Here is a 138,091-nt window from a genome sequence, read left to right on the forward strand (position 1 = left end):
TCCTGGAGCGAGTCAGCACACTTATTATCCCGCCGTGGGTCATGCAGACACGCCCCGCCCCATCCCATAAACCGGGAAGCCGGCAGCAGTGCGCTGGCCTTTGGCGAGACCAGTGATGTGCCTCCACCTCGGTGCCACAGGGTCAGACGATCGCTGATGTTTTCCACCACACTTCAGCGCACACCAATTTTCACGGCCCCGGCGTGCCTCGGGGTTTCACACCACTGCACCGTGTGATGACGTCCTGCCCATAGGCCACGGAGCCCGGAACTTAGCGATGCTCCAGACACTGATAAAATACACCTGCTCGCCGGAGGGCTCGAGCCCCCGACAATTTAGGAACCTGAACACACCACGTGAAATTTCTGGGAGCTCAGTGGTCTGGGAATGTCACGACCTCCTCTGCAAAGTTCAGGACAAGTTTTTATACCTTGATCATCTTAATACCAGGAAGAAGACATACGTTTTTCATGATTGTATCAATTAGGCAATTGCCTTTAGCTTCAGGTAACAGAAACAGGAAAGAATAGTGGCTTAAGCGAGATTTTTTCAGTTAAAAGAAGTCCAGAGGCAAGAAGTTCGGGACTGCTGTGGATGTTCCAGAGTGGTGGCAGGAACCTCAATTCTATCTCTCTGCTCTGCTGTCATCAGTGTGCCTCACAGCCTGAGATGGCTGCAGGATCTTTGGCCATCGCTTGCCTATTCTCAGCAGGAACCAAGAGACTGGACTAGGGCTTGGGGTGGAGAGGAAGTTCCTGGAAGCCACCTGACAACTTCTACTTCCACCTCACTGGCCACCCTGTGTATGGGAAGCTGGGAGAAAGAGGAAGTAGGGAGGGTAAGGAAGAGGGAGAGAAGAAAATGGAGGAGGAGAAAGGCTCTGGACACAGGGCGGTCCCTTTACCATCTCTGACCGGTGCTCACCGATCGTGCTGTTCTCATCCAATTAGCGAGGGGCCGCAGAGCAGACCGGCTTTGACTGTGCCCCAGACTGGGAAGGGTTAGCCGTGGCTGCAGCACAAGTGGTTCCACCACCCGCCACGTAGGAGCCCACTGGTCCAGCCGTGCTTGATGAGGTGCAGACGGCGGCGAGCTCTCATACGAGAGAAAGATAGGAGGGCCCCAGGGCTTTGGAGCAAAGCCATATCCTCTTAAAACATAAATTGTGATTCTTGAGAGGCAAGTTTCAGCTTGCCGCTGGGCACCAGTGCAGACTGTATATTAGACCACAGGCTATCACAGGCCCATGTGATCTGAACTGCCCATTGTGGACTGGGCGACATGGAGCCATAAAGTGGGGTGTGCCCAGCGATACACCATCATCAAGGGAAAGGGGACCGACCTTGAGCCCAGGTAAATTGCCATGAGCGGGTAGGTCAGACTCCTGATATGCCTCGTCTTACTTCCTGCCTCCTCACCTTCAGCCTACACCTGCGACCTCACCAAATTTCTTATGACACGTTTGGCAACATTATTATTCCCATTACACGAAGACACTGAGTCACAGGGACATTAAACGACTCATCCCAAGTCACCCAGCCAGTAAGTGGAAGAGCGGGGATCTGACCCCCAGACTCTGGAGGGGATGTAGGATTGCTGGTACACAGTGGGGGCAGGAAGACAGATGGGCGGAGCCTGCAGCGCTTCCTGGGACCTGGATGCCCAGAGTACCAGGTAATGGATGGTTGCGGCAGCCGGATGCAGGCGGGACACCCAGAGCTCATATGCCCGGGGAGCGATGATTGGGCCACTGTACTAGGTGGAGATGCAACTCGAGGAGGGGCTGGCTGAAGGCAAAGGCATGAATATCCACCGCAGCCCCTCATCCGGTTGTAGAGATGAGGTCCCTAGAACCATCTGCATGCGCTTCCTCTCAGAGATATTCCACAGGAAGCGAATCGTCCTCTTCTTTCCATGGTCTTTCCTCGCTGCTTGATCAGATGGTCGGTGGTAAAGTCTGCGATATCACCCCACGAGCTTCTCAGTCGCGAAGGCCATACAGGGAGAAGAGATCTCGGTGGATCCTGGCGGGGACCGGCGAGCCTCGGGCGGCCTGGCAGAGAGGGTGAGCCGCGTTTCAAGGATAGACGGGGCAGGTGCATAGGGCGCGCGGAACTTTCCTTTCCCGCTCTTCTCAGAAGCCCAGGTGTGGGGAGAGCGCTGTTCCGTCAAGGGGCAGACGGGGGCCGGGGCGGCGGCTCCACTCGTCCCCTCCGACCTGGCACCGGCTCCCGAGAACGCTGCCCTGGGCAGGCGGGCTCTGCCCCTTCCTCGAAGCCGCCTGCACGCGTCCGGCCGCCGCGGCGTCGGAGGGCGCCCAGGCTCCAGCGGGGGCTCCGTCCCCCGCGCCCCGAGAACCCGAGGACGGCGGCTCTGGCTCCCTGCTGCCCGCTCTCCGCCAGGACGGCTCCCGCCCCCGAAGGCCGCACCTCTCCGCCCCGGGCTGGCTCCTTCCGTGGGGAGGCGAAGCCCCCAGACGTCGGGGTCGGCACGTGTCCCGGGGCGCTCTGCTGTGGGGACGGCGGGAGGGCAGGGACTCCGACCCGCCCGAGAGGCCAGGGCTCCCACGCCCGGTCTCAGAGGTCCTCCAGCTCTCCGGCGGCCCACCGTCCGTCCCGAGTCTGCACGCAGGCGAGGCGGCAGCAGGACCCTTGAAGGGCTCCTCCGAGAGTGAGGGGGGCACACTGGGCACAGGGGCACCGTGCAGGTGCGGGGGACATGGGGGGACAGTCCGGGGCCAGCCCGGGTGTGACTGGTCAGCCTGGGGCGTGAGGGGACATCCGGGATGTGAGGGGACACCCGGGGCGTGAGGGGACACTCTGGGGTGTGAGGGGACATCCGGGGCGTAAGAGGACTCTCTGGGGTGTGAGGGGACATCCGGGATGTGAGGGGACATCCGGGGCGTGAGAGGACTCTCTGGGGTGTGAGGGGACATCCCAACTTGAGGGGACATCCGCGGTGTGAGGGGTCAGCTAGGGTGTGAGGGGACCGGACGTGAGGGGACATCCGGGGCGTGAGGAGACTGTCCGGAAGCGGGGCGCGGGAAGTGGGGGTTGGTGATGGAAGGGGGACAGGTGGAGGAGGCCGGAGAGGAGGGCCCGGCTCAAGATCCAGGTTTGGCTAGTGGGGCCGCGGAGGCCGCCGGGACTACGTTTCCCGGCAGGCGGCGCGCGGTTCCGTCACTTCCGGCAGCGCCCGCGGCGCGTGTGTGGGAGTGTGCGAGCGAGTGTTTACTTCCGGCCGCCGCCGCCGCCGCGGGCTGAGGGCCGAGCGTGTCGGGCGGCGGGCCCCGAGCAGCCATGGACTGGCTCATGGGGTGAGTTGGGCGGCCGGGCGGGCCGGCCGGGGCCGCGGTGGGGGGCGCGGGGCGCGCTGCGGGCGGCACCGGTCAAGGGCGTCGGGCCGGGGCGGAGTGGGCTGGGCGGGCGAGGGGCGTCTCCTCGGGGACGGGGTCGCGGACGCGGTCGCGGACGCGAGCCGCTCGGAGCGGGGCCGGGGCCGACCTGGGCAGGACAGGCGCCCGCGCAGAGCCGCCGGGGGTCGGGCGGCCGGGGACGTCGGGCGGCAGCCGCTCTCGCCGGGCGCCGCGGGGAACTGGCTCTGGAAGAAAGAACTTTCACGCCGGCCGGGCACAGTTCCTCGGAAGCGAGGACGAGAAGCCGGACGGCCCAAGTTTGCTGGCACGGCGGCGGGGCTCGGGGCGAGGCTGCAGGGGAGGCAGGGTGCCGCGGGCGAGGCGTCCACCGCGAGCGGCGGGCCGGAGGGTGGAGTAGGAAGGAAGCATCGGGCCGGCAGCCGCGGGCGGCTCTCCCTGCGGTGCGCCGTGTGTGCGGCTTGCTGGAAACTAGAGCAGCAAAGGTGAAACGTCACGTCGTCTTCGGAAAGTTGCTCCGACTCAAGGGACCCTTTGTCAAAACTTTTCTGTGTTTGAGGAACGAGAAGGGCAGGCACTTCTCGCCAGCGGCGTGGTCCTTCTCCGGCTCTGCTTAGCTCTCATTTTCATCCCCCCCCCCCCCGGCAGGGCAGGGCACCCAGGGGCTTGGTCTGCGAGTGGGGAGCTGTTGCCGTTTCCCCGGGGCTGGTGGACGTGCTTGTCTGACGCTGAAGTCCTGGAAGGGAGGCGCAAGGTCGGATGGACGTTTTGTTTCTGGGGACGGCGGGTGCCTGCACGGCGCAGGGCAGAGGGGAGGGTGCCGTCAGGATAACCGAGGAGATGGGTCAGACCCATCCTGGCCTGCAGGTTGGCTAGAGGCCAGTGAAAGGGAAGCCAGGGGAGGTGAACCCACGAGGGAGGGGTGGATCAAGAGGCCAGGGAGGAGTGCGGAGCGTGGCCAGGGCAGGCCTGGGGCCAGAGTGCGGGGCTCAGGGCAGTGTGCCCACGCTTCGGAGGACCACCGTGGGGCCGCTGCTCAGCTGGCTTCTGGGAGAGGCTGACTGCCGTCCTAGCCCGCTGCTTGTTAGCCCTGTGACTTGAGGTGATTGCTGCACGTCTCCAGACCTGCTCTTGTAAAGTCTTTTGTGAAATGGGAAGTGTAGGGCTCTGGAAGGGTAAACCGAGGTATTCGAGGAAACTGCTTCGCACACTGCTTGGCATTGGTGAGTATTGGCCACTGTTGAGTACTGAGGTAGGTTTTGTAGGAGGCCTTTGAACCCACAGGCACTGAGTGTGCAAGCAGCTGTGTGTGCTTTATTTTGAATCACAGACACTTTCTGCCTTTATTGGGACGGGCTGTGTTGGAGGCCACCTGGCTTCCGAGGGGGTCTGTTTCAGGGAAGTAGACTATTGATTGGGTGGGTTGAATTCCCCGTGCTTTGTGTCGGAAGTCCGGGGCTGTTCAGGAGGCCGCCGATGGTGAGATTGTGTGTGATTATCGGGTGTTCCTGTCCAGAAGAAGCAGGTATTCTGTGCTGAAAACTGACCAGCAGTCAGTCTTTTAAACAGACTGGGTTCTGTGCTTTGTGGACTTTACTGTCATCATTGTGAATATCCAGAGATAACCCCACAGTTAGGCTTACCAGGGACTGATTCTTGAGGCCCTTGTCAAGACTTTGGGAAGCAGGCAGTCATCTGGGTGAGGTCAGTAGAGCACTCCCCTCCTGGGTCCTGTGCTGAGGAGGGCGGTCCAGGTGCTGGAGGAAGACAGCTCTGAAAGGGACATGGCCTGGAGCTGCTGCTTCCATGGGCCCTGGAACGGGAAGCAGCCTTCACTGCTGCCTGGCTATAAGATAGGCAGTTCCAGAGGACACCAGAGATCTCAAAAGAGGGATGAGGACGGAGTTTGGTTATCTTGGTGTGTTTCTAATTTTAGTGGATTGCACAGTGGACATTGTAAATTATGAATCCTTTGACAGTGTCTTAATTGTGAATCCCCTGCCCTTTTTAAACAGAAGTGATAGGATTTCAGTTGTTAAATAGTGATGTTCCTCCAGAGCTTCTTTTCAAGGTGTTATCACGGGATGTGAGAGCTGGGAGGACCCGTGCCCTCTGTCCCTCCCACATGTTTACTGAGCATCTGCTGTAGAAAGGAGGAGGCTGAGGCCTCTGCTTTCCAGCTGCAGGGCGAGTGAGTGAGCAGCAGAGACCCCAGCTCTGCCTGCCTGTGGTCCGACCCTCCTTGAGGAGAGCCAGCCAGTGGCAGGTGAAGGAGCTTGCCCTGCCAGGCGCCTTTTGTGTGATCAGTGCTGGGGCTTTAGTTGGCCATTAACTCTAACTGGTTTTCAACCTGGAAGAATTGAGGAAGTGTGTTATTTTTGACTATTTCTTGATTATTGTTTATGACATCACACCGTTCATTATCCATTATCACCTAGGTAGTTTGGAATATGGTTTTCTCATGTTTTAAACAGTTTTTGTTCTTTTTTTTTTAAAGAAAGAGTTTCTCAGCATTGGTTCATCTCAGGTGACAGTGTGGACTCTGCTGTAGTAGCAAACACGGCTCCCGCCTTCTCTGCTGACAGCTGTCGCAAGCAGAGCAGCGAATGGACGCACTTCCCTGTGACAGAGAGTGCTTTGCTGAGTAACACAGGCGGCCTTATCTGAGGAAAGGGAGGTCTTGCAGGAAACCTGCCGGGGGAAGCCAAGAATAACACCAGCATGTTACAGCTTGCTGTTGGAGTTTGCTGAGACTTATTTGGAGAAGAATTCTGTGATGTGTAGCTTGCATCCGTGTGTTTTACCATAGTCCCTTCTGCTCGGCTTGGAGCTGGCTGCTGAAGTAGGTGTACGGTAATTTTTCTTACTTTTTATAAAGAGTAATTTCTAACTTGAAAAAGGGTCACCACTTGTGTGGCCGTGTCTTCGGTCGTTGGCTAGCTCCCTTCTGGACAGCTGATGACAGGATGTTGCCCTTGCCAGTGGGAAGGAAGTGAGCCCCAAAAGAAGTGCTCCCTGAGCTGCATCAGATTCCACGTGGCCCAAGACTGTGAGGGGCCCCATGGCACAGTGTGTGGTGGCGTGGGGAAAACTTTTGTCTTGTTCTCTACTGGCAGTGACAGGCATTTGTGAGCAGACGATAAAAGTGCAGTTTAATTTTTACCCAACAAAGCACAGTCCAGAAGCTTCCAAGCATCGGGGAATGTAGAAGAGGAAATGCACCTCCTCCCACTTCGGAGTTGGGGGAGCAGATCAGCCCTCTCATGGGTCCTGGGTGGGGCCGACAGGGTGGAGTTTGCAGGGACATGCCCGCCCTGCACGCTCCATCCTGGGCCCGCAGCCAGGGAAGGGGCAGGCACACACCAGCCCCCTTCCTGGGGCTGCCGCTGCCCTACTGCTCTTGGAGCAGTGGTGAGGTGGGTGAGGTATGTAGCTGAGAGCTCTCTGGCTCTGGCTGGAGATCCACCTCTGGGGCTGGCGGTTGAACGTGGAGCGCGATGGAAGTTGGTGCTCTTGGTCAGCGGGCAGGTATTTCTAAATGGCTGCAGGGCTTTCTGGCCTGTCTGGCTTTGCCTTCAGGAATCTTGCGCTCAGTTGAAGGAGATAGAATCCTGTGCGTGTGTACCTGTGTGGGCATTTCGTGGGGTGCTGACGACTTTGTCATTGCACTTTGCCTCAGGGGAGGACCTTGCCTGAGACTGACAGACCCAACTGTGAGGACGCCCCGACTGAACTTGATTGAGTTTCTAGACTTCTTTTTAACAGCCTCGTTGAGGGATAATTTACATACAATAAAGGTTTTTTGTTTTAAGTATAACAATTAGGTGACTTTTAGTGAAATCACAGGGTTGTGTGGCTGTCAACGCAGTTTAACTTGCAAATGTTTCCATCAGCCCAAAGGAGCCTTGTGTCCATCAATAGTCACTCCTTGTCCCCTGGGTAGTCACTGATAGATTTCTCTCTTTCCAGATTTGCTGATTCTGGGCATTTCATACAGATGGAATCATAAAATGGGGTCTTCTGTGACCGGGTCACTTAGCATAATGTTTTAAAAAGTTTGTTCATGTTGTGCACATATCCACCGTCAGTCCTCTTCGTTGCCAAATGGTATTACAGGGTACGGAGATCTGCATGCTTTGCTTCTCTTTTGATATCTGGATTGTGCCCACTTTTTGCCCGTCATGAGTGATGCTGCTCTGACCCAGCCTTTTCCCACAGTGAGCTGTACCACGTCCTCAGCTGAGGAGACCGCCGGGTCCTGACTGCATTCACTGTGTGTCGTGGGCCTGGCCTTGCACCTCCAAGATCAAGGAGACAGTTTCTGCTTTCTCAGGCTGGCACAGGAGGGCCACGGACACAGGGGGAACGGAGCACGGAGGAGTGAATGAGGTCGAGATGGAAGTGGGGAGGCCAGGCTGACAGGGTGGCTCAGAGCAGGGGCGCTTAGTTGGCTCCTATGCGAAGATGCCTAGGAATTTTCCAAGTAAGAAGGAGGAAATGTTGTGACCCAGGCCTGTGCAAAGGCACGGAGGCATAAGTGGCAAAAGTGTCCTCCGGCTGTCGACCCCCTTGGAAGCTGTGACTGTGGAACCCTTCCAGGGACAGCCGCTGTGCCGATGGCTCCACCCAGGCAGTCCTTAGGGCCTGGGTCTGCTGAGGTGCTTGCCTGGGGCTGATTTGCGTTCACATTCCCTTGGAAGAGAGCAGCAGTCACATGGACCCCTTCGTGGGATGAGCCCTGTGTACCCGGGAACTCTCAGCAGCACCTCATTTCTCATTTGTCCCCGTGCTTGGAGGGTCCCCTGGAAGCCTTGTGCAGGATGTCCTCGAAGTTGTGCGAGATAGGACGGTAACTCACCAGAGGTGCTGCAGAAACGCTTTGTGGGGGAGCGGGTGGTTGGGCGGGAAGTGTTGTCGGCCTTGGGCAGGGCATCCTGTCTTCACTGCAAGTGCTTCGGAGACATCAGCTGGGGAGGGCCCAGCTCCGACCTCATCGGTGTCCTGCCTCTGGCCTTTGTGCTGCTGTTCTTACCACACGTGCCACTGCCCAGAGTCCTGGAAAAGCCAGATGGCACTGGGGCACTGGCTGCCCGACCTTGTTAACAGCTAGCCGCAGCTTGGGAGGGGTTCCCTGGGTACAGCGGGGGCCATCGTCAGCTGTGAGGTCTCCTGTGCGAGGGAGCCGTGGCCTCCGCTGTGGCCATGTGGTTTGGGAAGATGGGTGTTGGAGGCCTCAGTGGGGATGCCTGTGCTGGTGTTCTATTGTCCCAGCATTTCCTGCATCGCCCTTGTGGTGGTCCTGGAACTCAGGCACAGCCAAACCCCACGCTCTTGATTTTGTTGTGAACGTGCTTAAGTGGCAAGTGAGGTACTCGGTGAGGCACTCTCTGCACTTTTTTCGGGCATGTGGACACGGAGCTAGTCAGGGAGCTGGTCTTGATCCCCGCTGGTGACTCGCGTGTGCCTTTCCTCCTGCCGGTGTCAGCCTGTGCGGAAGGGGAGGTGAGTGCTGTTCCTGTCTGACTTGGCGGGAGTGCCTCCCGCTCTTTGTCTCCCCATGTTTGTTTTTCTTCCTGTACAGGATTTCTCCTGGCTGGGGCACACCCGTCCATGGTGCGTGCTGCTCTGTAGAATCGTGCCTGGGAACATGGAAGTAGGAACAATCGAAACTGAGGAGTGAACTGTGGAAGCTTAGAGAAGGAGGAGGTGGTGGTGGGTGTGGTGTCCAGGCCATGTGGGAGCTGTGGTGCTGTTCTTGCATGGAACCGTGTGGCTTTGGTCTGTGGCCACATTCACGTTGTCACCTTCTGGTTCCTTTCTCTTTGAAGACCGTTTCCTTTGCTAGCTTGAAAGAGCTGATAGTGCACAGTTGCTGGGGTGGGACATTCAGTCTTTTCCTTCCTGTAGCTGTTCCTGGGTACGTCCCAGGAATAGCGTGGTGTGTAGTCACGACCGACGACATATCGCACCTTTTTGTTTGGAATGTTGTTGGTATGTTGGGTTATGGTGGCAATTTTTGGTGTTACTTGAGCGTTTCTTTTTTTTTTTTTTTTTTAAAGATTTTATTTATTTGAGAGAGAGAGAGAGAGAGACAGCCAACGAGAGAGGGAATACAAGCAGGGGGAGTGGGAGAGGAAGAAGCAGGCTCCCAGCAGAAGAGCCTGACGTGGGGCTCGATCCCAGAACTCCGGAATCACGCCCTGAGCCGAAGGCAGACACTTAACGACTGAGCCACCCAGGCGCCCCTACTTGAGCATTTCTGATGGTGATTCTTGGTTACTGTGAATTGAGCATTTCTGTGTAGGGTGAGGGCACGGAGCTCCCACAGAGGCATGCCCCTTCTCCTCCAAAAGGCCGGCTGACATTGGAAAGCAAGGCTGTATGCCGTCTTTTCCCTTAGGATCAAAAACCTTTCCCCTCCAGCCTTTGCACCAGGCTGTCCCTGGGCTAGCAGACTGTTCTCTCTGAGAGCATGGCACCTCTGGAGCGCCACAGTGTCAGGGCTTGGCCTGCGCTGCCCACACCCAGAGGAGTGGTCAGCCCCTACTTCCCTTGGCTGTGTCCTCTAAGGGCGGCAGGAAGAGGCCCCCTCCCCCCCAGTGGCTTGCAGGTTGGACTCCCTGCAGTAGTGTAGGCGGCTTAGCCAGGGTGTGGGTGTGTGTTCCACATCCAGTCCTGGGGTCCACCGTACTTGGCCCAACTGTGCCAGATAAACGTGTCTCTCTTCTAGGGCCTATCTTAGCAGTTTCTCAGCTTGGGCTTTGGGTGGTGTCCGTTGCTGTGAAATGAACCCCAGAACTCAGTGCCTCCAAACGAGGACCACCACCTCTCCCAACTCTGTGGGTTGATGGGTGGGGGCCTCAGTTTCCCCATATGGCCTCTCTGCACGTGGACTCTGGAGCAGGGTTCTCAGACTTTTTGGTCCCTCCTTACAGTCTTAAAAATTATGGAGCTTGTATGGGTTATAGCTATTAACATTTATCATATTAGAAGTTAAAGTCAAGAATTTGTAAAAAATATTCTTTAATTCTTTAAAAAGAATAATAAACCCAGCGTATATTAGCATAAAATTTTTTTCAATGAAAAAATAACTATATTTTGCAGAATAAAAAGCATGACAAGAATGGTCTCATTTTTTGCAGATCTCATGAGCTAGATCCTTATATCTACTTCTGGGTTTATTCTGTTATAATCTTACAAGTCTCATCGCGTCTGGAAAGCTCCACTGTTCACGGGCGCGAGAATGGGAGAGGCGAGTACTGTCTTCATGTGGTTAGAAGAGCTTTAACCTTGGCCCCCACACTTGAGGCACCATGACAAGGGCTCTGTCTGCGTGCACTTGCTCCAGAGCAGAGCCACGGTGGAAGCTGTTGAAAGATGAGTGTCGCCTCTGCTATCCTGTGTTGCTCAGACAAGTCACAGAGCCACCCAGATATGGTGGGAGGGGACAGACTGTCCCTCTCGAAGGAGGGGTCTCCTGTGTGGGGAAGGGGTGGTGGCTGGCAGCCCCATCTGCAGACCAAGGCACATGGGTGGGAACACTGGGTGTGTTATCACTGGGGGTCCGGGTGTCCATAACAGCTCAGAGCCTTTCCTCCGGGTGGCAGGTGAGGTCTGTCAAGAGAAGGTGCCCCTGTAGACTTTTCTGCACAGAGGTGTTTAGGACAATGTGGCTCAGGGACCGGATGCTTCAGGATTGAATCCCAACTCTGCAGCTTCCTCAGGGCTCCCTGAGCCTCAGTTTGCTTATCTGCAGCACAGCCCCAGAAGCCCCCTTCCTAGCAGTGGTTGGGGGATTTTGTGAGATGTCCACACATAGCGTGGGTACACCTCAGGGGTTGTCGTGGAGAACCCTGCCTCCCACAGCTGAGACAGGGCTTAGCACCAGCCTGGCCCGTAATTCCTTCTTGGAAGCCCCCGAGAGGGGGTGGGAGTTGTCCCTCTCCTGCCTGCCCCCCACCTGGATCTTGCTGTGGTGTGCGGCCTGCGTGCACAGCGCCCGCAGCAGCACAGTGCCCATGGCCACCTCCAGGCAGGGCCCAGTGCGTGCAGGGTGCGTCCCTCTCACCATCCTGCTGCCTTCCCTCTCAGCATGTCCTTGCCGAGAATCTCACGGCGCTGCAGCCCCTGGAGCGGGGCTGCCGCCCAGCATGTCACTTGGTCACTGTCACATCTGCTTGCTCTCGGAGAGCTGCTGTTGTGTGCAGGTAGCCCTGGTGTCCTGGTCCCTAAGGAGAGCCCAGTCTGACAGCCACACCGTCCTGTGGGCACAGCTCCTCTCAGGACTGCAAGGTTGGCACCTGTAGTGTAGCCCAGGGCTTTTGTGGCAGGTCTGGCTTTCAGGATTCCTGCGGGCAGAAGGCAGGGGTACAGGGGCTTGGCACGCTCTGAAGGCTGCCTGATGCCATCCCCAAGTGGATAGTGCCTTCCATCAGTGGCCTGCCCATTCCCAGAGCTGTGGGGCCCAAGCTGGGAGAATGTCGTCATGCTAGGCTTGCCTTCCCCTGCCAGATGCCAGCACCTCTGCTGAGACAACCCTGTGTGGTCGGAAAGGCGCTGGCGAACCCCGTTTACTCTCCCACCTCCACCTTTGTGCTGTGGGGCTTGCCAGGCCGCCCCTTGGGTTCCGTCCCCATGCCTGTCCTGATGCCATTGCGGGACGGCTCACACGGGATGCTGCAGCACTGGGTTCTGAAGGCACAACCGCCTTTGCCATCGAAGGCTTGGGCCTGTGGCTACATATTCCCTGGGCTCTGCCACCTTCTTCATCGTGAGTGTGTTCCTGGTGCCAAAGCGGGGAGGCTGAGGGACTGCCAGCCTGGGAGGTACAGCTGGCCCTGGCCTGGCCTCACCGAGACTGGCTCTTGGTCAGCGCCTGTTAGCTTTTCCCAGACTGTTGGAGAGGTGTGTCCTCGCTCCTGCCCGCACCCACCTTGTCCATCTTTCCCCTCCGTCCTGGCCCTCCCGCACAACCGTCTGGCCGGAGTATTCTTCCTATGGCAGAGCTCCGTATTTCCTTCTTCTGTTGCCTCTCTGCTGCGGGCAGCTGCACATAGACCCACTTCTTACCACACTTCGCCTCGTGGGCTCAGGTGCCCCACCTGTGCCAGCTCCTGCTTCCCACCCCCACCTCCTCCTGTGCCGTCCCAGTGCCAAGACCCCACTGCCTTTCGTCCTCGTCTCTCTGTCCTTCCCTCCCTTCCTTTCTTTCCCTCCACATCTGGGCCTGCTGGGATGGTCACGCCTATGCTGGCGGTGCCAGGGCAAGGCAGTGAAAGTCAGGAGCAGAGGCCATGCCCAGCGCCCCCACCTGTGTGCGCGTGGCCCCAAAAAGGAGGCCTCTGCTTTAGCATGAGCCACACGCCCCCATGGAGGTGTCTGATCCTGAGTGAGCGGTGCCCCTGTCTGTTCTCCATCAGCTCGGCCCTCTGGGGGCGGGGGGGGGTGTGTTGCCCTGAACCTGCTTCAGGACTCACAACATTGCCTTTCACCCCGGCCTCATTTCTCTCAACAGCTTGTTGAGGCCACAACGAGGGGTCCATATGAGCTGAGGTTAGGCTTGCCTCTGGACCTGGGTGACCATTTCTCCTGGCCACGTCTCCACCTGCAGAAAGAAGAAGCAGGCTCAGCCCTGTGAGTGCCAGCAGCACAGAAGTAGCCACCATGTCCCAGGTGGTCTGTGGCTTTCACAGTGCTTGTCCCCGAGAGGGCTGCCGCCTTCTCCTTGTCTGCCCTCCCTGGGCAGGCCTTGGAGGAGGGCGTGGGGACCTGGCCTCAACTTGGTGCTTTAGTTGCTGTCAGGCAGGTGATCTGGTGAGAACCAGGGCCATGCCAGCGACACTCCACAGACAGGAGACTATGTCCCTCGTCGAACACATGTGGCCCGTCAGCACAGGACACAGAGCCAACAGCAGGTTCCAATCTCGTAGGTCCCCAGATCCCACGCTCAGGGCCCGTCGGCTCCGTGCAGCCTCCCGGGTAAGCTCTGGCTTCTGCACACAACTGCGGCCCCTCTGGCCCATCCTGTGGGTTCCTTGGGAACTGGGGGGTCATGGAGAGGAGCACAGAGGATAGTCCCTCCAGGAAGGAGAGGAAGGTGGGCATTAGCACCTAGCTCCAGCCGCTCATTAAGTAGGAGCTTCCAAAACAAATATGCCTCCAGGCTGTGGCTGTTTTCATGTCAAGGCTGCTCCCTGCCTGCTGGCGCTGTCTCCCCCTTACTGTCAGCCCGAGGTGTGGGGACAGCTGGGGGGACGGAGGAGGGGGGCTAACTGGGAGTCGGTTCCTGTGGCGCAGATAGCTGCCCATGGCCACGTGTCCTTGAGGCCACATGTCCTTGAGGGTACGCGGCCTGGTGTCCCTCTGGAGGCCGACTCTGGAATGTGAGCAGCACCTGCCAGCCAAAGCTTTGGCCTGTTGTGTTCCCGCTTGTAGGCCGCTTTGGCCTAAGGGTGCCTTTGGGGAGGGGTTACGCCAGCCCATTCAGCACGTGAATGCATGAGTGCCCCGGCCACTCCGGCCACTCCGGGCCACCCCACCTCAGAGTGGAAGGAAGGGAAGACTGAACTTTACCGGGAAGGTACTGCAGGTCAAGGGTGGGGGCAGGGAGAGGGGAGCAGGGGATGGGGATTAGGGAGTGCACGTGTGATGAGCACTGGGCAATTGTATCTCTGAAGCTAGTCTTACACTGTAGGCTGACTAATTGGGATTTCAGTACAAACGGAAACCCCCATCCGACAGCAGGCTTCAGAGCACACGGCCTTCCCCTCTGACAGCCGTACAGTGGTGTCGAAGTGCCAGCCACCAGCCCCTGGGGCCGGCCTCTCCTTCCAGGCAGTTCACCCTTTCCGCCGCCCTGTCTCTGCTTAACTCTGGCTCACTGAAGCAGACCCCTTTGATGGGTTCACCAGGACTGCCTCCATTTCAAAGAGCGGGGGCACCAGCATAGCGTTCCCAGCAGGGGCAGTGGGGGGGTGCCTGAGAGGCGATGTTTACCGAGTCCCCCCAGTCCAGCGGCGGGTCCAGCAGCACAGAGGGCACTGCAGGCCGATGGGAGACAGCTGGGTGCTCTTGTCACTGCAGCTTTATCTTGGTGGTGCCTTCCTAACTGCTGCCGGCGGCTGGAAGTGAGGGTGTGGGCAGCCAGAGTGGTTTTGGCGCCGACCCTAGCATGAGGCCTTCCTAAAGTCCTTATCCTCTTGGGCTGTTTCATTTCTGTAGAAGTGGGAGTGAGCCATTTTCCTTTTCTTACTGCATGGTGGCCATGGTTGTAGATGATCAAGGTTGCCCACGTGGAGGTGCCTGGCACTGGGTGGCCAGTGAGGGCGGGTGAGGATGGGTCAGTTGATGGGGAGGAGAGGGTGGGAGCTCCTGGGTCTTCCTTAGTCCCTTCTGGTTGCTCAGAAGGATGGCCGTGTGGTGTTGGTCTCCTTGGGGTTGTCGTTTGTCTTCTCAGACTAACCACGTGTGGTGGCCCTGCGTCAACACTGCAGACGCGAGCTAGCAGCATCAGCTTGGTTTCCGTGCCCACCAGCCTCTACTTCTGAAGGGTGGGAACTGACTCGCACCCGCTTTGGTTCCCCGGAGCCTGGCGCGTTGACACACTCAGGACCCAGTCCCTGCGTGAAGTGAGGGATGCTCCCGTTGCCCTCGGCAGCATTCCGCGGAGTGGGCTGCCGGTGGGTCTCAACCTGGAGTGATCGCACCTGCTGGGGAGGTTTTGCTTGGAGATGTTGCAGGGGTTGGGTGGGGGCTTTGGGCCCCTGGTGGTTAGAGGCCAGGGATGCTGCTTAGCATGCCATTGTGCCAGGACGACCCCACAGTGGGAACGATCCAGCCCCAGGTGTCAGCCCTGTGCAGGGGAGCCAGCCTGGGCCAGGCCAAGACCTCACGGCTGTAGGCGGTGAGTCAGGGGAGGTGCCCTGAGCAGCTGCAGCCCTGCTGTAGGGCTGCCCCGGGCCTTGACTGCTGTCTGAGGTGCTGGTGATTGTCACTCCCATGCGTGTGGCTTGGTAGGCAGAGAGACCTGCAGAGCCAGGCCAGAGGGGGCCTGTCACAGCAGCGTGGGTGCATTTCCCCAGCCGATTGGGTCGGGGTGTGTGGGGGAACGTGGGATGGGTAAAAGGCTTCCATGTGCTGTGGGGGGCCGTGCCCAGAGCCACCAGAATGGACATGTGTGTGTGCTGTTTCTAGTGGCTGCACTCTTGAGCCAATACCGTGACCTCTATGGAGAGTGCTCTTTGAGGCCCAGGGAGGAGAGTAGCGGGGGCAGGTGCAGGGGGCGCTGGGCCACCAAAGAGCATAAGACAGTAGAGGTCCACTTGGATGTCCAGGGAGTCTACCAAAGTGTTAAACCCTCCTGAAGAGTTTCCTGAGTGTAGACGTGCTAACACTTGTGTACTCCAGAGTTGCCTTTTGAGCGCCGCCGGGTGTTCGTTTGTGGCCCTTGCTGGCGTGGCGTTGAGGGAGCTGACAGAGTCCCTACTCCCATGGAACTTGGTTTCACAAGTCCGTTGTAGAAACAGGAAAACACAGAAAATGAAGAAATCAAAAAGTGAGTGATCCCACCACCCATAGACCATGGCTCTACGCTGAAAACTGGTGTCACACTGGGTGCAGACTTGCCCAGCAGTCAGCATCTGTGGCAGGAGGTTAGGATGGCCGCCTGTGGATGTGCCGTAACCCCCCCCCAGTCCTCTGTGGAGGGGTGTTTAGGGTGTCCCCCCTGGCAGACGGCGGTTCTGAGCACCCTTGCACGTCCGTCGCTGCCCAGCGTTGGCATTTCCTTGGGTAGAATTCTGGAAGGGGACTGGCGGGCTCTGAGAGAGGGCCTGTGAGGGCGTTCCTGGAGAGACTCTGCCCACTCATGTTCCTGATAGCATGCACTCACCTCTGCTTTGTGACCAGCTGCCCGTGTTACTCTTTTATGAAAAAATCTTTGCCACTTTTGTAAGTAAAGAGGGGTGTTTGGTTAGTGCACGTTTCCTAGAGGAGGGCTGGCACTGACGCTCTCATGCTCTGGGCCCCCGTGTTCTTGATGAATCATCTGTCTGCTCTTTGTGTGCAGAGCGGTCTAGCTTTCTTATGACGGGCCTGAGTTCTGTATACTTTAGGGGTATTAATCCCAAGTATTAAGAATTTAGAGTTTGTTCTTAAAGGAACAAGAGCAAAGACAGAGTGGGGGAGATGCTCGAACTGGCCCAGTGGGACCCCAAGTGGGACTACCCCCATGACCCTGCTTCTTGCTGTTTCGTGAGGGCATCGGTTCATGAGCTGAGCACGGTGTGCGTGCGGCTGTACCGGGACCTGGCTAGAGAACCCGGAGCGGTCCAGGGTGTGCCAGGACACCAGAGTGCTGGCTGGGGAACAGCCATGCCGCAGCGTGTGAGCGTGTTTGGGCCGAGAGAGCAAGCCCCAAGCCCTCAGCTTGGCAGCTCCAGGGCATAGCCTGGGGAGGGCTGTAGGCACAGACCAGAGCTTGGCGCTGTGCCCCGCCCTTTTCCTCCTGGCTGGTGTGTGGGGGTGATCTTCTCAGCATTCCATATTTTCTTGTACAGTCTTTATCATCACCACCCCACATGCACACACACGCATGCGTGCACACACACACACACACACACACACACATGCATTATTGGAAGTGTGTGTACCATTGTCTTGTTCTCTTGGGAAGAAATTCAGTTCATATGGTGTCATGAACTGTTCAGGAGCCCCTTGCTCGCCTAGTGCCTGTTGGGGCTGCATTTGGTCACTGAGGCTGCAGAGAGTGAGAAGGCAACAGGGCATGGAGCAACGTGGAGAACCTAGAACAGGGTTTCTCACAGTGCCCCTCAAGGAGTGCTCATCTCTGAGGTGCTGGATGGGAAGCCCTGGCTGAAGCGGGGGTCCTCTTGGAAGCTCAGGGGACAGCAGTTCTGGCTCTGAGCAGTCCCCAGGAAGATCACGATGTGAATGGTTCACACAGTGGGCAAGTCATACTCCCCCCCCCCCCCCCCCCCCGCCAGCCCTCTTCCCAGTCTCTCTGTCCCGTGTCTTCTTGGTTCTTAGGGTGAATGAACAAAGAAGGGCTGAGAAGGAATCTAGGCCGCTAATGCTGTCCTCACCGCCCCCCAGCCCTGGCCTCCAACTGATGATGGGCTGCAGAGAGGAGTCCTCCCAGGAGGCCCGGTGTCCTCTCAGCAGTGATCCCAAAGTATGTTTTCTTCTTGTTGTGGATGGTGTGACCTTCCCTCCTGTGCTGGGTGAACTGGGTGATGGCCCAGGGCAGAAAGTGCGCCAGGCCTGAGGCTGCCCAAGCTTTCCTGAGAGTCCCTGACGCGGGCTGTGCAGCTGAGGACCGTGGCTTCAGCAGGAGAACGGAGCCGGCACCTTTTTCTGCCCGGACAGCGTTACCTTCCTTCCATAAGAGGGGCATTTTGTGCTGCACTGGCTTTTCCGCACCTGGAATAAAATACGTTATGAGTGCTACCCCTTCAGGGTGGGCCTCATCTTCTCTCCGCAGACCCCCAGGTAGCCTCTGCTGTACGTGGTGTGGTCAGGGAGAAGGCCGCACTCGGAAATCCCGTGCCTGCCAGCGGGCAGCTGGCCTAGTGAGTGTTGGCCGTGAACGTGTGTCCTGTAGGCACCGCTCTTGGGAGGGGGCGCCGGCAAGGAGGCCTGGGTGCTCGTTCGGTGTGCCATCTGCAGGCCAGGTAGTCCCGGGCGTCACGACTGCCCCCTGCGCCTCAGCACCCAGGTCACGGTCCCTGCCCTGCGGGCTGGTTTTGGCTGGGATGGAGTTTTAGCGGGTGCCTGGTGTGTGGCGGGCATGCACCTTGTTGTAATGAAGTTTCCTAGTGTCAGGGAGGTGGACATGTTCCACCCCAGAGAGTGCAGAGGCACCAAGGGCACGTGGGCATGCATCTTATGGGTCACTCTGTCACCACACAGGCTGTCCCTGCTGCCTCCCTGCCTCCTGGGAGCAGGGCATCCGGGCTGAGCTCTGTGAGGTGATGGGCAGAGGGGACTTGTTTGTGCCTTGTGCTTTGGTCTTGGGATGCACGTTTGCTCTTGGCTGTCAGGGTGGAGACCCGCGCCTCTTCTCTGCCTGCTGGTGTTTTGAAACGCTTGTAATTAAAATCCTTGTTTTCAAGTACATTCTAGCGTTCTTGCTGGGAAGGCCTCCTACCTTTTTGGCTGGAGAAGGGCTGGGCTCAGCGGAGTTCTGTTGAGAGTTCCTGGCATTTATAATTCATGTGAAAATAAACGTGTTGTCTTGTTGTGACCTTGTTGGCTCTGGTGTACTTCCTCCAAGGCGGACTGAGAGCAGCTGTGATGCGGACGGTCAGCCCCGAGGTGTTTCACTCTCTTCGGGGGGATCTGTGAGGAGCACGGCTGCAGCGTGCAAGCTGTGCTTCTTCCTGGGGTTGGAGGGGGAGGCTTGTGCTCCGTATCGTTTTCCCTCACCTGCGGCCTCCTCACTGGACTCATGGTTTTAAGGAGTAGCATTTGTGGTTTGCTGGCCCCTGAGGTCTGAGCTGTCACCAGGACGGTGGTGGTGGCCCTTGGTTTGCACTAAGAATGTCCTCTCTCCTGAGGCTCCGTGTGAGGGCACAGCCCACTGCCCTGCTGGTGGAGCTGGTGCCAGAGGTGGCCTTTGTGGGTAGAGCTCACATCCTTCTCGGCCGGGTTCCAGGGCCCTGCCCAGCCGTGACTCAGACTTCTACCCTGGACCACTGGGGCCTGAGATGGAGGAGGGGGCTCAGCAGGCCTCAGAAGGTGGGTCTGGGCCAGCCGGTGCTGGGGCCCAGATCGCCCCCTGTTCAGCAGGTCCATCTCTGTTCTGCGCCAGGGCAAGACCTCAGGGGAGCTGCTGTGCTTTTTCGGGGTGGTGCAGCAGAGCCGTGTGCTCGCAGCCCTTGTCCCTGGTGTCTGGCCGAGCCCTGGGGGCACTGTTGTTGGCGCGGCACACAGGCCGAGGGGCTGTCCGTGTCCTCCGCTGCCGATGTCTGCCCCCGTCGTGTGCAGCAGGCTCCCTGCTCCTGTCGGCACAGCAGGGACACGTGGGTCAGGACTGACCAAGGGCCAGCGCTGGTGGCAGGCTCAGGGGGTCAGAGGGGCTGCCTTTCCTGTCCCATAGACTAGCTACGGCCCCTTCTTGCCACCAGCAGGGTGCCTGCGGGTGGTCTTGTCGGCTCCTAAGCTACAGTGACACCCACGGGTGAGGACCATGGTGCCTTGCTGGCTGGGGCGGCGTTCTGGCCTCTGGTTCCTGGTGGCATCTGTTCCTGTTGCACCTGCAGTGTGACTGCGTTGTAGGAGCAGGTGCTGCTGTGCAGGACTCAGTGGCTGGGGTCTCCACAGTGTCCCGGCCTTGTGCTGACCTGGCAAGGTACTTTCTCGGCCTCCAGTATTTGGTAGCAGTGCCATAGGTGATGAAGGTGCCAGGCTCAGGCTGGCTTGTCCCCTGGGGGAGCGAGGATGGGACCAGGCAGTGGGAGTGGGCCCACAGGGCTCTGGCCTTTGAGTCTATACTGATGGTTTGTTTTCAGACCAGCTTTCAGATGAAGGATCAAGACGCGGCACCTGTAGATGTCCCCAGTTGTCCTGTTAGTGCTTTATGCTAATTCTGCTGTAATTGGGGTCACAGTGCTCCTGGTAACACAGCAGCTGGGAGAACAGTAATATGGGGCCACTCTGCCCTCCAGACCGAGGTGTCCCTGCCAGGAGCAGTCCATAGGAGCACTACTGTTTTCCATGTGTCCTTTCTTTCCCAGAAGTCTAGGTCTTTCGATTTCCTTTTTTTTTTTTTTTTTTTTAAAGATTTTATTTATTTATTCGACAGAGATAGAGACAGCCAGCAAGAGAGGGAACACAAGCAGGGGGAGTGGGAGAGGAAGAAGCAGGCTCATAGCGGAGGAGCCTGATGTGGGGCTCGATCCCATAACGCTGGGATCACGCCCTGAGCCGAAGGCAGACGCTTTAACCGCTGTGCCACCCAGGCGCCCCAGGTCTTTCGATTTCTAATACAGATAATAAAATGTCTCCTGAAATGACATTTGCAGGGGTCTAGGGTGAAGGCTACGCTCCTTGGCCTATGTGCCTGGACCTAGAGCTTGTGCCGGGGGCATGCCATGTCCTGGCTGCTCACGCACCTCATGGTCTGGCTGCGGGCCTGGTCCAGGGGCCGTGCCAGACTGCAGGACCTTGTCAGGGCCATGGCTTTGCTGGGCTCCCTCCAGGCAGGCCATGGGGCTCTGGGATCACCCAGATGTGGGCTTGGGGGCCACATCTTATGTGTCCTTATCTTTGACTCCAATCTTCCACAAACCACAGGAGAGCTGATCATGTCCTATTCCTGCTTAAAAGACCCTTTGTCCAAATTTCCCATCTCCAGTCCCACCCCCATTCCCGCCCCAGGGGTACCTGCAGCCTGGTCAGCCCTCTGATGTGCCCTTTCCAGCTGAGACCCCTGGCCTGTGCTCACGCGTTTGTTTGTGGCCTGGAGAGTCTTTCCTCTGCCTGTCTTCCGAAGGAGACCTACGTGGCCAACAGGTAGCTACAAAGATGCTCATCATCACTCATCATCGGGGGAGTGCATGCCAGACCACGCTGTGCCATCACCTCACACCTGTCAGAATGATGATCGTAAGAAAGCCAGGAGATACCAAGTGTTGGTGAGGGTGGGGGAAAAGTGCCCTGCTGGTGGCAATGTCAGTTTGTACAGCCACTGGAGAAAACAGGATGGAGGTTCCTCAAGAAATTAAAACCAGAGTCACCGTATGATCCAGTAGTTTCTCTTCTGGGTATTTATCCAAACAAAATCATGATCTGGAAGACATGTCTCTATTCCCATCGTTGTTCCAGCATTATTCCCAACAGTCGAGGTATGGAAGCAACCTGTGTGGGTCGACATAGGAATGTGGTATTTATACACAGTGGAATGCCATTCAGCCCTAACAAAGAAGGAAATCCTGTCATTTGCGATGACATGCGTGACCCTGGAGGGCATTGTGCTAAGTGAAATAAGCCAGATGGAGAAAGACAAATACTGCATGGTATCACTTATATGTGGAATCTAAAAAAGGAAAAAATCGGACTCAGGAACAGAGTGATAGAGTAGTGCCAGGGGTTGGGAGAAATAGGGAGACGTTAGTAAAAGGACGCAAAATTTTAGGAAAAAAGCAGTGCTTGTCCTGATTTTGACCCTCCTCTTATTCCTACCTTCCCAGGTCCCTGGACAGCCCCTGGGGAGGATGTGGGGCCTCCCTGCTGGCCTGGGGCCCTCGGAAGGTGTTGGGAGGCTGAGTCCCACCTGCCCAGCACTAATGCAGGGGAAGTTCTTGTCATAGCAGCTCAGCTTAACTGTACCCTAACCGTACGTGCTAGCCAGCGTAAGTATTTGAAAACTACGATTCACATGTTTGAACCAATATAGAGAACAGGGAGCCCAACAACGCAGGCTGCACACCCTCTTTAAGCACTCAGAGGACATTCACCGACTGACCGAAACCTCCACAGGTTTCAGCCAACTGCAGCCATCCGGAGTGTGTTCTTGGCCACAGTGGAATCCAACCAGAAAACAACGGAGAGAGGCTAACTCCGTATATTTAGACATTAGGGTACACATTTTTAAGTAACCAGGGGGAAAAAGAAGGATTTGTAATGGAAAGTGGAAAATATTTTTAGCTGAAAGATAACAAAAATGCTACCTATTGAGATTTATGGGCTGCAAGTCGACCAGAGAGGCGTACAGAGCCTTGGAGGCACAGATGGGAAGGGAAGGGGTCACCTGTGGAGCAGTCTGGGCCAGAGGAAGTGGAGGGTGGGAGCGTGGGAGCAGCCGCAGACGCAGCAGAAACAGGATCTTCAGCAGAGTCATCAAGGCCAGAGTGTGACGCTTTGAACATAGGGATAAAGTAAAAATCTCGGCAAGACTGTTCAAGAGAGAAGAAAAGAAGGTCCAGAGAGTCTTCGTATTAAAGCATGCTAGGTCAACTGCATATCCATGCATTTTAAAAAAAATCTTCATCCATACTTCACACCATGCAAAGAATAATTGAGCCAGGAAGAGTGTAGATAGACAAGTTCCAGAGCCACGCGTGCTCACCGAGCACTTCAGATGTGTGCGAATGTACAGCACCTAGACTTTGGGGAAAAAAAAAGTCATGTAAAATGTTTTTATAGCATCTATTACATATTGAAATGACTGTAAGTTGGGCTAAACGGAATTATTAAAATTAATTTCGCCTCTTTCCTTTTAGTCTTTAATGTGGCTGCTAGAGAATCTGAAATTATAGATGTGGCTGGCATCTGTGGCTTGTGGTGTATTTCTCTTGGACAGCAGTGTTCTAGAAGATAACACAGAAGATGCTATTCTTGGCCTTTGGGTTAAGAACGGTTTTCCTGAATAGGGCCAGGAAGTGCTGATCATAAAGGAAAGAGAATTTGCTTTACATTAAGACTAAGATGTTCTGTTCATCAAAAGATCGCCCTGGAAGAGTGAAAGGGCCAGCACCCCGGGGAAACGTGGGGCACGGGGCACGGACGGAAAGGGCGCAGCCAGACCTTGTGGAAGGGCAGGAAACAGGCAGGAGACTCCCGGGGGGGGCGCACATGGCTCCCGGAGCGGGCCACCCCAAGGCTCTGCGCTGCACGTGGCAGACCTCGTAGGTCTCGTAATGGTCATGTAAGCGGGTGGCGCACGGATTGGCTTTAGTTCATTTCCCCGTAATGTGTACAGTGGTGGCTGGGGTGTGGGGCAGACCCTCCGCCTCGCCAGGCCTGCCCACAGTGCTGCTTGTCTGCCTTTTGTTTGGGTATGTTTATTATTATTCTTTAATTTTTTATTTTTTAAGGGGAGGGGCAGAGGGAGAGAGAATCCCAAGCAGGCTCCAAGCCCAGCGTGGGGTCCGATGTGGGGCTCGATCTCAAGACCCCGAGATTGTGAGCTGAGCTGAAATCAGGAGTTGGACACTTACCCAACTGTGCCACCCAGGCACCTCTTACTCTTTTAAATCCTACCTCCTCCTAACCCCCCTGCTTTGGAAGCTATGCGCTCACGTTCCTTTCTCTTAGACATTACTTATGGCGCAGGCCCTAAACGTAACACCCGATGCTAATGAGCTGCTTTGTCCCCCTCCCTGCGGCACCCAGACCTCAGACCCTCATGCAGTCGCGGGACTTGCGTGCACTGTGGACATGCTCCTTCACTCCGTGCGTTGTAACCCCGCAGGTGTTATCTCTGGTTCATACGAGTGGTATTTACTTAGATTTGTGTATTTTCTGGATATCAAATTTCTGTGGATTTGCTGCTTTTGTTGCTCCCTTCCGTGGCTGGTTTTCTTCCTCCTGAAGGACGTCCTTTCCATTTTCTTTCTTCAGTGTTGGGCTGCTGGTGAGGAGCTCCCCATCTTTGTCGGCCTGACACTGCCTCCAGTTTGCCTTCATTCTTGACAGATGTTTTCACTGCATGGAGCAGTTTTGCTTGGCTTGCTTTCAGCCCGTTTTAGATGTCTGTCCACTGGCTTCTGGTTTCTGGTGTTGCTTTGAGAACCCGGCTGTCAGGTAAACTCTTGCTCCTCTGGAAGTGATCTGCTCTCCCACCCCCAGCCGCTGCTGTGTAGTTTTTATTTGCAGTAATTTCAGAGTTAGAGGAGTTGCAAAAACAGGATCAGTGCTTCCTGTGTGCTCCACCCAGATTCCAGAGTGTTACACTCAGGTTTGCTCTCTCGTTCCCTCGCTCTACCCCACACCCCCCACCTGACACATGCATGTTTTTTTTCTTAACCGTTTGAGAGTGACTTGCCTCTTTAACCCAGAATAAGACAAAATGTGTGTTCTTGTGAAGGCGCGTGCCTTTGCGGCACTAAAGGATGCGGGGAAGGAGGCCGCTGCCTCTGCCCCGCTCAGTGTAGCTGAGAAACAGGGTCTGAAGTCACTGGACAAGAGCCGCAGGGAAGGGAGAAGGCAGAGGTGAGGGTGATGTGGTATCGGGCTAAGAAGCAGTCCAAGGGCAGGGTGCCGGGGGGTGGGGGCTCAGTCTGTTAAGTGTCTGCCTTCGGCTCACCTCCGGATCTCAGGGTCCTGGGATCGAGTCCCACAGCATCGGGCTCCCTGCTCAGCAGGGAGTCTGCTTCTCCCTCTCCCTCCGCTGTTCCTTCTGCTTCCCTCTCGCTCACGTCCTCTCAAATAAATAAATGAAATCTTTAAAAAAGAAAGAAACAGTCCAAAGTCTTGCCAGCCTCTGAGGCCCACAGAGCAGAGGCCGGGTGGGGGCGGAGGGGCCTGGAGGGCCAGGTCTCCGGAGTCGATGAGCCGGTCTGCCCTCCGAAAGCCCCAGTGACGTGGAGGTGCGTGAACCGAGGCCACGGACACAGACCCTTCCTGGGAGGCAGGGAAAAGAGAATGGATGGGACCTGTGGGAGAAGTTTGGCGGCTAACTCGGGTCAGAGGCAGAGTGACATACAAAGCAGTAGGTATCCCCAAATAAATACATTCGTTGCATGATCATCACAGCCTGGATTTCCTCCGAGAGAGTTTTAAAGCCGCCTTTATTAATGAAAATCAGTAGGATCCTTCCTTGCTTTTCATGTCTCTGCTGTGCAGTCATGTTTTGTTTCAAGCTGTTGAGGAAGAACGTCGGGTCTCCTTTGCTGCTCATCCACAGTCGTCCCTCTGGCTTTTGTGCTGCTCGCCTCAGCTGTGAGGTTGGAGATGCCCGAGTCTGGGGAGTGCGGAGACTGTGGAGGGGGTCGGCCGGGACTTTCTAGAGCGTGTCTTCGCTCCAGTGAGCTTCCTGTTCACCGTGACCTTAGGTGAACCTGGGCTCTGGCGTCCCTTCCTAAAACAAATCTGTTCTTTTGTCATGAGGCCCACAAGAAGCCCTGTGGTGTTCCCCTTGCAGATTCCGGAACTCTTGCTGGGCTCCACCAGTAGCCGCCCCCTCTCCTGGGGCAGCGTCCCTGTCAGTGTCACAGCCTGTCTTGTTTCCCCACCAAGGTGGCCGAGGCTGCCCAGGACAGAAAGGTTCCAGGCTCCAGCCGTAGTTGCTTGCTCGGGTCCCGCAGTGTGCTGGGTTCTCTCCAGCCTCTATTCCTTGGTCAGCTCCACTTGCTGGCCGTCCCCTTGGAGCCAGGGCAGTGAATTCCCTATGTTCAAAGCGTCACACTCTGGCCTTGACGACTCTGCTGAAGATCCTGTTTCTGCTGCGTCTGCGGCCGCTCCCACGCTCCCACCCTCCACTTCCTCTGGCCCAGACTGCTCCACAGGTGAATTCTTGGGTGCCATGTCCCAGGGTCTCTAGGGCTGGCCCAGGGCAGGTGCCTGGCGGTGCACGTCCAGTGGGTACAAAGAGCCCCATGCACAGGGCTGTCTCAGCCTCCTCAGCTGCCTTTAGCCAGCTTATCGCCGGGGACCCCAGGGAGCACAGGCTGCCTGACCACATCTGTTTTGGAGGGGCTTCCGCAAGGGCACGGGGCTCCTGGATTGGGCATTAGTGAGAAGAGTACTGAGGCTGCTTTCTTTGTGAGCCCTTTGTGGAAGTGAGTCACCCAGTCCCCTGTAGAGTTGCCTGAGAGGCTGGGGTCTGGGGCATCAAAGCACCGACTTGGTGAAGGAAGCTGTGGTTTGTAGTGGGCACTGTGGCAGCTCAGGATACTCGGGCCTTGCTGCCTGCAGCTTGCTCACCCACCCCAGGTGACCGGGAACACTGCCCTGAGGGCATAATGCCAGGGAGACAGAGACAGACCCTGAGCCCCATCAGAGTGAGTGGACGGATGAATGGATGAGGCTCTGGCTGCTGGGCACCTCCTCCTGCAGTCCAGGAGGGTGCTGGGCGCAGCAGAGGGCATGTCCTTCCAGGCCATCCTTGCATGGGGTCTGGTCTTACCACCAGAACCTGGTGGTGGCCACGGGCAGGGAGGGAGTGCGATTTAGAACACATCTGGCATCATGAGTCTCTCTTTGTGCTGGCCAGAAAACCTCCCTTTACAGAGCTCAGCCTTCGCGTAGTCCCCACGTGCCACTGCAGTCGGAGTTGGGCACAGGCTGTTGTTTACTTGGTGTCTTGTTTCTCCTCATTGGGTGAGGGGGAAAGAGCAGGTGGTGTAGACACGTTGCTGAAGGTCACATGCCCGTGTCCAGGCGGCCTGGAGCTCAGCGCTCTGACCACAGACCTGTCAATGGCTTGGTTACCCCAAGATATCCCGAATCAATGTAGGAAGTTCAGGACAAATGCTTGACTTTTCCCTGTTTATCAGCTCTCAGAATTAAGGAGTGATTCCCTAACACCTGCTCAAAGTGGCCGGGAGGGTTTACAGTTATATGTGTTTCAAGAAGAGTTTATGGATTAGAGCAGTCGTCGTCTTTGAGTCCAGGCACGCCGGCCGCTTGTGCGCTTTCTGGAGGGAGCGGTGAGGGCTGGTTCTATGGCTAAGCTCCTCTGCCACGGCCGCTGAGTCTCCTTAGCTGCGATGTGTCAGCACAGTTCTCTCATGGCTCCTTGTATTTTCCTAATTGTAAAACCGTTTTGAAATTGTGAGTTACGTCTCGAGGGCAGGCGTCTCGTGATGTGGAGGGTCCTTCCAGTCCTGGTCGTGCCTTCCGTCTGTCAGTGACCGAATCCAGTTCACCCACCACCTTTTTCTGTTGACCTCTTTCTAATTAAGTAAAACAAGTTTTCTTGTTTGGGCTTTTAAAGTTTTGTTTTGGTGGTGTGGGGGGAGCACCTGAAATGTCTTTTGTTAGTTTTGTGCGCTAGAGGTCCCCCTCTTCTGTTGTCTGGATCGGACTCCTCCCTGCTTCTGTCTGAGCCGAGTCTCCTGTCCCCCGTCCAGGCTCCAGCTTGGACAGGAGCTGTGGTTAGTGTTTGTGAGACGACTCTGCACCATCACACCTCGCTGCGTTAGGGTTTGTCTGTGCCCCCGGGGCCTGGGGGCTGCACACTGCCTTGGTTGGCCTGCCTAGCTTTCTAGGGACACCTGCTGTCGACGGTGGACGGACTCCCTGGTACTCAGAAAGCCTGTTGGCCTCCCCTGGTTTCCCCGTGGCGTGGTGCTGCCCCATTGTGTGACAGCAGCCTGCTCACAGCAAGTTTAGTGCCCACCCCACCTCCTCAGCAAGGTCAAGTGGACAACTCTGCCTTCCACTCCAGTCCAGGGGGCTGCGTGGCCTCACCACCCCCCCTCCCGGGGCCAGGCTGGCCTCTGGGAAGGAGAATACTGGTGCTGTTGTGCCCGGGAGTGAGGAGTGGACTCCGAGTGGCTATCTCCTGGGTGTAGCAGGGTAACCATTGGTCATAACATTCTTGGCCAGGTATTTATTAAATTATACGATAAAACGTGAAGAACAAACCATTGTGTGTTTGCCCTGTGATATTCCTTGTAAGTTTCTGCATAAGCTCTCTGAGGACAGCAACACAAGGCAGTGTCCTCCTCTGTCCGTCCCGTGGAGGCATTGCAGGACAGGGGAGGAGCCCTGGGTAGCTGAACCCTTGCTGCCCTGCTACTGGGTTTTGGCTCGCCCCTCCAGTCTCAGATTCCTCCTTTCTCTGCATGTGAACAGTGGTCTAGCTTCCCTCCCTCTTGCTCTGCTTGGGGGCAGCTGTTGGCATCAGAGCTTCCTAACCTGATGGAGGGGCCCTGGTTTTGCAATACCAGGATTTCTGATCATCTGTGTTGGGGAAAGACCCCAGCAGGATCACCTGGGTTAGGGGCCAGATTTGGTTATCAGAAGGGACCTGATCCAAGGAGGCCAGGAGCTGGGTGCTGGGCTCAGAGCAGAAAGAGCAGGTGCCCCAGGTGCCCGCATCCAGGTGCCAAAGCACCAAGTGGCAGATCCCAGACTCTTATTGAGCTGAGGCCACCTGAGTGAAAGGCAGAGTGTTGTGCTTCCTGATAACCACTTAGGGGGGATGGGGACACAGGAGGAAGGGGCCTGGGCCTTGGGTAGCATCCCCTCCCTGAGCATGTGGCGTTGGAGCCACAAGGTTCCCCACCAGTGCAGTTTCCCTCTGAACTGCCACAGTCTGTTGAATCGGGAGAGTTCCAGGGATGAGGAATGCAATCATAGGATGGTGCTTGAGGGCCACCGCCGAAGCAGGAAGGGAACCCCCAGGTACCTCCACTGCAGTGCTAGCTAGGAGTTTGGGGTGCTGACGTATCTGTTCTATGAGACATGTTTTGGAAGAACTTCTCTTAAGTGAAGTTTTGAATAACGGTCTGGAGCAGAATTTGAAAAGCAGCTCTAAAAATAGTAGACCTCATTTAAAGTTTATGGCTAGCTTGTAAAAATCCGATTCAGTGAACACACTTAACTGCCTTGCGTTTGGAGAGCATTTTCCATCGGCTCTGCTGTAAGCGTGGTTTTGTTTTTGTCAATCCAGCAATCCCTTCTCCTCAGGACTGTGGCAAACCCAGGCGTGCTTGCCGCTCTTGCCGCCTGGCGTAGGCTCTTTAGCAGAAGGATGTTTCGTTGTTCCCAAAATACGTAGACCTTCCGGGAGATCGACTTCAGCAGGTGGGCTTGCCGAGGCCCTGTCCCCCTCGCGGATCATCCCAGGTGATAGGCCAGACACAGAAGCCATTTGTTCCAGAACACTCCTTTGAAACTTTGTGATCATGAAATTCATTTTATAGTGTGACTTAGACTTCGCTGTCTGTGCACGTGTGCGTGTGTGTGTGTGTGTGCGGTCTCTGTGTATAACTGAAACGGACTAGTCTGGTGCATGTGCCAGTGATCATTTCTGTTCTGTGTTAGTTCTTTTAGTTTTTGTTTTTTAAAAGATCTGACCCACGAAGGCAGTTTTACAACCCACATTAGTGGATTCAGCTTGTAGTTTGAGAAACGTAGTTCTGGAGTCCTTTCCATTTTAAAATAAAAATGTGAGAAAATGCAGCCTTACTAACTCAGAATTGTTTCCTAACAAAAGAGGACATTGTACTTTAAAGGAGGAGACAGATGGGGACGATCCTGTGAGTGGAGTTTGCACACGGACCCTCGTGTCGCTCCATGGAGGGTGTGCACCTCGTGCACGTGCGTGGTGTGTGGGCTGTGCACCTGCCATGCACAGTGGGCACCTCATCTTGGGAGGGCTGTCAAATTAGTGATCTGTGCCATGCAGCTGGTTGGGGTGGGCCACCGTGGGGGTGGGTGTCCTAAAGCTAGTGTTGTAGGGAAGGGTATGCACCAAGCACAGCCTCACCCCTGGGTTGGGGTCCCTGGCTCTTAAAGTACGAGGACCTGGGCTTTTCACCGCAGTCCTGGTTGCTGCTGGGCTGCAGACGGCAGGATGTGGGTTCCCATGTCCCCTCCTCTCTCTGTGCCCCGTCGGGGCAACTCCCTCCACCCCCTGCCCCCAGCTCACCCTGGAGCCTCCCCCCACCCCGTGTCTCCACCCATGTGGCCAGTCTTCAGCTCAGATTCTGTGTGTCTAAAAGTGAGCTCCTTGTTTTCCCGGCACAGGTGCCCCTGCGGGCCTTCTTTCAGCGAGTACCGCTCGTTGGCCCACTCAGCTGCCACTGTGCACCTCTGGTTTCTTTCTTTCCTCCAGGCCCTGTGAGGTCAGCTCTACCATCAGGTCCACTGGGTTCTGGCCATGCACATGAGCCTTGTGGGCACCCTGGTGTCTTGCTCCTGGGCCACCTCCACGGCATCCTGGCTGGCACCCTGCTGCTTCTCAGCCTCTGCATTGAAGGGGCTTCTGTGGCAGCACGTCGGCCATGGCATGGCCTCCAGGGCCCCCTGGGATTCCACTGCACTAGACTCCCATGGCAGCTTGTGATTCTGGACTCTCAGACCCTTGTCTCCTGCTCCACTCTGCCCCGTGGGCCCAGCTGCAGTGTGCTGGCTTCCTGTCTACTGCATGGCTGGCTCCTTTGTGCCCCGGGGTCTTGGCACTTGCTGTTTCCGCCATACCTTTGCTTGGCTTGTTCCTTTCCATCATTCAGGTCTCAGTGCTGATGTCCCCTCACCAGGACATTGTCCCTGACCACCTGCTTCCAGTAAACTCTCCCTCCCCCCCCAGTCGTCGCTGCCCATTTCTTCACCGTTCTCTTCTCCATGGCACATGATTAACTGGAAGGCACCAGAGTTCTCCATGTTTGTCTCCATCCCTGGAAACATGAGTTTCCTGGAGGCAGGGATGTGGGCTGCATAGCGTAGCGGAAGGTAGCCTAACTGACTTGGCTGTGTTCCTGACACCAGAGCAGGCCAGGCACGGTGTCTGTAGTGCTTAGTACAGTGCAGGTGGAGTGAACATTGGCTGGCCTGTTGGTCCCCTGCACCCCTGCCCAGGCCTCACTGCTGCTGTGCACCAACTTGTGGGTGGCCGGGCTGGCAAAGTCCTCCCTTCACTGCCAAGGCCGCCGGTCTGTGTGCCAGGGCCAGGCCTCCGTGGCGAGTCTTGTCGGCTGAGCTACCTTTGGCACTCCCCCAGGCGGGGAGTGGACAGCGAGAGGGGCCTCCTCAGGGTCCCTGGGACCAGGGCTCCATCCCAGCTGTGGCTGGTACCAGTTGAGACCCCGCTGTGGATGGGAGTGGTGACGGCATCCATCTCAGGGCAGAGCTGCAAGCAGCAGAGAGGCTCTGGGGACCGTGCTGTGGACAGGGCCTCCCCACGGCAGGGCCCCACTGATGCATGGGCTGCCAGAGGGTCTTTTGGGCTGGGGTGATCCTGAGGAAGTATTCTTAAGCCAGTGAGGTTTAGGCACTGGGGGGAGACGAGTTCTGAAGGACACAGGAGGTGTGGGACGTGGTGGGTGAGAAGGGCATGAGTGGGTGCCTCCTGTGACGCTGGACGGATAGGTTTCCAGGTGGCCTCTCAGAGGCGAGGCATGTTTTAAGCACATCAGTAAGCCTTCAGAGGGGCTTAGTGTGGCCCCGTTATGTTTTCTGACAACCCCTCCGGGCGTCGCATGGATAAGCTAGTGTTGCCAGGACCTCATGAAGAGGCCAGTTAGGACACCTCTCCGGGTCCCAGCAAGTGGCAGGATCTACTTGGGAGGACTGAGGTGGGGACAGAGATGACAGTGTGGCAGGCGCCCTTGTTCCTACCCTCCTCAGTGCATGTCTTCAGGGGTTCTCATAGCGACCCTATTTTATAGGCAACAAACACAGACACAGAGAGGGTAGGAAGCTGCCTGAGCTATTAGAAGTTTGGGTGCTGGAGTTGAGCCCAGCACAGCCATGCTGGAGCCTGTTCCAAGGTCCTCTGGTTGGGTTGGAGAACTAATTGAGGGAAGTGACAGTGCGTGTCAGGTCGGGGGTGGGGGGGAGATCTGGGCCAGGGACTGCACGGACATGAGCGGGCAGGGCGCGGCCTTGTTACTGAGCCACAGGCATGCACGTCCTGGTTGTACTTCGGGGTGTGGTGAGTTGGAGGTGCTCTGGTGGAGCAGAGGTGCGAGGAGGGCCTGGGCAGGGGGAGAGGAAGGGAGGACAGCAGGAGAAGGGCAGGTGTAGCACTGGGCTCCAAGGAGCTGGGCGCTAGGTTGGGAGGAGCCGTGGGAAACACTTGGTGCATGGGGGCCTGCACTCGCCGGACTGGGCCGAAGAGTATGGGGCTGAGGGTGACCTTAGCAAGAGCTGCTGTGTTTTGGACCTTGCTTCTGGTGCCGGGGCCTCCCACCCCGCCCTGCCCCCCAGCCTGTCCGAATGTGACATGTTGATTTCAGGTCGGCTCTGGTTCCTGTTGTGGGTGGTGGTTAGGTGGTAGTCATAAGCAGTGTCACAGGGGCCATCTCGGCCCATTATCTTTGCTGCTTTTTTTTTTTTTTTTTTTTTTTTTTAACCAGGGTAGTCCCTGCTGTCCCCTCCCTTGGTGACAAATTTGTACATGCATTCTGTTACCTCCTGCCTGCTTGGTGGCTAGAGGCCTGTTCTGGCTGGGGTTGCCAGTCTGCTGGAACATGATTCTACTGTCAACTGTGTTTCTTTGTTAGTGGGGCTGAGCCTATTTTTATGTCTTCCTCTGACATAAGTTTTTGAAGTTTTCCTCTGAATCGCTCATTCCAGTCTCAGAGTGCTTTGTCGATTGGTGTGCTTACTGCCAAGAAAGAGATTTTCTTATTCATTCCTTTAGCCACGGTCACCACGCAGAGGACTTCCCTCCAGGCGGCTGGAGGGAGTGTCCTAGAGGTGGCAGGACTGTGGAAGCAGCTAGTGCTTGGTGCCCCGTTTGCCTTGCTCTGGTCACTGCATGGTAGGAAGACTCCAGTTTCCTGCTCATAGCCATGCTTGCCAGAGGCATCCCTTTCCCTTGTCACCTCAGTTCTGTTTTAGAGACCGTCCCTCTCATGGTGTGCTCTGGCAGCCAGCCTTCTTGTGCCCAGGGACATCCGGGAGCTGTGGTCAGATACCCACGAGTGCTGTGTCTGCTCTCGGGACACGCTGGAAGAAGAGGCCCAGAGAGGTCGAATAGCTACCGGGGATTGATGTGCCCCCTCTCTGTTCTGGAGTCCACCAGCGCACTCGCCAAGGCCTCTGGGGTGCACTCATGTGCCCCCTCCCAAGAAGCAGGCTGACCCCTCTCCTGCTCCCCAACCTGCCTTCCAGACCTCCTGACACAGGCTCGCGCTGCACACCTGCCGTGTTTCTGAGCTGAAGGGGCACGTGCAGTGGAGAAAGCGGGTCCAGACCATGTGGCCCGCAGTGGTACTTAGTGGGTACTTACTGGGACTTGGAGCAGGAGGAGGGTTTGAAGGAGCTGCTGTGAGCAGGAGGAGCCAGTGTCCACCAGAGGGCGCAGGTGACCACGCAGGTGGGTCTGGGGCCAGATGGTCCCCATGGTAAGGAGTCAGGTCACAATGCTGGAGAGAGCCTGTGTGTGTGTGTGTGTGTGTGTGTGTGTGTGTGTGTGTGTGTGTGTGTGTTAATTAGTTACTGGTCCTTGCCCTGATGCCCCACATGCCTGTTATGGGCTGCCGGGGGCTGGAGGGGTCCTGCTGGGTGCACGCTGGTGTGGAACCAATCAAATGCTTGGTGGAGATTGCATTGCCCAATAGTCAGCCTGCCTCTGGAGTGCATGCACCTGTCCTGAGGACGGGAGGCCTCAGGGAACACTGCACCCAGCAGGACACCCTGCAAGGCTGGCTTACCTGCTGTCCCCACTCCTCCACCACAGCCACGGGAATGTCATGGACTGCCACGCTGGAGGGCATCAGTGGTTCAGGCTTGGACTCCCTGCTAGGTGAAAAAGGTCTTTTATTGTCCTCGCTGGTCCACTTTGACCTTGTTTATTTTAGCCCCTTCCCCCCCCAATTTTGTTTGGGAGATGCTGGGCAGCCTGTGACCACCCCTTGCCTCGTAGCGCTGTCAGGGTGGTGGTCTTCAGGGGAACATGTCCATTTTGTGCTTGTGTTGGGTTCCCCGGTGGGCCCTGAGCTCTGCAGGGCAGGTGCGTGTTTGTCCCTGGCTACATGCATGTGACTAGCTGTGTCTGGCTCATAATACGTGCCAGTGTTTGAGTACCTTTCTAAAGGGGCACCCAGAGGTGGGGTCTGCATTTTGCCACAGTTAAGTATTTACTTCTCAGGGTTCCTCATGAAGATAGTAATCCTATTCAAAGCTTACTGTCCACTTGTGCCCACTCTCCCATGAAGGCCTGGGGCCAGGGGCCAGGTCACTGCCACGATCAGGAACCCTGCCTGTGGCTGCACTGGGGAGGTGGGGTAGGAGCCTGTCTGAGCCACACAGGCATTCTCCAGGTGGTTTCGGAGCTCCATGTAGGTATAGGGTGTGGGTAGTGGCAGTTGAAGCTAGTCAGAGGGGACCCCCTTTTCTGAGCAGGCATGTGTGCGCCTTCCCCTGCCTGCCACACCCCTGCTCTGCAGATGTGAGACCGAGTTAGCAACCTCGGCCAGGCTCTGGGTTGAGAGTCCCAACAGGTTTGACAGATTTGTACTCTGCCCTTGGCCTCTGAGCGCACCTCCATGGTGACAGCGGTGTCTGTGTGGAAGCCTTGGGCCAGGACTGGGGTATATAGCCCATGGCCTTGGACAGGGAACAGCTCACTGACCCTCAAGGTTGGGTCAAGCCCATGGCTTTCTGACTATTTGGGGATACAGGACAGACAGAGGGGTTATCCTGAGGTGCTGGCTGGGAAGTCAGGCCGGGGCTGGGCTGCCTGAGAGAGGCTGTCAGGGCATGTTTCTTCTGAGGCTGGCCGGCCCTACTGCTGACTACAGTTGCATCCAGGTAGGGCAGGGGCCGCCTCTGTGAATCCACCTGAGCTGGGTGGGAATCCTGCTAACAGTTGAGTAGGACTGAGAATGCCAGCAGGCTCCTTTGTATGCCAGAGACCCTGGGACCCAGGGAAGGTAATGGGGCCAGCAGCAGCCAGGCTGCCTCTGGGCATGGCTCAGACGCCTCACCACTCTCCTCTCATACACAGAGAAGTGGGCGTGGCCTCAGTTGGTAGGTGCTCCTGAGGGTCTTTAGGAAGGGGAAGGCATCGTGGGTTCTTGAGGGAAGGGGAGCCGGGAGCCACCTGCCGGCATCCCAGGTTGCACTTGGCCCTGATGCCCAAATATTATGCACTGGACCTGCATCAGACGCTGTTCCCTCCCCAGCCCTACTGAAGTGAGAGCCAAGGAAACTCTGGAAAGGCAGAAGCCCTCAGGAACAAAGATGGGGGATGGGATGACAGCAGATGGTTTTGGAACCATCTGGTTTTGGAAGCTGGGACGGCTGCTGGTAGAGTGGGTGCAGACTCAACAGAGCTGAGACTTGGCCGGCAGAGGGCCGGCTGTCCTGAGGAAGCTCAGAACGGCTCCTGGTTGGTGGAATCTTGGAACCTCCCAAGGGTTAGTTGGAGGTCTGGAGGGATATTTCAGAAGCATCTGGACACCCCCGCTCCTCCTGAGGGCCTGAGTCACAGGACTGTGCCCTTGAGGGTGGGGGCACCGTCAAGCAAGGAAAGCTCTGAGGACATCCTACATGGTGTTGAGATCCCCCCTCCCCGCTTTCGGTCTGTGTCTAGGACCCCACCCTCCAGGCAGAAGAATGGGAGTCTGAGCAGCTCCAGAGAGAAGACCTACAGACATTGACATGGGGGCGTCCTCTACGCTCCCCCCAGGGAGTCAGATGGCCCCTAGTGAAGCACGTGGGACCGTCAGTGCACTCTTCAGTGCCTCCTTTTAAATGGGAATGGACAGCTGGGGATCCGCAGACACGTTAAGGAATGCCTAAACAAGAGAGGGACCAGACCAGAAGGAAAAGGGCACACACTATCAGCCGGCACGTAAAGCGGGCATCACTCGTCTCCTCAGAGGCTAAAGACTGTGTGCCCCGAAAGAGTAGATGCCACAAAAAAGGAACATCCAAAGAATTAAAATTAGAAATGCAAGAACAATTTAAAAGGCAAAGGGATAAGAAGCAAGATTAGGTGCATTTCTCAGCTAGTAAAACAAAGTTAGGGATGGACCTCGGGAGTGCAAAGGTAAGGATGTCAGCTCCCATGCAGGGAGCGTACAGCCACAGAGGAGTTCCAGAAAGAGCAGGAAGCAGGAGGAGGGCGTTATCAAAGCAGCTCAGCGTGTTTCCAGAACCGCAGGCTCTGAGTGCGCACTGAATAGGCTCCCCAGTGCCCACACAGGGAGCGTCCCCTGCGCCCACAACATTGTAGAACACCGGCGTAAAGAAAGGGTTCTGAAAACTTCCAGACAGAAAGCAAGACAAGACAGAACACCAGAAATCCAAACACAAATTCCAACCCAGAAATGAGAAAGTAGGCTTCAAGATACTGTCAGAAAAGGATTTCCAACACGGGCTTCACATTAGATAAACCATCAGTTATCTTCGAGGTTAGGATAAAAGTCATTTCTCACTCACAGGTTCTGAAACAAAGGATTACTTCCATGCACCCCCTTTTAGGAAGTTTCTGAGAAGACCTGGTGCTAAGGGGGAGGAGGGGCAGCCCTGTGGACAGCTGGGGAGCAGGTGTGGTCAGAGTCGGGCACCCCTGGGGTGGGACACCTGCCTACAGCTGAAGGACAGGGCTGAGACTTTGCTGCTGTGGTGACCGGCAGGAAACCACGGGGAACATAGTAAGGGGCACTCCAGGCTCATTCGGGGGGGCTTGATCCAGTCCCGTGTCTTGGTTGGCCCCATCCTCCTATTCTTAACTTCCTCATTCATAATTCCCGGCTGCAGGTTTCCAGAAAGCCGCACTAAACCTAGACCTGGGTGAGCGGCGTCAGTGCGCCTGTCACTCCCTCGGTCCTGCCCCTCTGCCTCACTGTGCGTGTTGCTTAGTTTCTGAAGATGTGTTTTTGGGAAGAGGCAGGAACAGTAGAGGGAGGCTCACCCACAACCCCAGAGGTCACCGCGAGGTGGTTGCAGCAGAAGGCCGCTGGATGCTGGTGGCCGCCTGTCTTCTCGCCCTCTGCTCAGTGGGTAGGGTCGGCGCCAGAAGGCCTGGCTGTGTGTGCGTGTGTGCGCACATGCATGGGGGGGCAGCATCCATACGCGCCCACGTCTCGGGTTCCCTGGGGCAGTTGGATGAGTGTTGGCAAAGGCACTTTTCTCCCTCTGGATACTACCTCCTTATGCCCTCCACAGCCAGCCCGTTAGGTTGTGCCCACAGCGCCCGTCCTGGGTGCTGCCTGTCGGGTCCCTCCTTGGGCCTCGAGGTTACCTGCTATGTGTGTAGCAGTGATTAGTTCCTCTGGAGTGCCGAGCAGTCTGAGGTGTGGCTGCCCCGACAGGGGGCAGGGGGACTGCATTGTGCAGCTGGTGGCCGCTGGGGGGTCATCTGCGCATTGTGGCCAGAGCTCCTTTGAGCGCTTTCAAGGTCCTCGTGGCCGTCAGTTCTGCCCCTTGGGGTCAGTTAGGAGAGGCGCTGTCCTGAGGTGCCCAGTGTGTGTGTTTCACTTTTTGGCAAACTGCCCAATGTTTAGCTGCATCTCATTTCTAAAAATCTTTATTAGAATGTACGTGGTGACTTTTTTTTCCAATTATAAAAGCAAGATAACTGAATATTTGGAGACATGGAAAAAATCACCTTTTATTAACAATCTTTTTGTTGGCGTTTTCATGTATGACTCTCTCCAAAGTTACAGTAGCTTTTTTTCTCTTCTGATTATATGGGAAATTCTAATTATTCATAAAATTATAAAGAAAGTGAAATCCACATCAAATCTGGCCCCCAAGGAGCTGTTCCGGGCAACACCTTCTAGCACCTTCTATTTTCCCTGCTCCGTGGCCCATCCGTGCTGGCGTGCGCCCTGTGCAGACACACCGCGACCACACCAGGCCTTACTGGCCAGGCCCTCAGGGCACAGGCTTAGGCAGTTTCCAGCATCTTCGTTTCAAGCAGTGTTTCATTCCGTTTCCTTATTTGTAAGTTGTTCTGAGTTTGAGTATTGGTGATAAATTCCTAGAAGTAGACTTTGTGGTCACAGGGTCTTTGCATTGTACATTCCAGAACATTCTGTAAGGCAGTCTGTTGGGGGGGGGGTGTGGGTGAGCCTCCCCAGCACTGGCTGTCCTTGTCCTTGATCAGAAGCAGAAAAAAATCACCTTGTCTTCCGTGGGGTTGCTTCTGAGTTAGGGAAATTGATCTTTTCTTCTTGTGTTTATTGACCATTCATAGTTTTTTTTTTTTTTTTTTTCTCTTATGGATGGTTTTTTCTTGGCCCTTTATTGCTTTTTTTGTGGGAGGGAGGGTGGTCATGTTTTTCTTGCCGATTTGCAATTGTTCTAATTTGCATATTAGGAATTAATTCATTCAGGAGCATGTGTTAACACCACTGCTGATGCTGGACCAAGTTCTCTCCACCAAGGTGGTCCCAGAAAATGATAGGCCTGTTTCCCGCTCACATTGAGCTCACGTAGGCGCAGCAGAGCCTGGGAGGACCGCAGGGCACTGTGTGAGTTTTGGAGGGTGAGGGTCTCAGGTGATATTTGGGCTGAGACTTGCAGGAATGAGGGAGGGTCTGTTCCGAGGCTTTTTGGGGCTGAGCACAGCAAGACAAGGGTTGTGAGGTGGCCATCTGTGTGTGTCCCTGGGGCCAGGCTGGCTTGGTGGGCATTGGGCAGGGGGCACACGTCACGGGCCTCGAAGACCCTTGAGAGTCCATGAGCCTTCACAGCAGATGGGGTCCTGGGGAGCTTTGAACTAAGAAGGGAGATGAGCAGGCAGGCCCTCTGAGGACTGGGGCGGGGGGCCAGTGGGGGGGCCGTGGGGGGCCTCAAGCAACTTCCATGCCTAGGAGGCACCAGGGAAGGAGGCCAGGCTCCTGGCTGGACCCTCTGTCCCCAGGCCGGTATGCTGTGCTGAGTGTCTCCTCCCCACGGCTTCTCTGAGCCTCCCCCTGAGGAATCTGAAGTATGAGCCTTGGCATGTCAGACTCTGGCTTTCCTCTCGCTTTCTGGATCTCCCATACCTGATGCCTTCCTCCTCATCGGAGAGAAGAAAAGAGCACTTCCAATTAGAGGGGAACATGCTGTGGGGGAGCAGGCACATGGGAGGGGACCGGGGTCCCTCTTCCAGCATGGCCCCCATCTTCCCTTCTGCAGCAATCAGGGCTGGGCCCGTCCCAGGCCCCACATCCATAGCAGGACATGGACGGTGCTCAGCCACAGGGTGGCTGCCAGCAGCGCTCTCGTGTGGATGGAGTTCTGGGGGTTTCTGACCCTCATGCTTCTATTAATGGGGTAACTCAGGTGCCACTGGCTTTGCCGTGCGAAGCTCTTGGGCCAGCTTGGTACCTCCTGGTGCCCTGTATCCTCCCTAGACCTGTGGTGTGTGGTGTTCTTGGGCTGTATTGTGCTGGACTTTGAGGGGCAGTCTGACCCCTCAGCTGACTAACTGGGGTAACCCATGGGCCTGGGGGTGCTGTAGGGGAGAGCTTGTGTCTAACCCCCCTTGGGCTTCTTGGCCTGTGCCTGTCTCAGGGTACCCCCATCAGTGGAAGCTTCCTTCTGTCCTTCCGTGATGTGGAGGTGGCCTTCAGTTTCTCTCTGGCATTTTTCTAATAAAAGGCTGTTTCTTGCTTCTATTTCAGTGTTTTGGGGGGCAAGCTTGCCAGTGTTTGTGCTTAAGTCCCTGACGGCGGGGCCAGGCCATGCAGGGAATAAGGGCACTGGAAGGGGCTGGGCACAGGCGGCATCTCTGGGCTCTGCTCCCCTCCCATGTGGCCTCTGAGCCTCCTTCCTGGACTGAGCGTGGGCTAAATCTTGCAGCCCAGGCTTTTATACCAGTGCGGAGGGCGGGGTGATGTGGCGGGACCCACAGCGCCCTATTCTTAGGCAGCCTGGGCTCCATGCCTGCTGGGCTTGTGGAGACTGGGGGGTGAAGAGAGGCGGTCACCTGTCCCCTGCCTTGAGCAGACTGGCCTTCCTGAGCCCATGCACTCTCGTGGGGGAGTCAGTGCTGGTGCGCTTGCCCCTTGTTTGTATCCCCCACGTCTGGCCCTTACCTGGGCCCTGAAGTAGGCACGGGAGGGCTGGGGCACATGGACTTCGCTGCTCTACACAGAGGGGTGCTGTTGAGTCGGTGGGTCTCAGCCAGCCTGCCACGAACAGGCCACCTTGCTTACACCCCGGCCAGCGGGCGCTTGTCTTGGCAGATGCCAGTGTGGGGGTCAGGAGGGAAGACCTGCCAGAGGTGGCTGCCACGCGGCCCAGACGCCCCTGCCCTCTGTGGTCAGTGGTGGCCAGGGGCCAGGCGGGATGACTAGGCAGGCTTCAACAGCCACTTTCATTGTTTGGAGTTTGGCTTGACTTGAACTTGGAACAGAACGATTTTGGTGGTGTGGTGGTGCATTTCTCTGCTTTCTGGATGTGTGCTAATATCCTGGAGCCCAGCCCTGTGTGGGCCATAGCCTACCTCCTCCTCCCATCCAGGCAGCTCTTTCAGCCTGACCTCAGACCTGCTCCTTGGTGACCTGGTAATCCATGGCTTCCCTGGTGCTGGCCTCTAGGAGGACACTTGACCTCCAGCCTGACCCCTACATGTCTTCCTCACCTGCTACCCAGAGGTTCTTCCCTGACCACCTTAGCCTGGTTTACAGGGGTGTTGGTCAAGTGTGTGAGGAATGCAGGGTGAGCCCCACTTGGCCATGGGCCCAGGCCTGGCCCTAGATCTCCTCCAACCCCTGTGTCTACATGTTTGCCTTGTCATAGTGGCTTTGGCCCCCGCTCAGACACCAGTACCAGGGTGAGCCTCAGAAGGGGCCAGGCTGTCACTGCTCCTGTTTTCCACGGTCAGTGTGCAAAGGAAACAGGTACCATGTGGTGGGTGTTTCCCCTCTTTGGTGTGAGGTGGTGGTGCAGCAGTGGTGGGTTTGGGACTTTCTCCCTCTTAGGTTCCTCCCTCTGCTACTGGGGCTGGAGGGAAGCAGGGCTGCTGTGACAGGGCCACCCAAGGCCTGCTCTCTGAGCTCTGGGCCAGCATGGAAATAAGCTGCTTTCCTTTCCAGATGTGCCCATCCCCTCGTGGGGGGTGGGGGTGGTTCAGGGCAAAGGCTCTGGAGCAGACCCCCTGTGTCAGATCTCTGTCACAGGGGATGTCCAGAAACCTGGAGGGTGAGCGCAGTGTGCTGGGGGCGGGGGGCGCTGCTATTGCTGTGGACTTGCATGCAGGCGTCCTCCCCAGACATGGTGGTCACCCCTTGTGGCAGAGGCAACGGGAATGGGGTGGGGACGCTGAGTCCCAGGACTCCAGTGGTTTGTACTTTTCTGTCTTCCCCTCTTGTGTGCACGGGGCTCCTGGCCCAGCAAGGTCGCAGGGAAGCCTAGGAAGGTTCTTTCCACCCAGGTCAGGGTGTGCCAGGTTAGGTCCTAGCGGCCTGGTGCATGCTGGGCCACGTCACAGGTCCTGGCCACTGTGTGCCAGAGCACCTGCCTAAATGGACCTGGCCTGCTGTGGGTGGGGTGTGCCTCTGTCCTCTGTGTCCCGGACAGTGTGGAGTGGGGACCTCGGGCCGCAGGCACTCTGTCAGCCCCTGCTTCAGTGGCTCTGGCCACAGAAAACCTGCCCTGAAGCTAGCTGCCACCTCCCAGCCCAAAGCCCACTTCCTCTCCTGTCTCAGTCCTCCGACTCCCACTGCTGATGAGGGTTCCCTGAGCGTTCTCTGCTTGTTTCCAGCCTGGTTTTAGTTGTATGGCGACTCTAGCTTTCCCTCTTTCTGACCCCACAAGGGTGGTGACCGCCGCGACATCAGCTGTCCAAAAGAACAGAAGTAGCATTCTTCAGGTCCCTCCCTAACCGGGTCCACTAATGGGGGCACGGAAGGTTTGCTTACATTCCAGGGGAGGAGCCTGATGGGGTATATGGGCCCTGCCTGGCCATGCATGCTGTTTGGGCCTGGTGGGCCCCTGGATGCTGCCCTGGGGAGGGGCCCTCCCTGGGGGCTGGCTGGCTGGCGGCTTCTCTCCAGACCTCACTGGGAGCTAGGCGGTGGGACCTTCCCTTCACGCAGGCAAAGCCGCTGGTGCTTGTGCGGGAGTCATGCAGAAAGGGGCTGGGGAAGACGTAGCCGCCACCCAGTGTACAGACAGGCACCACAAACACTGTGTGTGACTAGTTCATCACCATGTAGTGCGTGGGGAGAGTGCAGTTGCAAGTGTTCCTGCATCTGGCTTTCAGATGAGCAGCTCACACAGCCACCCACGACGTCCGGAACCGGAAAGGGGCAGCACACAGAGGCGCTCGTGGCCCTTCCTGTCCGCCCGTCATGACTCTAGATGGTGCGCTAGGTGTCTGCGACCCCACAGCACCGTCCCCCCTTTGGTGTGTGGCTTCCTGCAGTCTCCAGTGTGTCTGTGGGACTCGTGACTGGTGTCCCAGGGAGGAGCTCCTGCTTCGTTGCTGGCACGTGGTGGTCTCTGTGCGTGCACGCCTCCAATCAGTGTGATGGGCGCATACTTACATTCATCAAGATTCGCCAGTCTAAAGTGTGCACTTTGATGTGTTCTGACAGACCCCCACCCCCCTGCAGTGATGATGCAGAACGTTCGATGACCCCTTGCCACATCCTTGGCCACACGGGATCACGGAGGGTCGAGTGTCTGGGCTCTGCCTCTGTCATGGCACCGATGCTCTGAGATCCATCCAGGCTGTTGTGTGTCTGTACTTTGTTCCTTGTGGCTGAGCTGTAGCCCCTTCTGAAGATAAGACACACTTTGCTTAGCCACCTGCCCTTGTTGGGCATTCAGGTTGCTTCCAGCGGTTGGTGATCTCAAGCAGCACTGCCGTGAACCGTCCCGGCCCTGTCTTTTTCTCCCACAGAGGCCGTAGACCTTCTGGGTCCCACAGGAGGTGCATGCGTGAGCTGGGGGACTGCGTCGCTCCTGAAGCGCCCGCCCCTTCCTCTCCTGCCAGCAGCGCTAGGCCTCTCGTTGGCCTCTTCAGCCGTTGTGAGCACACGGACCCCCACCCTGTGGGAGCGGGGTGCTGCCTTGTGGTTTCCCTGCTGACTGATGCTGAGCGGCTGCTCACATGCCTCTCATCCCTCCTTCCCTTCTTTGGGGAAATGTCTTCTCCTATCCCTCGGCCAGTTTTTAATTGGGTAGTGTGTCTTTTTATTGTGGAGTTCTGAGAGTGCTTTATCCGTTGTAGATGAAAGCCCTGTCACTTGGCGATTTGCTCGTCCTGTCTTCCAGTCTGTGGCTTGTCCTTTCTTTGGCTTACTGGCGCCTTCTGAGACAAAAGCATCCTTACTTTTGGTGATGTCCAGCTCATCTGTCATCGTCTTCTAGGGACTGGTCGGCAGCTGGCTTTTCTACATGTGACACCGAGGTCTTGCTCTTGCTGTTTCCCAGAAGACTGTCCCGTCTGGCGCATGCTCTTTTCTGTATGTCATGCCACCTCCTGAGGGGTCAGGGTCAGGCAGGCAAGGGGCCAGGTTGGGCACGAGCACCCGTCTGATCTGTGTCCTGCTCGAGCTAGCAGGTGTTCACGCGCTGAAGCCGGGAGGCGAGAGAGGAGCTCTGACACCAGCCGTCTCACTGCATGTGCTTTTGGGCCTCATGGACCCGTTCTCTGCAGCTGTTCTCTGCACCCTCTTTGGATGTGGATATGTCACCAACGGAAACCCTTGAGCCAGCCAGGAGCCAGTTGCCAAGCCCTTACCTTTGCCTAGACATCAGAGCTCATCCAGTGTTTGGAAAATTTTACTGCTTCTTGTGCTGATTTGACAGAAATGCCAGGAAAGCAAAGGGTAGGGTGAAGTTAGCGTGGTAGTGACCCTTCACCTCAGCTGGAAGCCTGTGAGGAGCATGTCCTGTTGCCAGAGGCATGTCAGTCATCGAACTCTGTCTGCAGCTTGTGGTAAGAGCTCCCTGAGAAGACAAGGTGAACTCATAGCCAGTGAAGCCGTTCATGGGAGAAGTGAGAGAGAGTTGGGTCCTCACCACGTTCTGGGTGCTGGGACACGGCCATTCACAAATCTGGTGACGCCCTACTTTCCTGACGTGAGTCCTGGTGTGGCCACGGGGGCACGACCAGCAAGCGTGTGCCAGGCGCTATGTGCTGGGACAGCGAGGAGGACAGTGAGGGTTGACCGTGGCAGTGAGGGGAGGCATCTGGGAGCTGACGAGTGAGACCCCGAAAGGTCAGGAGAAAGAGTCGAGGGAGGGCAGGGCTGCCGCAGTCCCGACTGAGGTGGGCGTGAGCTCCAGGTCTTCCAGTGTGCTCGGCGGCTGGCGTGGCCCAGTAGTACGGGGGTCGTGGCCTGGGGAGGTGAGGGCAGGAGTCTTAGGAAGAAAGGAGCACAGTGGTCACATGCGTGCATGCGTGTGCGCGCGCACACACACATATACTGGTATACATGTGCACACACAACTTACTTAGACTCATACAACTACCCACATACACACTTGCATAACTCACACGTATTCATATTCACACCCACCTACATACGCTTACATTCATACACGTATACACACACAGCCCTCATGCACTCACACACATACATACACATAGTCACAAATATACACACTTACGCACACATACACAAATATACACACACACTCTGCTTTGCAGTGTGTGTGGCTGGACAGTCCAGACTTGGTCTTACGTGGAGAAGAGCAGGACACACGGGTAGATCAGCGGCTGGAAAGCTTTCTTGGCCCACTCGATGGGAGGCTTGCGGAGACAGTTCCGTGTAGGTGCGCCTGGCATCTGCCCTGTGTAATGTCTTTAAGGGGTGTGTGTGGATCTTCTTTGTTGGTTTTCGGGGTGTAAGAGGGTATGAAAGTGTCTGCACTGGTCACCTTGCTGGTTAGGAGGACCTGTTGAGGTCGTGCGCGTGGGGCGCTGTCCGGAGAGCTCTGGTGTGGAGATGTCCCGCAGCTCTGCCTGGGCTCCTTCTGGGAGCCGGCAGTGTGGCAGCTGCTCTACATTGAACAATGATAGTAACCCTGTCTCTGGCCTTCCAGGCCTCTGAGAAGGTTCGGGGCTCTCCAGCTTTACTCTTCAGTGCCGTAAAGTTTCTCTTACCCAGGGTGCCAGGGTGCCCCGAACTGAGTATCCTGTCTTGCCTTGTTTACCGAGAAGGCAGGCAGGGTCACAGGTCTGGAACAGCGGGAGAGGACGTCAGAGGAGCCACTCTCAGGGGCCAACTCTTCTCAGAACCCTGCTCCCTCCTTCCGGCAGGCCGAGGCCTCTCTGTGCTCCGGGAGACGCTGGGGAGAAGCCCCCACTGTTTACCTGCTCATGGGCGTCTTTCCGTGCAGTCGTGTCTGTGCCTCCAGCTGCTGATGGTGGGATCTGCCTGCTTTGAAGGCCGCTGTGGTCCATAGAACCAAGGTCCGAGGCAGAGTGTTTGTTTTCTGGAATACCCCACTCCTGTCTCTGCCTGGGAGGTGCTGCTTTCCATACAGGCTCTTTGATGACCAGGAAGGAGGGAGAGCCGCCTGTCCAAAAGGTCTGGTAAGCGAGTGCTTCCTTCTTGTGGAATGGAAGTCGGCGGCAGCCCGTTCTGCATTTCCTCCTGAGAGTGCTCCCTCCAGGCACGAGGTTGTGAGGAACGGCTCCGACACCCTGGCCAGGTCCTTGCCGGCCAGGCTTGTCAGGTGCGGCTTCTGCTCCACCTGGCTGGGACAGCAAGGAGGCAGCTCCGTTGGCTCGGTGCCCCTGGTCTGGGTGGCCTCAGACATCTGAAAGTGAGGAGGTACGTGAGGCACCTGTGCTCTGGGGACGGGTTCTGCATTGGGGTGTCAGGCCTCTTGTGGAGAGGCTCACTGCCTTTGGAACCATGCAGTGCTGGCCACATGTAGGCACTGCTGGCTGAGTGCGTCAGAGTGCCCTGGGGGCATTGCTCAGCTGGATGGGGGTGGGGGGGGGCTCTTGTCAGGGCCCTGGACTGAGCTCCACACAGGGACAGATGTCCCCTGAGGGGACAGTGCCAGCATCGGTGAGCAGCTCTGTGGCAGCCTGGGGGCAGCCCTGTTAGCTGAGCCCTGCACTTGCATCCTCTCCTGTCCAGGACAGCTCCTGTCCTCTGCCTCTTTCGTCCTGTCGTCACGACCCGGGCCACCTACCAGCCCAGCCCAGACTGGCCCTCCTGCCTTCTCCACACGTCAGGCCTCTGCTCACGGCTCTCCCACTCACATCTTTCAGGAGTTTCCATGTGCCTCAGGCACAGTTCAGACCTCAACCTTGCTGCCGCCTGTCTCTTTAGCCCTCTCCATATGGCTCTCCTGGGGGTAGGATCTGTCCTTTCCAGGGGTCCTCATGGGCTGTTCCCTGCACAGTCTTTTCGTTGCCCTCCTGACTCCTCCTCCCTCAGCCCTCACCCATCTGGACCCTTCCCCACGTCATGTTGGGGTTGGACGCTCATGTGTGTTCGAGGCTGAGCTCGCTCGCTCACTGCCCCCCTCAGGGCTCCGCTAGGCGCTGGCGCACCTTTGTTGAGTGAGTGAGGGGCATGGATGCGCAGAGCCTGCGAGCGTGGGTGGTGCGCCTCTCTCTCTCTCACGTGCCACAGGTAAGCCATGCACACTCCTTGGACAGGCTCCCTGAAGAGGTGGTCCTCTTTACTGGGCAGCAGTACTTTGGCCTGAGGCTGCATAGTGGGTGTGGGGGAGCCAGGGGGGACCCCAGCAAGCCCAGTGCTACCTTGCGGTTATGCTCTGCTCTGCGCTTAGGGTCCCCTCAGCATGGCCACGTGTCTGCAGCCTGTGGTAGGTGTTGGCTCATGGAGAGGGCACCCGGAGGTCAGAATTACCAGTGTTCACCTTTCAAAGTCAGATGCCCCAGGAGCTCGCAGGTCATGTTGGGGGTGGGGGGTGAAGCCATCTCCCCCACATTGGCAAGCAGCACACATGCTTTCCTGTCCAAGTTGTTGTGTAGTTTAAGGGGTGTGCAGACCCCTAGGAGGTCGCCGCTTACTGCTGGACTCTCCTGGGGCTGAATGTCAGGCCTTCTTCCCTGTGGCAGTCACCCAAGGCTCCCGGCTGTGGCAGTCCAGTAGAGGACAGGCTTTCATGGTGGCCTGCAAGGCCTCAGCTTGGTGGTGAACAGAACACACGTGCGTGTATCTGTGTGCAGTGGGGGCATTGGGGTTTTCAGTGGCAGGCAGCAGAGCCCTGGGTGCGGATGGGGTGCGGGTCTTCTCCAGAAGGACCACATCAGAAAGACCTTTTTCTGTCCTCGCTTCTTTATTTAACAATGGGCTGGTCGACCTGCCTCTCTCAACACACGTTCTTTTGTGCCCTCGCTGTGCCAGGCACACTCTCCAAGTATGGAATGTAGCGCCGAGGAAGCTGCACGCCCCCCAGCCCCCCTGATCCGGCATTTCCTAGGAGCAGGGAGAGCCAGCCACACACTTCTGGGGAGCTCAGCCCAGCCCAGCCCGGCACAGACTGGTGCTCCGTCCACACTTGTGGGAGGGGTGGGGGGAAGGGACGCGCCCATCCAGCACCCTCGCTCCCTTCTGGTGTCCACCACATTTGCAGACAGCATCACTGTTCTGTTGTGACCGCCCCGTGTCTCCCATCATGGAGGGAGCAGTGAGCATGCACAGGAACCTGGCCGGGGTCTGGCTGCTATGCCAGGGGACATCTGCATGATGCTGGCTTGGTGTGGCGGTGCACTTGGGGCACCTGGGCCCTGTTGCTCCAGTCCTGGTGAGGCACTGGGGGCGGAGGCAACCTGCAGAGGAGCCAGGCACCTGGCTGAGCACCTGGAGGAGGCAGGAGCAGCACCCAGCTGTGCTGGCAGGACACAGGGGTGGGTGGGGGGCTGGGTCCATGTCACAGTGCCTGACCCAGAGCAGGAATCATGAGCACTTAGACCTCCCGGCCCTGGGCCCACGGCTGCTTTCAGCTGGAGTCAGCTTTCTTTAGCTGGACAATACACCTTTCCCCAGAGGACCCTGGACCCAGGCAGGCGCCGTGGCCCACGGGTGTCCTTCTGCTGCATCAGCCCTCTTCTGGGGCAACATCGTGTTTTAGGGGACGCGACTCGTTTCCAGGCAGGTCCGTGTGTTTAGTGTTGTCATCCAGCCCTTGTGTGGGTGAGTGAGTGCACGGGCAGCATCCTGGGACAGAGAGAACAGCCTGGAGGGGCATGGGAGGGAGGAGGGAGACCATCGGCCACTGCAGTCCTGTAGTGAGAGCAAGAGAGGCTTCAGCCAGGGTGGCCCCGCTGATGTGCTCTGTGGAGAGCCTTGAGGACCTGCCGGTGGACGGAGGTGGGTGGGAGCGGGTAGAGTGGAGCACGTGTCTCCTGAGGACCCAGGAGAGGCCACACTGGAAGGGCAGGCTGAGTGTAAGTGCCCGTTAGGACGGGTGGAGCAGGGAGGTGTGGTGGGAGCTGTCGACGTCTGCTGTGCTGTACTTGACACGCTGTGGCCCTGCGTTGGAAGGGTCCCCTCCTGTACGTGTTCTCGTGTGTGCCCACAGCTACAGAGCCCTCTACAGTCAAAGAAGTGAACCTACCCATCACCCCCTCCAGGTGACCCTGGCATGCTTTTGTCGTCATGGATTAGTGACATTTTCCGGCCACTTATGTGAGTGAAATCCCCTCAGCATGAGTTTGCAATCGCCCACGTTGTTGGGTGTGTCAGGAGGCTGTTCCTGCATGTCCTTGGGTGGGACTCCGGGGCACAGGCAGGCCTCAGCTGCTCCATCTGTCCACCTGCCAGGGGCTGTGGGGGCTGTTTCTCCACCTAGGCTGTGACAGGCAAAGCTGCTCTGAACGTACGTGCGCAGGTCTGTGTACAGACACACACTTTCTCTTCAGCGGAGTGCCTGGGTCAAATGACACGTGTATGTTTCACATTTTAAGAAACTGCTGAACTGTGTTGTGCGGCGACTGCGCCAGCCCTGAGGGGGAGCGCCGGAGTCCGCCCCTCGTCAGCCCCTCGTCAGCCCCGGGCGCACGTGGGCTCTCCAGTCGTAGCCCTTCTAAGGGAGTGAGGCCGTGGCGCGTGTGGTTTTACTCTGCCTTTCCTCGGGGTCTAATGGCCTCCAGTGCCTTCTGACTCTGCTCTGCGGTGAGGAGCATCTGCTCAGACCGTTTGCCCGTTTTCTACTGGTTTGGTCTTCTTGTTGAGTCATAGGGGGCATTACACCTTCTAGATGCAAGTCCTTTGTCAGACACGTGCTTTAAGAGGGTGTCCCACGGCCTGCGGCTTGTCCCCAAGAGGCTGGTTGGGCGGCGTGGGCTCACGGGGGGCTGCTTCTTGCTTTAGAGTCTTTCCCCGGGTTCCGTTTTGGGAAGCCTCTTACCGCGTCTTCAGGTCCCTTCGTCCTTGCTCTTGCCGCATTCAGTTGGCTGTTAACTCCTACCCAGAGTACTCTCATCACAAATGCTGTTGTTTCAACGTCCAGAAATTCAGTTTGGATCTTAAAACGAGTCTTCCCTGTCTCTCCCTAACGTGCCCAGTGTTTCCTGCAGCTTCTGGAGCAGGTGGGGGACACAGCTGTGCCGAACTTCTCTTGTCTTCTCATTCTGTCATCTGGCCATTTTGGGGTCCTTTTCAATCGATGGCTTGACTCTTAACAATGGATTGCATTTTCCTTCTTCCTTGAAGGCTTGGCTTCCCAACTCTCTATCTACCAAGACCATGTGAACGCTGCCTTTTTTTGGCGCTGCGTGTTTTTGTACGTTTGTAGCTATTCTTGAGCTGTTCTCGGACTCCCTTTGGAAACAGTTGCTCCTCTTCAGTTCCTGTTCATGTTCTTTGCTTGCGGGGTTATGGCGCTATTTCAGCTAGAGCTGATTCTTCTCACTGCTGATGCAAGCCTTCTCGAGTATTACGTCTGACACTGTGGGTTTGAAATTTCTTTGATTTCCCCAGACTTGCTTTCTTCAGTGTGTGAAAGCAACGGGCTCCTTGGTAGCAGAGCAAGACAGCCCTTAGCATTGGGAAAGCCCTTTGTTATGTGTGTGTTTAGGGCCCGGGTGCACACTGGCTGCTCCTGTGGTCCTGCTGAGCTTCCAGCCACATCCCCCGGCCACCCAGTGATCACAGTGCCAGTCTTGGTGGGACAGCCTGGCTCCCACCCTGTCACAGCACAGGGCCACCAATGGAGCACCTGCGCAAGTCAGGACCGGTGGGTTTCCAGAAGTTTCTGGAGCACACATGAAGTGCAAGACTAGACTCATGACCCACCCAGGTTAGAGGAACAACTGCAGAGGGTGCTTGTCTCCCTCATGCCTCCTCTGGAGGAATGGAATCCCCACCCAGGCCAAGCAGAGGTGGGCTTGGGTGTGAGGAAGACAGGACACGGTCTCAGCAGCAGAGCACTGCCTGCCTGCCTGGCAGTTCTGGAGAAATCATGATAGTCACCACTGGTTGTTCTTAGACTTTGCTTTAGAAGTATGCATGTGCCCCACAAAGTGCCCCCTTCCATTTGTTGTGAAAGCCAGTGGTGCCGCTGGCCAAGTGCAGACTATGCCTGGAGGAGTCCAGGGAGCACCCTCACCCCTACCACGTGCTTGTATGCCCCAGGTCCCCCTGGAAGGCCCCACGTGCGGAGCTAGAAGCCCTTGCTGTCCATGGAGATGCATGGAGGAGGACATGCGTTCTGTCAGTGTGGGCGAGAGCGTGCCGCCGCTGTTGGTTATCCAGGGATGTCACCGTGGACCTGACTTCTCTGCACACCAGTTCACACTCACACGGGCAGCGTTACACCGTGTGTGACATTATAATGCACCGAGGCCCAGGGCTTGACCGTGAGTGACCACGCCTTTGCCACGCTAGCCGCTCTAAGGCAGCCGCAGCACACTGAGGAAGGGTACTGCCAAGGACGCTGTAAGCCCGGGTGTTCACGGGCAAGCCTGTCTCTTGGCTGGAGGCTGGACTCATGTCCAGATTTGAGATGAGCAGCGTGTAGTTAAGGGTGAGGTTTCAGAGGGCACGTGGGCTCTAAGCTCTGTTTCCGAATTCACATCCGGTGTGACCCTAATCTTCCTGTTCTCTTCCCTTCATCCCATTAACCGAGCTACTGTGAAGCAAATTCTGGATGCCGTGACAGGATAGGGCTGCTTTTCCTTAAACAGAGAGCGTTTTATTATCATATCAAAGAAGCAGCCCTTATAATAACATCACATATCCAATCAGTGTTCATGTTTCTCTAGTTTCTCATTACTTTGTTTAGTGTTTGGATTCCATACATTGCGGTTCACTGACAGGTTTTATAATTCTCTCTTTCTTAACTTTGTATATTGAAATGATTATAAACTCACAAGAAATTGCAAACACAGCCCAGAGAATTCAGTGTCCCGTTCCGCCAGCCCCTGAGTGGTGACCCTGCACGCAACTGCAATGTCGGAGGGTGATGTTGACACGGCACTGTTCACTAGGTTGCAGACTTGACTCAGCGAGTCTCAGTCCACAGGCCCTGTGCCTTCTCTTTCCTCCCTGTGGTCCCCTTGAGGAGACCCGGCAGCTTCCCTGTGCTGTTTCCCAGCCATCCGTGTCATACCGTTTAGCATGTTCCTCCGTGTGTCCTGTAAGACGTCAGCTATCCCGAGACACTAGTTGGATGGAGTTCTTATTGGGGGGCGAGACTCCTTGCCGGGGTGGCCTACCTCCGGTCGGAGGCTTGTACTCTCGGGCTGTCTGTGACTTGCTTGCAGACTCTTGACCACTGCCCAGAATCACTCCTTTGTGAGGCATTACAATGGCCGCATCACAGCCTCCCTTCTCTGTTGGTCGGATGGAATACTTGCGTAAAGAAAACCTTCTCCTCTTCAACTAACCTGGCCCCTCAAGGAGCAGGACAAGTGCTTACTCTGTCCTTTCACTGACTGTCCTTCAAAATACGGATTTGGTTCTTTGCCATCCTCCAAAGGTAAACAATGAACTGTTTTTGTGAAAAGTATCATTAGACAAAGGTTTAAACACCTCTGTGTTTCAAGCCACTGGGTTGTTGTCCTTCCATATACCCTTAAATTGCCTCACTCTTGACTAGGGAATGTCTTCAGGCTAATTCTGAGTCATGGTGACAGTGACCCTCCTGGCCTCAGACAGAGCTGCAGTCCTTTCCGCAGACAGCAAGGTACACATCTGGAATCCATATTCTGGAACCTGCCTGGCTACCTCAGGGGCAGTGACGTGTAGAGGCCACAGTTTGGACATCAGGAGTGCTCTCCGCTTCTGAGCTGGTTATGTTTTCTTGGCCTTTGCAGTGGACAGAGGTAGAAAAGGTGTGAGTGTAGAGGACCTGTGAGTCCTTCTGGGTACTTCAAATCCAGATTCGGGACCTCCGCTTCATCTGCATCTCCATACCACAAAGCCTGTTCTCAGCCATACCAACCCCCTGTGCCCATTCCACGCCAACCATACCCACAAGAGGAGCACAGAAAGCAGAAGCCCCCTGTGTGGGAGGACACGCAGGGGGACCCTCCTACACTGTCGGTGGCAATGGAAGCCGGTGTGGCAGCCGTGGGGCACGGTGTGGCAGTTCTTCCAAAAACTGAGAACGGAGTGACCGTGTGATCCAGCTGTTTCTCTTCTAGGTGTTTACCCAGAGTACACGGACAGGGACTCGAGTGGACGCTTGCACATGCACGTTCACAGCAGCTGACACATGGAGATAGCCCGAGTGTCCACCGACGGACACGCGGATAAATGTGGTCCATCCACACACCGGACTGTCACTCGGCCTCAACACGGAGAGACATGCTGACACCGGCCACCGCGTGGATGGACCTGGGGGACGTGATGCTGAGTGAAGTAGGCCAGACGTGAAGGGACAAATCCTGTAGGATTCACCCACATGAGGTCCCTAGGGGTCTCCAGATTCACAGGGACAGAGAGTGGACGGTGGGCGCTGGGGCTGGGGAAGGGATGGGGGTCGGTGTTTCATGAGGACAAAGTTTCTGTTTAGGAAGATGAAAGGTTCTGGAAACGGTTGATAAGGATGGCTGCACAACATTGGGAATGTGCTTGATGCCCCTGAGCTGTGCTCTTAGAGATGGTGAAGACGGTACATTTATATGTATTTTGCCACAATAAAAAAGAAGATTGTTTAGAAATGTTGTTCTTTTAAATAAATTCAAAATGGGTGAAAGATCTAAATGTGGAACAGGAAACCATCAAAATCCTAGAGGAGAACACAGGCAGCACCCTCTGACCTTGTCGCTAGCAGCTTCTCACTAGACATGTCACCGGAGGCAAGGACAAGACAAACCAAAAAAGGACTGTTGGGACTTCAAGACAAGAAGCTTCTGGACAGTGAAGGAAACAGTCAACAAAACTAAAAGGCGGCGTACGGAATGGGAGAAGATATTCGCAAATGACATACCTGATAAAGGGTTAGTATCTAAAAATCTATAAAGAACTTACCAAACTCACACTGAAAAAACAAATAATCCAGTTAAGAAACAGGCAGAAGACCTGAGTAGACACTTTTGCAGTAAGACATGCAGATGGGCAACAGACAGGAAAAGGTGGTCAACATCACCAAGCAGCAGGGAAATGCAAATCAAAACCACAGGGAGACACCACCTCACTCCGGTCAGAATGGCTAAAACGAACAACGCAGGAAACGACAGGTGTTGGCGAGGATGTGGAGAAAGGGGCACCTTCCTCTTACACTGTGTGGGAACGCAAGCTGGGGCGGCCACTGTGGAACAGTATGGAGGGTCCTCAGAAAGTTGAAAATAGAGCTACCCTACGACCCAGTGATTGCACTCCTGGGTGTTTACCCCAAAGATACATATATAGTGATCCGAAGGGGTCCCTGCACCCCAGTGTTCATAGCAGCAATGTCCACAATAGCCAAACTATGGAAACAGTCCAAGTCTGTATCCACCGATGAAGGGATAAAGAAGAGGTGGTGTGTGAGTGTGTTAGACATTGTGGTGCCAAGTGTTGTTAAAGCTCTGGGCTCCGTTGTCTTTCCGTAAGGAGTGCTGTGTTATCCCAGTATACAATTCGTCTGCTCTTGGGTCAGCAGGAGCCTCTGAGGCTTGGTGAAACTTGATGAGGGCAGGACTAGAGAAACCTTCCCCTGGGGCTGCTCTAGCCCTGCTCCTGGCGTGGCTTTCCGTGGGGGCCCTGTGGAGCCTCAGTGGAGTGCCCTCCATCTCTACTCTGGGAGTGGCGATGCCTCTCTTCTGCCCTTGCAGACTCCAGAGCACCCCTCAAGCTTACGGCTCCCCATAGCTGCTCTTTGCCAGGCCCTCGGAGGGCCCTGCATGCCCTCATCCGAGTGCTTGGCCAGAGCCTCACCTTCTTTCAGGAGTCCTTCTCTGGGCAGCACAGCTCGTCTGGTACGCGACGCTGCACATTACAGCCACCCCAGCTTTGATCCTTACCTCCGTCCGAGACCGTGGGGCCTGCATGGGCTTCGCCTTCCCTCACCCCGGCCTCCAGCTGCTCACCCTTGGGTTCCCTGCTCTCGGGCACCGTCCTGAACCACCAGTGTTGTCTGGCATCCGAAACCCATCGCTTTGTGTATTTCACCCAGTTTGTAGATGCTGGTGGTGGAGGTCAGCCCGGGACCTGTCACCCTGCCATCATGCAAGCGAATGTCTCTTCGTTCCTTTTTTATCTGAAGAATTCCTCCTTTCCACCCTGTGTTTCCTGCAGGTTGGCTTTGTGTTCCTTCTGGTTTAGCCTGCGTTTCGGGGGCTCTCATATCTGGTTCCTCTTTTGAGTTCTTTTGTCTCTCTCTTCAAATCTTTAAGTCACTTTATTTCTGAGATTGCCTAATTTGTTGGGTTACAGTTTTCATCTGTCTTGCGCGTGTGTCTTTCTGGGGTGTTTTGGTTGTCAGTGGCGGGTTTATTCTGTTTTGCTCTCTTCTGTTTTGTTGGACTTAGCCACGGAGCTTTTCCCATGTGCTTTTAAGCACAGCTTGTGCTCTCCTGCACCGTTAACAAGGGTGCTGGGCCCTTCCCTTTGCTGCCTTTACAGTGTGGAGCTCCCTCTGCCGTGGTTTTGACTAAGTGATTCAGACCCTTGTGGCTCCTCAGAGGTGTCTCCTGTTGGAGGGGGTGGTTATAGACAAGCCGGGGAGGAGGCTGGAGTGATCCATCGGGGCATTGGGATGAACGCATGTGCAGCGTGACGCAGATGCGCGCAGAGACGGGGATTTAGGTGTGTAGGTGAGCACACACGCGTCTCCCTGCTCTTGGCCGACAGGACCTAGGAGAGTACCACCCCCCAGCCGGGTGTCAGGTTTTCACCTTCACCAATAGAAGGGACCAGGGTTTCCTGGAGAAATGGCTGAAAGTGGGACAAGGTGAGCCCGGAGCAAACTTCTAGTGCTCCGCCGCGGCCCTGCAGGCTGGTCCTCCCTCCTGGGGACTCCGTGTCTCACCTGCCAGGGGCTGCGTGGCCAACCGGTTAGCAGCTCTACCCTGGGCAGGCAGCATGAGTGGGGTGCCTGAGGTTGTGTGGACTCCCCAGGGTGGCCCCAGAGACACTGTGCTGCCAGGAAAGAAGAGGCCTTTTTTGTCCTGCCTCCCAGGTGGCTGGAGCTCTCTTGCTGGTGTCCTCAGCTGTGGTGGGCAGGGGCTGCCTTTCACTGTTGCACATTGATCTGTCCTTTTGGTGGCTTTGCGGTGGCCCCTGCAGAGTTGGGTGTTGAACTTGGCCTGATGACAAGGTCGGCAGGGACCTTTGTGGGATGTGGCCTTTTGGGGGTGGAGAGCAGAGCTGGGCCTGGGCATATGGGTGCAGGGGCCTAGCAGACCTATGGCTGTGCTCTGTGCTGGGTGGGGCTTCTCAGGGAGCGTGGGGACGGGCTGTCACCGTCACTGTGGGCAGAACTGAAAGCAGGGCTGAGCAGAGCACTGTCCTCTTTCAGACGTTCGATGTTTTAGTACCCCGTGCCTCCTGTGTCTGGACCAGCTGCGAAGAAGGCCGCGGGCGCTCAGCTCCTCGCTGCCCTACACGAAGGTGTTCTGGGTATTCGGATCTGCCCTCCAGGAGCAGCCTTTGCCCAGTGCCAGCTCCGTGCCTGCTCTGGACGCCCTGGGAGCCAGCTGGCCTTATCTTTCCAAGGCCGTATGAGTGTAGGTGTGCCGCAAGCCCGTGTCCATGCTCTGCAGGTGCGTGGCCAGCCTGTCTGTCTGCAGCCCAGCTAGCCTCCACTCCTGCCCCCTGCCGGTTTCTTGTCTCACCTAGGCTGGGGTCTGGCAAGGGTGTGTGTCGCCCCATGAGCTCCTGGGCCAGAGCTGCTGCCTGCTCTGTCAGAAGGGCCCTGTGGTACCACCCTGGGGCCTCGCTGATGGGTCCTTCCAGGGGTTGTGCCCATCTCCTCGGCAGTGGCCTAAACCCCACACAGCGCCTGCAAGGCGCCACTTTGAAAAGGCGATTGAGACACTCCCTCATTTAACCAGACTTGGCCAGCCTTCGCCTGTAAAAGGAGCAGCTGTTTGTCTCTGCCAGGCCAGAGCCCTTCTTTCTTCCCCTTCGTGTCCTCATTGGCTGGTCTCCTGGAGGGAAGGAGGGAGGGAGGGAGGAGAGGAAGGAGGGAGCGGCTGTCCAGTGCCGTGGCTCCCACTTTCCCTCCCCATCTCTGCACTGCCCCACCATGCTTGGAGATCACAGCAGTCACCCCACAGACCGAGCCCTGCTCAGCCAGCCCCCCAAAACTGGACTCAGCTGCAAAATGGTGCTTCAGGCAGTCGGCAAAGTGCTCAGGTGAACGGGGCAGGGAGCAGTGGGGGTTGTCTGTCCCTAGTCCCTACCCCAGGGGTCGGCCTGGGGAGGAGTGGCTGTCGTTGCTCTCCTCCCACCTAAGGTCCTGGTGGTGTGCAGTCTCTTTGGGGGCTGGGGGCAGTTGGATTTGGCCAGGAACTTTGGAGCCAGGTTTTCGACCCTAAATGCCTGTACTTCCTGTTGCTTGTGGGAGGGAAGGCCCTTGTGCTCCTTGAGGAGTGCGGCCCTGGAGGACCTGGATGAGAACGGGGCCCACCAGTGACCCGTCTCTCTCTTTGTGGTTAACCTTGTTTGTGACCACGGCAGTCCTGCCTTGCCGTCTTCTAAGCCTACCAGACCGGCAGGGTGTCTGTCCCGTTGTCCCTGGGCGGGATGGCCGGAACCTGTCCATGAGTAGCCTTATCCAGAGACCTGACATGGGCCACAGCTGTCCACTCTAGGGGCTGGGGGCTGCCAGAAAAGCCATTTCTGACAGCTTTTTAAATTTCTTTTTCTGACCTGCAGAGGGATGTAGAGAAACTCACTCCAGTGCCGGTTCTGCCTGAGTAGAAGCTGCCTCAGGCGCTGGTAGAGTGAGTGGCCTGCTGGTGAGGGGATGTGGGGGCGGGGCAGCAGCGGGCTGACCTGACCCTCAGAGATGGGCAGGCCTGTTCTGTGCTGTGGGGCTCCGAGGGGCTGCCGGGCGCCCATGCTTGCAGGGGCCAGGAGCCCGGCCAGAGCCCGCGCCCAGAGTGGATCACGGTAGAGACGCAGACCCGGCTTCCTTCTGTACGAACTTCACACATTTGCCTGAGACTTCAGCGGGTCATCATTTTTAAAATTGAAAGTGAATGTCTCTTGCTTTTTCAATTCTGTCTTTAATTATAACCAAACTAAGCAGGCTTCTTGGTGACCGTCTGAGGGGAAGCCGAGCCCAGCTGGTGGTCGGCATGGAGTGACTGAGGTGTCCTAGAGCCTGTGTGTGTCTGTGCCTCCGACCGTCTGTGGGCACCTCTGGTTTCCGCCTTTCTCGCCCACGGGATCCTTCCCCGCAGCAGGTCACCTGCTGCCACACGGGGAGGACTCACAGTGAATTCTAAGCAGAAATCAGAGATTCCACCTGTTAGCTAGCCAAAGCTGTCCTTTCGTAATGTTAGAGTACGAGATTTGGAACTGTGGGCAAGGTGTGGGTGCTCTCCACCAGGTCTTTGGTTCAAATCAGTAACGGTGACTGTCACTGGCAATGTGCAGGGAACCGTGGGTGCCTACGTGGGTGCGTGTACTATGGGTGCAGGCATACTTGTGCACGTGTGCACACCTGTGCGCCTGTGCGTGGTGGGAGAGGGCCGAATGCTGAAGCGGGCTCTGCAGGAGACAGGGGCCAGGCCGACCCGGCCAAGCACCGGCGTGCCACTGTGGGAGACTAGAGGCCCAGGCCCTTCTTACTGGGGGCATCTGAGAGGACTTCATGGTGGAGGTGACCTTTCAGCCCGGCATCGGAGGAAGAGCACTTACTTCACCGATGGAGAAGTGAAAGTAAAATTCAAACTCTGAGCAAAGTGGCCATGTCGTGGCTCCAGTTGTGGGTCAGACGGCTCGCAGCAGGACCTGACACGTGTGGACGTTGGGTCTGCAGTAGTCTGCATACCTTTCTCAGTCTGCCTTGGCTTTTTCCGTCTCGGCGGGTCTCATTTTGTAGGGGACACAAAGGCTTGTGAAAGCATGCATTGTTTGGGAGGTGCTGACCGCCAGGCAGTTAAACCAAGAAGAGAAATGACCCGCGCATCCCTCCCCACAGCGTCTGGCTGGCCGGGGTCCCATGGGGTTCTCCCCAGCTTTTGGTTTGCAAGGTTCTGCAACAGGAGGGAGTACAGTGACACCGGGGCGCCAGGAGTGGCAAGAACGCGATGCAGGCAGGCGCCTCCACATGTCAGAAGTAGTTTTCAGGCCCGCTCGGCCCGCTGCGTCAGAAACTTGGGGGTTGGGAGTGGTGCCAGGCCCTGGTGTTTTCACTCAGCCTAGCGTCGAGGGAGATCCCTGGCCCTGGTGGTGGGCCCGAGTGTGCCCTGACTGGGTGACAGGGTGACAGTGATGTCCCTGCGGAGCCTGTGCCCTCATCACTGTCCTAGGAAGGAGGTCCAGAGGAGCCTGGACTTTGGGCCCTGCTGCCCCCTGGGGAGTAGGTGGGTCCTGTGCACACGACCCAGAGGTGCTCTTGCTGCACCCAGCGTGCCACCCCAGACAGCTGCTCTCATCAAGCCTGGGCCCGCGAGCTCCCTCCTGCCTTAGCCTGGTGTGGGGAGCAGAGGGCAGGCACCCTGCTCGTGCTTTCTCAGTCCTCAGACACCCTCTCCGCGGGTCCCTGCTTTCCCAGCCCACCACCAGCACAGGCTCTCTTTCCGTGGAGCACTTTCTATGGAGCCTCTGTGCACCATGGGTCCACTGTTCATGCATCCACGGGTTCCTCGTAACCCTGCTCCCCCCCCCCCCCAGATCTTTGATCTCCATCCCATGAGTCTGCCTCCAGACGGGGCTGCCTCTGTCACTGCCCACGTCCTCCAGGGTCAGCGTCTCCACACTAACCCTCCTACATCTGCCCTGCCTCCTTCCCCTGCCCTGCCTCCTTCCCGGCCAGGACCTTAGCTGTTCTGGGATGCCAGCATCCGGTGAGCACTGCATGGGCCAGATTGGGGGACAGAAGGCTGAGCAGGACTCTGAGGAAAGAGGGGGTTCTCCTTCCGTCCTGCCTGTCTCTCCTCCTGGCTCAGTGCGCCCCCCTCCTGCTCTGTGCCTGGGGACCACCGGCCCCTTGCCCCAGCATGGCTGAGGCCTTGAGGAGGCATCCTGAGTTCCAAACCTGACAGTTACGGATTGCTTCTTGAGGGTGGGGCCGTGCCAGCCCGACGTCTGCCTGTGGGGGCCTGCTCTTGGTGTTGAGCTCGCTGCACATCGCGTCAGCACGGGGCACTCTGGGTGGGTGCATCCCCACAGCATGTGTGCGTCCCTGGGGGAGACTCCTCTCCTGTGGCTGACTGCTGGGCAGGCATCACTCCTGCACCCTTGTGTCACCTTGCTCAGTGTGGATGGGCGGTTGCATGTCGGTGCCGGCTTACACTGAGCAGCCTGAGGGGCCTTCTCGGTGGGACTGGGGTGTGACCTTGGACAGAGAGCGTATCAGGCCAAGCATGTGTGGGGCATGGGGACTCCTGCGGAGGTGGTAAAGGTGTCAGGAGCAGGGAGGGTGAGGGGTGAGGGGACAATAGGAAGATGTTCTCAGTGGAGCCTGGGCCCTTCCCAAATGGTTTCCCAGCCTTGGAGCCCACCCTTTAGACCAGGAGCAGTGTGTGGAGTTCTGTTGGGGGTTTTCTGCATGTGCCTGTGGCAGGCCACAGCCTCGTGTCCACTGTCTGGTCCCTTCAGTGCAGCTCCATGCCAGGACTGCACCTTCCGCTGCCACTGTGGGGGTCCCGGCAGGCAGTATGGGAGGAGATCCAGAGAGGAGGAGCCCAGCCGCGTGGCTCCCAGGCAGCCCTCTGGGCCTTGGCTAGATGGAGCCTCTGCTCCAGAGCTCAGTGCCTGTGGGATGGGGGCCGCAGGGTCTTGTGTGCTCCACCCGTGTAGGCCACAGGGACAGGCGTCATACAGCCTGTTCCATCTTGAAGCCGCAGGGTGTCCTCTGAAATCTTGGGTCTGTTGCTGCCGGTGGCAGAGGAACAGGGCTGGGCCAGGGCCACTTCTGGCACCCAGAGGGGCTGAGCAGTTTGGTAGTGGCCAGGACAGAACCTGGGGTGGGAGGGACCCGTGTGGCTGGGCTTGCAGGACCACTTCCGCACGGGGGCCCTGGCTTGTACCTTGTCCTGCTGCCTTTGGGTCAGTGCCCATCATCGCTGCCTGCCTGTGGGACTGAAGGAAAGAGGACCCTGTGACCAGGCTCCAGAGGAGTCTGGGTCGGCTGGCCTGGCAGAGGGGTTGTCCCAAATTGCACAGAGGTCCAGGGGTCGGAGACCCACCCTGGATGATGGGAACAGGGGAACTCGGGGGAACCAGCTTGGAGAAGTCGAGCTTGGCGGGCCTGGTGCGCAGCTGCCTGTTTGGCCTGTTTGTTGCAGGAAAACAGGTGCAGACAGCAGCAGGGGAGAAGGGTGAGGAGGCTGAGGCCTTCTGACCACACACATCACAGCCCACGTCCTCCCAGGGTTGCCTGCCTGGCCCTTGGAGCGTCGGCCCAAAGGGGCTCCCAGTGTCCCTGGAAATGGACTCGCCAGCACGAGGGTGCCACACCCTTCCTAAGGCAGCGTCCCCAAGTGGGCCTGTGTGTGACCCCGGTGGCGTCTTGTGCCGTGCCAGTTCCTGCCGCTGCTGTGCCCATAGCTGCTCCGTGAACAGCTGGTTCTGACGCGTGCTCCTCACGTCACTTGGTGACATGACTCCTGGACAGCAGGGCAAGGATATGGTCAGGCAACTGGCTTCACAGTCCAGGCCCCCACGGGCTCCATCCCTGCACATGTGATCATGGGCCCCTCTGGACCCGGAAGCCGAGGCCCAGCATGTGCGGACAGCTCGGGGGTGCTTCTGGTCAGGTGAGTAAGGGTGAGGCGCAGGCAGGTGTGCATCTAGAGCAGAGGTAAGGGGTGGGGGTCACATTGGGCCTGGACGCAGAGTGGAGAACCCAGCCCAGCAGACGGACACTTGGCGGGGGGTGAGCAGAGCAGAACCGGCACAGGCTGAAGGTGGGTCCCGTGCCTGGAGCTGTAGGCATAGGACATCTTCCAGGCAACTTAAGGCTTTCTGACAGGGCGGGTGTGACTCAGTAGCAGAGACCAGGGTCAGGAGAAGGGCAGGGGGCAGGGGGCAGGGAGCGAAACGGCCGGCCCACCCATTTCCTGGTGGAGTGTCTGAGGGCATCAGCAGAGCCCCTGGGCTCCCTGAGCCCTCCCAGGGCCAGGTCTTCCTCTGCATGCTCTGGGGAAGGGTGGGAGCCTCACTGTCTTGGGCCAAGGAACCACAGGGCCCTGAGAAGCGTGTGTCCACACTTGTCCCCAGTGAACAGCACCCCCCTCGGCCGAGGGGTCCCCTGAAGTGCTCACTGCAGGTGTGTATGTAACAGAGATCGAGAGAGAGAGAGAGAGAGAGAGAGAGAGAGAGAGAGAGAGACTTCCACGACCTTGCTCCAGCCATCCAGGCAGCAGTGGGAGCTCCAGGTCAGCGGGGGTATGTTCCGCCCTGTCTGCAGGACACTGTGGCCCTGCGTGGCATTGGCCACTCCCGGTGGTGCACCAGGAGGCTGAGAACACGTCGCCTTTTAAGGAGAAGATTTGCTGAGAAGCTGAGGGAAAACATTTCCCTGGCATTCGGGGAGCATTTTTCCTTCCTGTTTCTCTTAAATAAACCACTAGCAACTTTTCAAAACAGAAGAAGAAAAGGACAGGGTCAGGGAGCTGCAGAGACCTTTTGCCCCTACTGGAGCAGGGCTGGCGGGGAGGGGCGCACAGGGAGCTGGGTGCCCTGAGTCCTTCGAATGGCCGTGTCTGGCTCAGCCTCCACTAGGCCATGCCCCAGCCAAGACCTGTGGGGCATTCCCATCTGGGCAGCTGGGCCAGAGACTGAGGCCGGGAGTGAGCTGGTCGGCTTCTCCTTCCGTAGACGCTGCGGACCTTGAGGGTGTGAGCAGGCGGGGCCTGGGCAAGTATGCTGGCCCCCCGGGTCCAGGTCCTCAGCCTGCCTGCCCCCAGCCCTCCAGCCCAGCCGGCACCCCGACCCACGGCCCTCCCAGGTGTGCAGGGGGCCAGGTGGAGGAGGGTGGCCTTTGGTGCAGTGGGCCCATGGTCATCCCAACAGTAGTGCCTGCGGGTTTGTCATGGCAGGGGCATGCCCACTCCTGCCCTCAGCTCTGTAGAGCAGGGTGGGGACGGGGGGGGGGTGAGGAGGTGGGCTCTGAGGGATGTGTCTCCTGGAAATCCAAGGCCTCCAGCTGTCTTATCCTGTCCCCGGGGCAGATGTACACACTTCCCCTGAGCTTCTGCTCCTGGGGTGGATGACCCCTCCTTGAGAGTTTATAGCCAAAGGCGGCCTTTTCTGGTCAGTAAGACGTCCTGATAGTATTGATTTGAAGTTTGTTTCTACAAGTCACGGGTGTACCATGAAAGAACTTAATGGTCCAGCTAAGAACCAAGAGACTCATTCGTGCTATTAGGCATTTTCCTTCAGTTTCTCAAACTTTCTCCCAGGAGCCCAGTTCTAAACTTAAAAGGTCGGGGAGTCCCTGCGTGCAGGAGGGCTGCGGCACTGCTCTGAGCTGCTCCCCAGATGGCGAGAGGCCCCCTGCACCTCCACGTTGGGCGGCTGCTGCTGGGGAGGCCATGTCTGCACGCGGCCGTCCACGGGGTCCTCTGCCTGAGGCCCGTGTGCCCCGTGTGGGTTCCAGTGTGATGTTCGGTGACTGACCAGCCTGGGCCGTGTTCTTAGCTGTGGGCTCTGGGCCACTGTGTTGGTCACTTTTCCCTCTTAAGGGATGTTCCATCTCATTTGTGTACCTAGGTTGCACAAACCATGGCCCTGGCTCTGGCCTTTGGGCAGCTGGCAGGGGGCTGGTTTGGGGCCCATGGCTCCCCCTCCAAGGAGGGGGCCCCTTCAGCACCAAGAACTTTGGTTTTTATGGAGCTTAAGTACTGATACTGATACTGGATTTGAATGAACACAGACATTTCACAAATACATATTTAGTTCTGTAAAAATAGCTGTAACAGGCTCGTTCTGTTTCTGTATGACAGTATATTTTTATGGAAAATAAGTACTTTTGTAAGCAGAAAACCTTTTGGTGCGAAGTGGTCATTTGAGCAGGTCTCTGTAATGCCTGGTTCATGCTTGCCTCTCTGCCCCTGCCCGGAAACTGCACTGTGTGCTTGGGACGGAGCCTGGGTAAGCAGGCCAGGGTTGTGCAGGGGAGCCCCAGCCGTGTTGGCACGCAGTGAGGGGTCTGTAAGGACGGGCGGCTGGATCGGCTGCGCGGAAGGGTGGGGGGCCTGGGCCAGGGAAGCTCATCCCTGTGTCCCACCCGGCAGCCCTGTGGGCCAAGGTGGCTGCAGCATCATGCATGAGGGGTGGGGCCTGACTAGTGTGGCCACCACCCCACCCTTTCAGTGGCCCCAGAGCTGCCTGCCTGTCATCAGGCCTTTGGCATGTGCCTCTGCGTCCCACTTTCCCCTTGTGGTGGCAGGGGGGCTTGATTGGTCAGGCCGTGGGCCCCTGACAATGTCAGGGGAGGACAAAGGCAGCTTTCTTCATTCCTGGTGCCAACTGGGAGCAGAATCTCCTTGGGGTGTCTCAGGAAGAGCCCCCTAGGTATCCCACTGGCGGGGACAGGACCACTCATGTCCTGGGACCTAGCTCGTGGCCTCCATGCCTGCGTTTGTCATGCAGTGACCCTCTGCTTCCTTCTCTCTGGCAGGAAGTCTAAAGCAAAGCCCAACGGAAAGAAGCCTGCTGCAGAGGAGAAGAAGATGTACTTGGAGCCAGAGTACACCAAGTCCAGAATCACTGACGTCGGCTTCAAGGAGCTAGTGGTGCTGCCCCGGGAGATCGACCTCAACGAGTGGCTGGCCAGCAACAGTGCGTGGGGCACGGGGTGGGGAAGGGTAGCACAGACTCCCCAGAGCTGGTGACCCGGCCCTGCAGTGCACTCAGGTTCCCCACAACACCAGGACCCCGTGCATGTCCTGGCCGGACCAGGGGTTAGCTGCCAGTGCTGGGGAGTATCTGTGGAACGGGCGTGTGGCTGCGAGGCTGACAGTGCTGAGGTCATGGCCATGGCCTGTGGGAGGAGAGGGTGGATCTCCCCTCTACCCACTGGGCAGGCCTCGGGCTCAAGGCTCACAGCATGTCTGCCTGCCCTACCCCTTGTGGAGGGGCCTCTGTCTAGATGGTCACTGGCTCTCTGCCCAGCTTGGCGCCATCCAAATACATACCCAGCCCACATGACAGTGGCTGGTGGCCAGCTTCCAGGGCCAGAGCTCTGCACTGGGACATGTGTCTCTGGTCTGTGGTGCGTGCTGGCTGCCCCAGGGTCCAAGGGAAGAAGTGCTGCGCCTCCTGGGCCTGCAGGGCACTGGGGACGTGGAACAATTCTGCAGTGGTGGTTTTCATGCCTGGTCCTTCTTTTCTCTCACAGCCACCACATTTTTCCACCACGTCAACCTGCAGTACAGCACCATCTCCGAGTTCTGCACAGGAGAGGCCTGCCAGACGATGGCCGTGTGCAACACGTGAGTCTCTGCCTGGCTGCAGCCCAGCCCTTGCACCCTCTCACGGCACCCCTACAGGGTCTCCTCAGCAGGGTCCTGGCTGGGTCTGCACCTCCTGTCCCTGTGGGGCAGGCACACGGGAGGCAGAGCCCAGCCTGGGGAGGCGCTCGGTGGTGTGGGTCCTGCTGGGGCACAGGGTGCCGGAAGCTGGCCAGAGGCTGGTGGCCGAGCTCCTTGGCGCTGGGGGTTGGTTTCTTAAGACAGCAGAGCATTAGGAAGCTTCAGGTGCTTCTCTGCCTCACTTAGTTGTCCAGATGAAGGAGGGCTTTTCCTGAGAGCTCCTGCTCTGTGTGGAGGGAGTGAGGAAGGGGACAGCAAGGGACCGGGTGGAGGAGGGCACTCGCTGCCTTCTTTGTTGGCTGGTTTTGTGGGGCTGGGATGCCTTCTCTGTTTTCAGTGGGCCTGGGTGCTGTTCATTCTCTTCTGGAAGCTTGTCCACATTCGTGTTCTTGGTAGGTGGGTACCCCGAAGGGGCTTGGAGGCACCCCACTGGATTTGCAGCAGCTCCTCATTGGGTGTGGGTAGGAGAGCCACAGCACAGCCCAGGCTTGCCGCTGGCATTTGATACCAGAAGGGAGGGAAGGTGGCTACAGACAGGAAGCCAGATGTGCCGGGGCTCAGCCTGGGGCTCTTGTGACTGAGGAGGCAGCACGGAAGCTCCTTTCTCACACCTCCTTTTTATTGTCAACGCTGCAGGTCAGGGCCTGATGCAAGTACGCGTGAGCCTCTAGCCCCTGCTGGCGAACACACATTTTGTGTACTGTCCTGAGTTCATCCTGCCCACAGATGCTGCTGGCCAGGCTCCTGGGCACAGACCCAGCTCAAACGCAGGCAAGCGGAGCGGTCCTATTGCTGAGAGCCCCCTGAGCCTCTGCATAGGCCTGGCTCTCAGCCCTGCCAGGCCCTGCTCTTGTGGCCCCAGCAGATCACAGCTCAGGGCTGGGTCCTGTAGGAGCAAATGTAGACAGTAGTTGGCTCTCCACTCTGTCACCCAGAAAGGGCCATTGGGAGCCCAGGCATTACATGTGTCCCCATTGGCCACAGTCAGGGATGCCCCAGGGGAGGGTGGGGCAGGTGAGCTTGGAGGAGGATACTGATGTGGGAGAGAAGTGCCCTTGGTAGGACAGACCACCCAGCGGTAAATATTGAAGGCGGGCGAGGACAGTGTTGTAGAGCTGTCGTGTGTGTGGCACGCTCAGGAGGACGGCTCCTGGCTGTGCCCGACCTAGTGGCGTCAGAGGTGGCCCGTAGGGCAGGCGGGTGGGGAAGCTGGTCTCCTCTGCTCCCATTATCCTTCAGTATCACTGTGTTTGAGAAGAGACTCCTTGAAAGTGCGTAGAGCTTGGCGTGAGACTGGGAAGTCCACTTCTCATTCTTCTCGACTGCAGCTGGGGTCTTTCACACATATGGGCCCTGGTGTGCTATCTTGCCTTCCTAGTAGTTGTTTCATGTCAGATTAGCTGAAGAGAAAAAGGTGGGTTTGCCAGAGGTCCCAGAGCTGCATGCTGCCCTAGGACCAACATGTCTGCCTGGGGCCTGGAGTGGGGCTGAGGCCTGTCTCTGCCTTGCTGGGGCTTAGACACGGAAGCCAGAGGGTCGTGTGGGAGTCCCAGAAGGTGATGAGAAAGGGTCACATGGATAATGTATTTGAAGAAATAATGGCTGGAAGCTTTCCAGACCTGGCAGACGCAAACCTACAAATTCAGGCAGCTGAATGAACTCCAAGTAGGACAAACTGATGAGTCCATAACAAAACTGCGTGGAGAGAAGGGCTTCCCGGAGCAGAGCCAGCCCTCGAGGACGCAGGCAAGTGACCGCGGTGCTCGTCAGAAGCCTCGGGCCACAAGGAAGCTCTGCCACGTTGTTAAAGTGCCGGAAGGAAAGAGCAGTCACCCTATAGTCCTCCTTCCAGCAAACATGTGCTGCGGGGGTTTAGGTGAAATACGGACCTTTCTCGGATGGAGGAAGATTAAGAGCATCCATGGCTGGTGGACCTGCTCCTGCAGGGAGTCCCAGAGCGAGGGGCACAGGACCGTCCTTGTAGGACGAGCAACAGGGATGGAACTGGGCACTGTCCCTGTCGAGCGCTTTGAGCCATGCTCGTCTGGCGCGCCACAGCAGAGGAGACGTCAGTGGGCGGGGCTCTCGGCGCTCCCGCTGGAGTGCTGGGAAGTTGGTGCCAAGTACAGCGTGGAAAGCAGGCAGAGTATGTGTTTTATACCCCTGTGAGCACCACCTCTGAAAGGTTGTGTAAACGACGTAGTCCAGGTCGTGATAGCGAACTGAAAGGAGACTAAATCATAACCCAGAAGAAGGCGGGAGAGAGGAGATACAAGGGATGGGAAGCAGAGGGGACAAACGGTAAACAAAAGACGGTAAAAAATGATTAGCCCTTTTCTGTGTCATTTTAATGCCTGAGAAAACCATTTAAGAAAATGGCCAACCTGGGCACCTGGGTGGCTCAGTCGTTAAAGCGTCTGCCTTCGGCTCAGGGCGTGATCCCCGCGTACCGGGATCGAGTCCCACATTGGGCTCCTCCGCTACGAGCCTGCTTCTTCCTCTCCCACTCCCCCTGCTAGTGTTCCCTCTCTCGCTGGCTGTCTCTCTGTCACATAAATAAATAAAATCTTAAAAAAAAAAAAAGAAAATGGCCAACCTTCTTAAATTTATATCAAGTGTTGACACTTTTGTTTCCAAGTCTGTTTACACACCAACTGGATAGAGAAGACTAGGGTCCTGAGGTCATCATGGCTCTCTGTGTTCTGGCAAACACACCAGAAATTTCCGTAAACATCAGAGGTGCAGAGATCACAGAGTCGGCCGCCCGCCATGGGAGCTGTGCTCCCAGGGCTCCCGCTGGGCACCTGAACCTATGGACCGCGCCAAAGCCCGCGTGCCTGTGGTAAAACTTCATTGATAAATTAGGTGCAGAGATCAGCAGTCAGAACTAGTAACACAGCGGGTTACAGCAGTATGCCGTCGTAAAAGTTATGTGAACGTGGTCTCTCTCTCAAGTCACCGAGATCTCTTATCGCACTGTACCCACTTTCTTCTTGTGATAGTGTGTGACCACGAAATGCCCACGTGGTGCGATGGAGGGAGGGGCCTGATGCGGGCGGCATGCGCGCCGTTAGCTCATTCTCAGCCACCGCCACCGCTTCCGGAGGAGCAGCGTCTGCTTCTGGACGGCGGCTGACCACGAGGAATGACCAGGGAAGGGGAAACCACAGGTAAAGGGGCCCCCCCTGTGCGGGAGTGGATTTCTAACCCGAGCCAGCTGTACAGCCTTCACGAAATAGTTCACGTGCAGTGAGGTCTGTAGGTTAGAACAGCAATGAGAAGACAACTGCAGTGGCTCCGTGGGTCCCAAACACCGAAGACCTCAGAGCACAGTAAACAACGGGGATGGAGAAGAGTGCATATTTACAAGAGTCAGTTGATCAAGAGGCATTGATCTCGGATGTGCACCGAGCAGCAGCTTTTACACAAAGTACATGCACGTGACTGAGAGAAACAGAAGTCACCTCAGAGTGGGAGACTTCAGCTCTCCTCTCTTGGAGGCAGACGGAGCTGGTGGACAGCAAGTCAGCAAGGATACAGGACGGAATGGCCCTGTCGGCCAGCTGGGCTGGATGCATTTTACCCTCGGCAGCGAAGGACGTGTTCTTCTCAAGTGCACATGGAATGAATAATCACCAAAGGAGATCACATCCCAGCTCACAAAACAGCTCTTCACAAACTCGCAAGAATCCGCATCTGACCGTCGTGGGATTAAACTAGAATCAGTCACAGTAAGATAACAGAAATATCCAGACACTTGGGAATGAGCACATTTCTAAATAATCCACGGGTCAGAGAGGAAGTCTCGGAGGGAATTAGAACTGTGTTAAACTGAGCACAAATGAAAACGGAGCGTACCTGAATTTGTGGGACACATCAGAGCTTTGAGGGAGTTTATAAGGCTATGTGTTTAGTGTAGGAGAGGGATCTCAAATCAGGACCCTAAGCTTCCATATTAAGAAACTAAAAAAACAAAAAACAAACCCAAATTGAGCAGAACAAAAGAAATAATGGAGTAGAAATCACTGAAATTGATTTCTTTTTTTTTTTTTTAAAGATTTTATTTATTTAACAGAGATAGAGACAGCCAGCGAGAGAGGGAACACAAGCAGGGGGAGTGGGAGAGGAAGAAGCAGGCTCATAGCAGAGGAGCCTGATGTGGGGCTCGATCCCATAACGCCGGGATCACGCCCTGAGCCGAAGGCAGGCACTTAACCGCTGTGCCACCCAGGCGCCCCTGAAACTGATTTCTGAAAACAGGAAAACCAATGAAACCAGAAACTGATTTCTTGAAAAGATCAATAAAATTGATAAGCCTTTTGCAGCATGAACCAAGAGAAAAGGTGCAGACTGTCAGTATAAGGAATGAAAGCGGTGTCACTATAAACTCAGCAGATACTAGGAGGATATTAAGGAAACATACCAAAAATCCCTACATACATAAATTGGACAGTTTAAACGGACCAGTTCCTTGGTAGGAACAGAATACCAAAGTTGACTGAGACGGGCAGTGCCGTACCGCAAGAAACCAGGAATAACTGGCGTCCACGGTGGAGAGCTGCAAGTGCCCCGTTACTGTGCACAGCGTGGTCGTGTGTGTAGAAAACCCGAGCAGTGTACGTTTGGAGCCTCCAACTCAGAGCACCGCACCATGTACAACAGCCCCCAGGCGACAACTGCTCAGTGATAAACCCCGGGGAAGCGCACCTGCGTCTCTGTGCCGCGAAGGGCGAGCGGCGGGAGAGAAGCCGCGGAGAGGCCCGCACCAGCGGGGGGCGCGTTGCCCTTGTGGGCGCCGAGCGCGAGCTCTCCCGGGTCCGTCTGCTCATTCCCTGCCCTCTCGGTCAGAAGCCCCGCAGAGTTTTTGCAGCTCGAGACAAGCTGACTCTGCGTGGATGGGCACAGTCCCTGGTACAGCTCCGGCAGTTTGAAGAAAGAACAGTGCAGCTGCGGAGTCCCGCCGCCCGATCGTAGTTACGGTAAAGCTGCCGCCGTCAGGACAGCGTGGGGCTGGCAGTGGACCAGACACACAGATCAGGGGAGCGGCAGGGGGCCTGGAAACAGACCCACACAAAGGTGGCCCTTTGATTTTTGACAAAGATGCAGAAAGGATAGTCTTCTGTCCTGGTGGTGGAAAAACCAGTCATCTGTGTGCAAAGAAAGAGGAAAGAAGTTCATTTTGACCAAAACCTTTATGCCAAAATTAACTCCAAATGGATCCTAAATTGTGAAATTGTAAGGCTTTTGGAAGAAGATGAGGAAATGACGACCTAGCACGAGGCGAGGAGCTCTTGGCCGTGGCACAAGGCACGCGCATTGGTGAGAGAGACTCAGTAAATCCGGCGTAATCGACAGCTACAACTTCTGCTTGAAGAAGGACGCTGTTAGGAGAGAGAAGAGACAAACCACAGGCTAATCACATCCCCAGGAGGGGACCAGCTCCCAGTGCATGTGAAGAACCCTCACAGCTCAGGTGTGTCTACAGCAGCTGGTCACCAGTGGGCCCGGGCCTGGACACCCAGGTCACCAGAGAGGATCCAGGAGAGCAGACGAGCCCCTTGAGCAGCAGATGGGGACAGCATGCCCTGTGCTGGCCAGAACGTGGTGGCGGAACGATGCACAGGCCAGTCCGACGGTGGTTTGGTGGCCTCTTAAGGGCCCAGCGGTGCCGATCCTAGTGTTCACCTTAGACGAGTGAGAGCTCGTGCTCACAGAAACCTGCCCAGGAGCATTTATAACAGCCCGAGTCATAATTGCCCCAAAGTGGAAATGAGCCAGGTGTCTGCCAGCAGGCGAACAGCTGGGCGCAGTGGCCCTTCCACGCTGGAGGAGGAAGGGGCCGCGGCTGCACACTGAGACGTGGCTGGAGTCCGGAACCCGGCTCAGGACATCCTGTGGTGTTCCCCAGGGGCCATCCCTGGCGTGCCGGGGACTGACCGGCGGCTGGGGTGGGAGGTACCTGGCCATCTGGATGGGTGAAACGGTAGGCCTGCATGCCAGAACGGATCCTCTGTACTGTGTGATAATTTAAAAATGAAAACAAGAGGAACACTGAAAGCAGAGTGTCCCGTCTTTCTAACAGTTGGGGCAGTCCTCACTGTCCCTCAGGAGCTAGTCTCTCTGGGCCGCACGTTGTGGGGACACATGCCCCAGTTCCTAGTTGCAGTTCTGTTTTCTGACCCTCTGGCCCCTGTGGCCAGACGCATCAGCATCTGCACGCAGTGCCCTGGGTGTCTGACGCCCACCGGCCATTGGGCCTTGGCTCTGGACCTCACTGCAGACATGGGCCTCGCCTGGCCCCCAGAGACCGAGCTCCACTTCTGGCTCGGGGACCCCTTGGGCTCTCCAGAGTGACACAGAGAGGGGCTTTGTCTTCCTGTCCTCAGGTGATCTGACCTGACCTGTGCTGATGTCTGGGCGGGTGGGAGGAGGGTCAGGCAGAGCCACCTTGTGGTGGGGACGGAGTGCCCTGCTGGACTTTCACTTCCTGGGGACAAGCAGGGGGTTTGGCAAGCTTCTCAGGGCTTTGTCTAGAGTAGCTCCCTTGCCTGCTCACGTTCCTGGGTCTTGTGGGGCACCTGGCTCCGGGCTCTTGTGCAGCCTGGCCTCCTTGCGGGTGCGTGGCAGTGCCCAGCAGCAGCCCGAGAGCAGGTGCAGCAGGAAGGTCTGCCTTCCGCAAAGCCCCCTGATGCTCCAGTCATGCTCCTGACCTTCCATCTCCAAGTGGACGGGTGTGGTGCCGAGTGGCAGTCAGGTTGTGTCCCCTTATCCATGAAGGGCTGGCCTCCTCCTAGGGCCTGTCCATTAGTGTGGAGGCTGTGCTTTCCCGGTCAACCCCACACCCTGCCCTGGGGCAGAGCAGAGCGCCTGGTTCCTACTAGATAGAGGTAGGCTTGCTGGAGCAGAGGCAGTGATGTGGAACTGTCCTGAGGTCACATGGCCAGGGTCAGTCTGGCCATGGGAAATGGGGACCCCCCACTGTCCTGAGGACAGGCCTGATAGGGTGGTAGGAGTGGGTTAGCCCTCGTGGCTCTCACCCAGGGGTACTTGATACACTCAAGAAATCAGGGCAGGGTACTCTGAGCCAGCCTGGGGTCCCTGAGCAAGATGGGGTGTTGAGGTTTGGGGGAACCTAGTCTAAGCTGATTCTGAGGCCAAGTAGAGCCAGCTAAGTGAGGGGGGGTGGGGGGTACTGGACTGAGGGAGATATCTGTGTGAAGCCTGGTGCCTGAAGCCTGCCCATCATCTGGCTGGGGCAGGGGGCTGAGAGGGTCGGGGTCTAGGCCACTCAGTCACTCACAGGTGCAGCCCCACACCCACCTGCACCACATCCCTGAGCAGACTGAGGCCACCCTCCTCCCTCTCCCCCCCTTCACCCTCTGCCACCCACCCTCCGTGGCTCCGGGTCCAGCCCTTGGTGAGGTAGCCTGAAGGAGCAGAGCAGCCCTCCAGGAATACAGAGCAGAGGGTGGGGAGAGCAGGGTGGCTGCCAAGTGGATGCCCCCCAGGGGCTTGTGTTTGTTCTGGGGGGAGAAGTGCTGGGGCAGGGGCAGTCCACGCTCACATGAGCTGGGAGACTGGCACGCTGAGCAATCCCGGTGTCCCTGCCTGCAGGTGCTCCAGCTGTTCTCACTGAAGACTGGCCCCCTGCCCCACTAGGGCATGTGGCTCCTAGTGAGGGGAGCAGGGGTGTTCCCAAGGGTCACGCCCTAGCACACAAGTCACAGCAGTGCCCCTGGAAGAGGCGGGGAAGCAGCAAAGGGTGCCGTCCGTGCCTCTTTAAATCATACAAAACACGCGTCTCTCTAAAAGGGCAAAGCTTGCAGCCACGTGGTAGAGAAAATAAACATGCCTTCTCTTGACTTTTGTGCATGCGTGTTCAGACGGCGTGCTCCGTCCTGGATGTTGTTCTGAATCGGTGCAGGCAGACCCCTTGGGAGATGCAGCTGAGGGTCTCCAGGTGGTGGGAAGCAGTGTGTCTGCCCCTGGGGGCTCTGGGAGGGGAAGCCTGGACACTTGCCACACCTCCACCCCTGGTGGCCAGGAGTGGGATCTGGGTGTCTGCGGAGTCACCGTGACCGGCCTCTCTATCCCCACAGACAGTACTACTGGTACGATGAACGGGGGAAGAAGGTCAAGTGCACTGCTCCCCAGTACGTCGATTTTGTCATGAGCTCCGTGCAGAAGCTGGTGACTGACGAGGATGTGTTCCCCACAAAATACGGTACGTCTCTGCCCTGCTGCACTCCTCCTTACTGGGCAGCTGTGGCTGCCTATGGGAAGGGGCCAGACCTGTGGGACAGGGACAGCTGTGTGACCTGGACTGTAAAGCCAGGCAGGTGCGCTCTGGCAGGGGTCAGCCTAGCAACCCCAGGCTCTGGGACCTGGAGCCTCTGCCACCCCGCTCCGCCCCCTGTACCGTGGGGCTGCTGCAGTCCATCTCATTGGGGGCCTGACAGCCAGCAAGCAGTAGCCACCCTGCATCCTGACCTGGCGGGGGGGGCTCCAGGCCAATACAGAGCTCACAGGGGGCGGCACTTGGCCGGCGGGAGGTACTCGTACACCTTGGTTCCCGTCCTTCTCTGTGGCCCAGGCCATGTAGAGGCCCAAGAGCATGTGTCAGGGAAGCACATGGGACCCCGGGGCCAAGTCTACACTTTGGGTGGCCAGTGGCAGGGTCACGGGCCCCTTGACGCAGAGGCAGCCAGCATAGATCAGCAAGCACCCAGCTCTCGGGGCCAGGCCAAGGGTGACAGGCCACTCGGGTGCCTGCCAGTGGGCTGCTCAGTGGGAAGGCCATGGCAGGTAGGAACCCTCCAGGCTAGTCCTGCAGATCATCTCCTTCCCGATGGTGGGTGCCCGGGGTCGGAGGGGTTGGTGGACGGAGCGGAGTGCGGGCTGACGCTGTGGGCTCTCTCCCCAGGCAGAGAATTCCCCAGCTCCTTTGAGTCTCTGGTGAAGAAGATCTGCAAGTACTTGTTCCACGTGCTGGCGCACATCTACTGGTCCCACTTCAAGGAGACCCTGGCCCTTGAGCTACATGGACACTTGAACACGCTCTATGTCCACTTCATCCTCTTCGCCAGGGAGTTCAACTTGCTCGACCCCAAAGAGACCGCCGTCATGGACGACCTCACGGAGGTGCTGTGCAGCGGCGGGGGCCGCGGCGGGGGCGGGGGTGATGGGGCCAGCGGTGGGGGCGCAGGGGCACAGAACCATGGGAAGGAGAGGTGAGCCCCTGGCTGGACAGGCGCGCACATGTGCAGAGAGACGGTGGTGCGTGTGTGCGCACACGCACCGGGCACGCTCGGCGGGAGGCCTGAGAGGTTGCCGCTGCCCCCCACCCGGCCCGGCGCACTGAGTGTGGGCTCCCCAGACGCTGGCGGGCCGCGCGTCAGACTGGCTCCCTGCCGGGGTTTTCCTGTTGGATGGATGAGTGCCGCTTGTCAAGAAGGACCTTTGGATTTCATTCATTCGCTCAACAAACGTTTATGGGACTGCCGGTCTGAGTTTCCTTCTCTTGTGGGGCTTTCCTTTCCTTGGTCTTCCGTGTGGCCCCCGCCCCTGCCTTCCCCTCCCCGGGGGCTCTGCTGTTTTGAGAGAAATACACCAGTGAGAGCTGGGGCTCCTTCCAGGAGGGACTTGGGCTCGCTATGTTAGAGATTCCTCCCCACTCCCCCTCAGACCTTCCTCTCCTGGCCTTGCTTGGATCTTGGCTGTCGGTGGCTCAGAGTGGGTAGGGTGGGGGTGGCCAGGGGTGCCTCATAGGGGCCCTGACCCTGTGACTGTGTTCCCCTCTCTCTTGCCCCACTGCCCACGAGGGCCCCTGGACTAGCTGGGCCTAGGACCGAGGTGCCTGGGCGGGTGGCCTGTTTGGAGACGCGGCTGTTGGCAGAAGGCTGGGTGTCCCCGTTCGGCTCACCTGTTCGGTCGTAATAAAAAGAATTCTCTCAGGTCAGCGCCTGTGTGTATCCTCGGCATCTTGGTGACCCGTGCTGAGGGCGCCAGGGCTGGTGAGAGACTGAGGGTGGCCTGGCCATGCAGCCGGGACTGTGGCCTGCCTCCTGAGGACATGGAGGGCAGACATCAGAATTGTTTCAGTGTGACTTTAATGTGCACCCTTCTAGAAGGTTCCACCCATATTGTCTGCTGAACTCACTCATGCTCTGAACCCCTGGGCAATCCTACCTGCCCTGCCAGAAGGCTCTTGGACCCTGCTGTACCCCTTGGGGCCTGCTGCCGTCTCACTGGAGTGCATACCTCTGTTCCTATCTGTTCAGGAGCTCTGGGTAGTAGGGAAGCCTCCTCCCCTTTGTCCCCCAATCACTGGACACATCCGCAGCATCCAGGATGCACCTGTCACCGGGTGGGAGACCTTGCCCTCCCCTTAGCCCTGACCTCTCCCACTGAGGCCAGCAGATGTTAACTCCCAGAGGGGTGGGCTCCTCTGACCCATGCGTAGCCCCACTACCCCACTGCTTCCCAAAACCCTGCAGCTGGCTCTGTGACTAGTTGGGAGGTCATAGCCCCTCCTGAGCAAGGTCTGGCCCCGGCGCCACCTTTAGGTCACCCCTATCCCGGTCATGCTCTCTTCCCTCTGCTGCCTGGGCCTCACTGTGACCTCCGCCTGCTGGGCTGTGTGAGCCCCAGCCCCCTCCCCCTGCCTCACATGCAGGTCTTTCCCCTTCTCTAGGCATGCACGCCCTAAGTAGAGGCCTCAGGAACTTAAGCACAGGGCTGGGTGTGGGAACCAAAGGTAGGGGTCTTCCTTGGCCTGAGGCGCCAGGGAGCACCTTGTGGGGGGAGGTAGAGGGCCAGGGCCTGGCTCCACTGGCCTTTCGGGCCAGAGTCCCAGGCTGGGGGTGGGGAGCAGGCCAGGCAATACCTGTGTCCAGTGTGTCTCTAGGAGTGGTGTCTGGCTGCTGTGTGTAGGCCTGGGGTGGGAAGGTGGCAAGGCTGGGCCTGAGAGCAGTTGGGGCTCTGTGCCTGGCCAGGGAGGGCACTGCTGGTGCCAAGAGGACAGGGATTTCTAGCTCAAGCTGCTTGATGGAGTCTGAGATACAGTGTGCACGCGTGTGTGTGCGCGTGTGTGCGTATGCATGACCTCTGTATCTGCAGAAAGGTGTCAGGGACGCACGTAGTCATGTTTCTCTGACTCAGAAAGGAGTTGTGGAATCCCTAGGTACAGGGGGTTGTGGGTACAGCACTGGTCACCGGGCCATGAGAGTCTCCCAGGATGAGGGCAGCCTGCACGCCTCCGAGGGCAAGGGCGATGCCCTGTGCTCTCCGCCCCAGCTGGCTCGCGGCTACAAGAGCCAGAGCATCTTTTGGGCCACGGGGAGGCCTTCTGGCCTCTGCCGCAGTGTCTGGGCCCGCACGGTGAGGTGGCTGCGTGTGGCGCTCCTGGGTCCTGCTGGCAGCTGGGCTCGTTGCTGAGACTCCGCTTCCGGTGAGCACAATCAGTGGTGTCTCAGCTCCCCGCAGCCCCCCACGCCACCTAGTTGTTCGCTCTGTCCCGGCAGCCGAGACACAGCACAGGGTCCTTGTCTGCAGAGGAGGGTGGTGTGAGAAAGACCTGGCCACCACAGGTGGGAAAGGGCCGTGAGTCAGGGGTGCCACACCTTGAGAAGCTGGAAGAAGAAGGAAATGTTTTCCCCCCCCGCTCGAGCCTCAAGAAGAACCAGGCCTGCCGACACCTGGATTGGAGCCCAGTGAGATCTTTCGGACTTCGGACTTCTAGAACTGTGAGATCAGCCACTACCTTTGTGCTGACCTTCCATAGCGGTGACAGGAAACGAATGCAGACTGTGTTCCCGGGGGTGGGGTGCCACTGCAACCAACGCCTACAAACGTGGCCGTGGCGTTGGCCTGAGGCAGGGCAGAGGCTGGAAGAATTCTGAGGGGCACGGTAGAAAAAGCCCAGGTTTTCTGAAGCAGATGACCGGTCAGAGGAGGTGTGGGTGCTCATGCCGCAGCTACCAAAGACTCGCTCAGGAATGAGGGGCAGCGCAGAGGGGTCCTGGCGGAGTCACCGTGGGGAGCTCCTGAAACCGTCACGGGCACCTGCCCGCAGAAGCAGGAATGTGATGGGCGCTGCTGGGGAGGTGCAGGGAAGTGACGACCGTGTCCGTGGGCGCAGAGGGAAGGGGACCCTTGACGTGCAGTGTCACGTTGCAGAAAGCCCCGCTGAGTTCTGCCCCACAGTTCTCGGAGGGCAGGACTCGGGAGCCATCCGCTGGGGTATTTAGCCGAGAAGATTGCCAAGCACAGTGTGGACCGGGCAGCCAGGTTTCTTGCTGCTCATAGTGGGAGGGGGAAGCCCACTGAAGGCAGAGCTCTTGAACAAAAAGGGACCGGGCACGTGGCGACTTGGGAGCTTCTTAGCCAAGTGGCAGAAGACACTAAAACCAGGAGGTTCACTGTCAGAAAAAGTGTCCTAGAGAACAAGTCGAGGCTGTAACTGCACAGCCTTTTGCTAATACCTCAGAACCTGGGCAGGCTTGGAAGGTTCAGTCGCGCAGAGGGCACTTTGAAGAGACCATGTGTGTGGCTAGCACACACCCCCTGCATCTCTGCAAAAGCTGACCCAGAAAAGATGACTTCCTCGTATGGACCTGCAGGCGCGTCTGGTCTGACGGAGCAGATCCCCATGACACACACAGGAGACGCGCACCGTCCTTGGGAGTCTCACACCGTCAGAAACCCTGCCAGCTGGGACCGAAGGGCACGGAGGGAGGGTGAAGTGCAAGGCTGTCGGACGCCCAGCCCCCCGTGGGCAGGAAGCTGGCGAACCGTCGGCTGCAAACGGGCACTGCCTTTCTTTAGAAGAAAGCACGGCCTGGAGGGAGAGCCTGGAGCCACGTGGTTCTTCCCAGGCCTGGACGGCACCTCATGGAGTAGGCCTGGCTGGACTTTGAAGTTGCTTGGGACCGGTGATGCCCACCTCCTTCCCTTGTCTCCCTTTTGGGATGGGAATGTCTGTAACCTCTGCGTTCTGGAAGCAGGTAGCACTTCTGGTTTCAAAGGGAAGGATTTTGCAGTAGGATGGACATACTTGAAGTCTCACCCATACCCGATTTAGGTGACTTAGGTGATATTTGGGGCTTGGCTTGATGCTGCTGAGAGTTTGGGGGACCCGGGTTGGAGTGAGTGTGTTTTCCATGCGAGGTGGGTGTGGGACTTGCTAGAGGGCAGTCTGCACGGGCCAGAACAGTGCCCCCTCCGAATGTCCACGCCCTAGTCCCCAGAATCCGTGAGCGCAGCACCTTACACAGCAGAGGGGAGTTGAAGTTGCAGGTGGAATTAAGTGGCTAATCAGTGTATTTTGAAATGCAGAGATTATCTGGGCCAGTATAATCACAAGAGTCCTTAAAACTGGAGGAGGGGGCAGAAGAAGGAACCAGAGAACCGGCAGGCAGCAAGGACTTAGCCTGATGTCCCTGGCTGTGGGGATGCGGGAGGGCCCCATGCCCAGGAGCACGGCTGCCTCTGGAAGCTGAGAGGGGCCAGGAGATGGATTCTCCCCAGAACCTCCCGAAGGAGCTAACCCTGCCAACACGGTGATTTTAGCCCCGTGCGACCCGGGGCTTGACTTGCAGAACGTAACGGTAACGCGTTTTACGTCTGTGCTCATTGGTTAGAGCAGTTTAGGAAAAGAGCACGTCTTGAAGATGAGCCGCAGAGCTCTTGTGGGGTCATTCTGGGGGCACAGGGACGTGACCCATGAAGACACGTAGCCCGGGGCCTGACACCAAGGAGGAGTTGGACAGACGCACAGCACCTGTGCTTGTAACCAGCAGCCCGGACTCTGCCGTCCTGCCGGAGCCCCCAGGCTGGCATGCTCCCTCCCGTGCCTCCATCCGTCCCAGCTGCCTTTCTCCTCCAGCCCGCATCACTGCGCAGAGGCTCTTCCTGTCACCGGCCGTCTCCTCTGCTCCCTGCTAACCTCCACCCCTTGATGAATCACACTCTTGATGGTGGGGAGTGGGCTGGATGGAGGAGGGTGAAGAATGAATGGGGAGAAGCAGCCAGGGGAGGGGTCCCTGGACTTGGCAATTCCCACCCTGGTGGCCTGGGGTGAGGGCAGAGGGGAGTGGGCACTAAGCCATAGAGAGGGGGAGGGCAGGATGGGGAGGCAGAACCACCAGTGAGGGCAGGCCACCTCTGGTGCTGCGCTCCCTGGTGAGGGAGATGCGTGAGCCGGGGGTGCCGTGGCACCCCTCCCCGAAGCTGGCCTCATGCGCCCGCAGCTGCTCCGCCTCCACTGAGGAGCTCATGGGGCCCGCCGTCAGCCAAGAACACAGACGGGGGCCGGGGCCGGCTTGCTGCAGAGCAGAGCACACGCCCGTCCCGTGCGTCTCCACCCTGCCTCTGCTGCTGGCCGGCACTCAGCACCCCGAGGACAGGCACGCATCAGATTCCCTTCCTCCACCTCCCTTCCGCCGGGACTCTGGTAGGTGCGCAGCCGCTGATTTGTTCACCAGTACCCGGCCGGTAATGGCCGGCACCCAGAATGTGCCAGTGCCCAAGAACGCGTCCGTCCGGAGAGGCCATCCTCTCACCGGGTGCTAGACCCACCAGCACATGGTTTTCCATTTCTACCTGACAGAAATAGCAGGAGGACCGTTAGGCTCATTGCTCAGTGTGAAGTGCTCAGGACAGTGTCTGTTACGTAGTTCTTAGGGATTGGTTTTTATTTTATACATATTTTATATTAGTAGATCTTAATACCAACATCTGTTTGTTTCAGTCAAGAGAGAGTGTGGTGTCAGAAGTGGGATTGCAGGGCATGGCCTTCCTGCTGAAGGGCTGTGGTGGCTGGCAGGTCTGTGGAGTGTACCGTGACACCCTTTGGGGATCCCACCATGTGGCCCTTAGGCTGACATGTTGCCAGTGTTTATAGAGGCCGCGTAGAGGAAGATGAGGTGTGTGTGTCAGTGGCTCTCGGCACAACAGGTGCAGAACCACTGGTCAAGGAGACCTCTCCCATGGCCAGCAGCCCGGGACCCCTGCGCGCTGTGACCACGCCTCGCTGAATCATAGCAACCAAATACCCTCCTCCAGCCTGGTTTTAAGCGGAAGCTAACAGGACACCATGCAGTTCGGTGACTGCGGTGGAGCCTGTCCCCTGCACGCCTCTGAAATACCTTCTGGGTGGCCACCTCTCTCAAAGGCAGAGTGTTCTGCAGCTGGTCCAGGAAGAGCCCACCCAGTCCCACGTCCCAGATGGTCATGTCCTGGGCCTTGAGCAGAGCTGGAGGCGGCTGCCATTCGTGCAGAGCCACCAAGATTTGAGCGAGTCTGAACAGCACTGTCCTCCAGCAAGATGGCACAGGAGGTGAGAGCATGGACTCCAGCGCAGTCTGCCCACCAGGGGACACGTGGTCACGTCGGGAGTAGTTCTGTCACCAGGGTTGGGGGTCGGCTATGGGCACCTGCTGTGGCAGTGGGGGGACGGGACCAGAGGTGATGCTGACACTCTATGGAGTGCAGGTCGGCCCCCGCCAGAGAGAGCCACGCAGCCCCACACGTCAGTGCTGCGGTGGCAGGACCTGGCTCTGGAGAGACAGCTGGGTGCCCTCAGGCCCTGCTGCTATGCCCAGTGGCCACGCTCTGCCTGATCTTCACATAGGGGGTGAGAGTGCCTGCATGGGAGGCCTGGGAGCGCTCCTCGCCCATCCTCAAGGCTGTGTGGTAGGTGGGCTCCCAGGTGCTCCCGTATGACAGGAGGCCGGGCAGCCCTGGGGCTCGTGGGGTCTAGACTCATCCTTTATGCTGCAGCAGCGGAGGCGTGGCTGGCCAGTGCGTGGTTGTGGTGCCTGTGTGGCTGGCAGGCGTGGTGGGCACGGCTGGGACCATTCCCCTCTGTGGAAGAGGCCAGCCCAAATTCTCCAGGGGCTGCCCGCCAGCCTCGGCCCATCACTTCCAGGGCTGGGTAATGGCGCCCCATCCACCTCTTACCAAGGAGCAGAAAGAAGGTTCATTCTCCAGATGCCAGGGTGGGACCCCACGAGGTCTGGGGTTGGCAGCAGAGCTGCAGTGGCCAGGCAGGGTGATGCTCTGTGTCGGCCTCAGGTGGCGCCTCACTGTGCCCCTCCCTGGGGGCCTCCCCTGCCCCCAGCCCGGCATGTGATCCCTGCTCAGTCTGGGGGCAGACCCCTGACCCTGCACAGGGGTCTGTCCTCTTCATCTGAGGCAGAAGGTGGTGTCAAGTGTCATCCACACCCGGCAGAGCCCAGAGGAGTGCGTGTTGAGGACAAGAGCTGGTCCCGCTTGTCCCACTTCCCGGCCCCACCCACCTGGACGGAGACTGGTGTCGGGTATTTTTACTGAAGGAATTTATTGTTCGAGAACTAAGGTTGCTCACAGTTATTTGACAAGGGATACACTGGGTGGGGCTTGTTCGTTTCCGTGACGTCTGCGTGTGTCCCAAGTACAAAAGAGGAAGGCTGACAAGAGGTATTGCTTTCGGTGTCTTCTGTCTCTGGAGAAGCCCCTCCCGCTTGTACCGCGTGGCTTATGCTGTTATAAGTGTTTAATTGTTTATGTATTGACATCCCAGCCTGTGGTGGGGGGGTCAATGTAACAGAAGCATTAAAAGCTGTCCACGATGGGAGGGAGGCAGGGTGGGGAGGGAGGTGGAAGAGACACCAAAAGCAAAGTGGACTTGTTACAGCGAAGGCATGCAATCAAAACCTGCCGTCCTGGCCCGGTGCCGGCCCGGTGCCTCCCGAGGGCAGCCAGGCGCCGGGACGCTCGCAACACACGGGGTCTGTGCCAGCCTGGAGGGACCGGGCCCACCAACACAAACAAGCAGAAGCTGGGGACAGGGATGGAGTGAGGAGGCCGCATCCCTCGACCTCGCTGTGCACAGAGAACACACACTGCGGAGGACGCCGCCAACTTTTTCCTTTTTCCATTTTTTTAAAAACTTTTTGTCATTTTCGTAAAAAACCCTGCGGTGCCTCTGCTGTCCTGTGTGTGGGAGCCAGCTCAGGGCCTTCCCCCACTCTCAGACACAAAACCAAGATGGTCCCCAGCCTGGGCCCGACGGGGGGGACCCTGGGCAGTGCCATCCTGCTCGGAGACTGCGCCCTGCCCCCCGCCCCCACGGGACTGGAGTCGCTTCTACACAGTAACGGGACAGAACATGGGACAGAGCGAACCGCACCGTTCTTTAAATATATATATGTGTATGTATATAGAAAGAACCGAACACAAAACCTAGCCCTGCCCCAGCGGCTCCCCCCACCCCCACAACCCTTTTCCAAAAACAACCAAGAAAAAAAAGTTTATAAAAATATCTTGCAGGAATTCTTTAAAGTTTACAGTAGCTTGCCGGCGCTGCATCCGCCGGCCTGCCCCGCCGCCCCCCCCCCCCCCACGGCGCTCTGACGGCTCCATCCTCCGGGCGCCTCGGCCCCAGACCCCACCCTGCCCAAGACACACAGACAGACGGCAGGAGGACGCTGCTGCTGCCCCTTCCCTGAACAGAGAAGCAAAGAAACTCATAAGTTAAAAGAGCAAATAAATAATACTGATCTCGGCCAGCCCTGGCGCAGGCAGGCGGCTCCGGGGCCTCCAGGGTCAGTGTCCCCCGGGCCGGGAAGGGTCGCCATGCGCGGGAGCACGCGGCAGCCCCAGGCGAGCGGGGGGCGGGGGGCGGACGCGAGCGAGCGGCGGGAGGGGCGGCTGCAGGGCGGAGCCGTGTCGGGGGGCGGCTGCGGGCAGGCTGGCCGGCCGGCCGACTCGGCTGCTCCGCCCGCCGCGGCCCTGCCCCGGACGCCGGCCTGGCCGGGCTGGGCCTGCCGCGCGGTGGTCCCCGCGAGTCCGGAGCCGAGCCCGGGCGGAGCCGCCACGGGGAGCGGCGCGCGGGTGGGCGGAGCCTCGCCGCGGGCGGGCGGGGCGGCGCGCGGGTGGGCGGAGCCTCGCCGCGGGCGGGCGGGGCGGCGCGCGGGTGGGCGGAGCCTCGCCGCGGGCGGGCGGCGGCAGCAGGAGACGAGGGAGGGCGGGTCCGCGGCAGCTGCCTTCGGTCAGCCGGTGTCCGGCGCGGAGCACAGAGGATGGCCTCGTGGAGGTGACATGTTAACTTTTCGGGATAATTCCTGGTATCAGAGCGGAAACAGTGACGTTGTCAGAGACAGGCAGAGAGAGAGACAGCAGGAGAAAGAGAGAGCGGGCACGGGCGGGCCCAGCCGCAGGCGGTGGCCCCCGGTGCCCCCTTTCCTTTCCTCCCCGGCGGCGCCGCGGTCCGGGCAGGGCGGGCGGGAGGCGGGGCGGGCCGAGCTGGCCCCTGGCGGGCCGTGCTGGGGGAGGGGGGGCTATGTGTCTAAGGCTGCTCGCGGCGGGCGGCGGGCTGCCCCGTTCTGGCCGTGTCCTTGGCCGTCGGGTGCTCGGCGTCCCCTCCAGGGCCGGGGCCAGCGGCCGCGGAGTCACCGAGGGGGCCGTGGGCACTCCGCTTGGCGGGCGTGCTGGGGGCCTGGGCCGCCTGCCCGTTCTTCTCGTCTGAAAAAAGTTGTTTAATTACGTCAAAGAAGTTACTCAATGGGCTGCCTGGGTACACAGAACAGAAGACAAAAGAGAAAACAAGAAAAGGAAACAGAAGAGAAAGAGGAAGGGGGTAAAGAGAGAGAAAGAGAACAAACAAATGAACGAAAGGGTCTCCACGAGAGAAAGAAAACCCAGCGAGATGAGGTCTGAGCCGGGAGTGGCAGGCGGGGGCAGGTGGGCAGCAAGCGGGGCAGGCAGGTGGAGAGACCCCTCCTCCCTCACCAGGCCTGGCCCCCTCCACCTCAGCCACTAGTCCCCCCTCATCCACCCCGTGGCCTGGCCAGCTGGCCAGCCCCACTCTGGACACTGAGGCAGAGAAACCACCACTGCCACAAGCCCCAGGGCTGAGCAGGAACCCGGGACCCCAGGCCGGCTCTGTGCATGGGGCCAGGGAGCCTTCTCTGGGCTGGGGTGGCTGGAGCCAGTATGCCCACCACACTCCTCCCAGAAGGCTTGGAGCCCAGCCCCTGGCCAGCCCGGGCAGCACCCCACGGACACAGAGGTCAGCAGCAGACAGACAGATGGATGGATGGGTGGACAGGCATGGAGGGCTTGGATGTGGGAGGGCTGAGGGCAGGCAGCCAGAGTGGGAGCCCTGATCCCAGAGGGCACGTCCTGAGGGCAAGAGGAAGAGGGCAGAAATTGTCTGACCACGCCCACCTGGGTGGGCCTGTTCTCACTGTCCTGATACCTCTGCTCTGCTCTACTTCTTACACCTGCCCGCCTCCAGCCCAGAGCAGCGGGCAGGGGAGTGCATGCACAGCACACCGCCACCACCTCCCCCCGCACTGGACAGAAACCTTTACATCAGCCTCCTGCCCAAGATCTGAAATTCACCCAGACCCCAGGCCAGAGTCCACACGTGGGACCCTTGCCGACCTTAGGGCATGGGGACCTTTACTGCTCTGAGCCTTGGGGTCCCTTCCTGGCCTGCCTGGATCCTAGGGCCGGGCCTGTGGCTGCCCTAGGGGGTGAGTGACCATCAAGGCTGCTCCTGGCAGAGGTGGGGGACTGGGTGGGCCCGAGTGTGCCCATCTGGACCCCGCATATACACAGGGACCCCAGGATAGCCCTAAGGGTGGCGGGGGCGGCACCCAGCCAGGAGCAGGCTGCAGGTGGGGGTGACAGGCTGAGGGGTCCCAGGTGAGCGTGAGGGGTTCTTACCACATTTGGAAAGCCTCCCCGTCATCATTTCCATACAGTTAGTGGTGTCTGGAGCACAGAACGGAGAAAGGAGGGAGGGAGACGTGTGAAAAAGTCTTCCCACTTGGACCCCTGGCCAGGCGCTGCCCTCAGCCTCTGGCCAGGCCCTCAGGGAGGGGCAGAGCCCAGTGTGAGGCGTGGCCATAGCCAAGTAGGGTGTTTGCTGGGGCCAGCAGAGCAGAGAGAGGGGCAAGATTGGGAGGGGTGGAGCCCAGAGCAGGGCAGGGCTTACAGAGGGCCAGGCCGGGTGGGGTGGGCTGGGGTGGGGCTGGCTCAGAACATGGCACTGAGTGGAGGCCTTCTCCTGGGCAGAGAAGAGTCCTCCTGCAACCAGAGCCGGAACACTGGATGTGGCCCTGCCCCTTGGGTGCCTTGGGCCTGCCTGGTACCCATCCCCTCTGTCCTGCCCTGGGCCCAAGACTTAGGCTCTGGAGCCCAGAAGCCCAGGGCTCTGGCTGTGGTCTACTCTGGCCATCTGTGTGTCATCACTCTGCCACTCTACAGCTCAGGCAGCTGCATGGCTCCCATCTGCCCCTCAGCTCGTGTTGGCACCCCCTCCCCTGACCCTCTCCCACCTTCTGCTGGGCCTGGGAGTGTTGGTACTGACAGGGGACTAGGGTGGGGGGCTCTTCCCTCAAGGCCTTCGCAGTGGTCCATGCTGGGTGGGGTGTGACCTCTTGGCTTCCTGTCCCTAATGGAGTGGCCACCAGGTCTCTTGCCCTGGTAATTGAGGGCCCCCACTTCTGCCCCCTGCTCACAGCATCTCTAGGACTGAGCTCGCCAGACAAGAGCACCCGGAGCAGGAGGGAGGATGCTGGGAAAGGCCAGAGTGCGCGGAGACCCATCAGGAGGCCTGGGGATGGATGCGCTGGAGTCCTGGCTTAGGCTCCCCAGGTCCAAGGACCCCCGAAGGAGGACACGGGAGACAGGCATGGGGCCCAGATTAGGTACCCAAGAGCTTGCCAGGACACGGGTTCGGGCACGGGGCTAACGGAGGCCCCCGATTTGGGATGGGGTTAGGACTGGGGGTGGAGCCCAAGGGAAGGGTGGTGTCCACCTTGTTCACTGCTATGCCTGGGACTTGGCACCAGGGACATCTGCTAACGGGGGCAGAATGACCTCTCTTAGGTTACTGTCCATGGCCCGGCCATGTGGCTGCAGGCCTGGGCATCTGCTGGGCAGCACACCAGGCCCTGGCCTTTGCTCACCTCACTGGATAAGCTCTGTCCTTCCCTGGCCTCAGTTTTTCTCTGTCAGCCCTACTCTGCTCTGAGATGGAGGCCTTAAAGGCTCAGGGAGCCACCCCTGCCCCACTCCCTGCTTCCTATGCCACCTGGCTCCCGGCGCCAGGCTGCTGGGGCCACCCCCGCCATGACCTGCCCGTGGGGTGACGAGGCACATGTTAAGGGAGAAGAGGGTGACACACACGATGAAATGACGATGGCAGGGGCTTGGGGGGGCGGGTGGGGCTGGTCTGGCCTCTCGGACCCCACCAGGCTGGAGGAAGGGCCCACTGAGGCTCCAGCCAGCTGACGGGGGTGCTCGGAGAGAGGGCTCAGGCTGGATGCTGTGCTCCGGACCCCAAACCCTGACATGGGCCTCCCAGCAAGCATGCCTCACTACCATCCTGACAGCAACCAGACACCCTCGCTAATGGACGGCGGTGCGTGCACATGCCTGCCCTGCCCAGATACGGGCTCACCCACCCCCACCCACAGTGGACATGTAGCCCACTCCCCACCAGATGCTGAGCAGTGTGGGCTCTCAGGCCCTTGGACCCCCAGCACCTCCAGGCCTGGGCCACCCCTTTCTCTGTGTGACCCCCTGTAGGCCCAGCTGGGGATCCCCCCCCTTTGGGAACTCATGGCCAGACAGTCACAGGCCTATCACGGGGAAGGCAGGCAGCAGGCAGCCCCACCATGTGTCAGCCAGTGTGGGCGCTGGGCCCACAGCCTCACAGGGTACTTTTAGGGGAGCCCTGTGGGCGGTGGGCTCCCAGGAAGGACCTTGGCCACTGCTCTCCTGGAGCCTGTTCTTGCCGGCCCAGGGCCAGGTGGCCCGTGTCTGGCTGCTCAGCCTGGGTGCTGGGCCCTATGCGGCCTGTCCAGGGCCGGGAGCTGGCCGCTGGATGCGTGCGTGGGCACAGGGTGCCTTTCTTGGGGCCAGTCCGGCTCTCGCCAGAGGACCTGCCCGCAGCCCCCTCCCTGCCCCTGCAGCGGGGCCAGACACCTTACCTGCCAGCGTCAGAGGCTACTCTCGTAGCTGGTGGCCACCTTCTGGCCCTTAAGCCCAGCACCCCAGCTTAGTCCTGGCGCTGGCGGGGGGGGTTCTACAGTGGACAAGAGGTGCCTTTCAGTGTGGTGTGCTGGGCCCTACCTCCCTGGGTGTGCAGAGACGGGCCGGCCCACTGCGCCGGGGAGGGCCCTACCCCCTGGGGGTCAGGGAGGTGGGCATGTCGAAGGGGCCACACCCCTGCTCACCAGCCCGCAGGGCGGCCCGAACTGAGCCCCCGCCTCACCTGACAAATGCTGGGCAGAGGGCTGGTCATGTGTGCTCAGTAGCTGGGTCTGAATGGTCTCCACGACCCTCTTGAAGCGGCGGCTGGGGCCTGGGGGAGACAGGGGGTCATGCCCAGGACAGGGCCGTAGCCCGGAGCCCACGCCCTGGGCCCGTGGCTCACCTGACAGGAGCGTGAACGTGACGGAGTAAATGCCGTTCTCCTTCTGTGCCGCCCCGCCCTCCGTGTAGGTGATGTCCACCTGGAACTTGACTGGCTTCTGGAACACAGCCGGGCCCCCCGTCGCCTTATACTCAGCCCGGAAGCTCGTCTGCGAGATGACGCTGTGGCTGAGGCTGGGGATCTGCGGGGCGGTGGGCAGCGTGAGTGCTGTGTGCGGCCAGCCGCCCTCCCCCCAGTGCCCGCCCTTTGACGCCTCCTGGCGAGCCGGGCCGGGAGCCTCTACCTCTCAGCTTGGGTGCGGGTTGGGACACGGGAGCAGAGTGGAAGAGGAGAGGCGGGCCGGGACCAGGGTGACAGCCTCCCGAGGCTGGGGCCACAGGGCCGTTGCCAAGGGCAGCAGCCCGCTGCTCTGCGGGCTCGGGAAGGGCGCCCCTCCCAGTGTGGTCAGAGGGGCCCCTGTGCACTTGGCATGTGGGCAGCAAGGGGAAATGCCCTTGAAACAAAGTCAGGAGGCAGTCTTGCCCGGGAGGGGTCACCCCTAGGACAGGGCTCCACAGCTCAGGAGGGCAGTGCTGGCCTTGTGGTTGGAAGGTCCAGCCCATGCTGGGAGGCTGAACAGGGGAGGATCTCGCAGGGGTGGAGTGAGAGGGAGGCCCAGACCAGGGGCCCTACGGAGGAGAGCGGGCTGCCGTGGCAGGCGGCCCCCTCGCCCTCGGGGAACTTGGGCTGAGGCCGCACCAGGCTAAAGCAGCCCCCATGGCAGGTCTCAGCCCTGGCGGGGGGTGGGGGGCAGTTTCTGCTGCAGGGGTGCTGTGATCCCCGGGGAACCCAGCACTGGGCCAGGCCCCCTGACAGGACTCTGGAAGCAAACCCTCAGGGCGTTCTCCCCGTGCTCAAAGATCTCACAGGGACGGACGGAGTGCACCCAAGGCTCAGCGCGGCCCCCCTCAGGGAGCCGCCAGGCCTCAGTGGGAGGCAGGGGCTCCAGGAGGCGGCAGCCGGTGGGGGTGGGTGAAGCGCACGTGGGAAACAGAGACAGGCCTCTGGGACAGCCCCGGCAGAGGTCCCTCTGTGTCTAGGCCCCGTGTCCCCTCCCCTGTGAACTGCCTGCACTTCACTCCCTGTCTCGGCGAGCTGTCACCCCCGAGGCTCGTGCCCGTGCCCGTCCCCAGTGTGCCCACAGCCAGGGCTGTTCAGCATGAGAGCCAACCTCCCTCCCCAGGCCCGGGGCCCATGCGGTGCCCCTGTGGTTCCAGCCAGGGCGGACGGGAGCCAGTGTCCCGTGTAGGACGCCGTCCCCAGACGGGTGGGAGGCTCACCGACAGGAAGGCGTGGACGATGTCCGCTTTGATGGAGCTCAGGGGCTTGTCCTTGATGACCACGAAGATCTGCTCCTCCTTCTCCAGGTTGATGAAGTTCCCAAACCAGGACTTCTTGGCGAGCCTGGGGAAGGGAGGTGGGGGCAGAGGGCTGCTCGTATCAGGGTAGGCTCACTGTCAGCCGAGCCTCTGAGGACAGACCTGCCGTCCCCTCCCAGCCAGGGCCAGCTTACCGCCCCAACTCCTCCCCTCCCACCCTCCAACTCCTTCCCTGGCCCCCGACTCCTCCACCCTGACCCCACTGCCCTAATGCTAATCCCGCAGTCTTGGCCTGGCCCCGTACCCTCATGCCTGCCTAGGTCTGGGCACTGCCCACCAGAACCCACCAGAAAGGAAAGGAGAGCCCATCCTGACCCCCAGCCTTACTCCTCTCTGTTTTAGCCACCAAGTTTTGGGGGAATTTGCTATGTAGCGATCCTGGAGCAGCCTGGAGGAAGGTGCCCCCTGCCCTGGGGCTGCATAGGGAGTGGGGGCAGTGCGGGAGGCCGGGGTACGGGGTCGGGGCTGGCCGGGGAACTCTGCGCCCATATGGACAAATGGACAGGAGAGACACTGCATGGACAATAGGTCCTGAAGGCCCAGGATGCTACATGCCCCTCCCACGTGGTGGGACAGCCTCAGCTTCCCCCCCGACCACCCCCTGTCCTTGAGGACCAGGGGCTGCCCAGCTGCCTGCTGCCTAGCCCAGGGCACTCTGGGACATGGAGATTGCTCCAAAGCCAGGTGCTGTGCTGGGCGGGGCCGGGGTGTACCCTCCTGCACACAGCCCCTCACCTCACTGGTGCCCAGAGCCTCCCTTACTGTCCTCTGTCTTCCATCTGGCCTTGTTACTCTGTCCTGCGTCTGCCTCTGACCTGTGTTGTCTGCATCCCCCTCCCCCCCAGTGCAGTGCACACCGGCGTGGGCACCCCCCAGCTGGCCCCGCCATCCTGCCTCCTGGATACGCGCCGGTGCAAGCCCTTCCGGGGGCGTGGACGGGCCTGGACTTGCTTCTAAGCAGAACCAGAGGAACAGATGTCACCTCCAAGAACATGTGACTCAAGGCCATGTCTCCTACTTGCTAGCAGGTCTCCACTGCTTGGTGATGGAGCCAGCTGACATGACGGAGAGGCCCTCGGTCCAGCAGCCCACAGGACGTGAATCCCGCCCACGGCCACGGGAGCTTGGCCATAGGTCCTGCCCCCAGCTGAGCCTGGAGGGGACCACAGCCCGCTGACTCCTTAAAGTGGAGGGCCCAGCTGGGCCAGCCCAGGGACTGACCCACAGGAGACATGGAGCGTATGGTGTTTAAGCGGCTGAGCCCGGAGCAGTCTGCCAGGTGGCAGTGCTAACACGTCCTGACGGCTGTCTCGCGGCTCCGGCAACGGAACGCGCCCATCCAGACCACAAGACCACGAGGCACAGGCCGCCCCGGCCCAGCAGCGCGCTCCGACATCGGCCCTGGCAGGGCGAGCCATAGGGGCTGAGTCTCAAGCACCTCTCTGTGGTTTTCCCGACCACATGACTTCCCCTTTTCCTGCCCGATTCCAGAGCTGGCCTCTGCTCGGCCCAGGGACCCTGACCCAACAACAGCACAGAGGTGAAGGCAGGGAGGCACGTCCTGCCGGGCCCCTGGTCGCCGGCCGCGTCCGCCTCCTTCCCCACATGCTGCCGTCCTGCCCGCGGTGCGCTCTGGGTCTGGCACTCCCGAGCGCAAGCTCCTGCCCCAGGCGCTCCCCGCGGCGCCCCGGCACCAGCCACGGTGCCTGTGCCCAGCGAGTATGTGGGGGGCAGTTCTGGAGCCCGCATGTGGGGTTTCTGCTTCTCCTCCCTTGACGAAGAACACCGAAAACATGTTTGTATTTTGGGAACCAGCGGTTTGGCATCTGGAGTAACAGGCAGTCCCATGCCTGGAAGAAGCTCGAAGGAGCCAGAGAGGCAGCGCCAGCCGATGTCACGTGTCAGCTGGGCCACCTGGGCAGCAGCCGGGTGTCTCCAAGTAAAGCGCCCACTCTCCCTGACGTAGTGGGCCTCGTCAAAGCAGGCGAAGGCCTCAGGAGCAAAGGCTGCAGCTTCCCCAAGGAGTTTGGCTCAACACTGCACAGTGAATTCCCCACCTGCACACGTCACACTCAGGGCTGTGACATCAGCCAGACCAGAATCTCCACCTGCCGAACCTATGGCCTCAGACCTGCCGGCGCCCAAACCTGCACGCTCGTGCACACGCACCCCACTGGGTGCTTCCCGGACCCTGACACACCACCGGCAAGCACGGCCTCTGTAGGAGGCCTTAGCTGTCCTGGCCTCCTGGGCCACCGCACGCCTGCTTGGTCCCATCGGCCACACTTGCCGGGTGGTGGGCGCTGGCCAGGACCCCCAGGAGGGACAAGGCCTGCAGAGGGACTCGAGAATGAGAAGGGGGGGCTGTGGGCCACCTGCACAGCGTCAGCTGCCGGGGGTCTCCGCTGTCGGGACGCCCAGCAATGATGTTAGAGGGGTGTCTGCGAGCGCTGCGACAACAGCAGGAAGTTTTGGCCGAGGGGCGCTAACAGCGGGATGGGAGTCCCTAACCCGTACACGCCGCATCCCCAGGCCCCACGCAAAGCACGGCACGTGGTAGCAGCTCCTGCTCAGTGACGAGACGGCGGCCTCCAAGGAGGCTGCCTGTGTCCCCAGCCGGCCCTGCCCTGTCTCACAGCACAATTCCCGTTCGTGCGCCCTCTTCCCGGGGCTGCAGGACCAAGGCCGCCGCCAGGGCGGGGGAGTGGGGGTTAGGGTCTCTCCAGGGTCTCCACCCCAGTCCAGACTGGCCGTGGGGTGATGCTTGCCCGTCGCCTGCCATGGGCCCTGCTCCTTTCTCTTGGCGATGGTCAGCGGAGGGCTTGGTCTGCTCCTGGCCTTGAACAACGCCACCCTCCCCTGGACACGAGTTCCCACCAGGCCACTCCGTGGCTGTTCCTCCTCCGTGGCCAGTGCCATGTTTTTGCCTTGAGATGCCCCATGTCTATGAGCCCCCGAGTTTCTGGCTGCGTTCCAGGCTCTGTCCTGCCCGCGGGCAGCCCTGCTCAGCTCGCCCAGCAGAGCGCTCCTTGGCGGAGGCTACCTGCCGCAGACACCACGGACTGCTCCTGTCGCGCTCCCCTACTTGGTATGTCCAGGGCCGAGCCTGTGTCCAGAGCAGGGTGAGCACACCTGCTACGAGGGCTCGGGCTCCGGTCCGCAAGCCTCCCCCAGCGTGGAGGCCGGGACTGTTAGCTGACGTGCCCCAGCCCCTCCGAGGCATGGCCGTGCTGTCCCTGGCCTCCAGCCAGCCCCAGGCTGTGGCTTCCGAGCAGGGCCCGGAAGAGCCGGCCAGCTCCCTCAGCACCCCAGGCCCTGCTCCCCAACCTGGCGTTCAAAGTGCCAGACACGGAGACGCGGTGCTGAGAAGGAGAGGTCCCAGGCAGGAGGTGGAGGGGGGATCTGGGGCAACACAAGGTCACGGGGAGAGGGGGAGGAGGACCTGGAGGGGCCCGGGTACTTTGCCCCAAAGCCCTCGTGGGCCCCCTGGCCCGCCATGGGGGAGGGTCCAGCACGGGCCTCCCACACACACTCTGCGTCTGGGCACCAGGAGGGCGGACGACGGCTCACCCTCAACCTTCGGCAGTGGCCACTTACTCTGGAGATGACTCCGGGGTTAGGTTGGACATCTCCTCGGGTGTCGGAACTGCGCACACGGGAAAGACAGGGAGAGAAGGTGTGACTACTCCGCCCTATCACCAGGACACCCCCGCCCCGCGCCGTGGCTGGGGTCTCATGGAGCCACCCTGCCAGCTCCAGGCCCCCGCCGGAGCCTAGGGCCACGGGGCTGCCCCAGCCTCTGTGCTATAATCAGGCCATGCCTTATCTGGCTTCCAGCCAGCCGTACTGTCCCGACAGATGGCACCCGTCCCCCATGCCCACGCACTGGCTGTGCTGGAGGCTCGGACGGCCCGGCAGTGCCCACCGACCCTTGGCACCCCGTGCGCTGCAACAGGCTCCCCACCGCTGCCCCGTCCCACAGGCCTGTTGACGGCCCTCGCCCCCACCCGCCACTTGGCTGGCTATCGTCCTGGGGCCCAAGTAGCCTGGCCTCAAGTGGTCACTTGGCTGAAGGGAAGCCATGGAGCTGGGAGGGCCCCAAGGTCACGCCCACCAGGCCTCCGACACACAGCGGGCAGGCCTGGGAGCAAGCAACCGTCTGGACGTACTGCCCGGGCCTGTACCATCCTAGAGGACACAGACTGCTGCCCGGGGCTCGTGGTCAGGGAACCAGCAGAGAGGAGAAGGGGCGGCCCCTGCCATCCCCATGGCTGCTTTTCCCTCCACTGACCTTGCAGTTTCCGGCGGTGGAAGCGGGGTGACCCCAGGAAACTGTTCTTGATGGAGTTGAGCCGTGTCCTCCAGGGCACCCCTCCGACGCTGGGGCTGGATGGTGGCGTGGGGTTGGGCGTGCCCGCCGGGCTCTCCTTGGGCGTGTGCACGGGCGTCCCCTTAGGGGTGGGGAGGGGACTACCCCTTGGAGAGGGGTGAGGGGTCACCTGTATGGTGGGGACAGATTTGGTGTTTGGTTCAGTCCCAGCGGCCAGGAGCCGGGTGGGGGCCGGCATGGTCGGCAGGCCCGGGGGCAGGGCCAGCTGGGGGCCTAGGCCCCCTGGGACAGGGGGTTGGGCCTGGGTGCCAGCCGGGAGTGGGTTGGACTTGGTGCCCTGCAGTGGCTTGTCGGTCAGCTTGGCCTTGCTCGGCAAGGTCTGGGTCTTGGGGTTGGGCCGCGAGGCGGCCTGTGGAGGGAGGACGTGTCCGGGCCGAGAGGTGCTCCGACAAGCTTCAGGCTCCACGGAGGTGGCCAGGGGGCAGGCCACGAAGGGGCTCTCAGGGGGTGGGGGGGGCAGGGCAAACTTTCTGACAGGCTACAGGGCAGGTGCAGGGGGCAGGGAGCAGAGCTCGAGGGTCCGCGAGAGCCGCCGTGCGAGCGCCCGCCACCCCCCGCATGCACACACAGCACCAGGCGGGCCAGAAAGAAATGTTCAAGCAGGACCCCAAGGCAGGACCAGCGGGGACAGGCAGGCGTGGGGGTGGGAGCGATTGCCATAAAAGAAAACAAATAACAGGAGAAAACAAACAAAACAAAAGAAAAGAACGTGCAGTTAGCCAGAGCGGCAGCAACCACGCGGGCGGCCCCAGCGGCAGGCGGGGGGCACGGCCCAGCCCAGGCTCTGGGAGCCTCCCCGGCCCCCCCCCCCACCGGTGCACGCTGGGCCTCTCAGAGCTGGGGGTGGGGTGGGGCGGGAGCTCACCCGGGGGCTGCTCAGCGGGCTGGTGGACAGGCCCGAGGAGGCGCCGCTGATGGACCTGGACCTGCAGACACAGGTGCGGAGAGGGTCAGCCGGGAGGGGCCGCGGCTCTCGGCTTCTCTCCCCTGGGCGGACCCTCCAAGAGGCCGGGAGCCCCAGCCGAGAGCCTCGAGGCCGCCATGGCCTGCGCACGCCTGGCCACAGGCAGGGCTGTCCTGCTGTCCCCACCCTGCCTCTCCCAGGGCCCAGGAGGGCCCCACAGCCCCTTCAGGGGGCCCCGTCGGAGCCCCAGTTCGGGGGGCTGGCTGCCTGTCTCGGGGCTCCTCTCCTCTACGTGGGAGCTGCCCCACGGCCAAGGCCCAGGCCCAGGATTGCACTGGGGAGCCCTCAGCAAGGGTCTGTTAGGGGCTTGGGTGGCCAGAAGAACGAGGTGGGACAGGTGTTTCCTGGGAGCTGCATCCAGCCCCCATGTCAGGTCCACTGTCCAGACCCTGGTGCCCCAAACCCAGCCAGAACCCCAAAGGCTGAACTGCCACAGGCCCTGAGTCCTGTGCTTGGCTGAGAGCCTCCCATCCTAGCACGTGGGCCACCAAGAGGGCACTGGCCCAGCCCTGCCTTGCCCACGGCCCACTTGCCCAGCCCAGAGCTGCCCACAGCACGCCGGCCCATAGCCCTCTCCTCACTGGCACCACGAGGGCCTGGGCAAGGCCAGGCTGGGGTGAGTGCTGGCTGGGACCACGAGCCTTGTCCACCACCGGCCCCACTGGGCCCGCAGACCTGGTGGGGCAGGAACCGGGCGCCCTGCGGGGCAGGGGCCTCACTCCACCACACCACACAGCCTCAGGGAAGGCACACCATGCTTGCTCAGCCCTGGGTGCTGGCACCTGCCACCCTTCGAGGAAAGAAACGGAGGGGGGTACCAAGGCAGCCACAAGAGAGAAGAGGAAAAGAGTGAAGGCCTGCCCGCACCCATCAGCCCAGCCCCGAGAGGTGCCCTCGCCCACCCACTCACGCCCCGGCCCAGCCCCTGGGCCTGAGGGAGGAGCTGAGCCCACTCTGACCAGGGCCCCGGCATTTGTGGGGTGGGGCCCCACGGCAGTTAGCCTCCAACTCCTTCACCCAACGCAGCCACGGAGCCGGGGACAGCACTGACCTTGCTCCCAGCCCCCTGGCCGAGCCTGCCCGCAGCCAGGACCGTGCCCAGAGCCAGGCCTGGGTCCAAAGCTTTTGGATGCTGGGAAGGGAGTGGGGGCCATTGGTCCCGGCTGGTGACCACCCCAACAGCCACAGGCCGGCAGGGCAGCAGCCAGGAGTGAGGCCCAGCGCCTGGGGCCTGCCTGCCACTGAGCCAGCCATGCACTCGTCACTTGGCACACGGAAACCAGAAAAGCAGCAGTGGAAGGAAGAGGGGTGGGGGCTGCCTCCACACCGTCCTGTCTAACGAGGCCGCCACCTGCCCGAGACAGAAAGGAGGGGGCCAGCACGCAGAGCAGCCAGGGTGGGGCGACAGGTGGGCAGCGAGAGGCCAGCAGTGAGCAGGCAGGGGCACGGGCAGGTACGGGAGCAGGCGGGGGGGAAACGGGTGAGGCCCGACCACCATCGCCCACGGGCAGCGGGCCCTGCAGGGGCAAGGCTGGGGGGCTCAGGAACGCCAGGCCCCATGCAGAGACCCCTGAGACTGTCATGCCTCCTGCCACCTACTGGGGAGCCTGCCACGCCCTGGGCTGCCGGCTTCCACTCTGGCCCCTGTGGGCAGCACAGAATGGGGGAGGGGAGAGTAAGCAGGGCCACGCGGAAGAGGCCTCACAGCCTGCAGACACTCGGGGGTCCCCGGGCAGGGAGAGCGCAGTGGGTCTCCCCACCCGGTCAGGCCAGCCACTGGCCTTGCCCCAGCAGCCCACGCCTCCTCGGGGCTCAGGCCCACCTGGCCCAGGCCCTTCCCCAGCGTGCTGGAGGTCTCCCTCGCCAGAGCTGCGAGGGCCGGAAGCGCCTCAAGCTCCGCCCTGCCACCAGGCCCGCCGTCGTCCTTGGGGCTGGGGGGCGGGGGATGGGTGGGCAGGGTGTATACCTGTCTTCTTTGCTGAATTGGGGGTGGGCTTCAGCGATATCCAGGCTTTTACTGAACATTGCTTTACTACAGCAGGAACAAAGCGAGAAAACAGAGTTACTGACGCAGCCCCACCAGGCGGCCCGGGAGGCCGGACCTCCGCACAGCTCCACACGAGCTGGGCATGGCCCACCTGGCCCCAGGCCAGGCACACGGGCACGAGGGGAGGTCAGGCAGGAGAGCGCCGGGGCCACAGCGCACCCCACCCCAGTGACCTGCTGGGCGGGGGCGGGGGGCGGGGCAGGCCTTGGAGGATGCCCAGCACCCACCACCAGCCCTAGGACCCCTCCAGCCTCAGCTGGTGGCCCGCTGGGGCCCAGTGCCAAGTGGCCAAGCCAGAAAAAGCAGCGGAGCCTGGAGCGGCAGTGGCAGGTTGGGAGGTGCCGGGAAGAAGGGACTCTCCGGGGACCGCCACCGGGGACCACCAGGATGGTCCACAGCTGACCCTGTCCCAGCTCCTCCCACCCCGAGGCAGCCAGGCCTGGAAGGCAGAGCAGGACCCTCGGCTTGGTGGCTTCCCATGCCCGGCCCCCTGCTCCAGGCGGGTGAGGAGGGAGGGACGTGGGGTGGCCAGGATGAGGTGGGCCCTATGTCAGCACTTGGCCTGCACGGGGCAGGTCGATCGGAAGAGCAGGGGCAAGGCTCAGGAAAGGTGGGCTGGCGAGAGGTGGCCTCTCACCCTGGGGGCCTGCTGGGGAGAGGGGTGCCCACAACAAGCAGGATGCGAGGCACAGTCAGGGCAGGAGCTCAGCCAGCAGAGACCTTTCTCCCCGCCACCCTCACCAGTGCCCCAGTCCCGGAGCCCACGGGCAGTGGGCCATGGTGGTCTGGAGCCAGCCCGTCTCCCTGGGGGAGGCCTGGGACCACCGAGAGAGCAATGACCACCAGCCAATGAGCCCAGTTTAATCATGATGGTGGCCTTGTTTCCTGGCAAATACCTTGAGAGGCCTGGCTGTCTCCAGCACTCAGCCCCCAGGTGACCAGGGGCAGCCCCAGAGCTAGGACCCCCAGAGCTGGGTCTCCAGGTCCCAGAGCTATGGAGAAAACCCCCACCTGGGCGGGAACACTGGGCCCCTCCCCAAGCAGGCCCTGCGCGGGGCCAGGATGAGGATTGGCTGAGGGCCCCGCCTGGCCAGCCAGAGTCAGCGGAGGCCCTGCAGGACCAGGGCACCCTTCCTTCCTCCAGGGGGTGCTGTGGGCACAGCCCAGACCTGCTTGTGGCCCTTAATCCTTGTCCTTCCATCCTTGTCCTTGATCCCCACACCACCACAGGTGACCCAAACATGGGGCCAGCATCAAGTGGGGACAGGCCTGCTGGGTGGCTCTGAACATGGCCTGACCCCAGTGTAGCCAAGTCCAGTCCACTCCAGTGCAGCCCAGCGCTGTTCCAGACGGCCTGACCCGCCCAGTCCAACCCAGGCCCACAGAGCAAAGCCCAGTCCACCCCAGTCCAGTCCAGCCCAGCTCAGTCCACCTCGGTCTATCTCTGTCCAACCCAGCTCAATCCAACCCAGTCCAGTCCAGTCCAGCCCAACTCAGCTCAGTATAATGCAGCTCAGCCCAGTCCAGCCCAGTCCAGGTCAGTCTAGCCCAGCACAGTCCAGCCCAGTCCAGGTCAGTCTAGCCCAGCACAGTCCAGCCCAGTCCAGGTCAGTCTAGCCCAGCTCAGACCAGCTCAGCGCAGTCTAGTCCAGCGCAGTCCAGCCCAGTCCAGCCCAGTCTAGCCCAGCGCAGTCCAGCCCAGTCCAGGTCAGTCTAGCCCAGCTCAGTCCAGCTCAGCGCAGTCTAGTCCAGCGCAGACCAGCCCAGTCCAGCCCAGTCTAGCCCAGCGCAGTCCAGCTCAGTGCATCCTCGTCCAGCTCAGCCCAGTTCAGCCCAGCTCAGCCCAGCTCAGTCCAGCCCAGTCTAGCCCAGCGCAGTCCAGCCCAGTCTAGGTCAGTCTAGCCTAGCTCAGTCCAGCCCAGTCCACCCTCGTCCAGCTCAGGCCAGTCCAGCCCAGCCCAGCCAAGTCCACCCCAGTCCAGTCCAGTCCAGCACAAGCAGTCTGAGCACCCCAGCCCAGCCCCTAGCACAGCGTGGTCCAGCCGCACCCAGTGGCCTTGGCCCAGCCCCAGGGCCGTGGGCAGGGCGGGGGGGGGGGGGCAGAGATGAACGATGTCAGGCCCAGCACAGCCCATGAGGACTGCTAACGCTGACGAGGCCAGGCCGCCAGGAGGCGGAGTGGGGGGGTCCTCCTGGAAGGCACGCACCTCTGGCCATGTTGGGCCATCTCGATGGCCCGCCGCGCGGGCACTGGGGAGCCGCCATCTGTCACGCTGAGCACCTCCATGGACTTGCGTTCAGGCCGCCGTTTGCCGTGCCGGTTCAGCATTGGGGAGTCCACACGCTTCCGGGGAGGGTCTGTGTGCAGACAGGGGTCAGGGCCAGGCAGGCCGCTGGGCCTGAGAGGGGCATCATGGGGCCAGGCCACCCGGCCACCTTATACCTATTTCATTTCTGGGGGGCAGGTCCTCATCCTCATGGCTCGGGTACCTTTCTTTCCGGTCCAGGAGAAGGAAATAAATCATCTTCTCCTGGTTTTCCCTGCAGTGGGCGAGAGGCACCAAGAAGGCTTGGCAAGTCCGTTCCTGGGTGGCGTCCCACCCTGTGGCCGCCTGCCTGGGAGGGGCCGCTGGGGCCCCAGACCACGCCACAGCCCCCCACTGACGTACTCCTCGGACAGCAGGTCCTGCAGCAGCTTGTTGCGGTCCCGGAAGCAGCCCAGCGAGTGCATGCTGTCCAGCACGTCGGGGTCAATGTCCTCCAGGCTGGGCAGCGAGCGGATCTGCACCTTGCGGGGGATGGGCTGCTCTGGCTCTGGCTCGTTCTTGCCCCCTCTGTGGATGACAGACACCGCGGGGTCACACCTCTACTCCGCAGCCTAGGGCTCCTCCGCCCCCACCCCGAGGTGCCGGGAGGGCGGGGCCCACCCGTTCCCGGGGCCCCGAGTCTTGCTGCTCTCCCTGCGCCCAGCCCCTGCACGCCTCCTGCATCCTGCCTCTGCCCAGCGCAGGCCGGCCTGGGGGCCCTGAGAGCCAGGAGCGGCTGAGGCTGGGGGCAGGCCTGCGCTGGGCTGGGTCACCCCCCGCTTTCCCTAGCAGGCCCTCCAGGCCACGGTGACGGGTGAAAGGCAAAGCAGGCGACGTGGGAGGAAAAGCTACTTACATATACCATATGTGTTTCTGAATGTGCTCTAGCTACAAGGGAAGAGAAACAGGGAGTTAGTACGAGGAGGGACGGAGGAGCCCACGTTAGGGGGGGGGGGGCGGGAGCACGGGGAGGGAAGGAGCGCAGGAGTGCGCAGAGAGCAGGACAGGAGGAGTAGGGGAGGAAGGGGCTGGAGGGAGGGTGCGGAGGGGAGGAGCAAGGGAGAGAGGGCATGGGCACAATGTGGGTGGAGGGTGGGGAGTGTGGGGAGGGGCTGTGTCCCCGGAGGCTCCAGGCTAGCACCCCTGAGCCTGCCTACCCCAGGTGAAAGAAAAGATGCGGACCCAGAGAGAGAAGGAAGGTGGGCAGGGCTAGGGGCCTGCAGGCAGGGCTGGGGGGCCTGGACCGCAGAGGGAGTGAGCACGGAAGCAGAGTGGCCTCCGGGGTCCAGGGCTCCGGGAGGAAGGCCAAGGGAGGAGGGCAGGGGAAGCAGCCAGGGAGGCCCTCCTGAGCACAGGAAGGGGCTGGGTGCAGGTGAAAGCAGGAGGCTTGGGGGCCGGCCCTGCTCTCCCCCCACATCTACTCGGAACAGCCCGGTTGGGAGGGTGGGGGAGGGCGGCCTCTTGGGCACTGGGCCACCCCTGTCCTGGAGAGGCCAGCCAGGGGAGTTCTGCTGCCCTTGCTCTGGGGACCAGCCCTCCTGGCTCGAGCTGAGGAGCTGAGCCGCAGGGAGGCCAGAGGCTTCTCTCAGGAGGAGGAGTTTCCCTCATGCCTTCCCCGGCCCCCAGCTGTCAGGAGCGGTCGTGAGGAGCTAGTCACGCTGACCAGGCCCTGGAAAGCCTGGGACACAGGGGTCGCCATCAGTGGGCATTCACCTGCCAGGCACACCAGCACTCCCAAACCACGTATCCACACCCATGCGTATACCCACACCCATGCACACGCAGGTACACGCCCGGACACATATGCACACACCCACACACCTGTGTACGTGCCCACACGGCCATGCCCACACCCGCACCCACGCACACGCAAGTACACGCCTCTGTACGTGCGCACACGCCCCTGCACACCTGAACACACCTGTGTATGTGCCACACGGCCAGGTGCGTGGGCACGTGCACCCAGGGCTTACTTACCCACGTGCTCTCACACACGTGCGCACGCACACGCACTGTGCACACCCAGGGCCCCCCGTAGGGGGCCACACACAGGCACAGGCGGGGTTCCCCTGCAGGTGCCAGCCCTTCCCCCTGGGAGGAGACGCTGGAGATGGGACCCGGGCCCTATCAGGGCGGTCCCAGGCAGGGACCTGGTGGGCTCTGGGGGTGGGGGCGGTCCTCCGACCCGTCCGGGACCCACCGTGAGGCGCCGGGCAGCGTCCACCTCAATCATGCCGCGCAGCAGGCTCTGGCAGTCGGGCGGGATGAAGTGCGGCATGTGGAACACGCCTCGCTTCACCTTCTCCAGCAGCTGCCTCAGGTTGTCGTCGTCGAAGGGCAGCGCCCCCTGCCGGCAGGGGACTGGGGTCAGCTCGGGAGGGGCGCACAGGGGCAGCGCCGCGGGGGGGGGGGGGGCTCACCACCAACAGGGCGAACAGGATCACGCCGCGGGGGGGGGGGCTCACCACCAACAGGGCGAACAGGATCACGCCGCAGCTCCACACGTCTGCCTTGCGGCCGTCATACTTCTCCCCCTGCGGGCGGCAGTGGGGTTGGCGGGGTGAGCGGCCGGGCTCCGGGCTCCGCAGAGAGGGTGGAGCCCCGGCACAGGGGGTGGGAGGGAGGCGGCCAGGGCCCCAGGGGTCTGCAAGGCTCAGGTGGCGAAGCCCCCTGGACAGGCAGCGACAAGGGGGTGGTGCTGTGACTACTTACCCGGATCACCTCGGGGCAGGCGTAGTGGGGGGATCTGGAGGTAAAAGCAGCAGTCAGGCGCGAGGTTCGGGACCGCTGTCTGCCCTGGCCATCCCTCCCCGCCTGCACTCAGGGCTGCCCCCCAGGACCACAGCAGTGGAGCCACCCGGAGGCACACTCTGCCTGCAGGAGACGCCCCTCCGGGGTACGCCCAGGCCCACTAGGAGGCTCTAGGGGCTTTGGTGCCGACCCCCTCACAACCTAATCCTACTGTGTGCTTCTGGGGGAGACTGAGGCACGGGAGCCTGTGGGCTCCACCACACGGAAGGCTGTGTGTGTGCAGCTGTGCAGGGGCGTGTGTGCACGTACAGAGGCGTGTACTTGCGTGTGCGTGGGTGCGGGTGTGGGCATGGCCGTGTGGGCACGTACACAGGTGTGTGGGTGTGTGCACATGTGTCCGGGCGTGTACCTGCGTGTGCATGGGTGTGGGTATACGCACGGGTGTGGATACGTGGTTTGGGAGTGCTGGTGTGCCTGGCAGGAACGTCGCGGGAAGGCCCACGGGGTTGAGTGCACACCGAGCAAGCCAACAGCCACGGGGAGGGCCGGACCTGCCTTCCCTGCCAGAGAGCCGAGGGGGGCCCTGGGCCCCAACGGTCACCAGGCAGGGTTCCTTCACGGCATCGCACTTTGCGGCAAAGTGTGGGGGCAGAGCCGGGGGTCCTGGGGCTCCAGGCCCCCCAGCCGGACAGCTGAGACCACTGGCTGCGTGGACGGGGCGGGGCGGGGCCTTCGGGGCCGCATCCCGGCGCTCTCCCGGCCCGGCCGCTCACCCGCAGCTGGTCTCCAGCAGGCTGTCGCCAACCTGCAACGAGGCCATGCCGAAGTCCGCGATCCGGATGTTGTTTTTCTCGTCCAGGAGCAGGTTTTCCGGCTTCAGGTCCCTGTGGCTGGGAGGGAAGGCGGCACTGAGGCTGACCCGTCCCCAAGCTGCCTCCCCGCCCCTAGCCCGTCCACGCAGCACGGGGCCAGCGGCAGCCTGGCCTGGTGATGTCACAGGCCACCAATGGGAAGTCGCCTGCCCGGCACAGGTGGTCTTGGGGACAGAGGAGCGGGGACCCTCTGGGTCACACCATGTGCTCCCACCCACCCCAGGGCGGGCTTTGCTTCACTCCCTGGAGCCCCTACCATAAGTGCTCTGGGCCAAGGCCAACCTGGGATCCCCAGTCCAGGGTGACCAGGCCCCGGGACCCCTGAGAGATCGGAGGAGGGGGCTCCTGGAACCTGGGGCGGACAGCAGCTTCCTAATGCTCCTGAAAGGGGGTCGAGAGAGAGTGTGCCATCTGCTCTAGGGGCACGGGGGCAACACGGGGGGGCGGAGGGACCTGGTCAGGGGTGTGCCTAGCGGGGGACGGGGACGCCCCGCGGGGTCGGGGCGCGCACCATATAGAGTGGCTGTGGCAGAAGTCCAGCGCGGAGATGATCTGCCGGAAGAACTTCCGGGCCTCTTTGGGGGTCAGCCTCCCCTTCTTGACAAGGTAGTCGAAGAGCTCCCCGCCAGATACGTGTTCTAGCACCAAGTACCTGTGGGGGCGGGTGGGCGTCGCGGGGCTGCACGTGCTCCGACCCACCCTCCTTGGGGCCACCCAGCCACAGTGGCGCCGGCCAGAGGTTGCCGGCCGGCACCCGTCCCGGCGCCACCCTCTGCCTGTCCCGGCCTCCAGCACCCTTGGCACGAGGGCCCCATCACCCCAACTCCTGGCAGGCCCACTCCCGGCACCGCCTGGGGGGAGCCCTCTGCTGTGGGGAATCCAGGCCCGGGACCAGCCCTGGGCCCCTGGTTGAAGGACAGCACGGCCTCCAGGCAAGGGGGGCACTGTGGCCGCTGACCCCTACGCAAGCTGGGGCCGTGACCATTCTAGGCCCTCCGTGGCTAGCCCAGCTTGGGCTCCCAGGACAGGGGCATGAATCAGACATCGGGCCCTCAGGGAGCCCTGGCCATCAGGACAGACCTCCAAACAGGGTGAGCAAGGGCCTGGGGCAGGGGTGGCCCTCACACTGGGTCTTGGAAGACAGAGGAAAAAGGTGGGCGTGGCCCAGCTGGCAGGTGGTCACTGCCCCACCTCAGCTCCCCCGGGCCAGGTGGCCTGGAGGCCTAGACTGGTGCAGGGGCTGGAGGCTGGGCCACCAGGGGCATTCTGACAGGGCCCCAGGCTCCCTGGCTCTGTGGGCCAGTGGCCTCAAGGCCTGGCACTCCCCTCTGCCGCCCCTTTGTGCCCTTCCATCTGCTGTGTTGTGTCACGGGCAGGGGCCCAGGGACTGAGGGTCCTCTGGGCTATGGTGCAGGGCCGCAGTGAGGGCAGGGCAGGATGGGGAGAGCTGGAGGGGCGGGGCATGTCTGGCCCGGTGATGGTGGCAGCATGGAGGGAGGGACCCCAAGGCAGGGGGCACAGCACGGCCCCTGGGACGTGTGGGTATGGATGCCTGCAGGACCCCCAAGGAGTTGCTGGACGAAGCCAAGGGTATCTCCAGAGCTGGTCTTGCAGGCATGGAGGGATCGGTTGCGAAGGGGGCACTGGGTGGGATTCTGGCAGGAGGGGCCATCCTGGGGTCCCGCCCTGCTCCCCAAGCAGGAGGATCCGAGCGCAGCACAGGCCACAGGGTGACCTCACTGGCAGGGGGCCCCTGACCGCCCCTCCACCTGCAGGCTCCCTGGGTGGCCTGGGGGCTTGGGAGTCCTGGGGAGTGGGGGGCCCGCAGGACCTGATCACCCTCGTGCTGGGCGTGGTGTCCCTGTCATCCGGCCTTTACCTGGGCTGTGTCCCCCGCCGGGCTGCTGTCCTAGGCCCTCCCTTGCTTCCTGACCCCCACCCCCAAGGTGGCCTCCTTGTGGCCCAAGGCTCTGCCTGTCACCCCCCCAGGTCTGTCCTCGCCAGGATCTCGGCAGAAATGAGGCATGAGGGGTCTCCTGCGTGTTGTGTGTAGAGGTGGCCAACGCCACCTGCCCCCAAACTCATGGGACACCACTGGACACTGCAAGGTGGGCCCCCGGTCAGGCCGATGGTGGGGGCTCATACAGGTGTGTGTCTTGGGGCACAGAGCTCCTCACGCTCACAGCGTCAGGGGCCCCAGCACCCCCACACCCGTGCTGACTAAGTGCCTCCAACACTTGGGTCCCAGCCAGCACAGCGGGAAACGGCCGGACAGTGAGTCGCTTGTCGGAGAGGCTGCAGCTTGGACCTAGGGGCCGTCCTCGACCCGCGTGCCTGAGCCTTCCTGCTCCCCTGGGGCAGCCCTCGGGTTCCGGCTTCATGCCCCAACCCCCACTGCCCAGCACAGTACGGGCACCTGGGCCTTGGAGTTGAGCCCTCGAGGGTCCCCTGGGCCAGCCCCTGCGCACGTTTCCTCACTCAGTGCCAAAGTGCCCAAGGAAAGTGCCACGGAAGCCCCTCCCTGAGGGCCTGGGCATCATTGGCCGGGTCTCCTACAGTCACACAAGCACTAGTGACAGGCCTGGATGCCCCCTTGCAGTGACCCTGGGAGGGACTGCCACCCACAGCCCAGGCAAGCTCAGGGAGGCCATACAGCTGGTGACTTGGCGGAGGGGCTCCACCTGCCAACCCAGGTGTGCTTGGGACGTGAGGGTTCCGCTGGCCTCAGAGGTCAGCTGCTCTCAGCAGTGTGGGAGCCGGACACCCCAGGGAGGGTGCGACAGCAGGCCCGACGAGGGGCCTGGTGTGGCCACAGTCGTCGGCCAGCCTGGCGTCCCACAGTCCAGTGAGGGAGCAGATGGGGGCTCAGTGGGCATGGGGAAGGGTCCCTGGGAGCCCTGGCAGAGTATCAGGGATGGGGGGGGCGCTCACTGGGGCTCACTGCTTGGCCCCGGCTACCAGCCCCCGCCTCCAGGAAGCCCTACCCCCTGGGGAGTTCAAGCTGGTGGCTCTGCCGTGGCCTGGGCTGGGAGCGCCGACCACGGAAGCCTCCGAGAGCTCCCTCCTTGCCAGGGCCCCCTGCCCGACGGGCTGCCCGTGCCTTCCCCGAGGCCCCGCCCAGGCTCTCCACACCCGGCAATACCTACAAATATTTTTTGTTTTCATAAACGTCGTGCAGCTTCAGAACGTGAGGGTGTTCGATGAGCTTCAGGATGGCGATCTCCCGCTCCACCTGCTCGGGGACAAGAGGTCCAGCGGGGGGCAGGCGCGTTACCTCCCACCCGCAGCCCCGGGGTGGGCTGTGGGGGATGCCGACGCCACACCGCCCTGCCCTCCAGGGGTCTCTGGCTGGTCTCTGAGGGGTCGAGGGCCGTGCCCCCTGGACGCCTCAGCTGAGTCATGGGGGCAGCAGGAGGCTTGGAGGAGGGCCAGCCTAGCGATGGGGTCTGCCCCTCTGTGGACTGGCCCGTCCCATCCCAGGGACATCACACAGGGGGCTGCCTCCCGACCCCTCCACCCAGGCCCTGCCAGGCCTTCAGTGGGGTGGGCCCCAGTTAGATCCCCGGGCCCCTGCCACTGAGCTCTTGTCTCTCTGCTCGGAGAGCTTATGGGCATCTCGAACTCAGTGTCCCCAGCTGAATGTGTGGGTCCGGGTGCTGTCCAAGGCAAGGTCAGGGTCTGCCCACTCCCACCCAAGCAAGCATCACCTCCCCTTCAAATTGCCCCAGCTGCGGTCCCGGGGGTTCCCCAGTGGGGCCCGCACAAGTCCTTCCCCGCTCTCCAGCGCAGTCCTCTTCCTCGTCAGCAGCCCCCCATCAGCCTCCACCCCCCAGGCAGCCCATCACTGCCCTCCAGGCGTGCTGGCCCCACGTGCCCCCACGGGAGAGGTCTGTGAGAGCATGAGACACAGTCCCCAGGGCAGGTGGCAGCCGTGGTGACAGAGAACCCCCAGAGTGCCACCTGCCTGCAAAGGTCTGAGTGCTCCACACCCATGGGTGAGCAGGCAGGTGGGGGAACCCAAGGCCTGAACAACCCCTTCCCACTGGGCGTCCAGTCCCAAAGGGGGTCCAGACTGCACCACACGAGGGGCCTCCCAGGACCGGGCAGGGAGGAGGGCGGGAAGAGGAGGGTCTGTGCGGTCCCGGTAAGTGTCACGTCCTCTTTCCCTCCTCAGAGGCAGGGGCCTCCTGAATCTAACTGGGGAAACTAAGGCCCAGCTGGCTATCCCAGCAGGTTGGCACAGCGCCCAGATGGTGCCCCTGGCTAAGGCCAGGAGAAAGGGCAGGCAGGGTCGAGGGGGCAGCCAGGTGCAGGGTGCTGGTCATGGTCAAGAGTGCCAGCGCGGGGAGCCCGCTCTGTGGCCGGAGCTGCACACCTGTGCTCCAGCAGGACCGAGCAGGGCGACCCACCTGGTCCGGCTTCTCTGTAGCCCGTGGGGTTCCCACCGCAGGGCCCCCACCTGAGCTCACCTTCATCAGCACAGACTCGCTGAGCTTCTCCCGGTTGACAATTTTGATGGCCACTTTCTGGCATGTGACACAGTGAATTCCCAGCTTCACAAGGCCTGTGGGGTGGAGAAGCTCCCTGAGACCCCATCCAGGGCCCCAACCAGCAGGGGCCCTAACTGCTCCCCCTTGCAGGCCCCTCACTTGGGGCCCGGGCCCTGCCCCCACCCCTCTCCACCCCATGCGCCCCAAGCTGGATTCCCACAGCCACTGTCCGCCGTCCTGTGCTCCTTGGTCACTGCCCAGAACAGCTCCGTCTCGGAGTGTCCCTGCCCCACATCACATCCCCCGCCAATGGAACCAGCCCCCTGACCTCCTTGAGTTCCCCCTTGCTCTGGAGACCATGACACCCAGAGTCCCCCACTCCAGGCCTTCAGCCACTGCTCAGCCGCCCCGCGGGGGAGCCAGGGTGTCGTCAGGCTCAGGGCCACCCCCTGCCTGGCCCCTTAGGGACCCCTCCCCCCGGGATGCTCAGCCTCTGCCACCCGACCCACCAACCTCCCCTTTCAGCCTGCAGCTCTCGGGACAGGGTGCCCGGACGGGGTTGGCTCGCAGCCGTCTCCAGGACAGCAGGCTGGGCCCAACACCACTCCCTGGACAGCACCACCCCAGCCTCCCACACCCTATGGCCCCCATGCCTGGACCCCCCCCACCCAGGACAGAACACTAATTCACCTCTTTCTCATGGTCCCACTTCTAGGACCTGAGTCCTGGCACTTCAGTCGTCCTGGTCGCCACCCCCCTTGTCCTGTAGCCGCAGCCAGGCTTCCGCCTCCCCGGCTGGGACAGGCCCCTGGTGCCACCAGCAGCCTCACCCCCACTGCAGCCTGGGCTGCTGCCAGCACCCTCCAGAACTCTGGCTGGACCGCTCTGTGGCCCAGGACACCCCGCCTCTCCGTCCCTGAGCCTAGGCCCCCAACCCTGACATTCTCCAAGGTGACTTTCCTTCCCAGGCAGGCACATGAAGGCCATCATGACGGCTGGACCCACCTCCAGCACTTGGGGGCATGGAGGGCCAGGCGACCCTGTTCACCTTGGCATCACAGCCCGACCCTGGGATGCCCTTTCTGAGAACACTGAGGGACGCCCACACTGTGTTATCCTAACATGATCAAAGTCGGGATCCCGACCGCACCCCCCACCGCCAGTTGTTGCTGCTTTAACCATGACCTTGAGTTCCTTGCCATGCTCACCAGCTGCCTGGGTTCGCCTGGGTGGCAGGGGGAGTCTTACCAATTTGCAAGAGCCCCTCAATTTTTATGGGAAATGAATCCCTTGTCAAATGCATAGAAAACACCTTCCCTTAATGGACCGCATGTCCGTGACTTTACGAGGTCTCTGTGTCCTTCCTTGGAGCACGGTCACGGCTGTCCTTCCCAGCACGGCGTCTTGCCCTCCCCCGGTGTTGGGCTCCGTGTGCACAGGGAGCTTGGCCGAGAGAGGACGCCGTGCTTGCCCAGATGCAGGAACAGCGGCAGGAGCAGTGGCAGGCGGGCGCAAGGAGGGCAGGTGGGGGACGTGGGCCATCCTGGGTGGTGCCCAAGGGCCAGAAGGTCATGTGTACGCTCCAGGAAGGACAGATGGGCTCCCGGGCTCCAGCAGGTGTGCCCGCTGAGGCCCCCCACCAACTCCTACCCCAGGGAGGCCTGCAGACCCTGGGGCCTCTTGCTGGCTGCCTGTGATCTGGCCCTGAGCCCTGTGATTCGAGGTCAGCGGGAAGAGCGCACAGCAGGAGGGCGCAGTTGGCGTTTGTCGGTAATTCAGGGCTGGAGGCCCAGGGACTCACTGCCCCCAAGACAGGATCAGCTCTTGCCACCGGCCGTGTTACCCAGTCAGCAGGCACCAGCCAGAGTTAGAAGCAAAACTCGTGCCTGGCGAGTCCCCAGAACCAGGCTGACAGGGCAGGGGGAGCTGGGGAACAGGCAGCAAAAGCCGCTACTCCACAGGCGAGAGACAAGTTCCTCCAAGTCCTGAAGACCCAGGACAGACACCGGACGAGGCGGCCGGACACCTCCGCAGAGGAGAGAGCTCCAGGCCCGAAGCGGCTGGAACAGGAGCCCGAGAGACCCCACAAGGCCGAGCGCCATCACCGTGCAATCCCCAACACAGGTGGGCACGGCCCAGGGCCAGCTCTGGTGGCCGGTTCCTGCAGCAAACAACGGGAGGGACAGGACGTCCCCGGACAGCATGGGGCTCGGGAGCCATGGCTCAGGCACCAGGGTACCGGGTGGATGGGCAGGAGGACGCACCCACACACACACCTCGCAGCCGTGCACACAGTCCTCGGAAAGCAGAAGTCACAGACGTGGGGAGAAATGTCATCCTGCTTCCAGAAAAGGACAATAAACGGGTGTCCGAGTGACAGGGCGCTCGACGGCCATGCCGGCCACCCGTCCAGAAGCAGAAAGCTGCGCCATTGGTGTCGCCCCCACCGAGCGCTGTGCCAGGCGCTGTGTGACGTGAGGGAATGCGGGGGACACCACCAGCCGCTGCACAGCTGCCCCGTGGATGAGGTGCCCCACGCCATGGGCCTGCCCCTGCCCCCCAGAGCTGCTAGAGGGCCTGTGGGCTGGGCGCCAGGGCTCTCAGCCCTGGTCCCCAGGAGCCCCCTGCTGAGCCCAGGTGAGGCCAGCCAGGAGGCTTGGCCAGGTCCGGGGGGGCAGCTCCCTCCCTGTCTTCGTCCCCCTCCACCTGCTGCCTCTGGCAGGAAAGTCTTCAGCCCTGCAGACTCCCGCTCACCCCTCAAAACCCAGCGTACAGGTGCCCCTCCTTAGTGAAGCTTCTGGCCACCCTGGGCAGTGACTCCGCCCTGGGGTCCTCTGCAGGGAGTGTTTGGGTTCCTAGCAGTCCTACCACTTCCCTGGCGGCAGGGAGTGGGCCGTGTGCCCTTGGGAGCGCCCCCTAAGCACGCTCGGGATGGTGGGAGGACAGCGTCTGCTGGGGGGGCCCACAGTCACCCTAATGACCCAGAGCTGCCGCTGCTCAGGCTTGTGACACATTATCGTCTCTACAGCAAACACGTGTGCGTACCGAAGCAGGGCCAGCGTGCTGTGTCACCGATGCCCGGCCCAGGCCCAGGCGGCGGGTGCAGGAGGGTGCTGGACTGCCTGCGTCCACTCTGCAGGAAGGCTCCAGGCGTCCAGGAGCCCCAGGGGCCTCCCGGGGAAGGCACAGGCGAAAGGCCAAGGAAGAGCCCAGGCCTCCTGGGCCTGCACCACCCAGCAGGTCCTCACCGCACCCCAGACTTGGCACAAACATGCGTGTGCTTTAATGAGCATACCACCCCCCGGGGCCGCAAGTCTGGCCGGGAAAGTCAAGGGGACCTATGGACGGCCCTCCTGCACACCCTGCCCTCCACTCACCTATCACTACCCACGGCGCCCAGAGGGGGCCAGAGAGCCAGCACGCAGGGGGCTGCAGGCGGGCTGGTGCTCCCTAGGGTGGGCTCGGGACCACTCTGCAGGCAGTGCCCACTCCTCGGGCCCTGCAGCTCTGACCAGTCCTCCCACTGCACAGTCTGGAAGGAGGGAGGAGGCTGGCCCTGCATGTGCTGGGCCCCACGTGGCTCTGAGGGGCACAGGGCAGCCCCAGAGCAGTGGGGAGCAGGGCGCCGCAGGGCGGGGGCTCAGGGCAGAGGACACTCCTGAGCAGATGTCTCCTGGGGTTCATCCTTTACCTCCCTCTTCTTGTCACGGTCCTTCAGAAAAAACCCTGCTGGAGCCCCCTGAGCCCTGGGAGCCCCCAGAGTAGGACCTGGGCTCCCACTGCCCAGAGACCACCCTCTGTTCTGGGCAGGGGTCTGGGAGCAGATGACAGACAGGGTTGCATCAGGAAGAGCCACATCCTGAGTGTCCACCATGTGCCAGGTGTGGACAGCCCCCCACAGGGAGGAGCCCAGAGCCTGAGAGGAGCACCACTAGCCACGCCTGCCCCCACCGCACCGCCAGCTGGCCGTGGACCAGGGCCACGTGAATGCCACCGCCTCTGCGGGTGCCTGGAAACACCACCGGCCCTGCAGGGTCCCGTGACGAGATGCACGCAGGGCACACGCAGCTCCTGCCCAGGGGGGCGGGGGGAGCAAAGGGAGAAATGATTGCTTTTGCCATTTCTCATCCAGATCACCAAATATCTACATGGGTGGACACCTGAGGAGGCCCCTCCTCATTGCTGACTCAGTTACTCTCCAGACTCGCCTTGATCCCGGCACCCTGCCCCCCTGCAGCCCCGGCCACGGGCCCACCCTCAGGGGGGCAGCTCTCCTGAGCCAGGAGTTTCTGCCAGAAGGCCCTCTGGCGGCCACCTCCCCATCTGGCATCCTGCAGTCCCTTCTGCGCCCCCCCAGCAGAGGCTGAGAACGCAGGGAAAGGGCGGGAGTCAGCTGTCCACCCGCAAGGCCCGCGACAGAAGTGGATGTGAGACGCGGGGAAGGAGTGGGTCGCAGGCTCCCGGGTGGTGAGCGGTGGTGCAGACACAGCAAGTCCCTCAGGGGAGGAGAGTAACCTGGCCAGGAAAAGGAGGGCCACTGTCCACGGTGCTGACCGAGCCCAGCGCCTGCTCGCAGAGCCCCTGCCTGCGTGCTCACACCGGTGACTGCGCTGTGTCAGCTGGTCCCTGGACTTGGGGGACCAGGGAGAGCAGTTCCCACTGTGGGTTCTGGGGAGGGAGACTCATGATGGGGGGGGGGGTGGACGCTTCTGCTGAGCCAGGGCAGAGGGCAGGGCAGGGGAGGGCTCCATCCGTGTCTCGGGAGAAACCAGTGTCCAGCCGCTAGTGCTCACAAGGCCACGCGGAGGGTCACTAACACCCGCGACGGGAAATGGCCCGTCCTCCGTCGCGAGCTGCCGCACCTCTGGGACCCTGCCGCCAGCTCCCAGGGCCGCAAGCATAGCCAAGGGGGACCCGTTTTCCGCCTCCTCAGCAGGCCTCACCATGGGGCCCCACCTGTGGGCACGAGAGGGAGCGGTCTCTAGGGCCTCGCACAGCAGACACACCTGTCGTGCTGGCGTGGACGGCCCCTATCACCCCTGCTGCCTGGGCTCTCCTGGGAGAAGGGAGGGAGGCAGCACCACACTGGCTGTTGGGAAAATGAATCAGCAGGGCTGACAGCCCCGAGCCAGCCCCATCTCCCCCGGGCTGGGCTGCCCACAGCAGGCAGGGCAGCCAGAGAAGCCTGGGAGGGCGGGCAGGGGCAGAGGCACACAGGACTATGGGTGGGAAAGGGACTGGGGACCCCCCACCCCCAGCATCAGCACACAGTATCCTCACGGGAGAGGCCTGGACATGCTCAGAGCCCACACGCTGCCCTTGACCATCTCTGGGACCTGAGCTTCCCCGGCTCTGCTCTCGGGGGCCAGCTTGGCAGCCTCACTGGGGCAAGTCCCAGACATTGCAGGTGGTCCTGCCCTGGCCACTGTCCCCACATGGACATCCGCCCCATGCCAAGGCCAGGACCCACATGCCTGGATCTGGAGGCGGAACCAAAAGGGGCCAGGCACGGTGTTCCCCGCAGGCCAAAGGCCCCCCATGGGAGCTTGATGCAGCCATACATGCCTGGGCACGCAGCTAGAGGCCACGAGCCACACAGCCAGCTGGGCCAGGGGGGCTTCCCAGAGAAGCTGAGTGTTGAGCTGAGCCCAGAGGAGAGCGGGGTTGGGGGGCTGCAGAGGTCCCGCCCCTGGCTCCCAGGAGCCGCTCGTGGGCAGAGGCAATGAGCGCAGGCCACACGTACAGAAGGGTGGCTCTCTGCAGTGCTCCCAGCTGCACGTGGCCCTGTGGCCTCTTCCTGCTACCATCACCCTGCCTCTCCAGACTGCGGCAGCCTCCCGGAGGACCCCGAGAGACCCCACTTCCTGGAAGCCAGCCTCCCGGCCACATGGCCCCTCCTGCACTGCACCTCGTTGACCTGTGTGGCCAATGAAATGTGGCAGAAAGAACCACTCATCCTTCGGGGTGGGTGGTAACCACAGCTTCCTTTTGGGGTCTGTTCCCTGGGATCCCTGCTCTGAGGAGCCTGCTGCCTAGTCCTGAGGCAACACCCTGTGGCCAAGAACTGGGGCGTGCAGCCAGCGCAGCCTGACCCACACTGGGAGCCTGCTGAGACCCCTGGGCAGGGCCGCCCGGCTCAAGACCCAGGAGACAACGTACGCGGTCTCAGGCCAAGTTCTGGGGAGACCTTGTTAGGTAATAGGTAATGACGCTCTGCCTCTGACCCCCAGGATCCAGGTGAATGCCCAGGCCTGGCATTTGTTATGAGCTGAACAAACGTGGGGAGTGGCCTCCTGGAGCCGGGTGCACAGCCCAGCAGTGGATAGCCTGGGGGTCCAGGCAGATGCGCCCAGACAAGCGCCCCAGCCTGAGTCTCCTCCCCTCACCTGTGCAAGCAGGAAAAACAGCCCATCCCACCCAGGCCCTTCTGGACAGCATGGAGCTCTCTCCCTGAGACTCGGGGTGGGGGGGGGAGGGCACACGGGGGCAGGTCTGTTGTGCCTCTCTGTCCATATCCCCGTCCCCTGCGAGCAGCCCCGGACACCAGCCTGGTGGATTCCCAGGGCTGGAGCCCCTCTGCTAGCCCGTCTCAACCCCCAGCTTGCTGGGCAGCTCCCCAGCCTGCGTCTGAGCACTAACGCCCCTGGGCCACGGGCAGGGGTGGGGTGCGACTGGGCAGGGATGGTCATTTGCGTGGATGCTGGTGGCGGGGAGGGGCAGACGGTACCCAGCCATCCCGTTCCTGCTAGGGCACAGTGCTGCCCGGTCCCTGGGGGTGTCTGTATCCTTCTCCCTTCAACGCTGGGGAAGTTCCTGCCACTGGGTGTCCACTGAGAGACGGGAACTCCTCACCCTGTCCCATTTCCTGCACTGACCCCATCTCTTCCCCTGACACAGAGCCCCCCACGGTGTGCCTGGGTGGCCAGGGAATCCCAAGGCTGGGCTGAAGGCTTGCACTACTGGGGCAAGGTGAGGATGCCCCTCGTGCCCTTCTGGCTCCCCACCATCCCCTCCTCACCCCCACACTCAGCCTCAGCCAGGGCTAGGGGCACCTGCGGAAGCTGTGGGGGGCCCGGCTGGTGCCGCAGTGAGACTTTCAGGAAGAACATCACAGGGGACTGTGCTCCAGGTGACCACCAAGGGCTCTGGGCACCAGCTGGGCTGCTCCCGAGCCCGTGGGCGGGAAGCTGCAAAACTGGGGACACCGTGGGTTCCCCCTGGGGCCTCAAACCACAAATGGATTGCGTAGGGGATGGACGGTGGCCTCCAAAAGACACATCCACGTCCTAATGCCTGGACCCCGTGAATGTGACCTTATCTGGGGGGGGAGCTTTTGCAGAGGCGAATTTGTAGATCTCGGCATCAGCATCTGACTATGAGCATTTCGGTCGGCCCCTAAATCCAATGACAGGACTCTTGTGAGAGGCTCAGAGAAGCACCACGTGCACACGTGGCTCTCCAGGGGCGCCAGCAAACCTGGGAGCCTGGAGCGCAGCCCCTACGACCTGGAGAAAGAGTCATCGTTGTTCTGGGGACCACAGAGGGGTCAGTTCGTCACGGCGGCCCCAGGACCCCAGCAAGGATCTGCGCCACTCACGGGAGTATCTCCCTTGAGTTTCCTTTCTCTCGAATCAGATGCAGCTCAGAGGGGCTTTCTGCGTCTCCTACTACGACCCCGGCGAAGCACCCGTCTCCAGACCCCTCACCCTGACGGGAGCTTCTCCCCCACACACACTCGGCAATCCGCCCTGCCCACAAGTCCCTCCCCGGCCTCTCAACCCAGCAGGCCTCTGGGGACTTCAAGGAGAGGGTCTGTGGGAGGGGGCTCTGCTTTCCCCACAAGAGGCTCTCACCACTGCCCTGCCTGCACCAGGCACAGCCCTGGAGGGAGGCACCCTGTGAGCTGCAGACTTAGTCACTGGGGGGCCATGCTAAGGCCCCGGGGCAGGGTGGGTTCAGGGAAATGGGCAGGCCCAGAGGTGGCCGCCTGCTCCAGCCAGACCACTGGCCAGAAAGGAGGCTCCTGAGGGTCCTCCTCTTGAACTTGATCCTCACTACACCCCACTTCCTTTCTCAGAAGAGGAAACTGAGGCTGGGCCTACCTGACCCCAGGGCCCATTCTCCTGCCTCTGCCCAAGGGGTCAGGCTGAAGCCTGCCTGTGCCTGTGCAGGCACAAGCCCCACCCCCAGCACCCCTAGCACCCTCTTAGGGAGTCAGCGGGGTGCAAGGCAAAGACATAGGCTGAACCCCAAAGACACTAACGAGTCCAGGTTCCCAGCACCGCTCCCCCAAAGGTGGGGGGCAGAGTCCTTTCAGCACCGTGAACAGGGGATCAGTGTGGCCCTGGGCTTGGGGTCCAAGCACAGCAGCTGACTTGCTCAGGGCTCCACAGCTGGGGTGAGGCCAGAGCCAGAGTGCCATGGGGAGCCAGCTGTCAGTGCTCCCTGGGCACCTCCCCCAGCCACACCCCTGCTCTTTCCTGAGCCTGGCCCTGAGGCCTGCCTGCACCACCTCCGGGGTCACAGTGCAGCGGTAACCTTTACACCCAGGAAACCGGCGGAGCACACGGCTCTCTGGACAGCCCTTCTGGCACCAGCAGGAGCCTCCAGAGGCCCCGCCCCAGATCTCTGGTGCGTGGGCGCTGTGTGCAAGTAGGGCCGAGGGACCAGTGCTCCGAGGCTAGATCACCTCCTTCCACGGGGCGGGGGGGGGGGGGGAGGCAGGAGTCCCCACCCCTCCTGGAAGAGCACCCTGCTTTCGGCAACCTGTAGCTGGGGAGAATCAAGAAGGCCAGGGCCTGCCAGGGGCTCCCCCGGGGTGGGATGGGGATGGAGCCTGGCGGAGGGATCGATGCCTGCTCTCCATCCCCTGAGGCTCTGAGCCCCATGCTCAGGGAGAATGCAAGGTCCCTCTGGCCTCCAGTGGGATGACGGGCCCCACCAGGAGTCCAGGCCCCACTGGGAGACCCCCAGCCTGGAAGCCCCAGCGGGTCCTGGGTGCTACCTCTTCACAGCAGGCAGGGGACTCCCGGGGAGGCTGTGCTGGGAGACAGTCGGCACTGGGCACATGTGAAAGATGGGGGTGTGGGCCGTGCTTACGCTCAGCCCCTCCAGCCCAGCTGCCTCCCACCACATGACAGTGGACGGGCCCTCTCCAGCTGCTTGACTCCCACTCCCTGCAGCCTCAGCCTCCTTGGGAGTGAGGGCCTTGTGGTCAGGCTGGGGAAGTTCAGGGATGGAAGGTGCAGCCTGAGGCCCCTCGCCTGGTGTCTACTCCGTTGAATAAGGAGCCACACGCCCCGCCTTCCTGCCAGCAGTCCCCCCGCACGCACCCTGATCGGGGCCCAGACGCGAGACCTGAGCTCAGGAAGAGGGCTGGGGGCACCCACACCCACCCACCCCAAGCCCTCAGCATCGCCCTCTCCTTTCCCCCGGGGCTGGTCCAGGGCCGCCCACGCTCACGTCTGGCTTCCAAGGCCACGCGTCCGCAGGCAGAGGGCGGATGCTGCGTCTGCCGGGGTGGGGGCACTGCATCTGCGGGCTTGGTTCCCAGGCTCCAGGAGCACCCCTGCCTGCCCAGTTGCCCTAGGTGCCACCCGAGGGCGCCCGGATCCAGCGGACTAGCTTCAAACGCACCTCCTAGGCAGACGCGCCGGCTTGGAGCCCTCCCTCCCCAGCCCTGCCCGCCAGGGGCTCCGCGGACTCGCAGACGCGGGAGGGCGGCCCCTTTGAAGTTGCCCAGACATCAAAGGGCACTCATTCACCGCAGCACCGTCAGGGCCTGCGTTCTTCCCGGGCCCCCACCCGACCTCCTCTCCCCGCCTGCAGGTCCCAGCCCCCAGCTCTGGGGAGTGGGGTGTGCTGGGCTGGCGCCCTGGTTCTCTCAGCCTTCTCCTGGGGCTGCTCCGAGCTCCCCAAACCCTTCCTCCTCCTCTATTTGGGGGATGGGGTGCCGGATCCCACGCCCCACCCCCAAGCTGCGTGCGTCCGCCCCATGTGCCCACGTTTCTGGGCTCGGCAGTGGAGGCCCTGTCGGCCGCAGCTCGCAGAGACACCCCCACACCCCATCATCACGCGGCCGGCTCTGGGCTCCTGGTTCACGCCCACGCGCGCTCCTCCCAGGTTGGGAAGTAGGCTCCGATGGGGGGACCCGGAGGGGGACAGGGAGGAAGGGAACACCGGCCCCCAACAGGCTCCATCTCAATATAGATTCCGCTGTTTCCTTCGCCCACCAGGCGCCGGGGGGGGGGGGGCGGCGGCGCGCGTCTCTTGGGAGACAACTGTTCGCGCTCTGAAAAGGAACCTCTCAAATTAAATTAATTAAGCCCTGAAATATTTCACACCCGCTGCAGCCGCTGGGCCGCCTCTGCCAAGCTCCCCGCCCTCTCCACCCACAGCACCCAAACACCACGTGGGGGACTGCCCCCCCCCCCCCCCCCCCCCCCGCCGCAGGACAGACCAGAGCCCTCCTCCTGCTGCCCTTGACCGAGGGGAAAAGGGAGGGGGCGGAGAGGCCAGCCCTCCACCCCCACTCCAGAGCTCTGGCAGGAGAGTGGGGCTCTTCTGCTGCCCGAAAGCCCTTCGCTGGTGGAGCTGGCCCTCTCCGCAGCCCTGCCGAGGCAAGGACCCGGCTCTGAAGCCCAGCTCCCCCTCCCCTCCTGGGGTGCGGGCTTCGCTGGCCCCTTCAGCCTCGGGGGTGTCCTGACACCCTCTCCTCCTGTGGTAAAGATAGAATGAGAACCCCCCCTCCCCCGCCCCGGCTGCCATGCTAAGCATCCTACCCTTAATCCGCGCCCCTCCCAGAGGCAGTCTGGCATTGCCCGCAAGAAGGGGCCCAGCTGCGTGTGCAGCCAGGGCATCCCTGCAGTGGGGCCAGTCCAGCCAGGCACTCTCTCTCCAAAGCCCAAAGTCAGCCCTCAGAGGCTTGGCATGTTTTCGGGCCCAGAGCCAGTTGAAAATCAGAAGACAACGGGGCATGCCCCCTCCTCCAAAAATGCTCCCCCTTGGCTCCTCACCCAGCTGGAAGATGCTGACAGGGACCACCCACTAGGGTTAAGAACTTGCTTGCCAGGACCCAGTCCGAGGGCTGAGGGAGGGGTCATGGCCCTCCTCCCCCATGAGACACTCAGGACAGCCTCCCAAGGTCAAAGCTGAGAAGGGTCAAGAAGCTGGACACCAAGGGCATGTCAAGCACCCAGGCCTCCAGGCTCAGTGGCCAAGGCAGTCCCTACCCCCACCCAGAGGCCGGCATGGGTTCAGGCAGTATCAGAGGCATTTCCTAAGCAGACCACAATAAGGCACCATTCAGAAGGTGTCTCCACTGAGGACACAGGACAAATGAAAGAAGGAAACTGGAGGGAGGAAGATGGGCCCCAAGAGGACTTTGCTGGCCCAGGTGTTGGAAGAGGGGGCAGAACTGGATGGAGTTCTGGGGAAAAGAGGGGGCAGGGACAGACGCTTGGGGTGGGGCACTTTGGAAAGAGATCCGGGCTGTGGGCAGGTGCCTGGAGAGGCTGCCAGAGCCCTGCCCACCAGACAGACCCAGGTCCGTTGTGTTTGTCTACTGTCAAAGCCACCCTCTGGATTAAGAAATGAGAGACCCTGGTGGTGGAAAGGAAAGCTCGGAACATTCTAGAAACAGAAGGCAGGGGGCCGGTGATGAGGGGCAGGACAAGGACTGGGCCTGCCAGTCTCCAGGGGACCCAAGAGAAGCTCCAGGTGTCCGTGTCAGCCAGGGGGTGCAGGGCGGGCCTGAGGGTAGGGTTGCAAAGACAGATGTGACAGTAACTGAGGGTGCAGATGTGGGGACAACCCAGTGTGGCATCCCCCTCTCCAGGCCCAGAATGGGACACAGACTGGGACAAAATCCAATATTTTAGGGGCCAGGAGGCTGCCCTGAGGAAGTCTTCCTCCTTCTGACAGGCCTAATGCACAGTCCCCGCCGTGAGCATGCCCCCCACCAGACCTACCACACTCTGAGCTGTGAGCAGGGGTCCCCTCCCAGAGGGACCCAGAAAACATTCCTACTTCTCATACAGAAGGAGCCACACCTACCCCCCAGGTCCCCTCCCCTAGGTAAACAGCCAACTACATGTTACCAGGGGGAGTCCAAGACAGAAACAGAAGTGAACCAGTAGAAACGGGTATTTAGAAAGGCTTTTTACTGATTATTGCATTGACTCGCTCAGATTTAGTAAGTTGCTATATCCACAAAACGAGAAATCTACAAAAAGGGTGAGAAAACAAGAGAGCTCTAGGAAAGCAAAGACAGTAATTGCTGGAAAAAGAAGCAGCTGAAAGAAGGACCAAACCATGGAAAAACGCCAACGAGGCTGAGCACAGAGATGAGGAGAAAAGATGAACCAGGAAGCTCTGACAATCCAGGAAGCTGGTATCTGACGAAAGGAAGGAGCTGAAAGTGGACAGCAGAGGCTCCCGAGACCCCAGGCCCAGGTCACAGCAAAAGGCCCCACAGCCTGCCCGGCCACGGAATGCAAGCGGACCCACATGCCGGCACAGCCTCGACAGGGACGTCCCAGGAGCTTTTTCACTGCTTCACTCACTCATTTCCTCAGCGAGGATTCACGGGGCTTCTACCCGTGACAGATTCAAAACAACAGGGAAAAAAAGAAACGTCCACACTGTGGGGTTCACGCCCTCGAGATACTTAGCTGGAGCTGAACAGAAACACTGAGGTGACCACTCAGTCCTGACCCAGCTAAAGTCCTGCACAGATCAAACTGACCAGCCTCACCCAGAACGCCTGAGGTGGAAAGTTGAGCCCATTCTGGAAAAAACAAGAACCTTCCCTACTGCAATTAAACTGTCTTCTTAAATAAACAAGGTCCAGCATACAATAAAAAGGATACCATACACACAAAAGTAGAAATATATGACCCATTCTCAAGAGAAAATATAGCCAATAAAAGCAGGCTACAGCTAACCCAAACATTAGAATTTTCAGAAAAAGGATTTTAAGATAATATTATAAATACATATTTTTTTCTCTTCTCTCTCCCTTCTCTTCCCTCATAAACATATTTTTTAATTACAGTAAAGGATAGACCAAAAGAATTCATTCTGGACACAAAAGAAAGGATTAATGAACTCTAAAGTCAACAAAAACTGCCCAAACTGAAATACAGAAAGCAAAAAAAAAAAGGAAAGAAAAAAACCCAAACAACCCTAACAGCACATCAGAGACCTGTGGCACAGCTCCAAAAACTCTAACGTCATTGTAACAGGAGTCCCAGAAAAAGAGAGAAAGAGAACAGATCAGAAGACATGTTTTAAGAAAGAACAGCCATGATTTTCCCCTAAAGGCATTGCACAGATCGGCCTCAGATCCCTGAGGCTCACTGAGGCAAAAGCAGGACAGAAACACGGAGAGCCAGGCCAAGACGTATCACTGCTCATCTGATGCAACTGAAAGAAAAAGAGAAAATCTTAAAACTAGCCAGAGAAAAGGAGGCATCTCACATCGAGAGGAGTGTCGGTAGGACATGACTTCTCACCAGGAGGAGTATGGCCAGGGGGCAGTGGTTTAACACCACCTCAGCGCTAAAAGAAAACCCAGAATTCTATATCCAGCAAAAATCGCCTTCAAAAATAAAGCAGGGCGCCTGGGTAGTGCAGTCGTTAAGAGTCTGCCTCGGCTCAGGGCGTGATCCCGGCGTTCTGGGATCGAGCCCCGCATCAGGCCCCTCCGCTGGGAGCCTGCTGCTTCCTCTCCCACTCCCCCTGCTGTGTTCCCTCTCTCCCTGCCTGTCTCTCTGTCACATAAATAAATAAAATCTTTAAAAATAAATAAATAAATAAAGCAATGTAATGACATTTGTAAGGATCTCCCCCAGGGGTTGCTGGCCTGCGGCTCTGAGAACAACTGCCCTAGAATAATTCCTAATGAGATTATAAGGGGAAAGAAGTAAAGCAAAAATATTAATGAGAAAAGAAAGTAAAATAACTTTTAAAAAAAGTACCTGTTTGACGTAAAATAAGACAGAAAAGAGGAGCAAATGTACCAAGAACAAATGGGACAAATAGAAAGATGGCAGACTTAAATCAAACCGTTATCGGTAGTTACATAAAATGTAAATGACCTAAACACTCCAATTTAAAAAAGACTGTCGGGGCGGGGGGAGCCTGAGACCTAACTGTATATTGTTTACAAGAGACACACTTTATTTTTTTTTTAAAGATTTTATTTATTTATTTGACAGAGAGAGAGACAGGCAGCGAGAGAGGGAACACAAGCAGGGGGAGAGGGAGAGGAAGAAGCAGGCTCCCAGCAGAGCAGGGAGCCCGATGTGGGGCTCAGTCCCAGGACCCTGGGATCATGACCTGAGCTGAAGGCAGACACTTAACGACTGAGCCACCCAGGCGCCCCAGCAAGAGACACACTTTAAATATAAGGACACACATAGGTTGTAAGGAGAAGGATGATAAAGATGGGCCATGCAAACCCTCAGCATAGGGGAAAGGATGGGATCACCCAGGATGACTGTCAAGGGACAGCCTCCAAGCTGACCCGGGGTTACTCCTTGCTGAGGAGGAGCCAGCGAAGCAGACTGGGGGAAAATGGGTAGTGGGGTAGGGGAAAAAAGCACAAATGTGGAATTTCATAAGCTAAGTGAGGAGAGGAATACAGAAGAATGTTCAACTATTACCAAATGCTCATTGAGTGAGGACTAAGAAGGGACCATTGGTTTGTCACCATGCACGTCACTGCAGTAGGGCGGCAGGGTCAAGAGATAGAGAAAAGATGTCGGTTCAACAAGAATAACACATTTCAGGAGCTTTAATGTAAACAGAGGCAATGAAAAAAGGCAGGTGAATTAGACTGGCATCTTTGCTCCATCTACCTGAGGTCAGGAGCTAATGGAACAAAAATTCGCTGAAAGTGCTGGGACAAAGGACTTCCTGTGGGGGCATGAGTGCACAGAGGAGTAATTTAGAACACTTTTCTTCCATGTAACTTTTCCTAGGAAGTCACCTGACAAAATGAGGTGGTAGACCAGAAGGAAGTAACAGATCCCATCCAGAAGGGGGTCCTGGGAAACCCCCGAAGGTGGCTTTATTTGGGGGGGAGAGAGAGAGAAGGGGGAGAGGGGCAGAGGAGGGGAGAGAGAGAATTTTAAGCAGGCTCCACACCCAGAGCCGAGCCCAACACAGGGCCCAGTCTCACAACCATGAGATCACGACCTGAGCCGAAACCAAGAGTTGGACACTTAACCAACTGAGCCACCCACGCACCCCTGAAGGTGACTTTTTTAGAGAAACATAGCAGTTTGAAGAAGCACAGAGGGCTCTCAGAAGGAGGCTACCATGGAAAGAAAGAGAACTGGATAAAATGAATGGTCTCTCTTTCTCTCCTTCCTCACTCCCATCTACTTCTTCCCCCATTTTTCTTTCTCTTTCTTTTTCTCTCCCTCTATACACTCACTCACACACTCACACACACACACACTTAAATGAGTTTATGATACATAGTGCAATGAAAAAAAAGGCAACTGGGAACTCCAGAAAAATCAAAGGACCCCAAGAAAGCTGTGGTGATGCAAGAGTAATGTGTCACAAATGTAAACATTCATGGGATTTCAGAAAAAGAATCCACTCAAAGGACTTTGAAACCTCGGATTTTCCCAAATCCATAACCACCAGGTCTCAGAGCAGAACCACCAGGCAGGTGCACAAACACAGCTTCCTTCTGACAGCCTACCTTCCCGACAAGGGCGGGTAATCCTGGCACACGACTCAGCCCAGCACTGACCAACATTTCCACATTGACAATTACGGAAACCCTCCTTGTGACTTCACTTTTGAGAGTCAACCAACAGTCCCCCAAAAAGCATGGTGTGGCTAAAGCACAGAAAGAAATGTTATTTGGGGGAGGGGGGATGTAAAAGTAGCTTTGAGGAGGATGGAAGGGAAGAGAAGAGACACTGCCTCAAGTCAATGGAGACAGACTGATGTGTTACTTACAAACCGAACAGGAGCGCGGGGCAGAGCCGCACGTCAGCAGCACCGGGGAGAGGGAGCTGTGGGGGCCGCTAGGCTCTGCCTGAAGTGCCAGTCAAACGCAGGTGTGAGCTCCCCGCCGGGAGCGCTGGAACGGGGAACAGCTCAAAGAAGTGGCCTTGGGGGCTGCACTCAGGGAGTCTCCCACACCAGGACCTCTCAGAGCACAGCCTGCAGCCAAGGACTTGCCCTGATAAGTGCCTGCGACCACCCGGTAGAGAACAATGTCCGGAGAAGCCAGTAAGACACGTGGCTTGTAGGCACAGACTGTGGGCGTCCTTCATGCTTCAGGTCACACTAACGTCCAGGGCTGAGAATTATACCAAGTCGGCCCTCACCGGAGAGGCTGTGGAGCCCCATGCTGGACCACATGTGACTTGCTACCAGGGTCCTACCTTGATACAAAATGAAGACAACCAGGGTCCACAGTGCTGGAGAGGCCAGCGGCACCCCCTCAGGGCAGCTGGCTGGCACCTCCGCACGGGTGATGGGTGATGGTCCCACGCACAGCGGGACGTAGTGCTGGGCTGCCCCAGCCAGGAAGCAGTCCTCCAACCAGGCGAGGCCGCTCCCCGCACCTGCAGCCTGGCCACCCAGCTGCTCCCTCTCCCCAGCCCCCGGGGCCACGCTGTCCCCCACCATTGGGAGGCCCCCCGTGTGCCAGATGAGGCCTGGGGCTGCCACGGGAGCCAGTAATGAACTCTGTCCTTCTCGTTCCAGGGGCCAGCTGGCCACGGACCTCAGAACTCTTGAGTTACACAAAGCTGCAAAAACTAAGTCACAGAACAGTCCTGAGAGCGATGGTGGCCCCAAGCCAGGAGTTCTGGGGCCTCCCTGCAACAGGGAGGGGGGCCCACAGAGCCCCCTACCAGGAGCACCTGTGAGCCTCCCACAAAAGCTGGCGAGGACCCCTTTCCCCTGAGCAAGCGGAGTGCATGGCACAGAGCGTGCGCGAGACAGCAAGATGAGCGAGCGCGCAGTGGGTTACCCGTGTGGCCATCTCCCCCCAAACCCCCCGGAGATCTGCTCCCCTTTATAACTTAAACCAGTGACGCAGGGTGAACTTCAGGCTTGCTTTCTTTAATAAGTACAAATTTTAGTTCCTACATGAAATATTTTACTCTGAAAATGAAAGTAAATTCTTCTTTTTAGATTAATTGATGACAGTTAATTGTTTTAGAACTAAATCCCAGATCAAGAAAAAGCAGTTATCAGCACGACAATTGCCAACCAATCTGCTGTATAAAGAACCGCAGAGACACGGCCACTCTGGGCCTCAGGGTGCGACGCAGGTACCAGTCCTGGGGAGTCGTGCGGCGGGGTTAGGGCCGGCTCACCACGTGTCCCCACAAGCAGCCAGACACTGCCATTGCAGGCAGCCCCCCTCCCATGCCCGGCTCTGCAGATGAGCCTTGACCCCAGGGGTGGCCCCAGTCCCAGGCCCTGCTGCACTGACTGCGGCTCCCCTTGCCCTTGGCCTTTGAACCACCCCCGGGGCCCACGTCCTTCTCGCTGTATGCAGCCCAGGACGGGGCCAGCAGTCAGCATGACCGGCAGAGAGTCCCTGCACTTTCCCAGGAGGGTCACAGCCACTGCCACGTTCACCTGCTCCTCAACCTTCAGTGTCCCTAAAGATGGCACAAGGAGCTCACGCAGTGCAGGTGGACAGCAGGTTGTCCTGCTGACTGCGGGGCTGAGGTCAGGACCCCTTCTCCAGGCCCCCATAAGCTCCTGGATTCGTGGGGTCAGGGGATAGCCATGATGGGACAGTGTGGGAAGTCCCCAAGACAGGGCTCAGCCCCAGCTCCACAGGCCCCAGATGTCCCAGGTCCACTCCCCTCCTGACCTCAGGGGGCTCTATCAGCAGCGGGGGCCGGCGTACATGAAGGACAGGTGTGGCTGGTGGGAGGAGCACAACCTCAGCGTCCTGCTGTCCCTGGCACCACTTGCTGGCCCCACACAGGCCCTGGGGCCCCAGCCCAGTCGGGCTGCCCCCCATGTCTCCTCACTCAGTGGGCTCACCCCACATATCTGCTGACTCTGGCTGCCCCTCCCCCGCCTTCCAGGAATACTTTTCTTAGACTGAAAACAGTCAAACTAAGTCCAACCAAAAAAAGCAAGCATTTTACCAAGCCAGCTATGAAACCCGTTTGCTTCTCCACCACCGGGAGCGGCAGCCACCCCTTTGCCGCTACCGGCTTCTCTGAGGGAAGGAGCATTGCAGGTGCAGCCCCAACTCTGAAAATGACCTCTCAGAAAAGGGACAGGAGGCTGCTCCCTGGGCTGACCCAAGGTCTCCTTCCGGCTTCCCACCTCCTCCAGAGGCCTGTGCGCTCCCACCCCCGCGCTCTCAGCCACCCTCGCCCCACAGAGAGGGAACGGGGGCTGCAGCTGGCCGGTCCCAGGACCCCAGGCTTGGGAGCAGGCAGAGACCCCCACAGGGGCGTGGGGCAGAGGAACAGGGGAGCTTCCCCAGACCAGCAGCCAGGAGGTCCCCAGTGGTAGCTCTCCAGGTACACTCCCCACCCCAGGGACTAGGCCAGCTTGTCTGCTCTGAGGCCATGTCCCCAAAGGGGACGCAGGCCACACAGCCTGGAGGTGTGGGGGCAGGCCCTCATCACTCCAAAGGGGGAGGCAGCAGCAGGGGCTGGGCGTGGGGGAGGGCCAAGCCCACCACACACTCCAGCTCTGCCCCTCCGGCCTCCCGCCACTCTGCTTTGCCCACCACCCACCCAGCCCCCTCTGGTTGGTGCTGGGCAGGGGGTGAGGGAGGGGCCCGGAAGCCCCACCTTCACAGAAGCACACACATATGCACACGCACGCATGCGCTCAACAGTGCAAGTCTGACGTGCTTCCCATCACCATACACCTCATTCCTAAGGAAGGATCAAGAAGGCAGCCCGCAGCCTGGGACCTCTGGACCCTCTGCTGCAAAGGGACTCCCCAGGCCGCAGGCTTCCCATAGCAGTCAGTCTCTCACAGCCACAGCTCAAGGCCCTCGATGGAGAAATCCAGTCCTGGGAAGGCATGCTTGGAGCGCTTCTAAGGGTCAGCGCTGGGCCCTGGGTCCAGGTCCTCCCTGCGGTCCTTGCCAGGGGCTGCAGGGGAGGTAAAGGAAGGTGGGGCAGAGGAGGGGACCCCTGGGCTGATGAGAGAGGGTGGTGGGGCTGAGGCATAGACCCAAGGGAATGGGTCTTTGGGAGGCACCAGGCTGAAGGCTGCAGGGAGGGGCATTGCCAGGGCACTGGTGATGGGTCAGATGCCCCCAGGGGTGCTCACAGGGCACTGGGACCAGCACAGCAACTCCAGGACAGGCCCTGGGCTGCCGGCCTGCTCCCTCTGACCCTGGCTTATGTCTCAGCCCTGAGGGCCGTGGTATGCCACAGAGAAACCAGCCCTAGCACCCCTGGTCCTTCCCAAGAAAGCCCACAGGGCAGAAGGCACATAAGATCCTAACACCAGCCCAAGAGCAGTGGGGGGGCCTCTGGGTGGGGGCAGGAGAAGGGGCCAAGGGATAAAGCCCCCAGGGTGGTCTCTGGGGCTGGGGAGAGGCAGCTCCTGCCCCCAGGCCCCAGCCACATCCCTGCCCCAGGCTGAGAGCTGCTTGCTTGTTTGGGGGAGGACTAGTAGGGGTGGGGGCCAATGACAGGGCCTCAGACACCAAACTGGGCTGGTGAGCCTGCCCCCGAAGTGGCCTGGCGAGGGGACCCAAGCCTCGACAGGTGGCCAGAGCCTCCCCAGCTGCAGGGTGGGTGGTGGCAGGCCCAAGGACTCAGCTCAGGTGCTGGGAGCCTGGCAGCTGGGCCTCACCTGGTGCCGGTGGAAGCGCGCAGAGTCCTTCCCACGGTGGCTAGCTCTCTCACGTGCGCGCGCGGACTCACATGCAGGGAAATAACCATGCGGTCTGGGCCGAGCCTGCAGGGCGGGAAGGTGACCCCTCCAGCGGCAGAGGAGCACAGGCAGGGGAAAGGGTGTGTCCCCAGGGCGGCTGGGACTCGACCAACCTGGGGTGGGAGGTGCCCCTGCGGTCAGAAGCCAGTCCAGGGCAGGGGGCAGAGCAATGCCCACTGCTCAGCTACAGCGCCCCCCGACTCTGCCCACTGACCCAGGTTCTGGGATGTCCAGGGGGGCTCTGGCCCAGGAGCCCAGGAGCAATGAGAAAAGAGGGAGAGGTGGGTGAGAGAGGGCCCTGCTGTGAGCAGGGGTGAGGCTGGAGCTCCAGGGAAAGGAAGATCCGAGTGGGTTTACCTTTGCCCCTTGGGGGCAGTCAGGCCACTCTGGGGGCCAGGGTTGGGGAGTCTGCTCAGCCCAGCGGCCAGAGCTCCCACCCCACCCCTGAAGGACCCAGGGATGGTCTCCAAACCCTGAGCAGCCTAGTACAAAACCCTCCCCCTCCTCTCTCCTGCCAAACCGCCATCTGTTGCCATGGCAACAAGAGCAGAAAAGGCAGGCGGCACTAAGTGCTCTCCCCCCACCCCCTGCTTTCCCAGCTCCTTGGGCTGGGAAGGCTCCAGGGGCTGCAGCCCCTACTGGCCTCTGGGCCTCCCTGCCCCCAGCAAGAGGGCCTGGCCTCACGCTAACACCTGCCTCATCCCGCACTAAAAGGCCAGGCGAAGGCCCTCCCAACCACTCTAGCCACCTCCTCCCCCTACGACCCCTGCCAGGGGCCCGGCCTGCCCAGGGCAGGACCCGTCCTGCGTTGGGGAATGGCTGGCGGCCCGTCTGGTCCCTGACCCACCTGCTCTGCATGGCCCCTACCAAGGAAAGCCCAACCCCGGATGCATCCAAAGGAGGCCAGCCCCACAGCCAGGCCCACCCTGAAGCATGTGTGGACTCCGGTGGGGAGGCTCAGGACAGTCCTGGCTACCGCAGGGGTGGCGCCCAGCAGGTGAGCGAGCCGCAGAGACACAGCGGGTCGTTCCACCTACACCTGCTGCCTCAAATATATGCCAGGTGGGCCAAGGACACGGCCCGGAGTAATGGCAAGAACCACGCCCTGCTGTCCGGGGCACAGGGTAGGTGTGGTGACGAGAAGGCACAGAACAGCAGCAGGCCACCAGGCGCCCAGTCCAGGCCTGGCACCGCGACCGCGCTGAGTTCTCAGGCCTCTGGGAGGTCCAGGCTCAGACGGGGTGGGCCACCTGCCTGAAGGTGTTCAGTGCGTGAGCAGCAGACTCAGGTGACACACGCAGCCCGGGACGGAGGCTAGGTTCATGCTTTTTCCTTTTTGTTGTTTTGAACCCTGGTTTACTTCCTAAAACCTGCGCCTCCAGCCACCTGCCCTGGGCGGCTGCTCACAACAGCTCCGGGAGGCGCGACCGACACAGACTCAAAAGCGCTCTTGCTGTCTAGTGTGTGCAGACCTGAGAACCGCCATCCGAGCCGACAGCCCTGGGCACCCCCAAGGGTCCTCACGCCCCTGTGAGACCCTTCGGCCTCTGCAGCGGCCAGGGGCCTATCCCGCCTGCCCTGCTGGAATCCCCAGGTGTGTGGAGTCTATCACCCAGGGCACAGTCACCCGCAGTGACGCAGAGCCTCCCGGCTCCCCCGGACCACGAAGGAAAAGCCAGGTGACTTAGGGAGAGATGGCCCTCTGACTGGCTCCTTGAGAAACCCACCGACGCAGGCGCCTGGGGGGCTCAGATGGTGAGGCGGCTGCCTGCAGCTCATGATCCTGGGATCTTGGGATCGAGCCCCGTATCAGCTCCCTGCTCCTTGGGGAGCCTGCTTCTCCCTCTGCCCCTCTCTCTCTGTCTCTCTGTCTTTCATGAATAAATAAACAAAATCTTAAAAAAGAAAGAAAGAAAGAAGAAAGAAAGAAAGAAAGAAAGAAAGAAAGAAAGAAAGAAAGAAAGAGAAAGAAAGAAAGAAAGAAAGAAAGAAAGAAAGAAAGAAAGAAAGAAAGAAAGAGAAAAACCCGCCGATGCCACGTTGTTCAAAAGAGCCGAAGCGAGATGAGCAGCTCCCCAAACACCATGCCAACAGGGGCTGCAGGCCGGCCGGCGGGAACAGGAGCCAGGACCCTCCTGGAGAGCGCCGGACGGCACCACGGAGGGCCATTTCCAGCCTGACCACAGCCCCCCACGCTCAGGCCCAAGGCCCAGGAGTGGGACAGTCAGGTGGGCTCAAGGCAGAGTTGCAGGGGCCGCAGGAGCAGGAGGACGCCAGCCCTCCCACGCTGGCCCTGCCCTTTCTGTCCAGCGCCCCCTCCCATTCACCGGCCACCTCCCTAGTGGGTCTGGAAGGCAGGAACAGGGCAGGCATCTAGAGCCCCCTTCAACCTGGGGCCGTGGTGTGAAGCCCCCGTGTCACTGTATCTGCCTTCTGAGGGCTGCTGCTCAGGGGACCCGTCCACCAGGTTTTGTCTGGACTCCGTCCCACCACAAGCGGGGACTTGCTCAGGGCCACAGAAGGAGCTGGGTCAAGGTGGGCCAGGGGGCCCGTCCCTCCTCCCAGGTCTGCAGAGTACGGGCCGTGGGGGAAACCAGGGGATGCCCCGGCAGGGCACTGTAAGCTCCCTAGAGGGTAGGAAGGCCGGGGGCTACCCCAGATCTCCAGACTGGTGGGAAGGGCTCAGCCAGCAGGGCTGGTGGGAGGAGGGAGGGGATTCCCCTCTCCTCCACAGTCACAGGCTTGGCACTGGGTGGTTGCCATGGAAACCACAGAGGCATCATGATTCACAGGGTGTATGATGCGATGGGGCACCCCACCCCACCCCTGAGACAACCCCCCCAGGACGAGGAGCCCCCAGATGGCCCACTCACCCTGGAGCCAGACAGGAGGGCAGCCGCGCCTCCCTCAGCTGCGCACCTATGGCTGACACCCAGAGCAGACCATCACCATCCCTACCTCCGGGCCGGGGCTCCCCCAGACCCAGCAGGGCCCACCCACCCAGCCAGCGCCCCCAAGGGGCGCCCACCCCCCACATGCTCAGTTCTGCATCCTATGGATACCAGCCCCAGGCACTCGGAGACCTGAAGACCCAACCTGAGAACCACTTGGGCCCCTCTGCCTGGGGGAGAGTCAGGGGGAAAGCGAGAGGGTGCCCCCCACCTGGGCCCCAGCTGGGCCCCAATGTCCCTCTGGCCACAGCCCTGTGGGCATGCAGGCATGGGGCAGGATGCCCAGGGGACCCTGCAGCCTTGTCTGGGGGGCAGAATGCTGTGAAGCCATTCGTTCTGGGGCTGCCCTGGGTGATGCGACAGCAGACAGCTGGCCCCACCCCTGCATGCCCCTCTCTGGCCCCCTACCCAGAACCTCCATCCACTCCGCACTGGGAAATCCGGGAGGAAGGAGCCAGCGGAGGGGCAGGCGAGCAGGAGCCACGTCCCCAGTTCCAACAGTGGCAGACGACCACAGGAGATTTTACTAACTGATTTTTCAATTCAATACTGTAAAATTAGCCCAGCGAAATATTTTGATTAAGCCCAGTAACTATTCAGAAATTCAATCTGGCAAAATGTGTGTGTTTTTTTAAACCTGTGTCCTAGTTTCAGAAGACTCAGGGCTGGGGGTTAATGATGGGGTCACCTGCCAACGCCCATAGGCTGGAGGCAGGAAGATGGGGGTGCTGAGGGGCCTCAGGAAGGGGGTGGGATTGTGGGGAGCAGGCGGCAGAGGACAAGGGCCTGGGGGCTGCTGTGAAGGGAAGGGGGCTGGGTCTAGCACACAAGGAACCCCATGTGCAAGGAGGCAAGACCCTAGGGGGCCAGGGTCACACCCGCAGTGTGGACACCACAGTGTGGCCAGCGGCTGTCCAGTCCCCTGGGGAGGTGTGGCTGGCAGACAACTGAGTCAGTGACTGAGTGCCTGGCACGGGGAAGAGCAGGGGTCGCCAGGAGAGGCGGCCAGCCAGCAGTCCAGGCCCCAGGGAGTCCCAGCAGCAGACAGACCTCAGCCTACCTGCCCAACGGAGCACAGAGGCCTTGCTTCCCCACCGTCTTCACACCCGCCAGGCCCCCTCCTGCAGGCCCCTGGGACGGCAATGGGATTGCCCGCCCTGGGAAGCCTGAGGGAGTCACCATCTGTCACTGCACACACAGAAATGGCCTCTGGTGGCCAGGCACAAGCCCGTCCAATTCCACACACACCTGCACACCCTCAGGTACAGAGCCAGGGACACCCACAAGCTAAGCCAGGGGTGCAAATAACTTCCTAGAAGCCATAAAGCAGAAGCTGTGAGTAAGCAGAGGCCAGAGGCCGACACCCTCCAGCCCTGCCTGCTTCCCAGTGTCCATGAGCACCCTGGCTGTGTCCCCAGCCCCCTGACACAGGACACAGGGAAGCCACATGCCGCTGAAGGCCCCCGCATCTGCCAGCCAGCCCGTGGTCAGGCAGACAAAGGTACAGCTCCCACCTGCGGGCACCGGGCACCCCCAGCAGCCCCTTAGCCCAGCATGCCCAGAAGGGCTGCCGGGGTCAGCCTTGGAGACACACGGGCTCCCACAGCCCAGCAGGCTGGAGAGGAAGGAACGGGAGGGCAGACGGACCCCTGTGGGGCAGCAAGGCCTCCTGTCCCCTAAGCAGGAGAAGTCTGTGGGGTTTCACAAGAAACAGCTACCGTGTCTGCGGGGGAGCAGACACCACGGAGGCCGCTGTGCGCTCTGTCAATTTGGAGTTTAGCATTAAAAACAAAAAAAACCAAACAAAACAAGCAACCTGATCTGCACTTAAAAAACTATCTGACTTGGTTTCCCCATCACTAGGGTGGTCTCGTGTTTCCCCCTCCCAAGGGCCAGCAAGCTTGTGCCCCCTCCCTGCTTATGGTGGGGGGGGGCACACTGAGTCAGGCCCTCTTCCTAGACTCCTCCCTGGGAGACCAGTCCGGGCTCAGGGGTCTTGGCAGGACAGGGTAGCTCTACCCAGGAAGGGAGGCCAGGACAGGAAGCCCAGTGTCCAGAACCTGCTGGGTGCTGGCTGAGGGCAGGCCCTAGGGCCTCACTTCATACCAAGGCACAGATATCCCCACTGTGGGGAGCACGTAACCCAGGGGAGCTGGGGGCTGAGGCAGGTGCTAGGGCAGGGTGGCCGGGCTCAGGGACCCTGGCCGGTGCCCCACATGACACAGATGCCAAGGCACCGGGGCTGGGGGGGCAACAAGGGGGCTGCTCCCCACCTGGCCAAGGCTGGCCAGGGAGCCTGGGACTGGCGTGGGTGAGGCACAGAGGTGCGGGTACTTCTTAGCCCTTCTGCCAGGAAAGTGACCTCCATGGGGGCAAACCCTGACATGCCCGGGTCCCTCAGGGGAATGTGCTCCCTAGATAGACAGCTGGCCACACACCCCGCCTTCAACAGCAGCAGAAGTGGGAGAACAGACCTGCGGCCCTCTGCCCTGCACCCCGCCCCGCCGGGGTTGGGAACCAGGAGAGGCTGCCCATCCCCGGAAGGGCGCCACAGGATGCAATCTCCGGCGTGAGGTAATAATAGAATCTGCTTAGCGGGCAGCGGGCAGCTTGCTCCGAAGGACAGAGAGAGGAGAGAGGCAAAGACCCGCCTGCCCACACGGGTCATTCCCATCCTCCCAAACACCTGCATGGGTCCCCAAGGCTCCCTGCCCAAAGCTGGCTACAGTCACGGAGCCGGAGCGGGATGTCCACCTCTACCACCTCTTCTCTCCAGCACTGGCCCCCAGGTGACGGGCTCTGCCACCCAGATGGTGAGAATGGGTACAAGATCCCAGAAAAAGAGCAGCCCCTCCCCTGATGTGCCCACCACCTGCCAACACCCAACCTCAGGCCTGTTGCTCCCTGGACCACTGCCCTGACTTCCTGACCCCCAGTGCCCTGAGCCTGGAGCCAGGCCCTGTCCCACAGGCCTCCCCCACCCCCACCAGCAGCCACTGAGCAGGGCCTGGGGCAGGCAAGGTGCTAATACACACACAACTGCCCTCTGCCCTTGGAAACCTGCAGGCCAGTCTCAGTGCGGCCCCACTGGACTCAGGCCTGGGTTAGGAAGGCCTATACCCAAATGCAGGCCACCTGTCCTGAGGCCACACATGCCAGAGAACCCGACATCACCCTGCCTGCATGGGGCTCCCAGGCTCTGTCTGTGCTGACCTGCTGATGGGCCTGGCCCCCACCTGCCCTAAACCTGCTTAGAGCTGATGCTCCCCCCCGGCATGCCATTGCTGTTTCTGGGGACTGCTGGGCCCACAAGGCAGAGGCCACCTGTCATCTAAGAGAGGAAGTGCCTCCACAGTTGGGGGGGAGAGCAACCACCCACGTACAGCAGGATGCCCCACAGCAGTGAGCTCCTGAGGTCCAGCATGGAAGTGTACAACTGGCCAGACGGGGCCTGGGACGCACGCCCACAGCTGCCAGCCCCTCTTGGGGGCCTGGTTTCCCCAGGGGGCTCTTCCAGAGCTCCTGAAGGGCCAGCCACAGAGCTATCCCTCGGCAAAGCAACCCACTGCTCCACCTTGAAGTCCTGCTGCAGAAGCAGATGGGCGGGACCCTGCTTGAGCCACCGGGGGCCACTGCGGGTGTGAAGGGACTGTCACCTAGAGGTCACCCAGCTGAGTTGACTCAGGATGCTGCAGATACCTGGACAGAAGGAGCAGTGAGTGAGACCACAGGGCTAACCAGCTCAGGCTTGTTCCCCCAGCCCTCCCCTGGATGTGGCCTTCAGTCCAATCCCCCTACTGGCCATCCTCAACCCCCCGGCCAGCCTGGATCCCAGCAGCAGGCATCAGCAGCGTCAGCCCAACACGGAGGTGATCCCCATACTGACCCGTGGACTGAGGATGGCACGGCCTGGGGTGGGGAGTGGCCACCTTTCAGGGTCTCTGGATGTAGGGACAACCATGACTGACCCCCAAGTGACCCAACTGGGCTCCATATCCCACTCCTGCAGACACCAGGGCAGGACGGTGTGGAGGGGGACGTGTGACGGAGAGCCCCAAGCTCAGAGGCCCCGTGGCCAGATGACCCCAAAGGCACGCTGTGGTACCTGGGTCTGAGCACCCTATGGCAGAGGGACCCAGGAGGGGGGGCATGGACGTGACCTGTCCCTACCTCCACGGGGCAGCACCCAGGACAGCAGCTCTCTGGGGACACAGAGGACAACACACACCGCAGCCCCTCTCCTGGTTAGCAGCAGCAAAGCTAGAAGTGAATCTGACAGGTGCCCCCCTGAAGACCCCGGGCCACCAGGTGCCACCTGGGGGTTCCCCTCCAGCCCCCGCCAAGCCCCCCATACATCTGCTGTGTCAGCCAGGACAACACAGCCCATGTGTGCAGATGTCCTCTGCCACTCCATGGCATCTGCTGGACAACGTTCTATCTGTGCCACTTTATGATTAGTTATAAATCCCTTGGGATTTGGGGTTTAGACTCAGCAAACCTCCAATCTGAGACGAGCCCTCCGCCTCTTTAGAGATAAGCCAGCATCAACCCCTCGCTGTCCGCCAAGCCCAGCATCCCCCCAACAACAGGAAACACTCCCTCCTCTGCCTTTCTCTCAGCCTCTGGTGGGAGATGCCCATGCCCACCCCCTGCTAGCCCAGGAAGGTGGTCTTGGGGCTGAGAGCCTGGCTTCCTGAATTCTACCCCACCCTCCCCAGTGCCCAGCCCCGAAGAGGCGGCTGCAGGAGCAGAGTGTGCAGGGAGCACCGTGGGCAGGGGAGGCAGGGATGCAGGGTGATCCCTGACGCCTCCACACCCCCACATCTCTGTCCCCCGAGGTGAGGGGCTCGAGCAGGCACACCTATGACCCACAGCCCAGCCCCTTCAGCCACCCCAAGGCCGTCCACCAAGAGCTCAGTGTCCTGCAGAAACTCCGGCACTTCATCCACCCTCAGGCCATAAGACCCCTGAAACAAGAGGCCCTGGAGGGTGGCCACAGGGCTAACAACTGGCCGGTGGGGACCAGCCTTCCTCCCCAAGGAGTCCTGATGGTGCAGGCCACCCACAGCCTCCAGGGCACCGGGCCGGGCGACCGGTCAAGTCCCCAGGTTGCTCTGTGCCCTCGCAGCCCGCACACACATCTCCCAGGGAACCTGACAGGAAGGTTCCTGCCACTGGAGATACAAGGCAAATATCAGACAGGGGCCAAGGGCTGCCCTGGGAAGTCACCTCGAATCAACCCCAGAGCCAGGGAAGTCTCCCTCGTGGCCACAGCCTTGGAAGACAAGCAGCAATCACGGTCATGACTCTGTGAGGCCTCGGCCCTCCCCTTGCCCCCAGAGAGTCAGTGGCAGCCCCAGGAGACCTGGCCACCAGCTCCTTCTGCAGGGAGAGGGGGGCTCGGGGGCTGGGGTCTCCCCTGGGAGCCGCCACTAAGCCCGTCTAGCACCCAAGCGGCTTCCACCTCCTGCCTCTTGTCAGCACAGAAGCAGTCCCATGGCCGGGACGGGACGCAGGTGCAGGAGCCTGCCAGACACCTGGCCCTTCCCACAGCAGCAGAGGTCTGAGGACACACCGCTTGCCGCAGCCTCCCTCGGCCAGAGCGGAAGCTGCAGACTTCAGCACAGCCTTGCTGGACAGCTCCCCACCCGCAGGCCAGCCTTGCCAGGGACACAGACCAGCCCCTTTCGCCCCCTCCACAACCGGGACCCCACACAGGGCAGTTTTCTCTCAGTCCTGAAGACCCCAGAATCAGGATGCGGCCGGCAAGCCCTCCCCCGTCCAGAAGGGTGCGGCAGAGATGGGGGCACGAGCTGAGAGCTTGTGGCTGCTCCCCCTGGAGACTCAGGAAGGGGGGACAGGGAAAGGAGGGGCTGCAGGCTGCTGGCAGGGACCAGTGAGGGGCACTCCTGGGCAGAGTACAGGGGTCCCAGGTTGTCTGCCCACCCCCACCCCACCCCCGTTCCAGCTCCTGACGGCCCTGCCAGCTGTCAGGCCATGCTCCAGGGACAGGGCTCACAAGGGCTCCTAGGGGCCCCTGCCATGCACAGAGGAGGTGGGCTTAAAGAGGGAGATTCTTTCAGGTGACCACGATGCTAGTCAGATGGCTCAGCAGGACATGCATGCCCATTTGGGGAATGCATTTGCACAGACAGCATGAGCCCTGACCGCAGGGCAGGAGAAGCAGGCCTAGCACCAGGCAGGAGGCCCAAGAACACAGACACCACAGGGGGTGGCAGGCGTCCGCTGCTCCTGCGTGAGGTCACATGCGGAAGGCACAGGCCAGGCGTGCTGGCCGAGCAGCTCAATGAGGACTGAGCTGGCACGTGGGCCTGGGGTGTGTGCTCCATGGTCCCTGGCCTGAGCTCTGGCCACCGCACGCACTGCTGTCTGCAGGCCCTTCCAGCGTGCCCGAGGCCAGAAGTGAGTGCTCCCACTGGCACTCGAAGAGAGGACCACCACAGCCAGGAGGGTGAGGCCGGCATGGAGCTGAAGACCGGCAGGACACGAGGACGGGTGGTGGAGCCCACACGTGGAGGGGGCCTCCCTCTTCCATGCTGCTATGGCCACAGGGGGCTTGGGAGGCAGAACCAGGGGAGGGCTGGCCCCACCCTGCATGACCCTGCAAGATACGCTTCTCCACGTGCAGCAGCCCCGCTGGGCCTGTACCCCTTGGGCACAACGGACAGTGACGCTTTGGGACGGGGCAAACCCGTGGCCCCCAGGCAGGGCCGAGCCCGCGTTCTGCTGCGCCCCACAGCCGGCACCCAGCACAGAGAATCTGTGGACTGGAAAACACTGCCCACACCGCCGCCATACCGTTCTCACCGCACCGGGACTGGACACAGCCATACACTGTGCTCTGCCCCTGTGGGGTCCCCAGCAGCAGCAGCATCCTGAGGAGCTCAGGAATGCAGACCTTCACAGTCCCAGGCCTTGGGGTGACACCAAGCTTGAGCACCCCTGGCAGCAGCCTGTAGCTTCGGGCACCGCTGGCCTCCAGGCACCCAATGCAGAGACCTGGCAGGCGGTGGAGGCTCAGCCTCCAGGAAACGGCCACTGCAGGTGAAGAATCTAGCATCTGGCTGGATTTCTGCGGTCTGGGGAATTGGTGCTAACTTCATGGGGTGATTTGGTACGGTGCTTTTCTAAAGTCTGTCAGACACACACACCAAAATATTTAAGCTGTGTCTGGGACTTGCCTCCACATAATGCGGGGTGGGGGGTGGGTGTGGGGCGAAATCGGCCTCCTGTTGCTGAGGCTGGGGTGGGCTCTCGGGGTCTGGGTGCTCTTTTCCGACTTCTGTGTCTGAAAATGACCCTGTGCGGAAGAAGACGAGAAGCTGGTTCCCCCGAAAGCCCCAGCTGCGGTCCCAGGAGCCAGTGCAGGGCCCCACCCCAGGTGCACCCCAGACAGAGGAAGCTGCCGGCCAGCCAGCAACGGGACACAGAGCAGGGCAGCATCCCAGGGCAGCGTGGCACTGTGTGGCAGAGAGAAGGGACAGCATGAGCCCCTCACCAGCCCGGAGCCTTCAGGGTGAGGCAGCCACCACTCCGAGGCCCCAAGACTGTGCCCCCCGCTCCCCGGCCCCGCAGCCCAGCATAGCTGGCCCAGCTGGCCTGGCAATAATCCCCACCCACTCACCCCCAAACGAGAACTCTGTGAACATTGCACCTGCCAAGGGGATGAGTAAACGCGACAACACATCTGTCCTCGTTTCTCCCCGTGGTCCCCTGCCCAGGCCGGGGGCTCCCCTCAGGCACCATGGCTAGCACATGGCCCAAGGGGGACACTGGATGCACCACTGGGCCCCCTGCCGAGCCTAAGCTAGACGTGTCCTCACCCAGCATCACACAAGGAGAACCGAGAAACTGAGGGTAGGGACGTGAGACTCTCCAAGCGGTCACACAGACTTCCCACGATCTGAACCCTTCACTGATGGCCGGTGGGTGCCCTGCCTCTGGGGGCTCTGTACATAGGCTGACCCTGAAGACCCCGGACAGTCACAACACCCCACACCTTCCGGCTGGCTCCTGCGGGGGTGGCTGGCCCAGCCCCTCCAGGCTCCCGCACACCATATGCCAGGGGGCGACACGGGAGGGAAGGACAAGGGAGGGGCCTCAGGGTCACGCCTATGGGCCAGCCGACTGCACATATCTCAATGGTTTCAGGGGACCTGGAGCTCCCCACGCACACCAAACCTCCTGCCCTGAAGAGCAAAGAGGCTGGAAAGTTCCAGGGTGCCCCTCACCACAGGCATCAGAGCTCACTCCTTGGTGCTGCCCATACCCAGCAGGAAAGCTGCTCCGTGAGGGCACCCAGGTTACACCCAGGCCCTTGGCTCCCCGCCCCGGGGAAGGGGCTTCACCTGGGCTCTGCAGACCTGGGCTCCCAACTGCCCTGCCCACCTGTGTCCTGGCCTCCAGCTTGAGGTCAGCGTCACCACCCCAGGAAGCTGAACACATGAGCTCAGTCTGCTGTTGGCCCCCATATCTCAGACAGAACAAGGGAGTTGAGCTACCCTGCCTCAGGGCTGCCTCCACATCCCAGCCCTGCCTTGCCCAGTGGCCACCTCTGTCCATCACCTTTCCCACCTCAGCTTGGCTCCCGTGGGAGGTCTCTGACCCAGGGAAACAGCCAGCCGGGGCTCAGGTGAGCTCTCAGCCAGGCCAGCCCAGCCCAGGCAGCAGCGCCCCAGTGTCACGTCCACTCTGACCTCCCGGCCTGCAGTCCACACTGACACTGGCCACGGGGAGGGACCCATCAGCTTCCCAGGAGGCCAGCCCCAGCACATATGGCCA

General features: G+C 60.1%; 2 protein-coding genes across 14 annotated transcripts in view; one reads left to right on the plus strand and one right to left on the minus strand.

Moving 5' to 3' along the window:
* Positions 1–3,178: 3,178 nt before the first annotated feature.
* MOB2 (MOB kinase activator 2) lies at positions 3,179–74,713 on the plus strand. Of its 6 annotated transcripts, XM_045770642.2 has the most exons (6): positions 3,238–3,316; positions 55,565–55,808; positions 63,848–64,008; positions 64,568–64,661; positions 72,860–72,984; positions 73,684–74,713. In XM_045770642.2, the coding sequence occupies exons 2-6, from the start codon at positions 55,798–55,800 to the stop codon at positions 73,992–73,994; spliced, it is 702 nt and encodes a 233-aa protein (XP_045626598.1). In that variant the 5' UTR covers positions 3,238–3,316; positions 55,565–55,797; the 3' UTR covers positions 73,995–74,713. The 6 variants fall into 6 exon arrangements, with proteins under 6 accessions (XP_045626597.1, XP_045626598.1, XP_045626600.1 ...); XM_045770641.2 differs by lacking the exon at positions 55,565–55,808 and having other exon boundaries at positions 3,179–3,316; XM_045770644.2 differs by lacking the exons at positions 3,238–3,316; positions 55,565–55,808 and adding an exon at positions 5,888–6,215.
* A 7,959-nt stretch (positions 74,714–82,672) lies between these two features.
* The window catches only part of BRSK2 (BR serine/threonine kinase 2), a 62,778-nt gene continuing 7,359 nt past the window's right edge, over positions 82,673–138,091 (minus strand). Inside the window, exons 2-22 of one of the 8 annotated variants that reach the window (XR_015721487.1) lie at positions 106,410–106,504; positions 105,087–105,172; positions 102,452–102,592; positions 101,842–101,958; positions 101,030–101,063; positions 100,783–100,851; positions 100,518–100,664; positions 99,174–99,205; positions 98,681–98,845; positions 98,455–98,552; positions 98,219–98,369; positions 95,931–95,996; positions 93,866–93,926; positions 92,902–93,109; positions 92,208–92,256; positions 88,512–88,635; positions 87,193–87,373; positions 87,031–87,120; positions 86,747–86,841; positions 84,474–84,521; positions 82,673–82,864 (exon numbers count right to left, since the gene is read on the minus strand). Coding sequence is in view for 6 of the 8 variants with exons in the window: in XM_087855148.1 (XP_087711274.1) it covers positions 82,845–82,864; positions 84,474–84,521; positions 87,031–87,120; positions 87,193–87,373; positions 88,512–88,635; positions 92,208–92,256; positions 92,902–93,478; positions 93,866–93,926; positions 95,931–95,996; positions 98,219–98,369; positions 98,455–98,552; positions 98,681–98,845; positions 99,174–99,205; positions 100,518–100,664; positions 100,783–100,851; positions 101,030–101,063; positions 101,842–101,958; positions 102,452–102,592; positions 105,087–105,172; positions 106,410–106,504 (2,351 nt within the window). In the remaining 2 variants the exon portion in view is untranslated. Of the gene's footprint in view, positions 83,313–84,441; positions 84,522–86,746; positions 86,842–87,030; positions 87,121–87,192; positions 87,374–88,511; positions 88,636–92,207; positions 92,257–92,901; positions 93,479–93,865; positions 93,927–95,930; positions 95,997–98,218; positions 98,370–98,454; positions 98,553–98,680; positions 98,846–99,173; positions 99,206–100,517; positions 100,665–100,782; positions 100,852–101,029; positions 101,064–101,841; positions 101,959–102,451; positions 102,593–105,086; positions 105,173–106,409; positions 106,505–138,091 lie in introns of those variants that run through there. The other 7 variants (XR_015721488.1, XM_087855147.1, XM_087855144.1 and 4 more) reach the window with 7 other exon arrangements.

Source organism: Ursus americanus, chromosome 24 (genome assembly GCF_024610735.1).
Source record: "Ursus americanus isolate L20-20 chromosome 24, mUrsAme1.1.p, whole genome shotgun sequence".
NCBI classification, from domain to species: domain Eukaryota; kingdom Metazoa; phylum Chordata; class Mammalia; order Carnivora; family Ursidae; genus Ursus; species Ursus americanus.

Coding starts and splice junctions, on each gene's coding strand:
- MOB2 (XM_045770640.2), top strand. CDS start 56,294: ATGCTTGGAGATCACAGCAGTCACCCCACAGACCGAGCCCTGCTCAGC. Junction 56,404..63,847: donor GCAGTCGGCAAAGTGCTCAG/GTGAACGGGGCA, acceptor TCTCTCTGGCAG/GAAGTCTAAAGCAAAGCCCA. Junction 72,985..73,683: donor TGTGTTCCCCACAAAATACG/GTACGTCTCTGC, acceptor CTCTCTCCCCAG/GCAGAGAATTCCCCAGCTCC.